The following is a 115042-nucleotide window of genomic DNA, read 5'->3' on the forward strand; positions in this document are numbered from 1 at the left end:
CACCCTGTGCCAGCTCCACCAAGCTGGATCTCGCTCCCCGTTTCTGCTATGCCCAAGGACTCTCCTGACCATCATCTAGGATTTGGTCACCATGAACCAGAAGGCTGTCTTAGTGGATGAGGTGAAATGGTGGGCTCCAGATGGACCTCAGTCTGGCGTCTGAATGCATCCGCTGCACACACAAAAAATCAGCCCTTTAGGATTTCTCAGCAGTCGCAGCCACAAAGAGGGAGCTTAAGAATCCAGACAAATTGGTGGGTGACGCTAGTGAAGGGACTGACTTGAGCTAAGCACTGCCTGGGCAGCATAATGCAAGATTCCCCCAGGCTGCTCTGCCAGGGCCACTCATTCCTGCCCTGCAGCATCGTGCTGTTTTAAGCCTGTGTTGTTTTCCAGTCATGCCATGGTGTTTCTCTGAAGCCTGTAGAGACCATTAAGCGCCATTCACTTGTGACTTTAATAAGATTTTAAACCATTCACCATCTCTGCTACTTGGCCTCAGCACACGGGCATGCTGTTCCCCTTAGAATAAATCAAAGAGCAAAACCAACAGCCCCAGAAGGAACTGAAACAAGGAACCACTGACAGGCAGGTGAACGTTGAGTGGCAGCTAACTGACCAGCACAGTCACACTGAAGAAATACTAGTGCAGGTTTCCTTTGCCATGTTTCCTAGTGGTTTAACATGGAAAGACTATGGCAGAGTCTTTGGAATATGGGCCCTAAGGGTGGACTGGGCCCAGACATAGGAGTGTCTGAACAGCAAGCATCACCGCCTACAGCCAACGAATGCAGGGAGAAGCTGGACTCTGAGTGCTTCTCCTGTAGTCTCAGGTCCCCTCATGCTTTTGACTGTTTCTATCATCTTCCCAACGCAAAGATAAATGTGGTAAGTCTTAACCAAACCACTTCAGCCTTTATTTAATTTTTCCAAGTGTTAAATTACAGGGAGACAGTTAGAAGCATTGTGCTCAGAAAACTAAAAATGACTGAAGCTAGAAACCTCAAACATGGCTTGTTTTGTAGATCTCATTGAGATCTCAGGTTTGAGCCAAATTTGAAGAAAGTTTGTTTGGATTAGATGAACAGTCTGTGTTCTGTACTAGGACAATATACAGTATGTGTATGGAATGTATGGTTGTATGTGAAATTCCAGATCGTACTATAGTATAATTTTGACAAATAAAGAGAATATATAGTGATATCAAGCAAAGCCATATTTAAAGGAATAGTGATGTGGAGAAGAATTAAGGTTGGAACATTGATCATTCATATTTAAGACTGAGATTGTCAAAGGAACCTAAGGGAGTTGGGTGCCCAAATCCCTGAGACATAATGAGCTGAGTGCCTAATTCCCTTTGAAAATTCCATCCCAGATTATGAAATTTCCTGATTTCTAAGAGCTTGATTTTGCAACCTTAACATTGCATTGATGTTCATTTTTTGGCACGGACTAATTTTGTTAGATACAGTCAGACTGGAAAATTGCTCAGACTGACCTCTCTCAGTGGAAGCAACTGAATATTGGAGCTGGGACCAAACCAAACCAACTCCTTGGATCTGAGCAACCTGAACTTTGGATCTGAACTATGGCCCTAAATCAATGCCCATTGAGGTGAATGGAAAGAATGCCATTATTTGCAGTAGGCATTGGATTGGACTCTTTGTAGCTGGAGCCCATATTTACTGAAAACCACCTTGGAACAGGCACCATTCCCTAGGAGATGATTAATAAAACAATGACTGCTAGCAAGTTCAGTAAAATAATTCTTTATGCCATTTTCAGGAGAATGATTGTAGCCAATAGTCCTATGGGCAAGATTTCAGAGCAATTGATTTTTCTCATGAGTTAGCAAAAGCAATACTAGCTATTCACAATTCATGCTTTACTCATAAATTACATTTTAAAAACTAGGATTTCATGGAATCAGAAAAGATACATTTTATCCTTACATAGCATCTTTAACACACACTTAAGGAGTCACACTATCAAACTTTAAAAAAAAAATAAAACATGGGATTCTCCTGTCATCTCCTGGCTTCAGCAGTTGGGATTTTCAGAAACACTCAAGATTCTTGATCAAATTGTGAGCTTGGCAACACTGTGACTGTACAATCAAAGATGTGTTTCTTAGAGATGAGGCAAAGAGGCAGGTGTCTAGATGTGGTTGTTTTAGATTTAACTCTGCTAAAATCCTAGTGCACTTCTCGTGAGATTTTTGGCTATTTTGGGTTGCATTCAGGACAACTGGTTCCTTCTGGTTCTGGATTTGATGCAGAACCAAAACCCCATACTCAGCATATCTCTCTGAAGGTTCTAGTTCTGGAGCCTCTAAACAAACACAGGTGCTGTGCCACCAACACCAGGCCTCGAGCCCACACTCCCATTGTGTTACTCCAGGTCTTTTCCTTCACATGCATTACTCCTACCTGAGCTTCTTTTCTTTTCTCTTCACCTGCCTGTCTCACAGCCCCTCAACAGGCATGCTCTAGCTCTGGTCTCTCACTTTCCGGAGCAAAGGCTGCTCCTTCTATACCCTAGCACTCCTTCCCAGAGTGCCAAGCAGCAGCCTACAATGCCCAGGGTCCCTCTGGGAATGCCATCTCTCAGAATTCCATTGGTCCATGCTGAACCAGGACTGGGTCATGCTCTTATAAGCCACTCCCACTCAGTGTGGACCTCTGTCCCCCCCGTTCTCCCTCCAGTGGCATCTTCTAGGCCACATATAAAGGTTGACATATAGCTTCCCTTAAAGGGCTAGAGCAGACCTTGTTACTGAAGGTTTCCTGAAAGGATTGAAATTTGTGTACGTCTTTCCTCCCAAACAGATTTGGGAACAAGGACTTTAGAGGTTTGTTTTAATAAACTTTGTCCCTCTGTGTGTCAGGCAGAAGAGCTATGGAAATGGAGGAAAGGGAGAATGGCATATTAGGTCATCTCCATGGGAACAACTTCTGAAGACTGATAAATGTCCTCAAGAGGCCTGTGCAACTATTAGCACATTTGAGGGCCTCTTGTGTTGTTTTTTTGCCACTGAGACAATGGTAGTTTGAGGAGGAAGAAGTAAGGAAGAGTATTCGAGGAGGAAAGAATGTGAATGTTTCAGGGTTTGTTGCTGTGGGGTTTTTTGAACTATTCTTTTCTACCATAAGACTGAATTACCTGACACAAATTGACAGTTCATCAAAGCAAAGAAAATCTGTGGCAACCTGGGAATCTACCCAGGAGGAGGAAGTCTTGTCACAGTCTGCCCTGTAGGTGGTGCCCTGTCTTGTCAGATGTATCTGGGGAGCATTATACTACACTTCTGAAAAGGAGAAGAGGAATGTATTTGCGAGTCTTAGGAAGGGAAGAAAGGCAATACTGTGTGAAGCTGTCATCTGCAGTTCATTTTTCTTTCCTGCTGCAAAGTGTAGAAGAGGTGCACTACACCATTACACTACGGCTAGCTCACGTTTCCCTTTAGCATAAACAGCAGAGGTTTTTGAACCTGAAGATCCTGAGTGCTGTGCCCAATGCCACATGTGCGCAGTTAACGGGCAACTGTGATACATATCATAAAAGGTAACTCTTTCCCCATAACTTGTTAGGGTTAGTTAGGTTGTCTGAGTGGAACTATAGATTGTGGGCTTTTTGTGGGGTGTCACAGATGATCTGTCAGAGTACAGCTAAGGGGCAGCATAGCCTGGTGGAGTGAGCACAGGACTGGGAACCAGCATCTTTTGTGTTCTTCTAAATCCAGTACTAGCACAAACTTGATATATTCGGCATGTCAGTTACCTCTGTGTGGAGGTTTACTTGTTTTCACATTTAACTGAGCTGGGAGAGTGAAACTAGAGGGGTCAGTTTCAGAGTCAGTAGTAGTCAGTTTCACTTGCAAGTTTTGATGCATTTGTAGAGGGCTGCTCAGTGAGCCCCAGACTCCAAAAGATCAGCGTTTAAATTAAAAAATAAACATACCTTAATGTTGATATTTAAAAACAAATAATGAAAACAAAAAGATTTTGTAACACATTTTGTGTTGTTACAAACGGGGCCTCAAACTATTTATTTGGATTTGATCTGCTAGAAGTTTTAGCAGACCGTCCCCTTTGATGTGAGGTGGCAATGTTACGTTTCAGTGTTTATTTTCATTGTTTTCCTGAGTGAATTTGGGCCTGTGAATGAACAAGCTAACAGAACAGATAGCTGGGTCTAAATGGGATTAATTGTTAATTGGGGCATTTTACAGATGTTAAACTTGTGTCACAGATATGAAGAAAAGTGTGGAAATAGCATGTATTAAGTGACTAATTAACCTGCTTGTCTGGAAGCTTTACAAAACCCACTCAGCCGCCCCGGGTGAAATTAGCTACACTGGCAAAAGTTCAGTTTTGCTGCTAGAACTGTGTTGGCACTAGGAGTTTGTGCTGGCACAGCTCTGCCAGCCACAAATCACACCTCATCACACCCTTGATCAACAGAGCTCTGCCCACAAAAATTTGTTGTTTAAACCTGGCCCTAGAAACTTCCGGCAGCTTTCATTTTAACCAGCTTTGTCTATGGTGTTGTTCTTTCCCTGCTATATCTAATTCTGCCCCTTATCCCTAATTATATTACAGTAAAACCTCAGAATGGAGTGAAGGTTGGTTGTCACTCTGAAATGTTCGTAACGCTGAACATAATGTTATGGTTGTTCTTTCAAACGTTTACAGTTAAACATTGATTTAATGCAGCTGTGAATGTTCGCTATGCAGAAGAAAAATGTTGCTTTTAACCATCTTAATTTAAATGAAATAAGCACAGAAAGTTTCCTTACCTTATCCAATTTTTTTTTAATGTCCCCTTTATTTTTTTAATAGTTTACCTTTAACGGGGTACTGTACTACATTCGCTTTCTTTTGTCTCTGCTGCTGCCCGATTGCGTACTTCCCGTTCCAAATGAGGTGTGTGATTGACTGGTCAGTTTGTAACTCTGGTGTTCGTAACTCTGAGGTTCTTCTGTATTAATAATGCTAACACTACTACCCAGCTCTGATACTGCACTTTTCATCCGTAAATATCAAAGTACGTTACAAAGGAAGTCACTGTCATTATCCCCATTGTACAGATGGGGAAACTGAGGTGCAGAGAGGTAAAGCAACTTGCCCAAAGTCACCCAGCAGGCCAGTAACAACAGGTATATCCAGAGGGTTGGGGGGGAGGTGTCCATCATGTATGTATGTATCTCTTGTGTGTATATACTTGTATATCCCTCTTCCTAATTGTAGTAGCATCCATGTCCTCTGTATTGTTACTTAAAAGCGTGTGTGTGTGAGAGAGAGAGAGAAAGAGAGAGAGAAAGAGATTAGCTAGACAGACGGAGAGCTAGATAGTTATTACGGAAGTGCTTGTTGCAACTCCATAGTTAAGGTTGTTTTGAGCCTGAAGCTAGGATTCAACCTCTCTTATGTGTGAATGATACACGACCTCCCCAAATGCACTTGTTCTTTGATTACAGAATGAATTTGTCTGAGAATTAGCAAGCACATTTGTTAATGAGTTTGAGATGCATGGAATTTCAGAATAAAGCCTTTAAGAAATGTCGTGTTCAGCATCACATATTTTTTGTTCCACAAAATGTTAATAATGGAATAACACAGACTCTTCTGGCGGGAGGGCTGGGGAGCCGAAGTGATTAGAAAACAAAATGAATAAAATGTTCTCATGATTTTTTGTTATTTCAATGTAAAGAGGTGGGTGGAGGGTGTTAAATTTTACATAGATGTCTGCATGCCTATGTGTGTTGTTGTGAACCCAAGCTGAGCAGTACAACATTAATGCATGAGAACCTGAGGTTATGTCTTCACTGCAAAAAAGGTATGTTTTTACACTGAGTTAGCTAATAGTGTAAAATCCTAGTGGGGACAAGGCACAGGTAACTTTTACTTCAATGAAGCTAGTCAAGGTGACCCTCAGGTGGGGGGCATGGGGTTGAGCTCAGCTAACTCCATTGAGGTAAAAACTACCTGTGCCACTGGATTTTCCCTACACCCCTCTGAACCCCGTCAGCCCCCGCAGTGGTCAGCTAGTTACCTGCAGTGCTGCCAATGTTGTTACTTTCCAACCCCCGCTGTAAATTCTAATGCCTCCTCTAATTTCAATTCCTGGGGAACACATTATCTCAATGTAAAAATGCACCTATTTTTTTCAGTGAAGACAGAGTCTGAGAGTGGAACTAACAAAAAAAAACAAAAATGAACCTGACCAGTCTAGTTTCCTCCTCCAAAAGAAATGAAATGCAGACAGTAAACAGGCTGCCTAAATGGAAAAGAGCAAATTAGATTTTAAAAATTATTTCTGACCCCTAGGACACTAAGGTGGGGTTAATGACACACAGAAGGGACTTTTTTGTGATATTTAGTCCGAATGTTTTGATTTTACAAAAAATCAAACTGAAAATATAAAAAACCAGCCAGGTGTTTTATGGTACAAGGATTAGCATCATGTTTTTCTGTTACCGGGTATCTGAGGATTGGAACAGTCACACATTGGGCAACACAAATTCACTCATCTCCGTCTTGTTGCCATTTTGATCATGAACAAACAGCTCGACGCGTTAATTAAAAAGACACCACTGCATGCCCATGTAAACTACTTCATGATGCTTCACTGATGCATAGATATGGGGGTGGCATCCAGTATTTTGGCCTTTCAGAGGTGATGTGTTGGATGCATCACCACTGAAAGGCCAAAATTCTGGGTGCCATCCCCATCGCTATGCTGCAGCAGAGCCCAGCAACAAAGGGTTAATATATGAAGAAAAAACCACAAAGACCTGCACCATGCCCCCTGTCACTCAATACATTTCATATCCCAAGCCCATTCTCCATCACCCTGTATCTTGTGCCTTCGTTTATACCAGTGCAAAGTGGGTGAACGTGCCAGTGTTCTGATTTGGCAGCATTTTACACCCACTGGCAAGGATTTTTCAGGGTGATGGAGGATCAGGTGCAAGACACAAGGCATGGGAGAGACAGCCCCTCCAGTCATACTCGGTGACAAAATGACAGCTCCAGTTTTGCACTAAGAACAAGTGACCGTCTCTCTTTTTCCACCAAGCACATCTCAGCCAGGGAACAACACAGATTGTTAGGAAGAGAATCCATGTTTCCTGTTGCAAGGGCTTCCCCTTAGAATTCCTTTTCCTCTGTATAAGCAAGGTGTCATGAAACAATAAGGATGGCGGGGGGAAGAACAGGAAAGGCCATTCTGGTAGGAATGTCCCATTTCAGTCTAGCCAGCACTGTGACAAATGCAAGGACCTAAATGCTGATTGGGTCCTGCTGACCTGAACCCTTGTCTGCAGAATATTAGGATTGGAAAAGACCTCAGGAGGTCATCTAGTCCAACCCCCTGCTCAAAGCAGAACCAATCCCCAACTACTTTTCTTTTTTGCCCCAGATCCCTAAATGCCCCCCCCCCCCAAGGATTAGGCTCACAACCTTTGGTTTAGGAGGCCAATGCTCAAACCCCACACACTCTGCAGCCAAGGCAACTAGAAGTGCCTTCAGCAATGACAATGAAAGGTCAGAGCCTAGCCCAGCACTACAACAGGAGAGAGGGGGGTCAAGGGCTTCCATTCCCCCCTCCTACCCTTACTTTCCCCTCTGCAAATGAGCCTAAATAATGGCCAGGTCACCGGGGTTCAGCAGATGAGTTCTCATCTTAGTGCTGCAAACTGGCTGCATTGAGGGGCAATGGTGTCTGGGCTCCCCATGCTGTGACCCTGGGGAAAGGTACACTTGGAGCTCTCCTTCAGACAGACAGCACTAGGACCCAGAGAGAAGCACTCACCAGACCAAAGACTATGATAAGTGGCACTCCAGGGCCCCAAAGGTCATGGGACCCAGAGCAGTGCACAGCTGCAGCCAGCTGCACTTGCACTTGGAGCAATCTCTGCGCTGGTAAATGATTGTGACCCCTGGTTGCCCCCCCAGCACAGGCAAGGGCCTGTAGAGTGCCAGGGTGGTAGCCCATACTGTGTGCATTGCCTTCAGCTGAGGTGGCAGTGCCTCTGCTAAGTGCTTCCCCTCTGATCGGCCCAGACAGGGGCTGCCCCCAGGCAACTGGAAAGCATTAGTGGCATGTGTTGGGGTGTTCACCCCATACCAGTGCTGAAGGGATTAAGGTGGGCTAGATGGGCCAATAAACTGCATAGGCTGCACCTGGGCTCAATATTGCTGAATGAAGGGTGAAGCTCACCTGAGCAGGAGGAGGTGGGGTTTCTATAAAGCTAAGAAGCCGAAATCAACAAGGGGCTGCAGTTCATGGTCTATCCCTCCCCGACAGGAGGGAGGTGTGTTGGAGATAACAGGGTTTAGTAAGGAGCCATGGGGAGCAGAAGCAGCTTGGATGGGTGGTAAACCCAGAGGATAGAAGTAGGGAGTAGACCAGAGCCCAGGGAAGTAGTAACCAGCTCTGGGAGTAAGTAGACCATAGTTATGGAGCTTAGGGTCCCTGAGCTGGAACCTGGAGCAGAGGGTGGGCCTGGCTTCCCCTACTAGCCACTGGGAAAGTGGCACAGGCTGTGGACAGAGGTTTGCCTGGAACAATAGGTGGACAGCTTGTCCTGAGAGACTTTGATGGACCCTGGAAAGGGAGGACTGTAGTGACCTGGCCCTCTGGCCCCAAAGAGGGAGCCAGGAAGTCTCTTCCCCACCCCCCCAAAAAAAAGGCTGCCCTGAGTCCTGGAGGTTGAGACTGAGCCAACAAGCTGAGCAAAGTAGGAAGGAGCATCTGACCATTGGTGAGCTAATCCCCAGGTGAGATGTAAGTAGGTGCTCCAGCAGTGAGTACTGAACCCCAGTGCATGGTGCAACAAGAATGTTCATTCCTCCCTCTCCACCATCCCCCCTGGGAAGCTGAGAACAGCTGAGTGCAGTGCATTCTAGTCCCCTTCCTCCCCCCACACAAGGGTGGGCTGAGAGAAGAAGCAAGGCCAGAAAAACTGCCACCCCCGCCCCCAAGAATGCAGGGAAGCACAAAGTCTTTGCAGCAGCAGTGCATTGCCCAGGGTGCCCCACTTCATTCTCAGGTGCAGGAGAGGCCAGCTGTTCCTTCTTTAAGGCCCTATATGCTGCCAGAGCAATGTCAAGGGGCCTTTGTGTCACTGAGAATGGGGCCCAGTGACTCTACACAGAGCTGGTACTGTAAACTTTCAGCTCCCAGAGAAGTCAATGTTGATGTAACTCTAAAACCAGGGAGATATGATTCATAGTTACGTGAAAGTGGTCGGTTCTGTATATTCAAGATTTTGTGTTTATGCTAATATTGGAGGAGGTTTTTAAGTGGTAGCTGATAAACATGACAAATCATTTTTAAATAAAAAAGGTGATTAAACAATGAATGTAAATTGCATTTGTGATTTCAAGTACATTGTATTTTAACTCCCACTAACAATTGGTAAATGCCAAAATAGAACTATCTGTATTATTAAGCCCCTTGCCCCCCAGGTATAGAAGTCAAACTATGCCTCTGAACAGGCACAAAGGTCCCTAGCAAGATGTGGGGCCTATAGAGTTGGACCCCAGTGTTGCCCTCAGGGGCTACTGTGCAACACCTATCAGAGTGAATGAGAATTGCAGGGGTTTCTTGCAAAGCAGACTTTGGCCCCTGTACATGAAGTAAATCACTTCATCACCACTGAAGTGCAGCCACCTCTGGGGTAGAACATAGCAGCTGTATAACAGCACACACTGACACTGCACAACAGATTAGGTTGGGAAGTGAAGAATGCATAGCCAGTTGAAAATGTAGGGGGAAGCTGGGGAGAGAAGACAGAATGTAATTAACCAAATTATATCCTTTGCAGAAAGAAAGTTAGCTCCCACTACTATCTTTGTCCACTGGGCAAGGATAGACACTGCACTGACACGGGGAGTGAGAGACCAGAACCAGAACTCAACCCCCAGGCCTCCTGCACTCCAGCACAGAGAGTTATTTCAGCAGGAGCTTGGTGACTTTCCGGTGGGTTTTGCGTTGTGATTCATAGTTATGTCCACTAGAGGTCTCACTTCCCAAATTCATAAAGAAGCATTTGGTCTATTGGCAATCCATCAGGCAGGTAGTTGTGTAGATCAGTTTTGTGAATATGGCAGTAGCATGTATAAGGGAGGGGAGTAGCTAAGACCTGCCGAACCACAGGCTTTGAGCCTGAGACCTGGAACATGGCTGCCTCCAAAATCTCTGGATTTTTGCTGCCACATTTAGTGGATGCTGCTAGTCCTGAAATCTTGAAAATGTCATTGAATTGAAGGGGAACAGTGGGTCAGCTCTTCAACTGGTGTAGATCAGCCTAGCTCTTCTGAAGAAATGGAGCTACATGGATGGGGGACCTGAGTCGGGAGAGTCTATTCAGGCTGCAAGAAGATAGTTGCTGAGTTCTGAAGCCCCACCATGGCCTGGATTTGCTTCACTTCGGGCATAGACTATTTTTCCTAATTTAAAAAAAAAAACAATTCTGGGGAGGTTAATCAAGAGATGCTGCTGTCAGTCATGTCCCTGGTAGGCAGAAGTAGAGTTCATCCAGGTAAAAGGATGGTTCATACACCCTGAACAGTGTTCATTGGCAGGTATTCCCACCTCCTCACTCTTTGTTCCCAGTTGATAGTGAAGAAGAGGGTGTGTGGGGGAGGACATCAAACAGTTGGTAGGTAGGCGGGCTCAATTGACACCAGCCACAGGGAGAATTTGCAGGTAGGGAGCTAATAGACATATATGTTCAGCAGCAGCAGCTTTTTCCAACACCAAGGATGGGTAGGGCGAGGTTATGAGCCGATTCCATCCGTGTCTGTTTTGAGCCACCATCTGAGCCTGTAGGTTGTTGCCTGTATGGATCTATAGACTGTTGTATCACTGTCTCCTGGGACATCCGCAGCCTCTCTGCCCATGCAGTCTTCCATAGAGAACAGTGTTAGGCAGTCAACATAAGAATGGCCATACTGGGTCAGACCAAAGGTCCATCCAGCCCAGTATCCTGTCTACTGACAGTGATCAATGCCAGGTGTCCCAGAGGGAGTGAACCTAACAGGTAATGATCAAGTGATCTCTCTCCTGTCATCCATCTTCACCCTCTCACAAACAGAGGCTAGGGACACCATTCCTTACCCAATCTGGCCAATGGCCATTAATTAACTTAACCTCCATGAATTTATCTAGTTCCCTTTTAAACCTTGTTATAGTCCTAGCCTTCACAACCTCCTCAAGCAAGGAGTTCCACAGGTTGACTGTGCGCTGTGAAGAAGAACTTCCTTTTATTTGTTTTAAACCTGCTGCCCATTAATTTCATTTGGTGGCCCCTAGTTCTTATATTATGGGAACAAGTAAATAACTTTTCCTTATTCACTTTTCCTTATTCACATCACTCATGATTTTATATACCTCTATCATATCCCCCCTTAGTCTCCTCTCTTTCTAGCCTCTTTAATCTCTCCTCACCCCTAATCATTTTAGTTGTCCTTCTCTGAACCTTTTCTAATGCCAGTGTATCTTTTTTGAGATGAGACCTCATCTGTACACAGTATTCAAGATGTGGGCATACCATAGGTTTATATAAGGGCAATAAGATATTCTCAGTCTTATTCTCTATCCCTTTTTTAATGATTCCTAACATCCTGTTTGCTTTTTTGACTGCCGCTGCACACTGCGTGGGCATCTTCAGAGAACTATCCACAATGACTCCAAAATCTCTTTCCTGATTTGTTGTAGCTAAATTAGCCCCCATCATGTTGTATGTATAGTTGGGGTTATTTTTTCCAGTGTGCATTACTTTACATTTATCCATATTAAATTTCATTTGCCATTTTGTTGCCCAATCACTTAGTTTTGTGAGATCTTTTTAAAGTTCTTCACAGTTTGCTTTGGTCTTAATTATGTTGAGCAGTTTAGTATCATCTACAAACTTTGCCACCTCACTGTTTACCCCTTTCTCCAGATCATTTATGAATAAGTTGAATAGGATTGGTCCCAGGACTGACCCTTGGGGAACACCCCTAGCCCTCTCCATTCTGAAAATTTACCATTTATTCCTACCCTTTGTTCCCTGTCTTTTAACCAGTTCTCAATCCATGAAAGGACCTTCCCTCTTATCCCATGACAACTTAATTTACGTAAGAGCCTTTGGTGAGGGACCTTGTTAAAGGCTTTTTAGAAATCTAAGAACACCATGTCCACTCGATTCCCCCTTGTCCACATGTTTGTTGGCCCATTCAAAGAACTCTAATAGATTAGTAAGACATGATTTCCTGTTACAAAAACCATGTTGACTTTTGCCCAACAATTTGTTCTTCTATGTGTCTGACAATTTTATTCATTATTATTGTTTCAACTAATTTGCCCGGTACTGACGTTAGACTTACTGGTCTGTAATTGCTGGGCTCACCTCTAGAGCCCTTTTTAAATATTGGCGTTACATTAGCTAACTTCCAGTCATTGGGTTCAGAAGTGGATTTAAAGGACAGGTTACAAACCATAGTTAATAGTTCTGCAATTTCACATTTGAGTTCTTTCAGAACTCTTGGGTGAATGCCATCTGATCCTGGTGACTTGTAACTCTTAAGTTTATCAATTAATTCCAAAACCTCCTCTAATGACACTTCAATCTGTGAAAATTCCTCAGATTTGTCACCTACAAAGGACAGCTCAGGTTTGGAAATCTGCCTAACATCCTCAGCCGTGAAGACGGAAGCAAAGAATTCACTTAGTTTCTCCACAATTACTTTATTGTCTTAAGTGCTCCTTTTGTATCTCGATCGTCCAGGGGCCCCACTGGTTGTTTAGCAGGCTTCCTGCTTCTGATGTACTTAAACATTTTATTACCTTTTGAGTTTTTGGCTAGCTGTTCTTCAAACTCCTTTTTGGCTTTTCTTATTACATTTTTACACTTAATTTGGCAGTGTTTATGCTCCTTTCTATTTACCTCACTAGGATTTGACTTCCACTTTTTAAAAGATGCCTTTTTATCTCACTGCTTCTTTTACATGGTTGTTAAACCATAGTGTCTCTAAGTTCCTTTACTGTGTTTTTTAATTTGGGGTATACATTTAAGTTGGGCCTCTATTATGGTGTCTTTGAAAAGTGTCCATGCAGCTTGCAGGGATTTCACTCTAATTTAATTTCTATTTAACTAACCTCCTCATTTTTGCATAGTTCCCCTTTCTGAAATTAAATGCTACAGTGTTGGGCTGTTGAGGTGTTCTTTCCACCACAGGAATGTTAAATGTTGGTCACTATTTCCAAATGGTCCTGTTATAATTACTTCTTGGACCAGATTCTGTGCTCCACTCAGGACTAAATGGAGACTTGCCTCTCCCCTTGTGGGTTCCTGTACCAGCTGCTCCATGAAGCAGTCATTTATAGTATCGAAAAATTTTGTCTCTGCATTTCGTTCTGAGGTGACTTGTACCCAGTCAATATGAGGATAATTGAAATCCCCCTCTATTATTGAGTTCTTTATTTTGATAGCCTCTCTAATCTCCCTTAGCATTTCATCATCACTATCACTGTCCTGGTCAGGTGGTCGATAAAATATCCCTACTGTTGTATTCTTAGAGCATGGAATTACTACCCATAGAGATTCTATGGAACATGTGGATTCATTTAAAATTTTTACTTCATTTGATTCTACATATTCTTTCACATGTAGTGCCACTCCCCCACCCCTGCACAACCTGTTCTGTCCTTCCAATATATTTTGCACCTTGGAATGATTGTGTCCCATTGATTGTCCCCACTCCCTCAGGTTTCTGTGATGCCTATTATATCTATATTCTCCTTTATCACAAGGCACTCTAGTTCACCCATCTTCTTATTTAGACTTCTAGCATTTGTGTACAAGCACTTTAAAAACTTGTCACTGTTTATTTCTGTCCTTTTCTGATGTGTCAGATTCTTTTTTATGTGACTGTTTCTCATCTGATCTGGCCCATACTTTATCCTCTTCCATCCTCTCCTCCTGACTAAAACCTAGAGAATCTCTATCAATAAACTCTCCTCTAAGAGAAGTATCTGTCTGATCCACATGCTCCTCTGCAGCAATCGGTTTTCCCCCATCTCTTAGTTTAAAAACTGCTCTGCAACCTTTTTAATGTTAAGTGCCAGCAGTCTGGATCCACTTTGGTTTAGGTGGAGCCCATCCCAAAAGTTTCCCCAGTTCCTAATGAATCTAAACCCTTCCCCTCTACACCATCATCTCATCCATGGATGGAGACTCTGAAGCTCTGCCTGCCTATCTGGCCCTGCACGTGGAACTGGAAGCATTTCGGAGAATGCTACCATAGAAGTCCTGGATTTCAGCCACTTTCCTAGCAGCAGCAGTATGGTCCTTCTAGCAACATAGCCAAACTATTGTACTTGGCACCTGTTGATTGTAGTCATGCCCTGCACTTTGTCTTCTACAAATGTCATCCTTTCTTAATCTGTTTAGCCTCGTCACGCCTAGGATACAAATGCAGGCACCTCCGTTCAAACGTTTGTGGCTTTTGTATAGAATCTGATAACTGTCACTAACACGGCTTGACTGTTTCAAACACTTCTGTTCAGTCCCGTGAACGTTCTGCTGGCAGTAGCTCTCTGCTGGTTGATGCCACATTCATAGCAGTTGTCATATGATGGAGCCCAAGCAGCAGAAACTGACTACTGGTTCAAGGTCTACACCATTAGTTATTGGTTTAGCCTGTTTCTTGATGATGTTGTTAGTCTGGGCTTTTGTTCATTCATTTTCTGTCTGTTCTGCTCAGAGTTGTTGCTGCTGCTTAGTTTCACTCCCTCCATAGGCTATCACTATCAATCACCTTGACTTGGCAGATGATGTCATAATTTGTCCCAATATCCTGCAGCCTCCACCGGTGTTACTAAGGGAGTTGAACAAGATGTTCCTAAATATAGAGTAAGACGTATTGGATTGAGTACGCATCCTTGTTTGACTCCAGTTTTCACTTCAAACTTCTGTCAGCTCACCACTGACTCATACCGCACACCAAGCTATGCTATACACGCTCTGCAGTATTTGAATCAACTTGCTATAAAACTGTACCACTTGAGTATCTTCCACAAAGCCCCTCTGTTAATGGAGCCAAATGCTGTCTTAAAGTCAACACATGGCAAAACTGGGATTCATTGAACTCTCTCTCTCTCTCTCTCTCTTCAGGATTTGATGAAAAACAAATATCTGATCTATGGTAGAATGTCCAGGTCTAAAGCCAGCTTGTGACTCAGAAAGGATTCCTCTGCTCTTCTTTTAATTTTGGCCAAGAATCACTCTCCAGAATAGTTTGCTAGGAATGCTTATCAGATATTCCTCTGGTGTTGTCACAATCTGTCAGGTCACCTTGCTTGAAGAGTGTACAATGATTGAGTGTTGCCAGACTTCAAGAACTTAACCCTTTGTCCAAATGAGGTGTAATAGTTTGCAAAGGAGCATGAGCATGCCTTTTCCACCATATTGAACACTTCAGGTGGCATATCATCTGGGCCAGATGCCTTGTTTTCAGGAACTTGATTGTGGCTTCAATTTCTGCTGCCAATATGTCGTCGTTGTCTTCTTCTTTGTTGCCTTTGCAGTTAATAGCCTAAAACACAGCTGGGTCAACTTGACTATTCACATTCAATAGCTGATAACATTTTTTCCAGATTTCAATCTTTATCTACTATGTAGTTCCCCGAGCATTGTGTAGCTGACTTGTTATAGGTGTTAAGATCTGTAATAGCAATCCGACTTTCTGGAAGAACTCACTTTTTTGAAAGTGATGTTCAAGTTCTTCACCTTCTTCTTCACCTAAAGTCTTTTAGCCCTTTTGACCATTAAGTTTAGTTCCATGATGAGCTGACTGCCCTGAGTGGGGGAAAAACAATGGTCAGCTTTCAGGGATGCTAGTTACACTTCTTGTGCACGCACATGTGTGTACATATCCAATATGCACACGCAAGAAGTGTAGTTAGCATCACTCATCCTTGTTCTGGTGCTTTAGCCCAGGGGTGAAGTGAAAAATTTGATTTCAGCCCTGTGTGATGTCCCAGGTCTTAAACCCAGACAGCTGCCACATCCTTGCCTCCACCCAATGGCTACTGAAACTTAGTGGGCTGAGAAGCTACTTGTGCTATAGTCCCAGACAAGGCACCACTCGTGGCAGCTCTGATTGGAGGATCTCCCACTTCCACCAATTGATCCCGTTACACTATCTAAGCCAGGAGGAGGAACAGGAAGTTTGTCTGAGCGACAAGGTGCTTTCCTCTTGTGGCTGCATTGGATTCTGCTTGTGGCTGCCTTGTTCCTGGCTCCTGCTCTGCTCCTGGCTTACCCTGGCCTTCACTTCTGTTCCCACTGTGCTCCTACTCCGTGCTTGATCCCTGCCTCTCCTGTCCTTATACCTCACCTCCAATCCTCAGTGACTAGTCTTGCCTCTGACCCTGGCATCTGACTTCTGACCCTTGGCTCTGGCATTTGGCATCTGACCTCGGGTCTGACCCTCTGCTTCAGTTCCTGACTTGATCCCTGGCTCTGGTAACTGGCAGTTGACTCTGGTGCTGACCCGTGGCTTCATTCCCCAGCCTGGACACCTGCTCGACCTGACTTGTGTTCTGACTACTTGGCCAGACCACCTACATCCTGGTCTAACACTCTGTTCTACTGCACAGGTGTCCATGTCGCCACTGGCACATGTTGGCCCCATTTGCCATCTTAAGAGGCTACAAACTCCCTGTTCCTCCTCAGAGGTCCCTCGAGGTCAGGGTTGAGGTACATTGGAAGGGCCGGCTGAGCACACTGTGGCTAAACACAGAATTTCAGTCCGTGGGGCCATCAATCTGGCCCCTGTTCCCAAACACACCATTCACAGGGGAGGCCTTGCTTCCCATCCCAAGTGCCCTTAGGCATGTGCTGTGGCTGCCAGCACCAGGGGAAGTTTAAATAAATCCTCTGAAAGACTGTAAGGGCATTGTTTCCAACAGGCTTCCTGAGCTGCAATGTGCAAACTGTGTATTGTGCATTCTTCCCCACCACTGCATTTGTGGCTGCAGAGAAAAATCCCCCCTTCTATTCAGGAGCCCCCTGCACCAGTCAAATAATAAATAATACACTGAAACAATACATTAATCCTTTGCCTTTCTATAAAACCCAATGGAAGCAGGGAGGCAAACCCAAGGCCGTGTCCAGGGGCGGCTCCAGGCACCAGCACGCCAAGCGCGTGCTTGGGGCGGCAAGCCATGGGGGACGCTCTGCCAATCACCGTGAGGGCAGCAGGCAGGCTGCCTTCGGCGGCTTGCCTGCGGAGGGTCCGCTGGTCCCGCGGCTTCGGCGGACCTCCCACAGGCATGCTGCCGAATCCGCAGGAGCGGGGACCTCCCACAGGCAAGCCGCTGAAGGCAGCCTGCCTGCCGTGCTTGGGGCGGCAAAATACCTAGAGCCGCCCCTGGCCGTGTCATTAATTTCTCTGGGTTGAGTTTCTTCTTTCTGTTACTGTCCTTATTTTCTTTCCCAGAGGACTGTGCCAAGCAGTATCAGCACAGGAAATGCCCAGCCTGTTTCCTGTGCACCGACCTCCTCCCACATCCACTTTCACAAACATCCCGGTGTTGAGTCCAGACTTGACGGTATGACCCGATATGCCCCCCTGACGTCTTGCTGTCTCAGGGCTAGCACATGGCTCACAAGCCATGTTTAGTAGGATCACCACCTCAAAACCTTTTTATCGCTTGGGTGTTAATCCTGCAAGCTACTGCACATGGGCAGGTCCCCATTCCCACACACAAGTCCTGCTGAGGTCTGGTGGGCCCCCCACCAAGGGAAGCAGTTTGCAGGATCGGCACCTTAGCATCTTAGGCTGAGCCTACACTGACAATTTTCAGGAAGTCTCCCACCCTTGCAGCTCCACTGATGGGTGCATGAACCAACGCAGACAGCAGGCATTTTTATCACCATGTCACAACTTCAAGGGTTTAAAACAAAAAACACGAATGAGGCCCCGAAATTCACAACATTGGCTTAACAAGCATGAAGTGTAAAGAAATAACACAGCTGGGGCCTTTTTAGTTGCCTTCTGGGGTTTGAGCCCTTGTGGGGGGAGGTCACGTTTTCCAGCTTTTCTCTGCAACCAAAAAACTTACTTTAAATTTAAAAAAGAAGAAAGCTGTGAGAGTCTCACAATTCAAGGAGCTGAGCCTTAAAGAAAAACACCAATTATCACGAGACTGGAGATAGTCATAGGAGTTGGCAACCTGCCAAGAGCCGCTCTGAGTTATGGCCCAACCCTAGAAATGTTCATGCACATGTGTAACTTTAATTATGGGACTACTCACGTGAGTCTAGCTCGACGTGTTAGTGTTTGCAGGATGGGGCCTCTAGCCCGTTCCCCTGTTGTTTGTGAAGGGAGAGCAACGTCTTTTTTTAAAATGGGAGATTGTAACAGCACAAACTGGTGGGAGGCTCAGCAACTGGGGCTAGCCTCTGAAATTACCTCTCACTTAACTTTTTGTTCGTTGACTAGATTGCACATTGAACTGAGTGGCCCTTTAAATTTTATACAGGCCCAGAGTGAAGGCTACCAGGAGTAGAAACCCAGTCTCACGAGTCCCAGGCCAGTGCTCTGTCCACTAGGCCACAGTGACATGAATGGCTTTCTGTCCCACTATCCCTCCACTAGTTAGTTTGTTTTTTTTTTCTTTCCTGAGTTATCTTAATAATCCTCCACCCGTATGACAAGCAGTTCACATTATGGACTCACCTATGATAACAGGCTGCCCTGTCAGCACAGAGGATGGGTCATTTCTCTATTGCCCATCTCCCCCTTCAGCTTCTTGCTGGTGAGTTGGCTGCATAAGAGGCATCTGGAATTAGCAGGGAGATGAGGGGCAGTAGGAGATGGGGCGCAGCATTGATCTCCATAAAGGAGGCAGTGAGCTGGGGGAGGCTGGGCTTGCAGCCTGTAGCTGTAATCGCAAGCGGGTAGGTTCTCGAGGTGGAGAAATGGACAGAGGTTTCCGACTCCAAGGTTTAGATTATTAAAACATGAACTCGACAGCCGTGCTTCTCAAAGCCAGTCCGCCGTTTGTGCAGGGAAAGGCCCGGGCGGGCTGGGCCAGTTTGTTTACCTGCTGCATCCGCAGGTTCGGCTGATCACGGCTCCCACTGGCTGCGGTTCACCGTCCTAGGCCAATGGGGGCTGCAGGAAGGGCGACCAGCACATTCCTCAGCCCATGCTGCTTGCCGCAGCCCCCATTGGCCTAGGGCGGCGAACCGCGGATGCGGCAGGTAAACAAACCGGCCTGGCCCGCCAGGGGCTTTCCTGCACAAGCGGCGGCCCGACTTTGAGACGCACTGCTCTACAGGGTGGGAAGAGGGCACCGGGGATACATATTTAATAAGGGGAACTCTTCTTTCCCTTCTGTTCTCCTTCCGCCCACATGTGTACTCAATGCAGTGCTTCATTGTAACAAAGTAACCAATGTTCCCCTTCTTCCATCCTAACTCCCCCTCAATTCCAGCCCTCAGCCAACAGCAGTTTTATGAATGAACTCTGCCCCCGCTTTGCACTGTGACAAAGGTCCCCATGGTTCCCAGGTATCTGCTGTTGCTAATTCTTGGGACTCAGAAGTAGCAGGATCCTTTTATTCTTAAACTGCAGCTAATGGGCTTGTAGGGTCAGAATCTGTGCTGTAGCTCAGAAGATTCGTAATTCATAGATTCCAAGGCTGGAAGTGACCATTAGGATCATCCAGACTGACCTTCTATATCCCACATCATAGAACTTCCCCACAATAATTCCTAGAGCAGATCTCTTTGTAAATCAAGGTCGGGAGTTTTTCTAATTGTCATTGATGGAGAATTCACCACAACCCTTGGTAAGTTGTCCCACTGGTTAATTACCCTCACTGTTAAAAATTGACTGTTTCCAGTCTGAACTTGTCTAGCTTCAACCTCAAGCCCCTGAATTGTGTTATACCTTTTTCTGCTAGATTGAAGAACCCATTATTAAATACTTGCTCCTCAGGTAGATACTTACAGACTGCAGTCAAGTCACCCCTTAATCTTCTCTTTGTTAAGCTAACTAGATTGAGCTCCTTGAGTCTCTCACTGGAAAGCATGTTTTCTAATCATTCTCATAGCTCTTCCCTGAACCCTCTCCAATTTATCAACATCTTTCTTGAATTGTGGGCACCAGAACTGGACATTGGATTTCAGCAGCAGTCACACCAGTGCCAAATATGGAGGCAAAATAATGTCTCTACTAAACCCTGGATTAGGGTGATTTATGTGTAGATTGTGGGAGGCTTGAGCATGAGTTTGAACCCTGGTTTATCTTGCAATGTGGACATACCCTTAGAGCCTATACAGTGGTGGCTGCCTTAAAAGCTTGTCTATATTAGAAAAGCTGCACCGGTAAACAATCCATTTAAAATTGATGTAGGTACACTGGTATGAACACCTACTGTAGACCCATTTACACAGATTGATTGAAATCCCATTTAGATGGGGTCCACTTAATCTACCAACACAAGATAAATCTTGACTATCTGGGGGTTTAAATAGATCTAGTTACAATGGTGGAAATTGTCTAATATAGACAAACCCTGAATCATAGGCCTGCACTCTGGCCACACCCATTTCTTCCCATGATATCACCCTCTTACATCCCTCTCTACCACGGACTGCAGAGGAGGCGGCACAGGGTTCAGCCAGCCTATTTGGAGATGACCCTTACATAAAGGTATATCTTAGGGAGCATTTATACCCCTTCTACTCCACTAAAGAGCTATGAAGGGGCTGTAGTAGGGGACAGAATCAGGCCTTCCATGTCTGCCTCTCCCTCACCCCCTTTCACTAAATCATGGGATGCATCCACTGTAACATTCTAAAATAGCTGGTGTTTCTTGGCTGGGTTTCTAGATCACCTTCTTAGTAGAGCTGATTAGGAATTTGTCATTGAACATGGAGTGGTGGTCTTTTCCCCACAGAAAAATGCCAATTTGTTGAAACTGAAACTGTTCATGCAACAGAATCAGTTTTGACAAATCTCCCAACTCAAAAAAAAAATGGAAACAAAGTTTTGAAACCACTGAAACATCCTCTTTCCATATTTTCAAGTGGAAACGTTTTTGGTTTTTCACATTAAAATGACTTTGTTTTGAAATTTTAGTACATTTAGACTAAATTTAAAACACAAAGCAAACACAGTTGAGAATGAAATGTTTCAAAAAATATTGAAACAAAATGTTTTGATCTCAACAGTCTTTTGGGTTTTTTTTATTTTTGGGGGGGTTGGAGATTTTTGGTTGATGAAAAAAATTAATTTCAAATTTTCATCACAATTAAGGATAGGAATTTTTTTTCAATATCTTAAAATTTGCCACAGAGTGGGAAAACTGTTACCTCCCCCAGTCTCTTTATAGCACACCCTTGCTAGCACGTACTGGTTAAAGTTGCTAAATGGCTTCAAGTCTAATAACTAGGTGAGCACAAACCATAGAAGTCACATCCAGATTTCAAACACCCAAAAGTTCAGGGGTTTTTGGACTTGGGGTTTTGGCTCAGTCCATTAAAGCGGTGATGATGCAGATGAGGGTTTGGATTTCAAACATCCCAGATGTAGGATTTCAAAACTGAGTCTTAGGTTATAACCAGTCCTTAATTATTAACTGCCTGTTTTCACCTGCCCATCACTTTCTGATGAATTCTCCTTTGGGGTGGAAATCTTCCTGGCTTAGTCTGTAATGATAGGGTGATTTTTTTTCCGGAAAGTTTCAAGGAAAAACCTCTCCGTCATTTTTGCTATGTGCATAGAAGAAAAAAAAAATTCCCACTGGAAACTTATTGCCCAACCTCCCCAGGCCTGAAAGGTTCCAGTAACAATAATCATCACAACGTTATTATTTTAAAAGTGCCTATCAAAGCATGTGAGGTGCACCACACAACACAATATTTAGAAACTAATAAAAATAAGTCATCCACATCATTAACACTTATACAGCCTTTGTTACTCTCAAAGCTCTGTGCACACATTAACACCACCTCTCTGAAACAGGTCAGTAATAATTAGTATCAAATAATACAAGCACTGTATTGTATTAGGTTCTAGATAAATATCTAGAATGAAATCCTGGCTCCATTTAAGCCAATGGCAAAACTCTTCTTAATTTCAAGGGAGTCATGATTTCACCCTTAGCCCTTATAGATATTGTTGTTCCTCTTTTCCAAGCTGACCATTTTAATCCAGTTTGCAGGCAGAACATTTTCTAGTGTTACTCTGTTCTGATCTCTGGCTCATTAAGAGGAGCCTGCTGGATGTCAAAGCTCGGTGGAGTCAGTGGGAGGCTTTCCACTTACTTCAACTGGATCAGGCCCTATATTGGTAGTATGCCGGAAGGCTACAGCTCATCTGTATCTATCATTGTCCTAAATGTGCTGATCAAAAATGAACACGCATGACCATGATGCCTTGTTTGCTCTGTGATACATGAATAGAAATTGCTCTGTTTTAGAGTTCAACTGCAATAAAAAGCCACCAATGATCAGTTTCATCCTTATCCCTCAATGAAAAGGAGGGCACGTATGGGGCTTGTTTTAAGGATCCACTGGCCACAGATGAGGCACTTTGCATGCTCCCAAGGTAAGGCATTTAACTTGGAAAAGAAAAAGCCTTTTCCTGTTTCCATTGTGGTTTTGCTAATGTTTCCAGCTGGAGGGGGATTGAGTTTGTAGTTTGCAACTTCCCTTAGTGTTTGGGGGGAGATGACATTTGTCCCACATCCCCACCCCAAGTGTAGTCGTGAAGTGACTTAAATATTTTCCTTCTAAAATCTTCCCTACTATGGGAGTTGCCTGGACTGATGTCTGGAAGGATAGTTCCTTTTTAGTAACAGGGCATTAGGAGGTACTACTGCTGAGGCAGCTGTGCTAAGGATTGAGGCAGGCATGTGGGCTTTTGAAAGCCAGTTTCATCTCCTTTGTTCTTCTCTCTGAGTCATATTTGGTTTGCACCATGGCATGCTTGAATTGCTTTCATGGAAGCAAACCAGCCATGTAAGCTGTGCAGAAAGAGGCCTCCACTGGCAGATCTTGAGCCTTGTGCCTTGGCTGATTATGCCCCACTCCTTTTTTATTTATTTAATACCTGTAACCCTGCTTATTTATTTATTACTGAATGTCCATGTGATGAATCCAGATGTGAGCCTTGGAATTTTGGCTGCTTTCTGAATCACAGGTTGCTGCTATGCTTTCCTGTTATGTTAGATGGGGGAAAATACACCCACAAAGAGATACTCTTTGCTTTTAAAGCAGAGGCCTGAATCCCGCAGGAAGAACCATGCATGTAGTCCCCCTACATCTGGGTGGAGCCCATTAAAGTCACTGATTCTCCAACTGGGCATAGGGGGTCTAGCTGCGCAGAGTGTGCTGCAGGGTTGAGACAGTGTGTATATAAAAAATGTCCTCATCAAGGTTATGTATAACAACTTGGATTAATTTAAGTATTTCTGCATAGCTACTACTTACACATTTATTCGGTGCTTGTCACTGTATCTGAACTCCTTGGGGCTGGGACTCTTTTTTCATTGTGTTTGTACAGCTCCTTGCCCCATAGGGCCCTGGCCCAGGACTGGGGCTCATAGGACCCACTGCAATACAAATAGCAAGTAGTAATTGTACATATGGAATTTCCTTTGTCGCTATTTATGCCATATCATTGTTGCCGACTCTCTCAGTTGTATCATAGGTCTTGTGAGAAAGTTGCACCAGCTTAAGTAAAGGTGGGGTTTTGAAACTGACTTAGTTAAACTGCTAAAACCTTCTTTGGACACTGTTAATTCAGTTTAAGCCAGGCATGTTTCAGTTTATCTTAAGTCAGTCTAGGAATTCACTGAAACTAAACTGTAATAAGAGTGTCTACACAGGCACTGGTTTAACCAAAGTAATTTATACAACGGAAGAAGTAGCCATGTAAACGGTATTTTATAGCCGCTTTGTTTGCCTGCTCTAGGTGGCTGCAGCAGTTGCTGGCTACCAATGGCTGCAACGAGGCCAAATCCCCAATGTAAAGAAGGCCTATCTCCCAATCCGATGCTTTAACCACAGAACAGCTTTTCCTCTGCCAGCCCTGTGAAGCCTCCCACACTGGGCAAGCGATACCTGCAATTTGATAGGCTGGTTTACCCACTGGTTTTCCTGAACTCAACTGTGACCACGAGCCTCCTTCCAAAATAGCTACAGGCTGACGATTATATTTTGACATTGTGATGTGACATCTTGATGTTAGCACGCCATGCTGCCAGTGCTGTGCCGGCCTTGGGAGGGCGAGTTCAGACTCATGCCCAAGATCTATTTCAGCTTGATGGTTTTGAAATATGCTAAGGTTGGTCAGTAGGTCAATCCAGACAATAGGGAGGGAGCTAGTCTGTAGGGAACAGTCCTTCACTGACCAGGGTTCTTGTGTGGATGGATACATTAACTGAATAAAGTGGCATTCATACTTCAAAGGGATACAGGGCCCCATCTCTGCAGCCTGTAATCATGGAGTGCCTCTTGCCCCATTTAATAGTTCTGTTGGCTTCAGTGGGATTACACAGTAAGTAAAGACTATTCTGAGGACTAAGGGGTTCAGAGGAAGAATGGTCCAGTGGTCAGGGCCCTGGCTGCAGGAGACCTGTGTTCAGTGTTCTTGCTTTGCCAGAGACTTCCAGTTGGGCAAGTAACTTAGGCCTTGTCTACACTTAAGTTTTTACACTTTAACTATGCTGGCCTAGGAAAAGCAGCTAAATAAATAAAATCCTAGTGTAGACACAGTTAGACTGGTATATTGATATAAGCAGTTTTATAACTTCTGGTTCAGGGAAGCAAATTAAGACATCAGCATAAGCACTCTTATACTGGCATAACTGTGTCTACATTAGGACAAACACATGCATGCAACAGACATAGCTCAGCCTGTAAAACTAACAAGTGTAGACCAGGCTCGAGCCTCTATGCCACAATTCCTCCTCTACCTCACAGGGTGGTTGTGAGTATAAAGACATGAAAAGCTTTTGAGGTGCTCAGCTACTAGGTGATGGGGGCCATGCAAGAGCCAGAGAGGGAGGATCAGATCCATTCTCAGGTTTAAAACCCTGGGCCTGATTCCTCACTTCATGTTTACACTGTCCCTCTGCTGACTCAACAAGACAGCAGTGCCTCATCCAAGGGGCTAACTTTGAAAAGAAATAGCTGGAAATTCTATTTTTAAATGAAATCAGAAATCCTGGTGAATTCAAAAAAATCTGCAGGAAAGCCTAAAATCTTCAGATTGCCTGAATTTTTACTCTCCAGGCTCCTAAGTATTTGGGTCATTTGGTTCTGTGGAGGTATATGATAAAGATCTACTACTACTGCCCCAGTTTGAAAGTTTATCAGTTTAGGGAGTTGTGCTGATGCAGCTTCACCAGTAGCTAAAATCCAAGGATAGACCAAGGTTCTATTTTCAACTCTGACTTGCTATGTGACTTTGACCAAGTTATTTTAAAGGCACATTTTAGAAAGTGCTCTTTTATTTTGGGTGCCTTTTTTCATGGAAGGGACTGGTGCTTACTCTTGAAAACTTCAGCCTTAATCTCTCTGTGACTCCATTATCCTACCTGCAAAATGGGGATACTATTTCCCCCCTTGTGTGGAAAATGCTGTCGAAGGGCAAAATATTACCGTATTGTACTTGGAAGGGACACTGTCCTTAAATAGAGGTACCAAATTTTTTAGGTTTAGGGATTCGTTTTTTAAAAAACAATATAAAGCCCAATATAAAAAGATTGTTTAGACAAACATTTCCCTGCAGTGTTGTGAATGCACCACCAGCAGGGTGTTACTGCATGAGAAATAGAAAGTGAAATTGACAGAGGGAAAAAAAAAAGAAGTGAAACTGACTAACCAAATTTGGACAGTAAAGTAGGGGAACCATTCTAGGGACACTGATTAGATGAAATGGTTTCTTGTCTCAGTCGTACTTGCAACGCTTTACCATTGTAACGGAGCCATCTTGTTGCACCACATACCATGCAACGGTGGCTTTTTCAGTGCATTCTGGGACCCCTAAAATGCCTACCTCATAATGCCTGGTACTGCTGCTGATAGCAGGACCTATGGTGTAGTTTCCAAATATAAGGCACTGCACTATGAGATGGAGCTAGGAGGACTGGCTGCATCAATGCACCGCTTGTGGCTTCCTGAACTCACATTAAGGAGAATCGTCTTATCTGTTAGCAGTACAGAGCTTGTGACACAGAAGAATTCTGATTTTATCTAGTAGAAGGCAGTGTTAACACTTACACTATCCAGGTCATTCCAATGCATAATACCTTTTAAGTAATTCATGACAAGTACCTGAAGATATAATTTTGCCCTCATAATCTGATTTTAAAAAATTTTGGTTTCACTCCTCTTCTGTTACGTACCATCCTTTTTTCCATCTGACTTTTGACTCCAATAATAATAATGGCAAACTATGACAGCAAATGCAAGCATTCATGTAATAAAGCAAGCCCCTATCAGCTATTATTCCCTAACTAGTAATTACCCATGATTATGCCAAACCTCTCCCTTCCCAGGTGCAACTCAGTAATTAAAGCTGGCCTTTGAAAGTTACCTCACACAATGACACCTGCTAGTTCTGCTTCTATTTGCTCCTGCACACTACATATAAAACTGAATTATTGCTGTGGTTTATCAAGGTGGAAAACAAGGAGCTTTTGAAAGCACTGTGCTCATTTAGTTTCAGAACATAATCGGTATGAATGTTTCGAAGCAGGTTATTCTAATAAAGAATGAGGGCAGTTATATATTTGATTCCTCATGTTTTGTGGAACTCTTTTGTTTGAGTGACAATTTACAAGACTACACTGATACAGAATCCAGCACACCATGTAGATGTCTCAGGATACTTAATGACATTATTTAAATGGATGCTGGGAATAGATACATGCAGATTTGACAAACCCAAGCATTCAAAAATCATGGGTCAGTGTGCGTCCCATCCCCCACTCAGTCATGAGATTTTATTTTTAAACAAGAAACTTTGGGTTTTCTCTTTGGCATCTGATTTTTGTGCTTTCTAAGGTGCATTTACTTCACATTTACAAGCTTTTCTCTACAACCATGAGGGCTAGAAACTTACTTTTTCTTTTAAAGCAAAGCTGAGATTCTCATGCAATCTTTTGATTCCAGTAGCTTGGGCTTTAAGAAAATACACCAAAAGTTGTGAGACTTGTGATAAAATCATGAGAGGTGGCAACTGGGTACATATGCACTGTCACCCACACTTTTTTGCACTATCAAACAAGGTCAAAGATCTGGATATTTGGTTTTTTAATCTAGAGTGAATAGAAACATTACAATATAAAATCAGTGAAACCTGGACGCAGCATATAACAAAGTGAATTTAATATAAATAATATCAAGCACAGGTGATACTGTAATGATAGTGCAGTACTGGACTAAAGGCAGGAGATAAAGGGCTGCATAATTCTAGAGGTTCAGATCTATAACTTAGGTTTAACATGCTGCATGAGATATGGGGCCTTGTTTAAATTTTGACCATCTTGTCCTTACAGCTGAAACATTACAATCTGCCACGGATCCTGCCTACTTCATTCACTCCCTGTGTTGGTGTAAGCCACTTTAAATAGTAAACTACAATAAAATTGTAACACTTACATGCACCCATTCCCATCTAAATCCCTAGGCAGGGGAAGGAGGTGACCGGCTGCTACATTTGCAGGCTCTGTCAAATGGAAACACAGGGTCTTCTCCATTGAACAGGCAGCATGTAGGCATTCCTTATTTTCGCCCCCTTGACCCTTATTATGACTTCATCCAGCTGGTATCCCAAGGTCCCCTTGGGGAGGGTGCTGCTCGTTGCTAGTAGCTCAGAGCCACCAGCCTAACACTCTTCACACTTACCAACTGCATTGCCCTAGTGCAGGGTCCTGCACTGCCCCCTTTTGAAGGGTAGCAGAGCTTCCCGTGCCATGTGTGCTGCTGGGAACCCACAAGAGGAAATCTGATGGTGTTACCCAGAATTCCTCTTGGGGCAGCCTGCTGCAGTATGTCCCGTCTATACTCATCCTGCCTGGGCTGTGTTATAAAGCTGCAGTCTGGCCTTGTGGCTATTGCTATCGTTTTACATTTGACAAATCCTGCCTGTCTCTCTGCAGCTGGGGAGGCTGCTGATGGCAGAAATTCAGCTGCACAGAAGAGGCTGATTTGGAGGAGCTATTTCTCCTGCAGAGGAGGGCACAGCAGAAGTAGCACAGCTACTGCAGAAGCCCTGAGACCACAGTGCAGCCACAAGGGAATTTCTTGCAGCCCTTGCAGAGCTCCTCAGAGCACAGCCGTTATTTGGACTGGTCCTGACTGCAGGATTTGACCCTTAGTCATTAGAATCTGGTTTGGGTTTTTTAGCCAGGACACTGAGGTGCCACCTCCCTCTTTCAGATGTGCCATGAGATCTTTGTCATAAACCTCCACAGAACCAAATGACCCAAATACATAGGAGCCTGGAGAGTAGAAATTCAGGCAATCTGAAGATTTTAGGGTTTCCTGCAGATTTTTTTTGAATTCACCAGGATTTCTGATTTCATTTAAAAATAGAGTTTCCAGCTATTTTTTTTCCAAGTTAGCCCCTGGGATGAGGTACTGTTGTCTTATTGAGTCAGCAAAGGGACAGATTGAAAAATTAGAGGTGTGGACTTCCCCATTTATCTTGAGCTATCAAAGCCCCGTACGTGGTCAGAATCGCACTTTATCGTTAACCACTTCTCTGCTGGTCAGTGTAATTGAAATGGCCGATTAAACTGGACATTTCTTATACTGACATTCTGTTCATTTGAATGGATGTTCCACAGCAATAACAATGCAAGTCCTGAACAATAGTCAAATAGTCTCCTGCTTACTAGGGTAATGGACATGTTTATAAATGGACATGTGCTTATCAATTAGGTAAAAAATAACTAAAAACATCTTGACTCTCTTGGTGCAGTTTGTAGGATGTTGCAAGATCCTGTGGGATTTTGTGAGTTTTCTATAAAACTTGTTCCAGCAGAAGTAGCTGCAAAGGCATTTCAGTTTAGTATGCTTATAAATATCTTTTGAATGACTCTCCTTTTGTCTTATGTTATCTGGTAATTGGTGGGGGCTCCTGTCATCCAGAAATGGGAGGATGAAACTGATGCACTAAGGTGCACTCTGAGCCAGTTTACAACAGTGGGTAAGGATCATAATATACCTGATTCAAAGCAGGGTAGGCACTGCATGTGTTGGAGTCTATATGGCAGGTTACAAAACATAAGAACATGGCTAAGCACGACAAAACAATCATGGAAAATAAATCTTCATGAATCTTAGAAACTTTCTGCTGTCTCCCTGCAGATGCTAACTCCCACCAGAGACGTGGTTCAATAAACACAATCCAATCTCCAGTGTGGATGGAGTTTAATATCAAGCTTCAATGGTCTCTGCCCATGAGTAATCTTTTATTCCAATCCTGTCTCTCCAAGGATTAAGGATCCAATTGGAAAAAGGGCAGTGGTACTCTTCCATGAAACAGGGTCCACCCACTGGAGATACCAAGATGATGTGTCACTCACAGTAGATTATCCAGATATTCAAGATATGATCTCTGCTGAGTTCCTTGGGCTTAGTTTCTCCATAGCCGGCTCAGATGTCCTGCTGGGCTCTGCAAGGCCCCTTGTGTTTCCCTCCTTTTTGAGAAGGGAATCATAAGAGTGGTACTATCATCCAAGCACCAGCCACCTTGGTGCCAAAAGGAGTTGTCACTAAATGCTTTGATCATCAGTAAAAGAGTTAACAATGTTGGCATTTAAATTATCATTATTGGGCTTTGAGTTCACACTTCATTGATGGCTTCTCTACACCGGGTCACCAACGTGCACTCAAAGGGTTGATCTGTAGAGCGCTCTAATGTGTTACACTTCCCTTGCCCTGAGCAGACCCCACTGGTGTGCTCTACAAGGTTCCTAGTTTGTATTAACATAGCCTTCATCCTCAGGGAAGGTTCATACCTCTTGGTGCTGATGTTTCAGGCTGTCAGCAGATGTCTTTGCAATGGTTACGCTCATTTCACATTTCGAAGGTTTTCTTTGCAAACAGAAGAACTAGAAACGTGCTTTAAAAAAAAATCGAAGCAGAGATTCTGGAGCCCAAGATAGCACTTGATAGAGGTGATAGTGGTGCCCCGTACCCCTAAATCTCCCCCATTCAAGCTCTGATTGAAACTATCTCAAGAACAGTAAAACTGGCCCTACTGTACTACTTTCTTATAGTAAATGAAACTGCTGCTTCAAACAAATGCATCTCTATGGGTTTCTAAGGCTGCCTAGATCCCATAATTTTGGCACCAGATAAATGTCCTGCTGCAGCAAAATGCAAATAGTGTAACAAACCCCTGGCCTCTATGAGCTCCTGATTATTCCTATGCTCCCACCAGGGCCATTCAGAACTTCAGTGTGACTATGGAATAGAACTCAGATATGCATGCTCTTTCCACTTGAACCAAAGGAGAATCTTTGTTAGTGCCCATGCGACACAGTACAGCCAGTTCATTAGTTTTTAAAATATATTCTATCAGTTTACTAAATCAGTTTATATAATAAACAAATTTAGAGCCAGAAATATTTGGCTGCGGATGGTAAACGGGGAATACTCACATCCTCTTCTGAAGATTGTGAAAAGAACAGGAGTACTTGTGGCACCTTAGAGACTAACAAATTTATTTGAGCATAAGCTTTCGTGGGCTACAGCCCACTTCATCGGATGCAGTGGGTTGTAGCCCATGAAAGTTTATGCTCAAATAAATTTGTTAGTCTCTGAGGTGCCACAAGTACTCCTGTTCTTTTTGCAGATACAGACTAACACGGCTGCTACTCTGAAACCTGAAGATTGTGAGAAAGTTACAGAGTTTTACCCTTACAGCAATATAAATATTCAGAGCAAATAGGTGGTGGCTGCTGCTGCCTGCTCACATTTCTATGTATTTCCTGAGCTCTTCATTTAGCCTGGCAGCATAGGATTATTTTAATGTCAAATCAAGGATCCAGTAGTGTAAAGGAGCAGGGGAAAGGTACATTTCATGTAGTAACCCTGGAAGGAAACTCCAAGATGAAGACTTGAGGCAGTCCAGCGAGATATTGTACCAGCCACATATACTAAACTGTCCTTTCAGTAGACCAGAGAGAAAGCCCTTTTGGTGAAGGCTGTGAACTGTTGCAGAACAGAAACAGATGTCTTCAGATTTTCTTTATAGGAAGGTGTAGGATTCATTCTCCTTCAATTTCCATATAGGAAATTATGTGTAAGGGCCTGTCTACACTACAAAAAAATCTGTTGGCTGATTGATCCCATTTTCAAAAGAAAAGATCCAACCTATGAGGCACTACTGATTATTGCCCTTGCTGTAAAGCCCAGTGCACGTCTAGCTGTGCATTTGTACAGCAACTAGTACAGTGTGGCCCTTAATCATGACTGTAGCCTCCAGGTGCTACTGCAACACACATAATAAAGTTTGGTAATATGCTCAGTGGTTCTACAGTACACCCACATCCACTTATATGCTGTACTGCTATGATTATCTCACAATTTGATTTTGAACATTTCACAGTGTCTGATTCTCCAATCTATTATCCCTGTTCTACATCAGCACTATTCATTTTACGGCAGTGGAGCTACTCTGGTGGAAAACCAGTGTAATGGAGTGGAGAAACAGGCCCAAAATATATAAGAAGCCACATTTTGGAGAAAGATTTCAGAGAATAAAACAATCACAATTATTTATACTATGCTAGAGTTGCTTCTGGAGTTTACTAAAATATAGGAAAACTTGTCCATACTCCAAAAAGTCCACAATCTTAAATAAACCATAATGCGGAAGCAAGCAAGGACAAACAGCTGAAGTGGTGGGCTAGGCGTTATACAAACACACAATTAGTCACAGTCCCTGTCCCAGTCCCTGTCCCAGAGAGTTTACAATCTAATTTAAAAAATATGACTTTGAAAATGAGCAATTAGTAGGATTACAATCAAACCCTTCCTGCGCCAGGAAATGGGCTACTTTAGAGGGAAAGTTGGGGGGATGGGAGATTTCCTTGGCTTCCTTAGGAGATGCATGTGTGCAACCCCACACACTCCCATCCACTTCTTGCTATCCTCTTGATATCATTCTCTCAGCCTGCTTGAGGGGCTCATGTATTGTCCATGCTGATCTCCCGGCAGCTGTCCATCCGTGTTGTCACCCACACACCCTATCACCCTCGCAGCTGTTTGATACCTGTTCTGTGTACTGGGGTCAGAGGCAGCTGAGAAGAATGAGCAGGTCGGAAAATAAAGCTGCTGCTACTGCTCTCCAGCTTTGGCACCTGGCTCCTCTGCCCTTCTAATGCACCCTTAGCTGGAGCTGACAATCAGTGAGGCTTGCAGAGAAAGAGCGGGGCCTCACATGCAAATGGAGCATCCCTGCAGGGGAGTTCTTGCGCATGAGCGTTACGCGCACGTTGGGACGGGCTTTCATTCCATCCGCTGCGGGGGGCAGGAGTCTTCCCTTGGAGGAGGCGAGGCCGGATATGCAAATAAGTGCCGGCCTTTCCTTCGTGACTGGAGGAGAGGGTTGGAGGGGCGGGACCGGATATGTAAATAGCACCCGGCGTTCTAAAAGGAGGGAAGAGAGCAGGGTACGCAAATAGCAACCCGGCGTTTTTCGTAAATTGCGGAGAGGGGGAATGGGCGTGGCTTCGCATGCAAATCTAACCCGGAGTTCTGAGAGCCGGGAGGAGGCGTGGCTCGAAGGATAATATGGCCCAAACTCTCTTATAATTGGAGGTGGGGACGAGGCGTGGTCGAGCATGCAAATATTGGAACCCGCTGCTCTCCTCCTTCTCCCCCTCCCGTCCCAGCCCCTCCTCCGGTTTAAAAGCAGCGGCGCCTGCGCAGTGAGGGGAAATGAGGACTTAGTCTGTTACACAACTGACTGCTGTGCTGAGTGAGGGGGCTGCACTCTCCCTTCGGCCTCCGACTCTGCTGCTCCCCAGGCGCCTCTGCTCCTGTGTAGGCCTCCCCACCAGCCGGCATGAGCGGGGACCAGCTGCACAACGACTCCCAGGTGAGGGACCGGCACGCAGCCCCCAATATCCCCTCAGACAGTTGGGGCCCCAGTGGGGACCTCCAGCCCCCCAAAATCCCCTCGGGCACTTGGAGGTGTCCCCGGCCCCACAGTATCCCGTGGGGCCACGGGGTGACCTCACCCCCATATCACCTTAGTGGGGGCGCCCCTTCCCCTGCCCCCCACCCAGAGCTCTGGATCCTTAACCCCCTTGACTCCCCCTCTCTGTTTGCCCTCGGACACTTAGGGGGGATGCCTTGATCACTGCCCCGCGGGCTCCTCCAGTCTCTCTGTGATTGGTGATTTCCCCATAGACACATGAAGGGTCTGTAACTCTTCCCCCCCCCCCCCGAAAAATCCCAGCCAAGCCACACACTGGGGGGGGGGGATTTTTTTTCTCCTGCCTTCCCTTTAAAAGACAGATCCAGAGAGGATGGGAACGTGCCCCCCCCCCTTTTCATGCGGGGGGAAGGGGTACCAGGGCAGGGATGCCCCAGAGAATGGGTGCATAAGCATGAGGGGGGACTTAAAATAGGTTGGGGGGAGGTTAAAACTTTGGGGCGCTAGGAAGTCTGAATTTCACCCCCTGCCCTTGATTTTTTGGGGGAGATACCCCTCCCAATACGTATCTGTGTGGGAAACGGACGGTGAGTCGATTTCCTTCCTCTTCATTTTAAACTGCCCCCTGGATCAGGCTCTTTTGCTGTTTTTGAAAACATACATGATTTTTTTTCACTCGCTTCCACTTGTCTTTACAGATCGAGACGGATTTCCGAGCGAACGGTGAGTCTCTGCCCCCCACCCCCGCTTTTTGGGGGCGATTTACCCCACTTTACCTCCCCCTTTCGCTCTCCCCCTCTTGTGTGTTACTGAGGATGGTAAAGGACAGACATGGCGTCCCAGAGACTAAGTCCCGTCTCCTCGCTCACCGGCCCCATTGTTCCCATCGAGCTGCCAAATGCTCCTGCTTCCGAGGGGCTTAGGCTCCACCTGACCCCCACTTCTCCTAGTGGGGGCAACGCAGGCCCCAGATCCGGCCCCTTCGGGTTTCCTGGGGTTCCTTTTGGGCCCCGATTCCTCCCTGGAAAGTCGCCTTGTCGACGGTCAGGACTTAGTCTCTGCGCCATTTTCTTTTTCTCTCTCCTCTCTCTTCTGTGTGTGTCTTTTTCTCTCCTTCTCCTCCTCCCCTGAGCTGCCGAGCAGGAGCCTCCTGCAGAGAAACACGGGAGAAATAATCACCTCCCGACCCACATACCCTCCCAGAGAAGGGGAAAGGCAAAGTTTTTAGGTTAAATAAATCACTAAGCTGCCTTTATTCCACCCACCCCTCTCTCTGCTCTCCAGTTTTGTTTCTTTCAGTCAATCCCTCTCATCCCCTAAAATGAAAGGTGGTTGCAACATGTTGCTCTTTAAAAGATTCTGCTGCATCCATTTTAAGACCAGGCTTATTTCTTTCTTTGCTGTTTAATTGAGATAACTTTACCTTATTGGGTAGAAAATTTTAATGTAAATAATTGCATTTTAAAAAATAAATAAAAGGAGTGTAAGCAATTCCAGAAAGGAAAGTAGCATCACTTCAGAAAGTTTGCAAGTTGGCTGTTCATTTTTGGGGAATAGGTTGTAGGATCTCTATAGGTGATTGCATTTAGGAGGATGGCTACCAATTTTTTGCATACTGCTGGGTGGCATATTGGTTTCAGGTTTTTTTCCCCAAGCTGGTGGGTGGTATTCTTAAAAGTGGAGGTGGGGTGAGAGGGGGAGGTACAATTTGCCTCTGTGTGCATATGTCACTGTCAAACGACTGGGTTTACATGAAGAGCTCTGTCTGTCCCCTAAGTAATGGGGATAGGGGGTGGGGAAGGATGATGTACCTGTTGTCTAAAAGTGTTTGATTTCACTCCACCTCTTTATTAAGGTGGTTTCATCTTGCCTCCCAATCCCATTGCAATAATACTGTTTTTATGATGCTGGGTTCTTGGCATTTGTAATCATTTGTCCACAACAACAGTCCATGTGTTTGATGCCTACTTGCTTTGCAAACAGCTATACATGTAAATATTCACAAATATAAAATATTTGTGTATGCACATCTTTTTATATTTATGCACGTAATGCATTTATAGATAATATAAATATATAATGTAAATGTGTGTATAACAGAAGTGTGCAGATATAAATATGGTATTTTTAAAAAATTCCCCTTTATAGATAAAATAATACTTAGTAAATAATTATTTTAAGGGTGAGGGGAAGATACTTCATTCCCTGGAACTGTAATAAACATTTTTAGAATTACTTCAGTATAAGTATGTCTATAAATATTTATAACCTCCCTGTGTAGGAAATATCTGCTTAAGGGTAAGTTTTTCTGGGGGAAAAAAGCTCCAGTTATATGCTGATTTAGATATGTGAAGTCATTGATTCCTCTAGTCCTCCTTCCAGTGGACAATCTTAACAGGGTTTTGCCCCCCCCCACATTAAGGCTGGCTGTACACTATTTTTATTGTTCCCAATTAGGAGTGGTTTAGGAACATAGAGCACTTGACACCCTTCTGACTCTGTGGGTTTTTCTTGTCATCTCACAACTGCTGAAGGAAGTCAAGTACACAGATTTAAACTAAGAATGTACCACATATCTCAGACAAAACATATAGAACTGGAGAATCAAATATGCCTGATGAATTTCAAGCAATGAAGGTGTCATAGAACTCTTCCTCCTCCCCATCATGATTCCAAGTCTTCCTTTGACTGTCATTAGTCATCATTGTAGTTTGTCTCAGGCAACAGAAAGGCAAAATCTTCTTCTGTGCTGAATGCTGCATTTGCTAGGCTTGTTAAGGGAGTAACACTGTTGATAGTCCATGTCCTTTCTGACCTTGCCACCAAAGCTGAACCTACTTCAGGAACCTGCTGTCTCTCTTCACTCTTAAGGTTCTTTCATTCTTGCATCTCACTTCTGTGTCAGACATTGTCACATGTTGATCTTAGAAATATCAAATTTCATTTTAGGCATGGCCATGGGAGTCTGGGCTTTATATACTTCTTGTTTGGATCCTAGTTAGTTGCAAGGAGTAGTATATGGGATTCTTTCCACCCATTTCATTATTCTGAGCACTTAAAATTGGTTTGTACTTTAATGAGATTGTATGGAGCTGTCTCATGTTGTTGTTAGGAGGCAGGGCCTGGACAGAAGTCTAGGGCCCCCAACTATTTATGCTTAAAAGAGTGAAGGGAAGTATTTAGTCCTGAAAGTGTCAATGTGATATTGACTACTCAATCCACATACAGTACTATCTATATAAGCATTAAGCAGAGATACTTACTGTTGGAACAAAGAACTCTTTGATACTCTGTGGTTGTTGTCGGTAATACAGTAGCTACACTTGTAATTATTCTTAGTGAGACAGGAAACTTGGAATTTATGTCTGGCTATACCACTGTAATGTAATCACTTCAGATGTCACAACCTAAGCAAAGTGGGTGTGGATCCTCTAGTTAATGGGAGATCTCCAACGTCCAGTAATGTTGGTGATTCAATTTTTGGCACTATTATCTTTTAATAGGGGCTAGATTGATGGAGTAGCATGATGTTAGCATCAAGGGGTCCTAGAATCAAGGCCAAGCGTGAAATGGAAGTGCTGACCATTTCTGATCACTAAATATCCATGCCACTCCTAGCAAGTGTGTCCCAGACAAATTCTAACTTTAGTAATTGCATTAAGTGTAACTACCCACATTCCCCCTGCCATATAATTAGGAGACAGTATTTTTCTTCATCTGAAGTGTCTTCTGTTGTTGCTGTACCCTGTTAAGAATTTGCCATCTTGGGTCCTAGAAGTGGGTGAAGTGATTCCTGTGTGTGTATATCATTTTAAGTTGACAATCTTGTAAGTGGTGTGCTGTTTAAAACATCAACCCAAAGCGTATGTATTATCTGTGAAATGGGGATAATACTGTCCTCCTTTGTAAAATGCTTTGGGATGTAAAGATGAGTAGTGCTATAAAAGAGCTAAAAAACCATCCTCAAAATCTGAATGCAGTATAAAGAAAATTTATTATCTAGTAGGAAATATCTTAAAGTACCTTTATGGTCACTTTATGAAAATGGCACCTTCTTATTCAACAGATGTGTACTCTGAATCATATCTCTCTACGTTGAGGATAAAGGTGTAAGTTACTACTTTTTACTCCTGTTAGCCTACAGAGACATTCTAGGTATGCAAGAACTAGCTGGATTCTTTTCTGGCTTTAGCTTCATCAACAGCATTGTTAACCAAGTTCCAATTGAAGAACCTCTTATTGTTAATGGGCCAGAAGGAACCCATCTTGACTTTCAATTTTCCTGTTGTGTTTGCAGAACATAGCAATTAGAAAAATATCTTTGTTTGTCAAATGAACAATTTGGATACGGAGCTCCTAAGACTCACAATTTTATTTCCGCACTATAAGGCCATATCTTTCCTGCCTATTATTCTGTGTTCAGAACGCCTATTAATATTTATACAAAACCACTGTTAAAATTTATTGATAAGATGTGGCCCCTCAGTGAATTTACCCCTTTTGTTGATTTAACTAAATATCTTAAGATGGGATTTAAGGCCAACGTCACTGCAGTAATCGGTGAAATATTAACTGGACTTGAGCACAAATTCTGATTGTCTAGCTGCGTGGAAGCTTATTTTTAGAAGCTGAATGTGCTTGAGTGAGAAGTGCTTCCTTAATAGCTAACTTTCAAAATGCCGAAAGTGGGGAAAAGCAAGTATCTTATCAGAAATTGGCAGTTTTGTAGTGTTGTCATGAGCATTAATATGACAGGTTAGAGGCAGCTTTATATTGTGGAGGGAGCACTTGAAAAGGGGTGAGAAATGGAAAAGGGAAATTTAAATTAAATGGCATTGGAGCTGAGTAAATGCTTTGTAAGTGATGGAAATTCAGAGGCCACTTTAGCATGTGCTTTTCTATCTTGCATGAAATGCACATTTTATTTAAGCTGACAGAATTGGGCATGCGAAAAATGTGACTCAACAGAAGGGAGTAAACTTAAATAATTTTTTTTTAGAAAAATAAGATTGATTAAAATATCTGTATCATTTTTTTGATGCACACAGCACTGGTAGCAGTTGGGTATTGCTAATGTTGCCAGGAAAGTAATGAGTTCAGGAAATGTCAGCCTGCTCTCAATTTTAATATATTTTTAATTATTAGGAAAAATCTTTTTTTCTTAAATCTCTTCCAAAAGACTTGTGAATAACAAGTGTATTAAAATGAAAATGTATTCTAAACTACAGTGGGGAGTAATTGTGGCCTGTTAAGAGGAGACGACTAGTGCTCAGGACTCCTGCTTGCTAAGTCACTGGCAAAGCCAGGAATAGAAAGTGACCTTTGGCAAGTTACTTAATCTCTCTGCCTCCATTTCCTCTTCTGTAAATATGTGGGTGTCATAACACTTACCTAGTTTGATCTTAACTTAAAAAGATGGAAAAACTCCAAGATTCTCAAAGCCATCTTTAGGTATCCCATTGACTGAAAATTATAAGGTACTTCATAGTTAGTTTAAAGAATAAGCGTGTACGTGACTCTGCTTAGTTGGATGTCATGTAAGTGTAGTTTTTTTAATGAAGAGCAGAAATGCTTATGGAATTTAGTTCTATATGTACCTAAGCAATGTTGTTGCAGGCACCACATAGCAGTAAATGAACCTGTATAAATTAGTAAACTTAAAGCCAAATCTCATACTGGGGCCTCTCTTTCACTCACTGGATTCAGAGGCAAAACTCATTGACCTCCCTGGGAGCATGATGTAGTCTGCTGTCTTTAATGTCAAATGTTCTGGATTGTGATCCAAAAGACACAGTTTTAAGGGCATCTTAAAAACATTTAAAGCATTTGTCTTGCTTGTCTGCAAATGTCCTTCTCTCTTCTTGTGATAAATGCATGTTCTGAGCCCTAAGAAATGTAAGAATTGCAGAGTACCATCATTTCCTAACTGAGATGTTTTCACAATGCAGCCACTTTTATAAGGTAGCCCTGTATTCAGAGCAGCAGCAGCTGGGGTTGCTTGCAACATTTGATGAAAACTGCTCATCTTTGGTTTTTAAAAGCACTTTTTAATATTAACTCTATAGTTATTTTTACTGTTTACGATAGCATTATTGCAGCATTTGGAGCTTATACTGTAGAATACTGTAGCATAGTTTTATAAGGAATGCTGCAGTCTTTGTTACAAATGAAACGCTGTAGCAAGGTGAACAGGAGTACAGCTTGCTTCTTCTGAGGGGCTCACGAAAGCTCATGCTGAAATAAATTTGTTAGTCTCTAAGGTGCCACAAGTACTCCTGTTCTTTTTGCGGATACAGACTAACACGGCTGCTACTCTGAAACCTGTAGCAAGGTGGTTATTCCTAACGTGTCTCAGAAATATCAACTGCAAATTAAACTTAGTGAAATGTAAATTTTAAAAATTTACTCCTGGTAATATCCTTTTAATATCATTATGCTGAGTAAAACTATTGTTTCATTATTGATGTTGAAATCGGTTGTGTTAATTGTTCTGGTGTACATGTGAGCAGCTTTCTGGTTAAAACTTGGTACAAGTCTTTTGGGAGAGCAGAGATACATGTGCTTCTATTAATCTCAATCAATTTTGTTTCTATTATGTTCCAGCAAAACTCCCTAAAACAATTGAAGGTCTGTGTCAGGGACTAATGGGCCCGCAGACTTTCTGCTTTGATAAAATAAGTCTTAACATTGTAGCAATGGGGGGGAGACGAGACACTGTAAGGTAACTTCTGTTTATCTGCAGTGTTGGCCTCATTTTTTATGTCCCAAAATAAACCCATTCCTCATCTGAGAGATCTTTTTTTTTTATGCAGAGTTTCAGATCTGTGCATGACTTCACATTTGAATTAGCCACACAGTTTATCAAGGATTTATAACATAAATTTTGAATTAACTTTAGCAAGCCAAACAGCACAACTGTAACTTCAGTTATTTGTTGGGTAGACCACTGAATTCCAACCTCCTCCTGAGCTGCGCTGTCAGTAGAAATGGTAGTGATATGTAATTATAACAAGTACAGTACTTCACATCTCATTGACTCAAATTCTTCTATTAGTGACTTCACAGAATGCTTGTTAAAGCAATACCTGCTGAAATAACGCAAACTCCTTGCATCAAGCCACTGTTCTGTTAATGAAAGTGACATTGGAGGCAGATCCTCAGCTGGTGTAAATTGTCATTGCTCCTTTGTTGTTACTTGACTAAAGGGATAGGCTGTGATAAGATATGGGTGGCTTCTTTCTTGATGAAAGGGACAATTCCAAATAAGAAATAATCCCACCTTGGAAAATGTTGAGGACAAATCCTTGCTGATTTTTCTTATCTTTTAATTCTGCTTGAGCTGGCTCTGCTAATTTAATACTAGATACCCTTGTTAGACAGGCAGTCATTACAAAATATTTATTGGCTTGAACTGCCTTTGTGGCTTCTGGTTTCATAAGAAAGTCCCACAATCCACACGATGGGAGTAGAATGCTGTTTAGTGTTATGGCATATTCTTAGCTACACCTTTTTTAAAGAATTTTATCCTGTCTTAATTATCCAAATATGAAAGAGAATATTAATTGTTACATATTTGGTGTTCACAGCCTGACTCCTCTAAAGCAGTGGTTCTCAAACTTTTGTATTGGTGACCCCTTTCACATAGCAAGCCTCTGAGTGCGATTACCTCAAATATAAATTAAAAACACATTTTTTTATATATAAAACACCATTATAAATGCTGGAGGAAAAATGGGGTTTGGCATGGAGGCTGACACCTCGTGACACCCCCCCCCCCATGTAATAACCTCACAACCCCCTGAGGGGTCCCGACTCCCAGTTTGAGAACCCCTGCTCTAGAGTGTCCTGTTTGATTTGACTAACACAGGCAAGCAACACATGATAAATATGTCCAACCATGCCTCCCCCTTCCTCCCCCCATGTGACTATTGGTTATAACCTATTCAGCAATGTCAGCATTTAAGCAAGTGTCATAATTAGACTTCAAAATGAATTTCCCATTAAGGTAACTTCAGGAGAGTTTCCACTTAGTGTTGTTTCAATTTGATTGGAGAGTCAAAAGACAGCAGCACTCTGGGTTACGTTGTAAAGCTGCTTTACAGCAAGAAAGGCTTGGAAAAGACAGACAAAAAAGGTGGAAGAATGTAGGTTCTGTCGACTACAATGAAATCTGTGAAGGAGAATAGCATTAATGGTTTGCTGTTGTCCTTGGACTCCTGTTGACTGTCTGCTCTAGTGAACTTTTATTAAAAATAATTTCCACCATACATGCCTCTGGTAGCTTCCAGCATTTACAGCTGTTAGTTAAACATGCTTCTCAGTAGTTTAATTGATACAGTAGTTAAAAACCTCATCTGGTCAGGCAAGGGGAGACTTGTCCGTTCCAGGGCTCCCATCACTGGTTCAGCTGAACTAGTTGTAGCTCTGGTAAGGAATTTTTGTTTTTAAATTCCCTGGTGTGAACAAGTCTATAGCATCTAACACATTCTCAGCATAGTGTTTTGCAAAACTCCCTGAGCTGGAGTAAATTCAGAATAATCCCTTTGACTTCAGAGCTATTCAGGTTTACAGGACTTTGAGATCAGAATTTGGTCCAAATATTGTTCTTCATAGGGTTTTTTAATAGCTAATAATTGTAGCTGCTGCTGCTCCTGTTCACTGGTGCCCCTGTGGGATCTGTTGTTGGTAAGGTAATTGCAAGTGGAATGGAGTGAGCAGCCTTTTAGACCTTCATACACCAAAGAAGCAAAAAAGAACGCAAACCAAATTCTTCTTTTTTTTTTGTTAAGCCCTTGGCAGGTTGCTTTTAACAACTAATGAAGGGGAGAAAATGGGATCTGGAATGAGAAAAGGTGATCAGGGAAGGGACAGTCCTTAAATGAATAGCATTGCCACTGACAGAAACCTGTAAGCTCTCAAATATGTAGGGAGAATATTTTTTCCATCATCTTACAGCACAGATATCAGATATTAACATATTGTATTTCTGTTCTTTTTATCCGTTGTAAAGAGCAAATTGCAAAACAGTACCTCTTAATGTTATGTTTCAGACTGTAGTTTCATTTGGAAGAACCTTTGTTTTATCTGTTGCTTAAATCTTGATGGCTTTTTCAGTTGAAAGCAGCCTCTACAGTAATTCAGTTTAGCCGGAGAAAATTTAGCTTATCCTGGCAACTGCTGTGAAGTTGGAAACAGCTAGTTTCCAACATGAAAGAATTACAAGGTCAAACAGCATTGAACATGCTTTCCTCTTGCCTTTGAAAAGCTTTGGGGAAAGCATAATCTGTTTGAAATACTTATCCTGATGGGATGGGGGCAGTGCAGGCTCGGATATGGGGAGAGATGTAGTGAGGCCAGTCATTGTTACTTGTCATTTGACGTCAGTGTACATTTCTTATTCAAGAAAAACAAATCTGTGCATCTAGTTAAATTATATAAATACTTTTTTGAAGTTCGAGGCACTAATCTGTGGGAAAATATGATAGTTTCATTGTAAAGAGGGGAATGCGCCAAGACAATAGAAAGTTGTTGTATTAAAGGGTTCCTATCAATCTCTGTTAGGGCCAAAAATTGCTTCCCAGGCAGATCCTGGTGAGTATCTTTTTAGATTCCTGGTCGGTATTTTTTGGCCATCCCAACCATAAACCCATTTGTGCAGTCTCATAATCTACCATTATGGCTTTAGTACAGTTTTGTGTGTGTGCTTTTTAAACTGTCATGTCTACAGCAGTTGGCTGTAAAAATAACATTCAGCCTTATTAAAAAGAACAGGAGTACTTGTGGCACCTTAGAGACTAACAAATTTATTTGAGCATAAGCTTCATGCTCCGATGAAGTGGGGCTATAGGCCACGAAAGCTTATGCTCAAATTTGTTAGTCTCTAATTTACCACAAGTACTCCTGTTCATTTTGCGGATACAGACTAACACGGCTGCTACTCTGAAACCTGAATTCAGCCTTATTGAAACACTACCTTTGGTACGCTGAGAGAATGGCTTGCTAGTGAGCTTCATGGTGCCCCTCTGAAGGAGTGAATCTGCATTTTATCACCACAGTCCATGTAGATGGGTCCTTGTGTTAAAGATAGGAATTTTATCCTATGAATAATTTCATAGGTAGAGCGGTTTAGCATTTAGCAGACTTCTTTAAAACAGCAAATAGAGATCATTTTCTTCCTCAAGGAAACCATGGTGTACACCCAACTCCACTAATCTCTGTTACACATCCTGATCAAAACATCTTTTAGAGTCAGATTTCAAGGCCAGAAGGATCATCTAGATCACACATCTGTCCTCTCCAAAGATATTCTGTATAGTCAGGGTTTATTAGTTAAGTGTGTGTTTTTATGTCTTGACAGCTGCAGTATTTAGTGTCATTTAAAACACTTATATATTTAAAGAGCACCGATGATTTCAGGGAGAATTTAAGACTATTTTTCAATATAGATACGATTCTACTATTTCTGCTTTTCCCCTTTAAGATGTTTATATGGAAATAGGACCTCTGTGTCTAAATACTTCATCCCCTGTTGCTACCTATTGTGCTTGCTAAAGTCCAAATCCTTGATTTTCAACATTTTATAAACTTCCACAGCAACAATTTGGGAATTTCACCAGTGGAGGATTAGGCAATTTGAGGTAGGCAATGAACCATAGGAGTAAATGAATTTCTAGGCCTCATCTACATTGTGGATAAAGCTGTGTATAAAACCAGTTACTCTAAAGCTGTCCAAGACCCCATTCAGAGTACTTGTATGAGCACTGTTTGCCAGGCCACAGTGGACCAGGTCTAACCACTTAAGACTTCCTAAAGTATTGGTGGACTACTCCCTTGTATAGATGTGGGACTTTTAAGCTCTCATTTCAGTGCAAATGTTCCTAGTAAAGCACCACCAGGAAAGAGCTGTGGAATATTTTTCATTAGCCATCAGCTGTACGTTAAAGTACAGCTGCATGGTAAAAGTTAGCAAAATAATTAATGGGAATTTAGCAATCCCTAAGTATAGCTAGTTTTTTATGTGTCTTGGCATTTGTTACTACTTGTGCTCTACAACCTAATGCTACTCTGACACATGAAAACTGAAACTGCTGAGTGGGGACTGTTCGGGGCCTGGTTTTCTCTCTGTGCTGCTACTTCTATAGGTCTTAATTTTTTAACAATTACTTTTAAAATTCTGCTTTAAAATTCCATTTTAATATGGGACTAGGTTCTCAGCTCTTCCTGTCCCTCTCTAAATATTGGCAAGATTTATATTGAAGATTTATTTCATAGAAATGCACTCTTGGTCAGGTTTTATATTGCAATATTTGAATAAGGGCCAAACTCATTGAAAGAGCTGTTCATCTTACTCTAAGGTTGCCGTTTCTTGTCTGAGAGATATTTAAGAGGTGGCCTAAAAAAACCTGCTGCAGGTGGAGATGGAACACCTCTCCTTCAGTATACATTCCTGTTAGAGCGGTGAGTGAAGTTTGATTTTTAGATAGAGAAATAGTTGAGTAACATTGTGGTCTTTTAATTGGAAGTGTAAGGAATCTGTGGACTTAAACTATTTTGGTATTGCATAAGTAGCAGGAGAAGGGCTTCTGTTTTTTTCTTGTTGATGTCTGCAGGCAGAATTTTAGAACACAGAAGTACACGTACTCTTAAACTTGCACAAATCAAAAGTTAACACTGTAAATGCCAAATAAGTAAGGTGTAGGGAATGAAGTACCAGTGTGCTTGGGAGGTGGGATGGTTTGGAGGATTGATGTTCAATTATGGAGTCTCTACTTGTGGGTTGTTCTGAGTCTGACCCATGTCAGCTGACAGTTACTCCCATTGAATGGAGAATAATAGCCTGTGTGAAACAAGTTCTGTATTCTCAGTCCACGTCCAGTTTGTGTGATGGTGTTCAGATAACACCAACCGCCACCATAGTTTCTAGTACTCTTGTTGACAATGTTAGGGTATGTCTACATAGCAAGCAGAAACCTGAGGCAGTGAGTCTCAAAACCTGGGTCTACAGACTTGGGCTCAAGCTACAGTGCTAACAATAGCTGTGCAAAGGCTTGGGCTGGAGCTCGGGCTCTGAAGCCTAGGAGGGGAGTGGGTTTCAGAGCCTAGGAGGGGAGTGGGTATCCAGCATACTTTCATCTACCGGTGCTGTTGCAGAGCCATAGCAAGGATGAGTAGGATCCCTTATTAGAGAGGTAAAGTGAAATAGTCAGGATGGGCATGTTCCAGTTCCAACTTGCCTGGGAAGTTACGTTTACAGGTTGGACAAGTGCAGTCTTCTGGGAAACTGGAAGCGTGAGCTATTTGGAGAGATCCATGTGACACCATGATTCATTACAACGCGAGCAGTATTCACAAAATGGAGGAATTGAGCAATACTAATGACCTACTCCAAGGTTTGTACGGCACAGTTAACGACCACCAGATGGGGAGTAAAAAGCCACCTGCTCCTTTGCTGCAGACTCAGCATTACATTATCATTTTTAATAGCTTTAATGGCAAGATATATCTCTTCTTGTAACATTTCCTTATTCACTTTAAATATCTTAAACATGAAACCAAATCACTTTTTTTACTAGTCTTTCCCATCTAATACGTACATTTATTGTAGAGTTGTTCATAAATGACTGTGGAAGCTGGGGGTAGAAGTTAAAGTATTCAGGCATTTTATTTCAGTAGAAGAAGGGGAGCAAATCCTATTCAGATACTTATACACACTCTGCAAACAGATCTAGAGACAATAGGTCCATGTACAGCAAGTGGGTGTTTTTTTTTGTTTTTGTTTTTTTAACAACTGAAACTGGGCCAGCCAAGTGAGTGTGATCCTTCCCTACAGTAGGGGGAGACCGATACAAATCAGAGTTGGGATAGCACTACTCCCCTGTGTCTGGTGCTTGCTGGCTGTCATCCTTTAATTGATTTGCTCCAGCAGGGGAAAGCAACCTCCCCAGCTGTCTGAGTTGCATGCATTCTGAGAACGTTGTGCATTCTCTTTAGAATTGTAGGATTGCAATGGACTTTGAGCGGTCATCTAGTCCAGGGGTTCTCAACCTTTTTCTTTCTAAGGCCCCCTGAACATGCTATAAAAACTCCATGGACCCCCCTGTGCCACAACAACTGTTTTTCTGCATATAAAAGCCAGGGCCGGTGTTAGGGGGTAGCAAGCAGGGCAGTTCCACGTGGCCCTATGCCACAGGGGCCCCCGCAAAACGAAACTGCTCAGGCTTCAGCCCTGGGTGATGGGACTTGGGGTGGCAGGACTTCAGCTTTCTGCCCTGGGCCCCAGTGAGTCTAACACAGGCCCTGCTTGGTGGACCCTCTTAAACTTGCCCGCAGTGGGCCTCAGACCCCTGGCTGAGAACTGCTGATCTAGTCTAGTCCCTTGCACTCATGGCAGCACTAAGTATTATCTAGACCATCCCTGACACATGTTTTTCTAACCTGCTCTTAAAAATCTCCAGTGATGGAGATTCCACAGCCTCCATGACACTTAGGAAGTGTGTCCTAATGTCCAACCTAAACCACCTTTGCTGCAATTAAAGCCCATTGCTTTTTGTCCTATCCTCAAAGGTTAAGGAGAACTATTTTTCTCCCTCCTCCTTGTAACAACCTTTTATGTACTTGAAAACTATTATCATGTGCCCTCTGAGTCTTCTCTTCTCCAGACTTTTTCCTTGCCGGCCTCCTCCACCACTCAGGAATCTCTGCAAAGGACATAGAGGCATATCTTAGTCATACTACCTGTTGTATGTGCTGAATGGCCTTTTATTAAGGACAGCTTGCTATGTTTTATTTCAGTAGGAGAAGGGGGGCAAATCCTAGTCAAATACTTGCTGGTGAAAGATGCTTCAAACAGAATTATTGAGGGAACCATCCCATCATACAGTTCCAGCTTCTAGTAGTCAGAGGTTTAGGGACACCCAGTTATTAGTCATTGATGGTCCTCCTGTAACCCCATGTTCTGGATGTCCCTAAACTTCTGACTGCCAGAAGCTGGGCTATATAGCCATTTATGGACTCCATCAGTTTGTATGTATAGTTGGATTATATTTTCCAATGGCTTTAGTTTGCACTTAACGTTGAATGTCATCTCCAGTTTTGTTGCCCAATAACCCTGTTTTGTGAGATTGAATGAGTTACTTTCAGTATCCATAGGATTGATTGGATCAGCCACGAATTAATCTGTTCTTGGACTTTGTCCATAGCTCATCTCTTTACTTTGTTAGAATGACAAAGAATCATCAGGCACAAAGGAAGAGCATTTTCAAGGTCTTGATGTAATATAGATATAATCCAAATAGGGCTTGTATTTCTCATAGATTGCTTTTGGGAGACTACATTAGCTGAACTGGTTCTTGTAAAATGATTTCTTGTTCTTGAGGAATCTATCTTTGTGCAACTGTGTTCAAGATAAACTAAATGATCGCATTCTTTGCTAAATTCAAGGCTAGCTTTTTAAAAATTTGTTTTCCCTTTCTAAATACAGGGTTTTCTTCATCTTGTTACCTGTCTCTCTATACTGGATTCTAGAAAGCTAGAGGTATTCCAGTGCCCAGGAGTCCATTGCTTTAGCTGTAACCAAAGGCAGCAAGCCCCAAGTCAGGCCATCCATATCCAATCCCAGGATTCCTTTGTGAGCTGTCTTAGCTAGTGTTAACATTTGGGAGGATGGAGGGAAAACTTTTTGGATCTCGCTTTTAATGATCATTATAAAGCTTGGGGGTAATGAGTGTAGGAAGAAGTCTCTATCAGTCTGCACTTGGCAATGGGAGCTATGGAGTCTAGTGCTCGGGGAAGGGCAGCGCCAAGGAGCAGCCAGGATAGGTCGCTGCTTGCGAGGAGATGCCCAAGGTGAGCGTGAAAAACCTTTTTTTGTTAGTCTTCACTTTGAATCAGATTAAAAATTCAGACCAACTCACCCAAGGGTATCTGTGCAGTAGTTGGGGATATAAAAGTAGATCAATACTTCTGTGTGATTTTTTAGGTTTCTCATGATTTTCTTCTTCTGTGTTCCCATGTCAAATTACAGCTCAGGAATTGGTTCTGAAGACTGAGCAGTTTAAAACTTTTTATTTTTTTGGTAGGGGGATTTGAAAAATCAAAATATTACTTTGAACAGTGCTATTGCTATTAGAATTAGTGCTATGTGTTCTCCTAAATCCTGTGGTCTGAATCTCAACTTGCAATGATGCTCTGTCTGTGATTAATTGGAAGGAAAAAAAATGCTGAAAGCAGGTTGGTGTTTCTAAAGGGCATCAACCTGGAAATTGATTGTCAAACATCTCGTTGTTTGTTAACTCTGAGTCAGATGATAAGGTGGGAGGGGATGTCAGGAAATGCAATAGTCTATTGACATTTCTGGACAATTTCTGATTCAAAATTAATTTTGTATGACAGGAGTGATTATGAGATGTATATAGCTCATTGAGAGAACTACCTTTAGGGAACTCCTGGCTGTTATAAATACAGCATTATTTAACATAAATACACTTTCTTCTTTTTGTTTTTAATCTTGGTGCATTATTCTTTTTGGTTTAGGAAACTGAGGATTTAATATTTGTTTAGCTTTAGAAAACTGTCATCTTTGGCTATGTTTTCACTGCAAGAAAGTGCATTTTCATATCAAGACAGCTATCTTGAGTTTAAAAAACACCGTTTTTGTCAGTAAAGAAAAAGTCTGCATCTCACCCTTGACTTGCTACTCCAATCATTTAATATTTCTCTTGAGCAGAGAGTAGGAGTTTAGATGCTGCAGAGTCAGGCGCTGAGATTACTTCGGTGATGAGCACGTTATAAAAAATAGATAGAATAGACATCCAAAGTATGTGATGTAGACAAATGTCCTTTAGAAACTAGATTTAGCTCATTTAGAACCAAAAGGGGATGAAACCAAATCTCCAGAAGTGAAAGTTAGTGTTATGACTGGGGGGAGGGATAGCTCAGTTGTTTGAACATTGGCCTGCTAAACCCAGGGTTGTGAGTTCAATCCTTGAGGGATCTGGGGCAAAAAATCTGTCTGGGGATTGGTCCTGCTTTGAGCAGGGGGTTGGACTAGATGACCTCCAGAGGTCCCTTCCAACCCTAATATTCTATGATTCTATGACCTATTCTGTCATCCAGCCTCCCACTTTGTCTCTTATTTGGGAAGAACTTTGTTTATCCATCCTGCCAGGCAGATTTTGGGATGACATGTTAAGATAACAATCTTAAAAGTGCATCACAAAAATAATCTTTCACTTTATTGATATTCTAAGAATATATAAAAATTCCTTTTTATTGTACCGGTACCACACCTCACAGTCTGCTCCTTCCTGGACCCTTAATACTCAGTGTTTGTTCCGAAACAGCAATCTGAAGTTAAGAAGTAAAACTGACTCAAGGCAGCGCTTCTTATCTCCCAAAGGAAGTGTATAGCTTTAAACAAAAATAGGCACACTTCTTTAAAACTTTCAAATGGTATAACAGAAATACATCTACACTCTGTTGGCATATTAAGAGTATCTGGCTTCTGGAGTTTCAGAAATCGCTGAGGCTGTTTTTAGAGACTTTTCCTCTGATGCTGTTGAATAAACAGCAGTCTGCTACTCTGAATGGTTGTGAGCTATGACTTCCTGCCTTCAGGAGACAACACAGAAGGTATGCTCTCAGTCCTAGAAGCGATCCCATCCAGTTCCAGTCTGAAACACATTGACAGGGCAATGTAAGAGAGGTTTGTGCTGCCGCTTCCTCTGATGTATGGCTAGGTACAAAACCAGTAAAATGACTTCAGTGTCTAGAGCTTTCAAACTGTCATCTTTCCTGAGCATTCAGTGGATGTGAAAACATTAAAATACACATGCACTTACTTTTGATTTTTATATAAAGATCATCACAAGGCAGCCACTCAAAGCTCGGAGTGTCCTAACACTTAAAATTCACAACCAAATTGTTTAAAAACTGACCGCTTATACGAACTGCTCACTGCATAATTTGACTGTAAGGACAAAGACATAGCCACCATAATTGTTAAATGACCCCCTATAACCCTTTTCCATCTGTGTCTCCGAATGCACATGTGGAAAGAGCTGTTCTTTCTCCCCCTATATTTCAAATATTTGTGTGCAAACAAGCTATTTCAGTTGATTGCTTTTCTCTTCAGATTCCTCCAGAAGAGAATAACAAAGGGCTGTTATTGCTAGGGCTTACCTCAGTAGTTTGCTTCTGGGACAATTCTGCGCCACTGCGCAATGCAGAAATTTGCAGAAATTAATGGTTTTAGCACATAATTTCCTTTCCCCCATAGAAATGTGCTGCTGGCTGGCACTAGGGTCCGCTGGACCCGGCAGAGCCCAGCTCACACAGAGAAGACACTGCAGGCAGGGGGAAGGGGAGAGAGTAGAGAGTTCCTTGCAGCTGCAGCTCCCTGCATGCCTTGAGGGAAGGAGATGGTGGTACAGGAAACTCCACACAAGCCTGCGACCCAGAAACTGGCTTTGTGTCCTTCTGGATCCCTGGGTGATAGGGGGATGGGTGTTGGGGCTGAGGGGTGGGGGAAAATGGCTGGGCTCTGGAGGGGATTCAGGTGTATTGGCTGGGTGGGGAGGGAAGGGGCAGAGAAACAGGAACTGGGTTGTCATAAGGGTTTCTTTAACTCTGTACACCTGGGGGAATTTTTGTGTGTCTGTACTGTTACAGACATACTTGCTGACAGTTATTTTGAAATAAATTACCAAAATAATTGAAACTGGCATAATTATGTGGTGGTGTTTTGATAAATAAAAATTGCAGAATTTTAAATTACTGTGTGCAGATTTTTTTTTTTTTTTGGGTGCAGAATTCCCTGAGATCTAGGAGCCGTGCTTTATTGCTTAATGATTTAACACCTACAGTGATAGCACAGAACTCCAAAGCTAAGGTTGTCTGAATACTACTTCTCCCTACATCCTCCTGCCTCCTTCCCCACCCCCCCTCCGAAATCATAGCTGCTTCAGAAAGTGATGTGCCCTCTTCTCAGCCAGCATTGAACCACTACTCCATCTTACTGTTTAGTGCACTTTGCTTGGAGATGGTCTGTAGTGGCTGAGATATAAAACAGGAACACAGTTTTCCAAGCCCAATAGTGGAGAAAATAGTGGACTGCATTTCTTTCCCTTTCTTCCCTGCAAAGTTGATTTAGATGCCTGACACTCAGTTGGCGGAGCTGGAATGAGAGCAGTCACACTGCATAGTTGTGAGGTTAGCAGCTCAAGTGTTGAATACCCTCCGATGGGACCGCTAGCTCAGGTATAAAGCACCACCACATAAGTGAAAGGGGCTTTAATGTGTGATGATGGGACTCTGGTTAGGGGCAGTAAAAACATAAGACGTACTCCAGGAAACACCTGAGTTAACTCTGTAGTGAAGACAAGCGCCAAGTGAGAGAACTGAATAGGGCTGTCTAACTCTTCTGGAACAAATTTAGACAAACTTTGGCTCCAATCAGATCAGCAAGTGTCGATGGCTCCTCTTGTGTGGAGGGAGTCCCATTGATGTCAGTAGGTTTCTGCATGGATGTAGGGGTCTGCGCTAGTAGATTCAGTTGTAGGATCAGAGTATAAGCTTATATTTCTGGTAGAGAGCAGGATTGACCTTCGAAAAATTAAAAACAAAACCAGAACTTGAATTTCTGCTAAGCCCATCCTGATCTTTTAGCCACTATTCATACTCTGATAATGCTCAACAATGAAGCTATAAACCATATCCAATAGTGCATCTCCTTGAACCTCTTGAGGAAAGTATGTAGGAGACCAGTAATGCCTGAGGCCGAGTCATGCCTACTACAGCTCCTCTGTAGAGAGCGATTAAAAATAATCACACACCACTGTAACCTCTACACTGTAACCTCTACACTGTAACCTCTACAGTGCATCTCCTTGAACCTCTTGAGGAAAGTATGTAGGAGACCAGTAATGCCTGAGGCCGAGTCATGCCTACTACAGCTCCTCTGTAGAGAGCGATTAAAAATAATCACACACCACTGTAACCTCTACACTGCTGCATATATTTCAGTCTAGAGGCTCCCCTGTATACATCATGGGTGAAATCCTGACCCTAATGAAGTTAGTTTTGTCACTGACTTCACTGTGGTCTGGATTTCACCCTGTATTTTCTTGTTCCTCAGTGAAGTTCTTACTCAGAGGAGACCCTGTTCTGGATCAAGCCCAAGATATCCGGAGGTATCTGGCATGTCCTTGCATTGCGTTGGTATGAATACGAGCACTATTCGAAGCGCTGTTGAGACACAAGCGTGGCCCTGCTGCTGACATAGGGCTTAATGAAAGCTTTACAAACATCTTTTTAGTGTATCCAAAAATGTTAGCGATTTAAGGTATTTGTTCTGTACACCAGCAAGTGAAAATATTTTTCTAGTTTAATACAAGCACCGATACAGTGTAATTATTTTTGACAATACAGAAGTTTTCCTCCTGACTGAAGTACCATTAAAACCAAAACTTTCTTCAGGTTCTCAGTCTGTTTTGGAAATTTGACTGTATGCTAGGAACTGTGCTGTTTCACACCTTTCTAATGTTGCGGTATGGAGTCACATTGTAGTGGATAAAGACAGAAAACTCCTGTTAGGTTAAGTCTATGCCTCTGTGAGGATAGGACACAGTCCATAAAGTTCTGACTTCCTCTCAGTACGTTTGTGCAGTGCCAAATACTCAGTTGTCAGTAAATAGTAATAGTCCCTGATATAGGTTGTGCCAGTTGATACTACACTAAATCTTAAGCCTATGGCCAAGAAGCAATCCTTTTTGTCTATTGACAGTTTAGTTGCACTTGGCTTACAAAAGTTTTGGGCAAGAGTTCTTTATTTTTTAAATCAGGACTTTACACAGTCATCCAGGGGCTGAAGGGTTAACTGGGCCATTTTGCTTTTGATTATGATGAAGTAAGGGACACATTATCTCCTGCGGTTGGCTGATTGCTCTGAAATCTAAGCATGCCTGTGATGTTGCAATAGTTTCTGCATGGGGAACACTTCTGGAAAACTGAAGAGCAGAATTTACGTAGATGAGGAAGTGCTTGTAATTATTGCATGTCATTCTGGCTGTGAGTGTGACTCCAAAGGACTCCTGGCAGTTCCTTTGTATTCCTATTTGCATGTGTGTCTTTCTCCCCTTTTCTCTGTATGGAGAAGAATGTCACCAGCATGTATAGGGATATTTTGTCAATGTACAATGAAATAAAGGTTCTTTGCTAAAGCTTTGGCTTTGTATTAAGGGGTCATTGCAAAGTCTGACTGGCCGGATATTGTACTAACTCAGAATTGGATAAGTGTCTTTACCATTGTCCCACTAATCCCCTAAATTCTATTTTCCTTCAGCATTTAAACTAAAATTCCATTCGTGTGTGACCCTGCACATAAACCACTGCCTGGCCCTTGGTTTCTCAGTAGGTATGATTGTTCTTGCTGTGCTTGTTTGCTGTATTTAGCACAGCTGTGAGGAATATAACTTCAGGAGTGAGGGGAGGAACTAAATATTCTGGTAAAGATTTGACACTTTCTGGATTTTTAAAAAATGCCCCCAGCGAACCTCCTTTTAACTTTTTTTTTGTTTTGTTTTTGTGCAACATGGATTTTCCCAAATCTTCCTCTCACTCAGTATATGCTCCCCTTTCTCTTGCAACATCATTGGAGGACTTGTGCAACCTTCTAATTAACCCCATATACACGTGTTAGCCATATGAAATACAATTTGTCTGGTTTTTGTGTCTGGGAATAAAGCTTTTAAAACCAGAGGGTTAACTTTAAAAAAAAAAAAAAAAAAAAAAAAAAAAAAAAGGTTGGAAATATATGGCTGCCTATTGCTGTTGTGCACTGGATTCTGACAGGGCCAGGGTATTCAAGTAGACCCAGACCTAATTTTAAAATGGGTTATAGGTTGCTATACTGGGCCAGGGCTGATGCTAATTTTCCACTTTTCTATCCTATTTAGCATTTTTTGTTTTTACTGGCCCTGAAAAATAATTGGTTGGGAAAGATGGGGATTCAGCGCTTGTGAAAGCGAGAGTATATCTGGGTGTGTTGCAGGCGTGTGCTCTGCAAGCTTCCACACTCAGTTCTGTCAATATGCCACCATTTCTGACTTACACTCACTGGTATATTCTAGTTGAGAGCTCCCACTGTGGCTTTTTTTTTTTTTTAAACACCTTATTCCTGAAGTAACATTACTGTTCCAGTCCTTGGTTTCTATTGAGCAGAGGACTGCTCTTCCTGCATGAGTAAATTCCATAATCTTCTCTGCTTTTGCAACTAAAGGCAAAAGCATGTCTTCAGTTTAGTTTTCTCTTTCATGATCTACACACAGTATATAAATTCTTTCTCCTATACAGATACACAGCATGGTCACGTAGACACAAATGCACACCAACTGGGGGAAAAACCTAATCAAGCTATTTCTCCTACAGGCTGGAAAAGAAGGGAAAGAGAGCTCTTAAAATGAGTACTGGTGTGCATGGTGGTGGGGGGTGTGTATAAGTACTTAAACGTTCATTCATACCATGTTGTGGTGGTGTCTTATCATATGGACAAATAGTCCTAGAGTGAGATGCTTTCCCCCCCCCCCCCCAAATTGCAATTTATGCCATTTTATTCAGCTTGGACAATGAAAATAAGCTTATTCGTTTCATCCTCTGGCTCTCATTTACACAACTGCAGAGAAATGTTTTACATTCTCAATCTGTGAAAACATTTTTATTCATACTGGATTTTATAAAATATCTTGGGTCTTTAAATATAAACGTTGTGTGGAAAGCTAGTTGATACCTCTCAGTCGTGACCCAATTGGCATGTGAAAGAAGGTTTTTAATTCTGAAATGGGTAGTGTAATAACCTCTTCCCAGCTGTAAAGTAATCAGAAACATTCCTATTTTCATACTGAAAGGTTTCTTTTCCTTTCTCTTCTCCATAGTGTCTTCTAATGAAATAGAATTATTTTCAATTTTATGAATTAGCAACTGAATAGCTTAGCTGCAGCATAGAATAAGTACATACAAATAAGCCTCATATTTCAGAAATATATGTGTAAAAATGCTTGCACGTAACTTTCACGTATTACAACTGTGTTCACTCTCAACAATTATTCACTTGCCTCACTGTACATTTTGTTCAAATATTTCTAGGGCTGTCAAGCGATTAAAAAAAATGAATCGCGATTAATTGCACGATTAAAAAAATTGCAATTGCTCTGTTAATAATAGAATACCATTTATTTCAATATTTTTCGATGTTTTCTACATTTTCAAATATGTTGGTTTCAGTTACAACACAGAATACAATGTGTACAGTGCTGACTTTATATTTTTGATTACAAGTATTTGCACTGTAAAAAAACAAAAGAAATAGTATTTTTCAGTTCCCCTAATACAAGTACTACAGTGCAATCTCTTTATCATGAAAGTTGAACTTAGAAATGTAGAATTATGTACCAAAAAAACTGTATTAAAAAATAAAACGATGTAAAATTTTAGAACCTGCAAGTCCACTCAGCCCTACTTCAGCCAATCGCTTAGAGAAACAAGTTTGGTTACAATTTGCAGGAGATAATGCTGCCCATGTCTTGTTTACAATGTCACCTGAAAGTGAGAACACTGAAAGTGGCACTGTTGTAGCCGGCACCGCAAGATATTTACATGCCAGATGAGCTAAAGATTCATATGTCCCTTCATGCTTCAACCACCATTCCAGAGGACATGCGTCCATGCTGATGATGGGTTCTGCTCAGTAACGATCCAAAGCAGAGCAGACCGATGCATGTTCGTTTTGGTCATCTGAGTCAGACGCCACCAGCAAAAGATGGATTTTCTTTTTTGTGGTTTGGGTTCTGTAGTTTCCGTAGCTGAGTGTTGCTCTTTTAAGTCTTCTGAAAGCATGCTCCACACCTTGTCCCAGTCAGATTTTGGACGGCACTTCAAATTCTTAAACTTTGGGTCTAGTGCTGTAGCTATGTTTAGAAATCTCACATTAGTACCTTCTTTGCATTTTGTCAAATCTGCTGTGAAAGTGTTCTTAAAATGAACATGTGCTGGGTCATCATCAGTGACTGCTATAACATGAAATATATGGCAGAAATGCAGGTAAAACAGAACAACGAGCATCATCAGCATGGAAACATGTCCTCTGGAATGGTGGCTGAAGAATGAAGGGGCATACAAAAGAGGGGTGAAAACATTATCTACTATCTGACACGTAAATTACCTTGCAACGCTGGCTACAAAAGTGCCATGCGAACGCCTGTTCTCATTTTCAGGTGACATTGTAAACAAGAAGGGGCAGCATTATCTCCTGCAAATTTTAACCAAACTTGTTTCTCTGAGCGGTTGGCTGAAGTAGGATTGAGTGGACTTGTAGACTCTAAAGTTTTACATTGTTTTATTTTTGAGTGCAGTTATTTTTGTACATAATTCTACATTTGTAAGTTCAACTTCATGATAGAGATTGTAGTACAGTACGTGTATTAGGTGAATTGAAAAATACAATTTCCTTTTTTTCCGTGCAAATATTTGTAAAAAAAAAAAAACCAACAAAAAACTATGAAGTGCGCACTGTACACTTTGTATTCTGTGTTTTAATTGAAATAAATGTCTTTGAAAATGTAGAAAACATCTAAAAATATTTCATAAATTTCAATTGGTATTCTATTGTTTAACAGTGTGATTAATTGCAATTAATTTTTTTGAGTTAATCGCGTCAGTTAACTACGATTAATTGACAGCCCTAAATGTTTCCTAATGTAAATTTCTTAGGCTCCTTGAGGGAATCCAAACCTTATAGGAACTCATTCCTGTAGTATTTGAATACCTCACAGTCTTTAATGCATCTCTCTTCACAATATCCCTGTACAGTAGGGAGGTATTTTTAATATAATTTTACCGGTGGAGATCTGAAGCACAGAGAGACTAAGTGACTTACCCAAGATCATACAGGAAGTCTGTGGCAGAGCAGGAACTTGAACCCAGTTCTCCTGAGTCTTGGGCTGGCGACCTAACCACTAAGCCATCCTTTCTCTCTATGGACTGGCTGCTTTCCCACTGCCTCTTGCTGAAATACCTACCTGCTATAGGATTGTTCAGGTTATTAAAATGCCAACAATAATGTAATCTGAGTTCAGGCTGACTTCAGCCTTTGGTATCCTGGAGACTTCAGTCACACAAAGGATGGATGTTAGTGATCACTGCTGTTTCTTGATTTCTGGCCCGTTAAGCCAGTCAGTATTAAATTGTAGAACATGACTTGTATACAAGATGTGAATACATTTTTAGGTAACCAGACTTTGTTTGCAGACTGAGTTGAATGTACAGAATAACTTTGCTTTAACAGTTCTGTTGAACACTTATCAAATGCTTCAATTCTCCTCTTTATGGCCATGCTACTGATGAACAGCTGCCCTCAGATGAGAGTTCTATCGAATGCAAGGGATGTTAATACTGCTTGGTAAATTCTCCTTCACACTTTAAGGTGCTGTATAAACAAGACCCTTCATTTTTTGTGTTCACGTTATTTACTATTTCCTGCAAATATATTGGTGATTATTACAAAAATTAAAAAACGGGTGAAAATTGGTGGAAAAAAATTGACTTCACAGTTTTCTGTTAATATTGGGGGATGGGAGGACAGACAAAAAAGCAACAAATAGAAAAAAGTAAGAGTAGTTTTGACCCTGCTTCCCTCTGTGGAAGGAAAGATAGTGGCTTGGTAACCTGGGCATCCCAGATTACTGAGGCGCCTTCTCTCCTTTTGGAGTAGGCCTGGAGGGGGCCAGGGCACCATCTCCTCACGCTGCCTCTTCCACATCTAGGCCTGCTCCAGAAGGAGAGATGGCTATTTGGTTACTTGTGCTGTCCAGGTTACTGAGCTGCCATCTTCTGGAGCAGACAGCCAGGTCTTAGAAGTTCCAGCTTCTTTTTTAGGCTCCATCAGTGACACATAAGTTTGTGTGTGTTTTTATCATCTACTACATTGCCTTACTTTAACAGACAGTGTTGGCTTTGCACTTAGCATATTGGATTTTCTTAAGGTAATTGGCATTTTCATGTACTGGCGTGATCTAAAATTTGGGTGAAAATTTGGTAAAATCCAAATTAGCTTTTATAAAACTGGGAATTTTTTTGGTAGAAATCAGTAAAAACTGAAAATGAAGGGCTTTGTGTATAAATAACATAACACATCTCATCTCTTTCTTTATAACATACTACTTAGGCTGTGTCTGTGCTGCTCCATAGTACAGACTGGGGGTATGAATTGTAGAGCTCTCCCGAGAGTTGCACTGTACCTGGCCTGTGTGGCTGCTGCTGGCACAAACTAAGGCTTTGGCTACACTTGCACTTCAAAGCGCTGCCGCGGCGCTTTGAAGCACTAAGTGTAGTGCTTCAAAGTCAAAGCGCCAGCGCAGGGAGAGAGCTCTCCCAGCGCTGTCCGTACTCCACCTCCCTGTGGGGAATAACGTACAGCGCTGGGACTTTGACCACACTGGCACTTTGCAGCGCCGCAATTTGCAGCGCTGGAGAGGGTGTGTTTTCACACCCTGCTGCAGCGCTGCAAATTTGCAAGTGTAGCCAAGGCCCAAGTTACCTAGTTCACATTAAAGTAGTTCTGTTTGAAAGAGGATTATGTTAATGCAAACTAGGTAACTTTTAGTTCGCACCAGCAGCATCCACACAGGGCAGTTAGAGCTCAACTCTTTGGTAAAACTCTACAATTCATACCCTCATAGTCTTCACTGGGGGAGGGGGAGGAGACGGGACAACTGGTAAAGCACAGCAATGGGAAATATAGGGGGTTTAAAATCTACGAATAACAGAGTGCGGCTCCTATGGATTCTTTCCCTTATTGAAAAGACAGTATTGTATCAAAATCCTGTGCCACAAAAGTATCTGGTATCTCCCTTTATCTCATTGTACCTGACCAGGGCAGAATCCTGGGGATGCTGGAACTCTAACTACAGGGCCATGTTAGACTTTTAGCTGTTAGGAGGATACAAGACCATAGGTCTCATCCGGCTCCCATTACATTCACTGATAAAATCTGCCTTCGGGGAGAGCAAGACTCAGCTCCATGTCTTGTAGTTCATGACCATCTTTCCTACATGTCAGTACTGTCTGTCACCTGCTGGGTCTGCCTAATGAACAGGAAATCTAGGGGCAGAGGATTCTTGGACTCTGTGTGTCTCCAGCCTGGAGGATAGTTGCGGGATTTAGACTGGAGATGCTAGATTTCCTTGTCTTCTCCACTTAAGAAAAATAAAAACACTTCGGGAGCACTGTCATGCTGCTCATTAATTTAGGAAGTTCCTATTTTGATTGGCAGGATAATCTATCTTGTTTATCCTGAAATTTTTATCACTGGTTTCTTCTTGTACTCTTTCTGTGCTAGTGGGTCTAGAAAATGGATGATTTGAGTTTCAAAAGAAACACCAGTCATTAGTATTCTGATTCTGAGGCTTGTTAGCTCCTGTGTGGGGTTTTCTGTGTTCTCCTTACAGTTAATTCCAGCATTTATTTTGACTTTTAATTATTGCACAGTGAAGTGAAAATCTTCCGTTTTCTGATCCAGTTTAAGGAAGGGAGGACTGAGGTGTCTACCTCAACCATCACTTGGAATATAACAGACCCCCTTAAACTATCCAGTCTGAACTGGAGATGACCAAAAATAAAATGGGTCCGAATAGATCCGTGTTATATTACTATTATTTTAATTAGACCACAAAAGAATCTAATAGGCTTTAAAAATAGTGAACGCCTGCCCATTTAATTGAGGCCAGCCAGTTCCTCCCTGATCCCTGTGTATGGATGTGATTTTTTTTTTTTTTATAAGCTGTGGGCTAGTGGTAATCTGAAGTAGTGTTCATTGTAGGGATACTTTCGAACTCAATTGGTTAAGGGTCACACTTCAGGCTGCTCTTGAAAAGAAAGAGCCTTTGAAGTATGTTGCTTCTAACTGAGCAAGTAGGAGTCTAGAAAATTTGCTTCAACAACTCTAAAACTCTTTTCTTCCTTGGGACATAGTAGTGCTGGAAAATAAAAATCCACTTTCTTCTTCAATCTAGTTTCTTCTTATTGAGCAAACATTGTTTCCATCTTTCCCAGTATTTCTAATGGAGCAAAAATTGGCATTGTTCCCCACCTGCTATCCAGTCCTAGATAATTTAAGGTGAATCAGAATCTGTCTTAAAATGGGCATATAGTGGCTGTTTCATGAATTTTAATTTTTAAGTACTTCTTGGTATCTTTCATCTGGAGATCTCAAACATTTTACAAACATTTAATGAGCTAAGCCTTACGGCGGCACCTCTCTGAAGTAGGAATTGTTATGCCTATTCCACAGTTGGGGAAATTGAGGCACTGGGACACTAAGGCCTGGTCTACACTGGGGGGAGGAGGAGGAGATCGATCTAAGTTACACAACTTCAGCTATGTGAATAATGTAGCTGACATCGATGTACTTAGATCTACTTCCTGCAGTGTCTTCACTGTGGTAAGTCAACGGCTGGCGCCTCTTCTCTCTTTCCCTCCCCCCCCCCCGCATCGACTTCACCTGCACCTCTCGCTCCGGTGGAGTACCGGAGTTGATGGGAAAGTGCTCAGCAGTCGATTTATTGCGTCTAGACTAGGATAAATCGACTCCCACTGGTTCAATCGCTGCCCGTCGATCTCACGCGTAATGTAAACGAGCCCTAAGCGACTTATCCAAGGTCTCACAGGAAGCTCATTCCAGTCCAGTTTATTCACAAATCCATATTTCATCTTTAGAAGTGCCAGTTGGCAAAACTGGAATTGATATACCCTCCAATCACATGCAGAGATCTGGAAAACACCTGCATCTTCCACCTCCTTCTGGTGCTGCTGTTTTCTTCTGATTTACTCTCTTTTCTGCCCTTACTCCTGCCTCTCTTTCGGGCTGTATGGTCAGTGATACCTGGATGTGATTCTGTCGTCACTTTTTAAACCATCTCCTTCCCATCTAGAACAGCAACCACTCTCCTCACCAAGTGCATCTCTTCTCTTCATGCCAATCCCACATAATTGAAACATGGTGCAGTCTCATAATTACTTTAACTTCATGATCATACTTGGTGTTTCTATGGTATTTTTACCTGAAGAACTCGGTGTCTTATAAATAACTAAAGTTCTCAAAATGCCTGCAAGTACAGAAGCATTATTGCCATTTTAAAGTTGGTTACACTGAAGTATGTAAAGTTTAGGTGACTCGTTTGAGGTTGCAGAAAGATTCTAACAATTTGGAGTTCTTGATCCCAGTCCCCCTCCCTCTGCTACCCATCTCACTTCCTCTTTATACATCTGGTCTTCACAGATGCTTTGGGGCTCTGCTGCTCCTTGCTTTTGTACTTGTAGGAAGCTGTCTGAATCTCTTCTTTGTAACATACACTTCCTAACATTTTAAAAACCAACCAAAACCTCCCTAGAGCAAAGTTTATAAATGGGATTACAGTTAGACTGGTAGATAATCTCCCTCCGTAACCAAGTCACTTTGTTCACTTTAAAGATCTTGAATAACTGCTAAATGTTATGGTCTAGGTTTTCTTTCTGATATACAGATTACATGTCCAACTTTCTGCTACAGTAAACCCTCTTAATCTGATGCCTATTAAGGTAAAGTAGTTTGTCTTTTTTTTGCCAGCGATGCAATGACTGTTTCAAAGGGCTACGCTGCCACAATGACTTGAGCTATAACATGTATGTGGTGAAAGTTTTCAGTCTAACCTCCAAGGATCCTTTTAGCAATTGAACCAGAATCAACTTGCTTCAAGTCATTCTTAGAATAATGCTGTATCATAGTGTACCAGCCTTCTTTACCCTTCCCTGCCAATGAATAAATGAGGGGGGAGGGGAAAAACCCCACCCCAAACACTATTGTGAATCAAGGAGAATGCTTTACTCCAAGGGTTCTGAAGGGAAGATGGATTTATCAAGACTGTCCATTTGGGCAGTTTTTATACAAGCTATTTTGGAAAATATCTTTTTCCTCTGCTGGTAGGTGCCAGAATTAAAGGGACTGGAGTCTAAAACCAGTCTGTCCACAGAAGAGGTGATAGCACATGCAGCAGTTGTATACACTTCCTTCAACCTTCCCCAATTAGGGTGGGTGGGAAATCACATCTAGGAACCAGTGGAATGCAGTTTCCATGTCCTCTCTGCCTACACTGGTTTCTGTGATATGGGTACCTGAACTGGAATGAGATGACTGGACTCATTTCAGGCAAGCCAACAAATAACCATTAGTAATGGCTCCTAGATGTGGGTGACCTGCAGCTGCATTGAGGACCTATAAACAAAAGGCTTCCTTATCCTGCTACTTCTGAGTAATACAGTATCCTGCTCTCTATTTTTTTTTTTTAATTAACATGAGTGAGTTTGAGAGACTTGGTTTTCTTTTGTCTTTTGATGGAATTCATACTTCAGTGAAATATTCTTTCTGAAGAAAGATTATTTTGGGGGGCAGTCTTCATCCTAATGTAATTGCTTGTATAGATCATTCATCATTGTATCTAGGCGCAGATACATCAATTCTGAAACTCAAGATAGTATTCACTAAGAGTCAAGACTACTCTGTGTGCCCGTCCTCTTCATCCTGTACCTCCAATGTGAGTGTACTCCATCCTCGCCCTGCTCCACTTCTGTAGGAAGGTACCTCTCCATCTCTGGGTGAGTTTGCCTAAAGTTCTCTCACCCCTTTTTTCCCTTTGTCCCTACAAAACAGACAGCCGCCTGCTCACCACTCATTTCCATCTGCCAACTGGTCTCTGTCACATGGCAATATTCGACTTCCCATTAAAGCACCCTCCCCCAATCTCTTAGTATCAGGAAGTGGTGGGAGGGATGTGAGGGTTCAGAGGCAGAATTAGTCCCACTGTCCAGAGACTCCACTGTTGTACCCGCTGCTGTTGTGCCTGAAAATCAGCCAGTCCTCTCTTCACACCCATCTGCAAACTAGCTCTCTAGGAAAGAGCTTGGGAGCTAGGATTATAGCTACTTCTTTCTTTTTGAAGAGCATTTCTTTGATGATTTCCTGCCCACTGAGGTGGAAGAAATGGATGGTGTTATCTTTTTTTCAATAAAACTTTATAACAAAATGCCATCTTCTCCAGTACATGTGCTTTGTGGTGTTTGCTTCCCATGATAGGTCACAGAGTTAATTCTAAAGTACACAGAGAGAGTTCCTGTCTAAGCTTGACTCAGGTGTGTTTACTGGTTGTGGCCCTGCCAATAATTCCAGCAGGAGCGTGCCAATAATAAATGTCAGTTTTAAATGGAAAGCAAATGCACTTGGTTGGAAGGGAGTCCTGGTGCGAAGATGGAGAAGAGTTCCTTCCTCCCTACTCAAAAAAATAATCTTGCTGCTCTCTGGGCAAAAAGAGAATAGTTTCAATAGCACAGCCACACACAAATATTTTCCAACTTTGGAATTGAAGGAAATGGCTGCCAATTGATAGAAAAAAATTGACACCACATCCGTGTGTCCCTCTTTGAAAATCAAATGCAGTATAAAATAGGTGAGTTCACACAATTTTATGTATAGCAGTGTTGTGATTTTTTTTTCTAGTGATTTAGCCCATTTGTCAAATGTAAATGGGTGGTGGTTTACATCAGTCATTGCTTGAAGAATCCCTGAGAGAGGTCCTGTGGAACAAACCCCCAGCAGTTTCCAAACTGCTTGGGCTTCCAGTTAGTGACTGAATTGAAAAATTACAAGTTTGGCATGTACTGCCATGGAAATGTGTGGTGTGTGTTGTTTTTTGTTTTGTTTTTACAACAAGAAATCCCTGCTTGGCAGTTCCGAGACTGTAAATGTACCTGCCTAGAATTTGCTGAAAGATTGCGGTAAGGCTTCAGCATGCTGTGACTTCGGAATACTTTATTGCTTGTGTGGCTAAAAACTCCTACCCGGTTAAAGCTGCAGCACTAAAATCCAGAAATGTCCTGTCACTCTGTGACCCAGAATGTCATAGATTAGGTCATCCTTGCTTGAGCTGTAAGCTTGTTGTTGATGCAGTTTTATGTATTCGATAAGACCTTAGGTTGAGGAGTGTTAGAAAGGGACTTTGAATTAACAGAAGCAAGGAAAGAGGCAGAAGCCAAATGGGGAGGTTGGAATGTTATACATTACTTTATGCCTCTTTATTACAGGGTCTCAGAACAGTACTTGAAGTACATGGAACAGTGGATTAAGTTGAACTTGTATTGGTGTATTATTTTGTTAGTATTTTTGTGCTAAAACTAAATGAATGTTTTGAGGATATTTGAGCCAGTTTTGGATGAGGGGAAAAAAAAAAGATTTTGTGTCTAAAGCACAAGACTAGGAGTATGTCTACACCAGAAACTTAAATTGACCTATATTTGGTTGACTTACAGCCACCGCAGTAATTGCTGTGGTAGCTCATGTCCACGCTACCCTCCTTGAGGCGGTAGTGCACGTCCTCAGCAGGAGCGCTTCCACCGACCTAAGGGGCAGCTGGGGGGAGCTGAGAGCCTGGTCTCTCAGCTCCTGGCTGCCCCACAGGCTCCTGATGGGCTGGCCCCTCCCTCACCTACCCCTCCAGGAGCTGGGGAGGGGTGGGTGGAAGCTGCCTGGGGTTTCTCCACCCCCCTTCACTCCACCAGCCAGGCAGCCTTTTCAATTTCAGGCTCCAGCTCTCCATAGAAGCAGGTTGCAGCTGAACTGTAGCTGCCCTGCTTTCTTGTCAATTTCAGGGCTCCAGTTAACAGCCTGTATAAATAAGGCAGTATCTACACAGATACTGCGTTGCCCTAACTACACTGACATAAGCCCTACACCTCTCATGGAGGTGGAGTTATATTGGGGTAGTAGGGCACTTACATTGCCGGGAGCAAGGCTGTAGTGTAGACACAGGAATAATTAGGGGGATAATTAGATTGCGTAAACTGCCTAACTGTGTAGTGTAGACCAGGCCAAGATTGCATGCAACAGATTTCCTATCTGATTATGAAAAAGTCACTAGATTGTTGTGCTTCAGTGTCCCCCATCTTTAAATTGGGTATAATGGCTGCTTTACAAGGGAGTTGTTAGGATTAATACATTTGTGAAGAGTTCTGAGATCCTGGGACACAAGGCACTATGGAAATGCTGCTATCATCAGAAATCAAATGGAGTTGCTAAACATGTTGTTGTAGGTTTGGTATTTTGGCCTGGTTTATTCCATCTATTCTGAATCAAAGTCAGCACAGCATTCTAGTTGATTGATAAATGTCCTGAAGAGAGTTACTTAACATGTTAGTGGCATTAAGAAGAGTGCACCTAGAATGAGGGGGAGGGAGGGATTTCTTGTGGCTGCATTGCATATGTGTTTACTATAAGCAATATATAATGCAGTGCAACCTGTGAAGCAACCACTGAAGAAACCGACAAAAATTAGGTGGCTCTCCACTTCAAGTCAACAAAATTGTCCTTTAAACCTTGGCTACTTTTAAAATCTCCTCTTTGAGACAATGGGATCTCCTATTGGAGGTGAACTTGTTAACAAAAACAACAACCTGTTTTACTCCTATTTTTCCTGTGATTTGTTTTGGTATTTTTAAAGGACTTTGTTCTGATAGTAGTGTACAGTACCACAAGCACTGGCGGGATTGGGAGACAGCACTTTTGAAAATAAAATGATTAAACCATTGTATTTGTCTGAACTTCAGCCTCCTGTTGTTTGGACTAGTCCTGATCTACATAGCTGGGCTTCCACCTGGGATCTACTACATGCATATCATGAAGAGCTGTCAGAGGCATCTTACTTGTCTAATCTATTCTTGAAGGCAGTTGCATATTTTTGTGGTGTTTGGGCTCTAAAAGGAGAGCTGTTTTCTGCTGCAGAAGACTGAGAGAGAAGGTTCACAGCCTTCCATTGTGGGCTGCTTTTGCCTTGTTCTGTGCCAGTCAACCCACTCACCATGTGGATAAGAGTAGTATACTGCAATTCCTTAAAGGCCGCTTCTCTAGTATTAAATACTGCTGGAGGCATGGGGCCTAACTGTTACATCCAGGAGGCCAGACTTAATTATGATTTAATGTTTGTAAAGCATCTCAAAATTGTTTGAACATAGGTTCTGCTATACACCTCTACCCTGATATAGCGCTGTCCTCGGGAGCCAAAAAATCTTACCGCATTATAGGTGAAACCGCGTTATATCGAACTTGCTTTGATCCACGGGAGTGCACAGCCCTGCCCCTCCACACACACACCCCCCCCCCCCACACACACACACACTCTCTCACACACACACACACTCCTGGAGCGCTGCTTTACCATGTTACATCCGCATTTGTGTTATATCGGGTCACGTTATATGGGGTAGGGGTGTATGTGCAACTGCTGCTGTCTTGAGTTAATTTGTCCCAACACAATGATGTGTCAAATTAGTATAGTAGGACCTTTCAATGCTGAGATTTTGTTCCTGTATTGTGAAGGATACTTCAACAGCAAAATAAATACAAAGCTGCATGAGGGAGCTGATGACTTGACACACAGTTCACTACTCCCAATTTCATTTCTTAATTCCTTTCCTCTTCTGCTTACAGATTCTCACAAACACAAAGATAAACACAAAGATCGAGAACACCGGCACAAAGAGCACAAGAAAGACAAGGAAAAAGACCGGGAAAAGTCTAAGCACAGCAATAGGTGAGGAAAATCAATTGACAGGTCACTGTTGCCAAAACCTTTGCTCACCCACAGTCAAGGCTTCATGTGAAGAGTTAATGTGGTGATTAATGTGCACAGTATTGCTATTTTTAAGTGTTTAAAAGAATGCTCACAGATAAGTGCATGCGTGTTTACATGTACAGGTTAATTCACGTAATCTTAAAAATGGAGGTCTGTGTTTTAATGTAGATTGGTGTAATTAAAAATCAGTTGAGGAAATGACTACTAACTGCCAAAATGTGCAAACTTTAGTTCAGTACTATTGATACTTTTGGTTTTTTGTGGTACTGTGTATTTTCATTATTAACAAAAACATTACATTATGCATCTTAAAATTTCAGAAATGGTAGGTATTTTTGTGCATTTTGGCCAAGTTCATATTGCTAACTTACTACTTGATATTCCTGTGATTCTTTTTATTATTAAATTGCACATCAGTGTTCTATAGTTTATTTACTTTTTTATAGTAAATACCTTACTATTTCATGTTCTGCTTGTTGCTCACATGTTGGCACTGCATCAGTCTGTAACTTCTCAACTTACTGCTTAACACAATTTCTTTTTGTGCGTTCTTGGCTCTACATTTCCAAATGTTTTTCACCGAAATGTAAAACCATCTTTTTTGCAAATTTAACGAAGCACATGCCCTTCAAATACCTCCTAATGTGTTTTCCATATCTGAAGTTTGAAAGCTCACTTTTTTATGTTTTGAGCTTCCTTCTCTTGGATGGGGGTGGGGGGGAGTGGTAAACATTTTTCTTTTAAAGTGGAAAAATCTTTCACCAATTCTAATTCTCAAACGGCTCATAACTATTTATTTGTTTATATTGTTTTAAAAATCACATTTGGGCAGCTTGAAGTTGAGGGAGTGGAATGGATAGGTTATAATTGAGATAGTGACAATGATTACAGCAGAGATTGCTTCTTGAGGGTTGGCCCTTTTGTGAGGTAGAAAAAAATTAAGCTCCCATTGGGTCAGATGGATAGCTTTACTTACACTGTTTAGTACCTTACTCCACACGTGCTACCATTGAAGTCAGTGGGACTTCAATCAAAATGTGTCCAAAAAAAAAAAATCAAGAGTTCTTTAACAGGTACACATGCTGTACTTGCGGCCTGTGATTTTGAAAAGACCAGCATATCTGAGAGTGTACAACAAATTCTTGCTAGTTTTGATGAATGGTTACCTAATATTGTTGACCTGCCCCTCCTATGCACAAGTGGTCTGTGAGGCACCTAACTTCCCTTTTGCAGTTCACTTCTCGTCCAGTTTGTGCACACAAGTTGCAGGTGCATGTGCTTATGTGCATTTTCAGCCCTTTCAAAATGTGTCCCTGAGGGTGAATATATTTGGCCTGTTGAATCAGTCAGTCGTGATTGCAGGCTGATACTCCTGGGATAATAACATTACACGCACATTAAGAACACTTCAGGACTTTTTGTCGAGTAGCAGTAAAAAAAACACCACACTCTACCCCTGTCCACACTCAGTCATATGCGGCATAGCAGCTGCTCGCTCTATCAAATACAATTATTTTTAAAGCAGACATGACTGACTCGTGGAAACAACTGACTTTATTATGCAAACTTTTCTTTCCCAATTTTTTTATTAGTATTCACCAATACAATTCCATAAATATATACTGTGCCTATATAAAACCCTGGATTAAATAACAATCCCTGCCCTATAAAGTGTGCTCAAAATATGGGGCAGCAGTTTTAGAAGAAGGGGTACAGAGAGATCAGTGGTGAGGAAAACTTTTGGGGGAAGTTTCATGGAAATATTAGTGTGTTCTTAAGAGATTTGAAAGGTGAGAAGTGAGGAGACTTCCAATGGAGACATAACAGAAGACATGAATCTAACTGTGGGAGGAGGAGACACAGCAGAAAGGTCAGAAGATTGTGGGGAGATTGAGTAGGGAGAAACCAGTGCAAAGATGTAGAGCTTCTTGGGTGAGGATGAGGAGTTTGAATCTGAAGGGATGAAAGTTGGCTAGGGAAGGGGATTCAAGGACGATGACAATAGGGTCAGAGCAGTGAGAGCAGAACATATAAAAACTCCTGAAGAAGTTGCAACTTTTGCCTGGAAACAAAAATTTGTTGGTATTGGTATTGTCATAATTTACGTCAAACTGTGGTTATTTAAACAATATTGACACTCGTGGTGATTTCTTTGTTTGATTTGGTGACTGGATGTGGACTGGCTGGCAGGGGCGGCTCCAGTCACCAGCACAGCAAGCGCGTGCCTGGGGCGGCAAGCCGTGGGGGGTGGCCTGTCGGTCGCTGTGAGGGCAGCAGTCAGGCAGCCTTCAGCGGCATGCCTGTGGGAGGTCCGCCGGTCCCGTGGCTTTGGCGGCAATTCGGCAGCGGGTACGCCGAATCCGCGGGACTGGCAGATCTCTCACAGAAACGCCGCCGAATCCGCGTGATCAAGCCGCCTGACTGCCGTGCCTGGGGTGGTAAAAAACATAGAGCTGCCCCTGTTGGCTGGGACTCATTTTAAGTATCTTTCATTGTCCCTCTTATTACTGTTTTGAATATATCTGGTGCAACAAGTAGGTTTTGAAAATATTATTTTTAGGATCAATAGTCTGTTCAGAGACTAAAACGGGGGGGACTTATTTCCAGAAACTCATGAAGAAATGCTGTCTTGCAAAATGGCCACCACTTACCATTTTTCTAACATTAGGGAAGATGGTAACCCTTCTGTTATCAGGATGTGGAAAAGAGCAGGTGAATGGAGGCAGTGTCCATTTTGGCAAAGGGAAGCCCATGACTTCAGTCCCATTGAGAACCATGGGAGATAGAATTCCACAAAGAACTCTGAAGTAGTACGTATTTGTCTGCTTGTGCTGAAGGAGAAACTTTACCTATGAAGAATAACTGCAAAAAAAAAAAGCTATTAGTACTTTTTAAAAAATAGATTTAGCTAATGCATGAGTTTTCGGTGAGTTTTTAAGTATGTGGGGAGTTTGAATAGCTTGTTGCTCTATTAAGATCATTAGGGCTCAGAAAAGGTCTGACACCTGGTGCTAAAATTAAAAATGGGTCCTTTAAGAAATTTAACTCAGACTAACAGAATTGCTTGCAAATTCTCAGAAAATCCATTCTGTACTCAGCGAAGTGCTGTAATCTTGTGGAGGATGTATGTATTATGTATTTTTCATACATAAGAAGTGGAATATTTTCTTTAAGTGCAAAAGTTAAGTCAGCCTTAACTATGGAGTTGCTTTTGGCACCTCCATAATGTGTCATGCATAACACATTAATATATGTTCCTTTTTTGTAAGGGAGTTGATGGTGGGGAGAGGGGCGCAAACTAATCTCCCTAATCCAAAAGGGAGAATTTTATAATTGAAGTTGCAATTAGGAACAATTCCCTGTTGTAGAGGAAGCAGACCTGTACTCTCCATGTCTGTATGTCTAATAATTTGACAGCTCTATCATCTCTCTTAAACAAGGTTGTTTTATAAACTTCTGTCGAGGGGAAAAAACATTCCCCTGCATAAAAATAATTTCTATGTCTTGTCTTTGTGTGAGAGGGAGGTCGGATCATGGTTCTGAGCTGCCAAGTGATAAGTGCTTTAAAAATACCTAAAATAGATAATCATGATCTCATGTGGTAGAAGAGTGCTGGCCTCGTATGCAGAAGTCTTTAATTTCACTTTCTGGTTTCATCCTCTCCCACTCACTAGATGACAGCTTTATATCCTAACCACTCAAATACAGATGTAGTAAACTGGGGAAAAATAGCACTCTTGTACATTTCAGGTTTTTTTAATTTATTTCTTCACCCTGTTTAAAAATAAATAAATACAGCAAAGCCTACTTAAGCAAATTCCATGTCAAAGAATAGATCTACATCAATGTATTGAGTAGTACTCAGAAGTCTTTTTGTAAATAAACACCAGATGAAGGAATAATGAACACATTAATTTACTGCATTTTGCCTTTCCAGGCAAAGAAGCCTATATTTAATCTGTGATAAATGATCTCTAAAATACCTGGTTTCAATGCATCAAACAAAAAGACTTGGTAAAATAATGGACGTTTTTGAATCAGAGACTTTAACAGAGATCGGTGGTTGTTTTTAATCTTGAAATAACAAGAGATTCTTTCTTCCGTGTGTCTTGGGTTTTTGTGCATGGAATGCAGGCTGTCAATAAATTTCAAATCAGCAGAAAATTGGTACTGTGGTGTATGGAGTGAAGAGACTCCCCACCCCCACATTGGCAGCACTGATCCATATTGTCAGCGTGACAAGTGTCTGAGCTTCAGAAAAATCCTCCTCCAGCTTGCATGTTCATTCTGGTTACAAAATGTCTCTTGCTATCTTCTGCGTTTGAACAAATGTTGAGGGTGTAGTAGGGCTTATAGACCCAATTCTCAATGGTGATTTCTTGATTTTTGTTTTGCCAAAAACAAGAATTGGGATAGGGAGAGGAGCTACTTGTCTCATACACAGGTAAATTCAGATCATGGAAAATTCTGGGTTTTCTCCCTTTTTCTTTACCATATTTCATGTGTTGTCCCCCAAACCATTTATCTAAATGGCAAAGGGAAGGAGAAGATGGAGGAAATCTGGTTGGTCATCTGTACATGTAGAGAAAAGGGCCATTTGAAAATTTCCTTGTGCTTCCTGCAGGGGGGACCGAAAAGGGTTGGATCCCTCCCTGTCTCCACAATCGACCTTGGGCTGCTATCTGGTAGAAAAACTGACTTCTAATAGTAAAATTATTGCTTTCCAGTAGTGCCTAGAATATGCATGCTATGCCTGGTCCCAGTCCCAAAGAGCTTACACACACATGAGGTTTCATTTTCATCTGTCTCTAACTGATGATTACAGCTCTGGCCTTCTGTTTTATTCCCCAAATACCGTGTTCGCTAAGGACCTGATCCATTGTCTGTGGAAGTTGATGAAAAGACTCCCATTAAGTTCAGCAGGCATGGAATCGGTTTCTCATGAATTGGTAGCTCAGCTGTACAATTTGGGCCCACACAGGTTTACACCAAGTTCTGTTCTGTGTGGTGCACCTCTAACAATGGGAATACAAAACTGCAGGCCAGCTGAAAACTTGGCCTTTACTAGTATTTATTGGTCTGACTGTAATCACAGCTTTCTAACAGCATTGCAGTAAGTCAGGCAGTATAACTTCTGTACTCTCCCCGTTGGTTTAAGATTTCTATAAATTAAGAGCTACCTATTACTTAGGCTTCAGTTGGATTCTAACAGATATCAGTTGTCACACCGAAGTGCTGTTTGCAACTAGTTCTGATGCTTAATAGTAGAAAATACACAGCTATGGTAGTACAAGCTAATTACAGCTGGGAAAATTAGAGGGGAAATAGAGATGCTTTAGATAAAGACATCTTTCCCTGCTTGTGATCTGAAGCTGGGATAGAAAAGGCATTAGAAGGGGATTGTTATTGTACATAAATGGCACCTGGAGAATGCCGTGTTAAAGTACTCAAAGCCGTCTGCCATCCTTTGGAAACACTTTCCACTTCTGGCTTTCCATCTGATCACAGTATAAGCAGCTGCTGCCAGATGTACATTCTCCACTCCCTCCTCCAATTTAAAAAAAAAAAAAATGCTCTCCATCACATTTTCCTCTAGGCAGCTCATCGAGGGAATACTGCTAGAGTTTTCAAGGAGACAGATTTCTTTTGTTGCACTTAACATTTCCATCATTCTTCCCCTGTCTCCCCCAAACCCTCTGAGATATTGTGTTATACAACCCTTCTAAAAGGAGAGACAGGAAACAGAGTTGGTGGTACGCTGTGGGGCACTGGCTGATGTGTGCCTATTATGAGGTGTTAAATTAATTTCTCTTATTTCCTCCAAGATACCTGACAGATTCCTGCTGCATTCCAAGTGTTGTTGCAGCAAGATACTATTGTTTTAACAGGCCTATTCCTTAGATCAGATAAATGCTGGTTAAGCACAAATGTTGTACTGGTATAACTATGTCTGTTTAGGGAGGGCGACCTTTTTTACTGAAATAATTACAACCTTGTAGTGTGGGTGCATATGTGGGTATATAAATATGCTTAGACCGTACAATGTATTCCTGAACAGGAAGGTGGGGGTTAGCGGTAGTCATATACGGCCTTATACTTTGTATTGATCCTCTTTAGTAGGTTTCTGACTTTGGGGTTTTAATCTGGCTAGCTCTGCAGGGAAGGATGCAACTGAGGTAACAAAAGCAAGGATACAGAGGAAGGACTATGGGATATATGTCATCATCCTATGGCTGCATCACATCACGTCTTTCTCTAAAGAGGGAAACAAGTAGTGTGTAAAGTCTGAAATGGCCAGAAAAGGATTCTCTGATCTTCAAAATGTGACACATCTACCCATATCATACCTTTAGACATCCTTGCCCCTATGGAAGGCTGAGACCTATTCTGAAGGTTAAGGATGGTGCCTTGGAAGAGATACCATGTTGCCCTCTTCTGTTATAGTTGCCAAACTGTGAAGTGTTTCCCCTGGAGGCTTCCCTAGATATCCTAGTCCAGGGGTTCTCAAATTTCATTGCACCGTGACCTTGTTCTGACAACAAAATTACTACATGACCCTGGGTATAATGTAGTATAATCATGACCCTGGGTAGGGGGAGAGGGGCCAGAGCCCAAGCCCCGCCTCTCCAGGTTGGGGTGGCGCTTGTGTGTCAGCTTCAGCCCTGTGTCCCAGCAAGTTTCATGCTGGCCCTAGCGACCCCATTACAATGGGATCCCGACCCATAGTTGGGGAACTGCTGTCCTAGCCTGATTAAAAACACGTTCTGTTTGCTGGCTGAAATGGGTACATTTGGGAAAACTATGTGCCTCTTGTTACTGTTGCCAGGATTACTGGCTGAAGTCTACAACCCCAGCGTGTTCCCAAGCAACGCGCATCGCTCGTTGGCACTGACGTAAATCAGGCTCTTCCAGGTAGGCAGGATGGCATGAGCCTGCTTTTGTTATTTAGTGTGTCAGATTTCAGACACACTTGTCTGTCTGTAAAATCAGAACTGTCTTTTGGTGCCCGGAGAATGTGTAGGTGTGGCAAGCAATCTGTTTATGAATGGGAGAAAGAAATACATTTTCCTTCTTGCCTCAGAGCAAGTAGCAGATGGAATTTTGTTTTTTTTAGGGAAGCTTCTGTTAGCCTTATAACGGGAGGGAAGATGGTGGTGGGGAGAATCTCAGAATTCACCACCTATATCACTGTTACTTAGAAATAGGCTTTGCAGGCTAACACCCAGGGCGCTTAGGATCTTTGAGCCTTTCCTCCCCATGCTGCCTCACACTCTGAAGAGCAATGAGAGGCAACTATTAAAGGTGTTGGAAGCAAGAAGTAAGTTGCCTTGCCAAAAAGCAAAGGGAGGAAGGGGGTAGTCTTATGGTAAAGACCCAGGCCTGAAGGTCAGAAGCTGAGACACCTGTTTCTGGCTGCACGAGTGATATTGTATTTGGCAATGAGCAAGTCACTCAAATCCACATTTTCAAGAGTTGCAGCTGATTTATTTTGAGAGACCTCAATTTTTGGTTGCTCAACGCCAGACCTTGGGCACAACGGAAGTGGAAGCCATGAGTGACCAGCACTTCTGAAAATGAGGCCTACAGGTATGGAGTCTTGAGTTTGGTATCCAGAAGCAGCGTGATACTCTTGAAAATATTGACATTTAATTTCCGATCCTTTGTCACTTGTGAAATAGGGACAACGCTATTTCCCTATATCACGGAACTGAATTCATTGTTGTTTAAATTGCATTGAGATTCATAGATGCAAACTGCTGTAAAAGCTGTTGTAGTATTTGATGAATTTAGTAAGCCATGCAATTGCAGGTGGGATTTTAAAAACAAACCCATAGAACAGGGGTTGGCAACTGTTCAGAAGTGCTGTGCCGAGTCTTCATTTATTCACTCTAATTTAAGGTTTTGCGTGCCAGTCATACATTTTAACATTTTTAGAAGATCTCTTTCTATAAGTCTATAATATATAACTAAACTATTGTTGTATGTAAAGTAAATAAGGTTTTTAAAACATTTAAGGAGCTTCATTTACAATTAAATTAAAATGCAGAGCCTCCCGGACCGGTGGCCAGGATCCGGGCAGTGTGAGTGCTACTGAAAATCAGCTTGCGTGCCGCCTTTGGCACACGTGCCAGAGCTTGCCTACCCTGCCACAGAAGAATGTGGGGTGACAAGAATCTGCTGGTCAGAAAATAGAACAGTGTAGACTTGCAGACACAAGTCTAGGTTTAAGCCCTACTATGGAAGGTAAATAGCTTTATTACCTTTCTCACCCGACTGGCATCTCCACATGCATCTGTCCTCTAAACCCACAAGGCACCCGTTGCAATAGTGTTCTGCTGTTCTACCTGGGCTGTTCCTTAATCATCCCTCTCTTGCACTTTTATAATTATGAAGTTTAAGCTCACGAACAATGTGAGAATCATCAGCTTGTCGTCTTTTTCATTTTCCCTCTAGGATACTGAAGCTGGGAAATATATCCTAAGTAACAACACAAGTGTAGCGGTAGCAGGCATCCACTTGACTTTTCAAATTCAGTTCAGGGTTCTGTGTGTACTGCTGTCATGATCACATAGCATATACAGTGTAGTCTGCAGTATGTGGTCTTTAAATCTGTGCTAACAGGCAATCTGTGGTATGGCATATCTGTCTGTGGCACTCTAGAAATACTTAATCTCTTTCAGTGTTTAGGCACTCTTGTACGCTGTTCTACTAGTCTAATCCTGTCACCAGAGAGTTAAATGGAATCTGACTTCTATCTGGAGACTTCATAGTGAGGCGCTTGTATTGAATTGGTGAGAGGACCACCTCCTGCTAATGTAGTATAAGCTTTTTATTCTTACTGTTTTGAACCAGCAATTAGCAGAGGCTGTCCTAATGCAGTGGCAATTTCCCAGTGCTCTGCATTGTACTGTGTGCAGTAGATTCAAAATCCATTTAGGTGTTGCTTGGCGTAAAGTGAGTGCCATCAGAACTGGGATCTTCCTCCTTAACTGCTTGGATTTGGAGAGAGAGAGATGCATATTACAATATGGCACTTTGAGCGTGGTCCTCTGGCTAGACCTTTATCAAGTGCAACTCTGGAGGAGTCCACAGGAGTTGTTTGTGTACAGGATGAGGTTGAAGTCAGGTTTTTCTCTGCAGTCCTACAGGTGTGAACACATTGGTGTATTGTAACTTTAGATGCCCATCTCTTTATCATACACAACCTTTCTGGGTGCTGAAGAACACACTCATTTCTTTCTCTAGTGTTTAGACCAGCAGCCCAATTTCTGCATGTCCCTGTTTGTTCAGGTAGAAACAAAAGGAGAATTGGAGAACTTGTGTCTCTCAAAAGCTCCCTCCCATCTTGCATCCTAGACGTGATTTTTTTTTTCAGTGTATCACCATTCAGAGTGTCTTTACTTGCACTCGACTGTTAAATGACTGAAATAAGGAAGCTGCATACATTTGCATAAAGTTTGGTGCTATTAGTTTATTATTTGTATTGTAGCGCTCAGGGGCCCCAATTATGGCCCAGGACCCCCACAGTTTAGGTGCTGTATGAACACAGAACAAAAAGCCAGCCCCGCCCCAAACAAGCTTACAGTTGACATGTCCATGAAGAGATGACAGATGGCTATGGATTGATTGATGGGGGAGTACCAGCAGGCAATGAGATCATATTAGCCAGTAGGGTAGGCTGTGGTCTCAGCACAACCTTTATCAAGATTTTTGCAAGCAAAGGAAAGTTTTTAAGGAGGGATTTGAAGGAAAACAATGAATGGCTTTGTGGATGTTTATGGAGCGCTCCTCCCTATGTGAAGGGCAGCATGGAAGAAAAGTACAAAGATGCTTGTTTGAAAATGTTAACAGGTGGGCAGTGAAGGCTGGTCTCTTAAGCTGATCCCGGGTGGGAGCTGACTTTTTGATACTGAACAAGAGATAAATAGTGTGGGGATAGGCTGTGGAGGACCTTGAAAGTGAAGTAGCTTATGTATGATACACAGCTTAATCCCAAGGAGTGATGGAAAATGTTTCCTTAAGGCCAGGGATCTTTCTAAGTTAAAACAATGAAGAATAACAGTGATAAAAGAGAGAGTACGTTATGGGAGTTGTAGTCCTGATGGAACTGGGTCTGCAAACTGTGTCAGGACAGGCAAGATGCTTGGTGTTTCACCATCCCCAGCACGAACGGGAACCCAATTTTTCCCCCCCCCCCCCCCCCGGTATGTCTTGCAGGGAGCCATGGTCTCTTCCTTCTGTTTTAATGGGACTTCATGCAGTTTTGTAAACAAGCCTATCTAAGGCATGTTCAGCTAGTAGAGTTGCTGCTTGGCTTCAAGAACAGTGCTGCTAATTCTGCATTGCCAACTCTTGTGACTTTTTTAACATGAGTCTTGAGATGTTTGGTGTGTTTCATAAGACTCCAGCTCTTGGGATCAAGTAACTACCTGAGAATCTACCCCTTATAGTTGCAGTGGAAAACTTGAGAATGTGATTAGAGTGTATCCTAAAAGGCTCAGAAACCAAAAGGGGAAATAAAAAGAACCTTGATTTTTTTTTTATCATGATTTTGCAGACTCATTTATTATTTTTTAACACTTGATTGGCAATGTTGTAATCTGCAGCACTTGAATCTGAGTGTCAGTGAACTAATAGCATTTGCTAAAACTAGGCACGGTAACATCTCTGCACTCCTGTCGTGACTTGTCATTGTTATTCTGACTTGAGCTTTTCCTGAGCAGAGAGCCAGTTGTGCTGAGCTGCATAGTGATTTTGACAGAGGTTCAGTGAGGCTTCGTTAGAGCAAGCAACTAGGAATTAAGGACTGCTGAGTTTTATTCCATTGATTTAGTGTAACCCTGGGCATGTCACTAACTTTTCTCTGCCTCGGTTTCTCCTCTGTTGATAGGGGAATAATCACTTACCAAATGTTTATAAAGTGAATTTAGTTCCTTGGATGAAAATGTCAAAATTTGTGTTTATTACTTACTATCTAAACAAATGTCCACAGAGGAGTGGAATGTGACTATCAATATCACTTCACTTGTGACCTTTCAGGATTTAATTGGAAACAAGAACAGTGAAGAGCCAAGCTAAAGTGTTCGACCGTGGTAAATACATCATGTTGTGATTTTTCACTGGCAACCTCATCCTGATGCTGTTAACCTGATTTGGAATACTTAGCCGCTGTGGTTTTACCCCATGTTCCTTCTTCACCTTCTGAAGAAAGTAAATGCCATGAATCTGACTGTTTTGTTGTATCTTCCTGTTAGTTTAACTTTATTTCAGGTGATTGTAAGTTTCATGCCTTAAGAGTTCGGTTAACAAGTTGCTCCCCTTGGTCAAGCCTCTTAACGGCCAGCCCCTCATTGAACTGAGTCTTCTGTCTTGCAGTGAGCACAAAGATTCCTCGGAGAAGAAACACAAAGAGAAAGAGAAAACCAAACACAAAGATGGCAGCTCAGAGAAACACAAAGACAAACACAAAGATAGAGACAAGGAGAAACGAAAGGAAGAAAAGGTGCGTAGTTCTTGAATGTGGGTGGCAAGGAGCAGTTCTGCTTTAACTGTTACACTACGTGAAGACACAAGAACTGCTTCTAGTTTTTAGTTATCTAATAGTGGAAACCAACCCCAAATTAAGTTCGAGACTTAAAGCTCAATATCTTATAAGCTACAGACTATAGGGGCCATATCCTCAACTGGTGTAAATGGGCACAATGGAGCTGTGCCTAATTACACCACTAAGGATCTTGCTCTATGTCTTTCCTATTGTAATTCCACTCTGAACTCAGGGTCGGGTTTAGATAGTCATAATAGTCAAAGGTCAATTTAGATTAAGTTCATCCCATGCAACAGCAGGCTGCAGTTTCCCAGTATAAGATGTAGCAGATATTGCACTGATAACTACACTTGATCTTTGCCAACTGATACTAATGGAAAGCCAGAATGTAGCTGATCACATGTAGGCATCCTGGGTGTGCTCAGTCACTGCTAAAAGGGCTAAGTTACACGTAGTACTAGCACTTGTTTCCTGCTTCACATTCTCTGTCTCCTTTTCTCTTTCAGAGCAAATCTTCTGGTGATATAAAAATAAAGAAGGAAAAGGAAAATGGTTTCTCCAGGTAAGAAGCTGAGTCTGGGGTCTGAAATCTGATGTAGCAGTTTGTCATGATTTTTGCTTTGTTTCCCAATCCTCAAATTGTTGTGGTCCCTCTCAGCCAGTTTGTGGAGGCAGGTGCTCTGATATTTCAGTGACCTCTTTCCTCCATATAAAGAACTCCCATCTCAAGCAAATGGATGCACTTTTGAATAATTGGCTGACTTCCCAGAAGTCAGTGGTGGGAAAAGACTTGTCAGGACATCTGGTCTATTCTATGCATGCAGGATTGTTCCCTACCGTGGATTCTTGAATGCTTTCAAGAATCTGGAAACTAGGTTCTGCCCAGGGCAGAGCAGACTCCTGGAAATGGTGTTAAGTGGGGACTAGAAGTCCTTACCCCACTGTAAAGTTGATGTTGTGGCAAGCATTTGACTCATTATGCATTTTGTCTTCTGAAGTTGGCATTGATAATGCTACACCCCCAGGTACTTGCTTATCTGAAAGCAAGACCAAGGGGCTAGGATTTCAAACCCTAGTTTGTAAAGAAATAGCAAATAGGCCACTTGTTAACATTTAAAAAAAAAAATCAGAAAATTTGTCACTTATTCTACTCTATCTATTGACTTCCTAATCCTTAAAGAACAATCTAGACTTCATGAATATTGAATTGTACCAATCGCCACTAGATTTACTTGTAGTTCATTTACTTGTGACTTTTTAATAGAAGTGCCATTTATTTCTTAACATCTGACAAACAATAAAGATTTCCTTGTTTACTCCTTTAAATACAGCTCTCAGATCATGAATCTGGGTCCTGTGACTTTGTGTTTTTCAGTTGGGGGTGCCTGACCATCTGCTGTGTATTGAAATAGATCTGCTGCCTTGGAAGCAGTTTATATCTAGGGCTGGAAACCTCGACCACCCCCACCCCTTTTTTTTGCCTGTCTTTAATTTTATGCACTACTGAGAATTCATCCCAGTCTCACCTTGATCTGAGGTGGAATGGTGGCAGGGAGGGTCATGAGAAGGAGCCTACCTGTGCTCTACCTGATTAGAATCATATGCTTACTTTGAATGTCCGTTCTTGATACAGGAGCCTTTCAGTTCTCAAGTAGCAGTATTTGAACATGCAGACTCTACATTTTAACACTTTTTCCTGACTTGGTAGAGGAAAGAGAAATGCCCTTCTCCAAGCACCTTTCGGAACTACTATCTTGGAAATGTAAAGCGTAATTATCATAAGCCAGTGGCAATTGCCATAATTACCTAATACAGTACATGGTACCTTTTTGTTAACTCCTGATGAAACATGCTGCCTACTGAGGTTATGGAAGCTCCCTCACTTGAGGTTTTCAAAAGGAGACTGGATAGCCATTTATCTTGGATGGTTTAGCCCAGGGGCAGGCAAACTTTTTAGCCTGAGGGCCACATCGAGTTTCGTAAATTGTATGGAGGGCCGGTTAGGGGAGGGGGTTGTGGCCCAGCCCCCACCTCCTATCTGCCACACACACACACACACTCCTGCTCCATCCAACACCCCCATTCCCTGACGGCCCCTCTGGGACCCCATCCACAGACCCCCGCTCCCTATCCTGACTGCCCCAGGACCCCTGCCACCCCATCCAACCCCCCTCCCCTCCTTTCTGAACCCTATCCACCCCCCCACCCCCTGACCACCACCCCGAACTCCCCTGCCCTCTATCCAACCCCCCTGGTCCCTGCCCCCTTACCGGGCTGCCTGGAGCACTGGTGGCTGGCAGCACTACAGTCATTCCACCTGGCTGGAGCCGGGCCACGCTGCCACTGACGCCACCACGCAGCACAGAGACCAGGTCAGGCTGGGCTCTGCAGCTGCACTGCCCCAGGAGCTCACAGCCCCGCTGGCCAGAGCATTGCGCCAGCGGTGGAGCAAGCAAGCTGAGGCTGCGGGGGAGGGAGGACAGCAGGGGAGGGGCTGGGGGCTAGCCTCCCGGTCCAGGAGCTGGGGGGCCAGGCAGGACGGTCCCACAGGCCATAGTTTGCCCACCTCTGTTTTAGATACAACAAATCCTGCCTCTTGGCAGGGGGTTAGACTAGTTGACCCTCGTGGTCCCTTCTAATGCTATGATTCTAGTAAGACAATTGAGCACCATCATGGTTTCACCGAATGTATGTGTGTTAGGCCTGGTCTACACTAAAAAGTTAGGTCGACCCAGCTGTTTTGCTCAGGGGTGTGAAAAATCCACACTCCTGAGCACTGTAGTTAAGCTGACTTAATCCCTGGTGTAGATAGCACTGGGTGGATGGGAGAATTCTTTCATTAGCATCTAGCTGCCACTTCTCAGGGAGGTGAATTACCTACACTGATGGGAGAACCCCTCCCATCGGCATAGTAGTGTCTACACTGAAGCACTCAGAAGCCCAGCTGCAGCGGTGCCACTGTCCCATTTCAAGTGTAAACAAGCCCTTAGCTGGGAACAGTTGGCCCTCTCATACTAACGAAATTGGCTCATCCCAGGTTCCAGCTGTAGCACTCTGTGAAACCAGGGCATCATTACCTCCTCATGCCAGTTCAAGACTTTTCCCAGACTCTCACTGTTGGTGACCCAAAACAGGCTAATAGGGAAGTAATTTATATTTCTCCCACTGAAATGTTCCATTTTCAAGCTCACTAGAGGTATGTCACCTTCCAAAAAATCTAAACTACCCAAAATAAGATTTGGAGGATGGTTGGAAGCGTTATGGCCTGGGCTATATCTTGGCGAGCTAGATGTGTATTCTCGGGAACAATGTGGTACCCAGTTTATTCCAATTTTGCATTGTCTGTCTCAAACTTCATTTCCTATTGTTGCCAAGTGCTTGGAGATGTTTCTGCATTAAGATTCCTTATATAAAGCAGACAACATTTTAATAATAGCGATGATAATAAAAAGTCACAGAGCTCTACCTCCAGGGAGAATAAATTGTACAGGTAAATGAATGCTTTTTTTTCCCTATGGTGATACTCTTCAATGTCTGGAACCTTAAGTCTTGGTTATAAGTAATGCCATAAAAATGGCTCCTTGTAACAGCACATATCTGTTCTCTGCCTTCTGAGTTACATCTGCCAGCACCACAGAAGCTATACAGCTGTGAAAGAGCAAACTGTCCTGTTCTGCCTCATCAACACAATTGCCAGCTAAATTAAGATTCCAGAATGTCTCTTTCCGAGAGTGATGTACAGTGCAGACTGCTGGTTGATTTTCTTTTTTCCCATTCCACCCGATAACAAAATCTGAGTGTTGACTTGGAAACTGAGCTAATTTGATACAGAAATCATTTGAGGGAGCGTGAATAGGAATGCTCAAGATGTCGCTCTTCGAGTTGCTTACCTGATCAGAATTGCAACGATTTCTGATTCTTTTTGTAGCTTATTTGTTTTGTAAAGATAAGTTAAATGCTTTTTACAAAAGCAAAGACTGAAATTTAAAACAAGTTAATTAAAAGGACAATCTCTTTTAAAATTACTTCTGCTGCTAGCATCATGGCACATTAAGACTGAAAATGTTATGCCTAATTTAATATTTATGCTGCCTGAGAGTGGGGAGGAAGCATGCACATGTTGCGTTCTTGCAGCTTAGATATTGAAAATAGACTAATTAATGTAACTTTTTGTTGATCATGTTTCATATCTAGTTCTCACAAATGAACGTAATGCTGCAAGGTTCCATTTACAAATGCTGTTTTTAAAATCAAACTGTTTTCATTTGAGATACTATTTTTAACAAAGACTCTGGACTTCTCTTACTTGGTGATGTCCCTGTTTCGCAGCATAAATGCATAGACTTCAATGGTTTTTAAGCAATACATCTGTAAATTTTTGGAAGCTGCACTCTGTTTACTTAAAATACAAGCCTCAGAGTAACCTAGAAGCCCGACCTTAACACGTAAAACATTGCTGCATTCCTTGCATTGCTTTAGGCCTTTTGGATAGTGTCAGCAACTGTGAGGGAAATTGCGTAGTCTCAGACACTGTAAGGGGTGTAGCTCCCTACACTGGTGCATGTGCTAGGAGAAATACAGAACTCTGCACTCCAAAACCAGCTGTCAGTATCTCTTTACAGTTCACTTCTTACATTGAATCGGTTCTGTTTTCAAAAAACTATTTGACTCAGTGTTCTGTATTTAAACAAACAATCCTCTGCCTTTTTCCTTAGTCCGCTGCGTATTAAAGATGAACCTGATGAGGATGGCTATTATGCATCTCCCAAGGAGGACTCCAAACCCCTAAAGAGACCTCGGGAGGAGGACGAGTAAGTAACTTGTGTACTGCGCCTGTGTGAAGAGAATGATTTAGAGGGGTTTGGGGCCTTTCAGAATTAACAAGTTGGATGTGGGAGTGGGGATCTGGGTCCAGATTTTTTTTATTGGAAGATACATTTGCTATGCTTAAGATCTATGAATGATTTAGGTGTATTTTTAGTATGGTACCCATGTTGCCCTTTTGAAAAAGAATCCTTCGGTGTGCTCTGTCTCTAGGAGGAAAAGGCGCTGTTAAGCGTTGCAAAACTAATGAATACAAAATCAGAAGGCAGGCAGAGAAAAGGGACATGGGTTTTAAAAGAATGTAAAACGTAAATCTGAGTAAGAGGGGCATAACCGTTCACTAAGTGGCTGCAGTAATTTCTACTGTGTGGTGAAATAGACTGCACAGGAGAGAAAAAGCTTTGTCAGCCCTAATTTTGCCTGCGCTGCTTGGCATGGATTCCCCTTTAAAAGGGTCTAAATATGTTGTGAGTTATCCCAGTGATTTAATCAAAATGCACACACAAGACTTACAGGCTGTGTGAAGTCCCACAGTAAAATGGGCATTTTGCAAAGCACAGCTGTATCTTAATGTGACCCATCTCAGTAAATCACTGCCATTGCTTATCACTGCTAGTGAGTTAAGGAGCACAGTCATGCTTCCATACTTAGTAAATGACCATTACCACAGTCCCATTTTTCTTCTGTTACTGCATAGTATTTGTCAATTTCCAAAAGAGAGATGGATGTGACGTTAGAAGTTTTCTTCTTTATAGTCAGCCACTGTCTTCTGTTTGATAAGTTTTAGTGACCTTCCAATCCGGTGTCTATTATGGAAGGATTTTGACCTCACTACCACTATCGTGGCATTGTTGAACTAACTGGTACGCAAGAAGTGAGCTGATTGGAGTGATGTGACATCTGGATTGTTAGCAGTGACAAGGAAAAATGAGTGAGATGGGCTTCCCCCTCTCCCCTTGCCCCCCCCCCCCCCAAAAAAAAAAATCTCTTGTGAAGTGTTCCTGTCTTTATCTAGCATTCTTCTCACTGGGTGGCCACTAATGCCTGTGAATTGGCTCCTTATCTTGGAAAACCCATGCACTTGGAGTTAGTGAAGTTCACTAAATCTTTGCACATTCAGAGGATTGTTCACATCACAGTTTCAGATTTGTAAAGATAATTTTAGGGGGCTGTTGGCTGTATGGTGTGGGGCAGAGCTTCTGAATCCATTCCAGCAAGAAAGTCCTCTCCTTTCTTTAGGAGGACTTCAGTGAGGACTCCACTGTAAGTTTCGGAGGATGGGGAGAATGAGCATGGGTGTCCATCCCAGAGGTGTCTGTGAATTTGCACATGTAGCCTTCATGCTTATATGTAAGTGCATACGAGGAAACAATGTGATTTTTTTTGTTAACTAGTCTGTCTCTCTTACAGTGATGAGTATAAACCCAAAAAAATCAAAACAGAAGATATCAAGAAATCAAAGAAGAGGAAACAGGAGGAGGAAGAGGTAAACTGTGAGACAAAAGTTATAATTTCTGGATTTGGGAACGGAGTGCTTGTGGGATCTTGTAGAACAATGAAAGCTAATCTATCTGATGCCTTGTTAGCCCAAATAGAAATTTAAGGAGTGTTTCTACCCTTGAAATAAACTGGTGATTTTTAAGACTCATTCAAGAAGATAACTTTCTAAGGCCATGTCTACACTGAGGGGGACGATGCCAGTATAATCTTGTAGCGTACATACAGCCTAGAGTGACATAAGTGGTTTCTCCATCGCTGTAGGAGCTTCACCTCCCAGAGCAATGGTAGCCAGGTCAACCAAAGTATTCTTCCATTGACCTATCTCTGTCTTCCCGGGGATTATGTTGGCATAGCGATGGTGCCCCTGGGGGCTAGATTTTTTTTCACACCCCTGAACACCACAGCCATGTTGACTTAAATTGTAAGTGTAGATCAGATCTAATGCTCCCAGAATAATCCACGTAGGACACCCCTCATTCTGTACAGATGCATTTATCAATGGAAAAAAGAACTTTATTAACTTTTGGTATTGGCACAGATGATGTGATGCAGCTCAAAGGCAAAGAAGTTAGTCCAGGGTTTAGCTATAACAGTGTCAATGCAGCTGCCGAGTGTTTTTTAAAAGCCATTATAGATCAGCCCTGAGGTCCTGTTCTGTTTGGAAAGGAAATTGAAGCTACTAAGATGACACGAGATTTCAGCTACTTGGTGGGCAGGAACAGTGCTCCAGGATCCCAGTCTGCCGGCAGAGGGATGCTGGTGAAATGTATTTTGTGAGCAGTCCCAGTTGGTGTGCGTATCTCTTTAAGGCTTAATTTACACTTAAAAGCTATGCTGAAATAGCTGTACCAGCAGAAAAAATGCTAGTATAGATGCAACTATGCCAGCAGAAAAGTGCTTTGAGCTGGTAGGGTTTATACCGGTTTGGTGTGCAAAATAAGCTATATCAGCAAAATCACTCTTTTATGCCAGTATAACTATGTATACGCTAGGGCTTTTGCCCGCACAGAAATGTCAGAAAAATTCACAGCCCTATCTGACATAGTTATACCTGTAAATTTTCTGGTGTAGACCTGGTTTAAGTAAGAGTCTTTCTATTTTAAAAATATCTTGTTGAATAAAACATAGCTGTGTTCTAATAATCCTTCTGCCTTTCCTCCTTGTCCTCCCTTTATAGGACAACAAATCCAAGAAAACTAAGAGCAAAGATAAGAGAGCCCCTGAAGGAGACAACAAGAAAAAGAAGCAGAAGAAAGAGGAAGAGCAAAAATGGAAATGGTAATATCTCTGTGATAAATTAACCTTTTGTCATTCTCTGCTTACCCTCAACTCCATTATATCGTGCTCTGGCTAGAGATTAAATGAACAAGGACCTGCAGATGCACTAGCTTTTACTGTTGTAAGGTTTGTGTTCTGAATATGTGGTTTAGTTTCCAATAACCTTTTTAAAATCTCATTCAGAATACTCATTCTTTATGTTAAAAAAAAAAAATCAGAAATGTGTTCTACGATATTCATTTTTCTGTTTTTCTGAGCGGCTTTAAAATGAACTAGCTTCCTGCCTGTCCTGGAGCAAGTGATCCAGAAGCTGATGGATCCATTCTCTTCCTTGCTGTAAAACAGAGGCTACCCATAGTGATCAGACACTGCGGGTTTCTGCCATAATGAGGCAATATAAAAACTCCTTGGTTTATTGATGATTTAGGGTTTTTTGGTTATGTGCAGGTATATTAATTGGAGACTAAGCACTGTATCACTTCAAAGGCAAACTTGATTCTGGGACCTCCTTAAACTAGAATTAATTTTGGCTTTCACCCCTGATTATTACAGTCTGATCTCAGCTGTGCAACAGTCTCCCTTCCCAAAAGGGATCTTACCTAAAGAACACATGAATGAAAGCTGATCAAGGGACACATTCTATTTGAGTTTTTAAAAGCATTTAAGACTTAATCTGTCCAATCTGGGAAGCATTTGAATGGGAAGCATTTTTTCCTGTGTGCAGAATCCAAAAAGTAACGTAACTGGTGTGACTGAAGTTCAACTTTCACTGACATTGGCATTTTAAAATAAAATCTACAAATAAATGAAGATTTTCCAGTTTGAGTGCAAGAGGGAGAAAATTATCTGGCCCTGGGGTATGAGATGCACCTGTGTCACTCTCCCCTTGAACTTGTCAGCTCGATGACTCAGCGGATGAATTTTTCTTTACGAGTGGTTTTGTACTGGCATCTCTAATACAATCCAGTGTTGTCCCCCAGAGTATGTGTAGGGTGATGAATATTCATGTATTCGAGGACTGGCCCTCATCACTCCCTACAGTTTAATACAGCTTGGCTTCAAATGCAAATATTTTTCCAGACTCCTGTCATCTTAGCACTCTGTATGTTTGTAAGACCTTTGTGTGACTCTGCTTTGGAGCTTCCTTCTACCTCTTCCCTTTGGGGGGGGTTATTCTGCTGTTTTAGTAGGCCGCCTTGTTGGGAAACCCCTCTTAGTATTCACCTTGCATTCCTCAGTTTCACCCCATCATGCCTTGCAGCTCCCTAAAATAACTCCTCTTCCTCATAGTGTTTACAACCTTCAAATATTTGACTCCAATTGTCATGATTTCAAATGTAGCCCTGACCACCAAATGTCCTTGTATGTTTAGGTTTTACTCTTTCATCCTAAATCTGTCATTTCAGCCCCTCCATAACATCCTGGTGCTCTTCTCTGAATTCCCCCCTAGCTTCCTGACCTCTTTCTGGTGCTCTGGCTTTCATCTATTTCAGTTTTAATGTAACCATTAGTACATAAAGAATTGGTGATCCAGAAAAGGTCTCTTGCCCTCACAAGCCTCTCTTTTGGCTTTATCTCAAGCAAACCTTCCTGTTTTTGTCTCTGTATCCTAATATTTAATTTCCCCCTTTTATATCCTAGTCGGTATCATCGGTAAGCCTTTATTGGAAGGCCACAGAACTTTCTCCTTGCCTGTCTTGGCAGCATAAGTCAAAGTTAGCTGTGCCAGAGCTCTGCAAATTGTGCTGACTGCTGAGCGAAACTGTATTTGAAAGTGCAAAACCCGGCAGTTAGTAACAATGTCCTTCTGCTGGTGTTCGCCTAGTCCATCTGCAGCTTTTCATCGTATGTCTTTTCTGAAAGGGCTCCCATCTCCATCTTGTAGCACTCCAGCCTCATCTCTTCAAAGGATTTTATGTTCCATGCCAGTCCGTTTTCTGAAGATCTGAATTCTTTGTGGTGTTTTCTCTAGTGCTTGCCTTCTTGAGCATCTTAATCCTCGTGATGATGGCAGTGGCACCACCGTTTTGCAGCCAGGGAAACTGAGGCATGGAGGTGAAATGACTTGCCCGAGGTCACTCGGTTAGTGGCAGAGCTGCAAATAGAACCCAGCATGGAACAGCCTATTCCAAGGCACAGCCATTTTGCAGTCAGCTCAATTTCCAAACTGGAGCAGTGCCCCCACAAAACAATGAATCTAATCTCAACATCACTAGAGAGTAGGGTGGCTTCAGAGGTACAAAATCTGTACAAGGGAATGTCAGGAGGACTGTTGGAGCAGGGCTAGCAAGGCAAACAAACAATAAAAGGAATAGTAGCAAATCTGTCCTGAAGTATTGCAACAATAACAGCTAGGGCTCTGTGTCCGTCACAGAGGTCGCAGAAGTTATGGATTCCATGACTTTCCACGATCTCTGTGATTTCTGCAGGGGCCAGTTTGGCTGACCCCAGGGCTGCCCAAGCAGCTGGCTCCGGGGCCAGCTGCTGGAGCGGCCCCAGGGGCAGCCATACCAGCCACTGCTCCGGCAGCCGGCCACAGAGGCCACGGTCCCCCCCCTAAGATTTAATCATAGGTACAGGTCTCGGGCCATGAATATTTGTGTATTCCTTGTGACCTGTCCATGACTTCACTAAAAATACCTGTGACTAAATCATAGCCTTAATAATGGCAGATCATCTCCTTCCCTTTTCCCCACCACATAGCTACTATGCAGGAGTCAACTTTTTCTCTGTGCTGGAGTGGACTTTTGAGTGGTGAAAACTTCAGGTTAGAAATCGCCTACTACTGCAGGTTCGGATCTCAAAGTGGTCAGCTCAGCCTTTGTTCTTAGACTTGTGAAACATAGGCTATGTCTCCACCGCATAGCAATGCGGACTACATGGGGTGTGAATTGCAGTGCTTACCAATGTGCTGCACTGTAACTGCCCCATGTGGAGACTGCTAGCTCGAACTAAGAGGTACCTAGTTCACATTAACATAGCCCAAAAGGCTAAGTTGGCATGAACTAAAATTTACCTTTTAGTTCGTGTCACCAGCGTACACGTGCAAGGTCATGAAAGGAAGTCCTTAGTTTGTCTTTACTCTGAGGCTTATAACAACGGAGGTTCTAGTCTGCTCTGCTTGGACACTGAGGAGCTCACTGCACATCTTGTAAAGGTAATGATGGGTCCAGGTTCTTTGACCAAAACCAGTATCATAGCAGTCTGCTATGTCCCAGTTGATTCCTGGTCTCCCCTCTGGCTGTGACTGCATTTCAGCAGTGCCTATATGCATATCGGTTAATAAGCACTTTGGGCTCCTTCAGAGAGAAGCCTTATTATATATTTACATGGTACCTATCTCTTATACAGTGATCCTGTTATCTAATTAGGGCTGCAGCAACCAGCACTTATTTGTGCACATTTCCTGCATGTATGTTTTCTCCCAGCTGATGACTCACTCCAGCGTGAAACTGGCTAGGAGGCTGGGGATACAGGAATCAGGAGCAACATGGAGAAACCTGGCATTTTTTGTCCAGCAAGTTGGCTGGGTGATTAAGAGATCGAATGCTGTGACAGGATAATAGTGTCCCCCTGCTGCATAAATGCTAAGATGAAACAGATTGTTTTCTCAGCAGGAGATCCTGTGCCAGTGGTGTGTAACAATTACTTTATTGCCGCTATAACAAAAGATCAGTGCAGATGTATGGAAGGAGTGTGTGGTGTGGCGGTTTGAGCAAAAGACTGTGAATCCAGGACTTGGGGCTCTTCAATTTGTTATTGGGTGTGTCATTGACCATTGATTGACACCAGAAAAGTCTCTAAACCTTTCTGCCTCAGTTTCTCCAGCTGGAAAATAGTAATACCTACCTCATGGTTATTATGGGACCTAATTACTTATTGCTATAGGAGCCTTAGGGCACCTTTGTCCTTATCCTTTGTTTTGTGCTTGCCTTAGAGAATGTGTTCTCTTTATTATGCAAAAAAAAAAGGGGCGGGGGAAATGAGCTCTAGCTAACAGAGAGGATTCATTAATATTTCTTCTCCAAACACCTGGGTTTGCTTAGGTCACAAGTGAAAATCAGTTTCTCTTTGTCATCTCTATCCTTATTGGGACATCTGTCCACATCAGAAAGGGATTGCATAATTTGCCGCTGTTGTCCATCTTTGTTCTGGAGACATCTTGGACTGGAAGTTAGATGAGGGCCTTGTTAAACTGACAGTTTGCTGTAAAGAAGACTGTACTATACCTGGCATTCAGTCCTTTACTTTCTTAAGTACACATGCATGCATTTGTTTGGTGAAGAACATAATTGGCTAGCCTCATCCCTGCTGCAACTCAGTTGAATATAACTCTGGCATAACAGCAGTGTGAATTTGGCCCAGAACATTAATTTGTGTCTGGAGCCTGTTCTGTGCTTTTCAAAAAGATGGCAGTTGGGGTTCTAGGGTTTGCTTGTGTACTGCTCATTGTGAACTCTGAAGTGCAATGCAGTGATTGCTTACTGTTCTTATATGCCACCCTTCCCATGTAGACACGGAAATGGTGGCTGGAGGATGAGTCTTTGTATCTGTTTGTTGGTCTGTTTTTAAAGGTGGGAGGAAGAGCGCTACCCTGAAGGCATTAAATGGAAATTCCTAGAGCACAAAGGTCCTGTGTTTGCTCCACCATATGAACCTCTGCCTGAAAATGTCAAGTTCTACTATGATGGTAAGTTGTTAAGGGTTCACACTTACTGGGATAGAAGGTGGCATTCTTAATACGAGGAGAGGGTTCTCTTGCGAAGTGGTGGGTGAGGTGGTGGTGGTCCAGTCTAATTATTTGCTGTATAAGCAAATTCCAGTGATCATAAAAAGAGGAATAAACTTTATAGAAACAAGGATACCTCTGTAAGAATCTATTTGGGAAATAAGCAGTTGCATTTATTCTCCCTGTGATCACCAGGATACACGTCACAGCTCACGTAGCGTGTGATGATGCTTTACACCATAAGTGACAACATCTGACCAACGCACCGTGTACTAGTAGTTATTTTTCAGCATTGCTGGTCTTCCTTGGGCCCTCGTCCTTCTCATTCAGTGTTGGCGTCTCTTTTTTTAAAATTATTATTATTGTTGTTAATTAAATTGCAGCTTTCTATACCAAGTTATTCGTTTTTCCCATAACACCTGCCTGAAGTGATCAGAATAACAGGCAGAACTTATTTTAATATAAATGATGATTTGGTTCCTGCAGGTATGATCACATTAAATGGAGGATCATATTAACCAGGGATTGGATTAAGTGAAAGGTACTTGAGTGGATGAAAATTGAATTTTTCACTCTAAAGGGGCATCTGTCTGTGAAATTGCTTCAGAAGCAGTGGGATGTTCCCATGAAACATTGTGGAAGTTTTAAACTTAGAAGTTGTGAGATTCTTCTTTATCAGTAGCATGTTCAAACAAATGTCCAAGCCACCCCAAAGACCAGCTCTAGGAAAATGCGGTGTCGAATTCACGCACAAACTATTGTGAGACATCGGCTCAGCATCCTACTGTCTGTGCTCAGGAAGTGTTGTCCAATTCAGAGATTACCCCAGAATAACTTTAGACTTCAGTACTCCACACTTGGTCAACCACCTGCCAGCCTCCTCTGAGTAGAGATGTCCATACCATGACCAGTCCTGCTTTTGCAGCAGAATGCCCGCTTCCATCTGACAGGGTGTCCATAATTACTGCAGAGCTATTGCTGGAGCTCCCAGTCACTTGCAGCGCCAGACTCCTGCAAAGGAGCTGTGGATGCCAAAGTAGCCTGTTAGTTTGCTCTTGGTTTTTTAAGCTGAGTTACTAACGTTCAGGGCTCTTGATAAATTCCATAGTACTGAAGTTATGGTCCCATCACAGGAAGATTGCTCAAGTCTTTGAAAGAAGGGAAAGTGAGGGATGAAATCCAATCCAAGCAAGTTTCTGCAGTTCTGCTTGCAAAATAACAACTGAGGCCAGTGGTTACTCTGTGCCAACCGTAGGCAACTTTTGAGCAATTTTAATGGCATTTAACCCCCAAAACATCTTACCAGCTTATCACTTGCACCTTTGTCAACTGGTTTAGCAGCTTTATCCCTTTTTTCCTTTGCAACCCTCTGTTTTGCTGCTTCCTGCTATAAGTACGCAAACAGTGTATGTTTGTTACAATTAAACTAACAGCAACCCTGTTGGTATCTTAGTTTCTAGTGTGATGTATTCAGTCATCTTTGGCCTAAGTGAGCCTTCCTTTGCTATGTTTTGTTGACTTAAGTTCTTTAGACTGGGCAGATAGTTCCCTCACTTTAATTTTTGCGTATGATGTAAATTTTTCACTTGGTGAATCAAGAGGATGACATTTTACTTTCCCAGTAGTTTATTAAACCGTTAACAGTAGCAGTTCTGGCATTGACTTTTGTGAGGTAAAAGAGTCAATTAAAAAACCACTGATGCGGACTCTTCAGCAAGCTATTGGGATTTAAAATATTCCTCACTATTAGCTGTATCCATGAGATGCATGCAAAATATTTCTCTGAGTGTGCTGGAGCATAATGTTATATCAAGAATGAGATCTGGGATTGAAGAGGCATGCTCAGTAGAAAAGGTAGACCTTGAATGTGGAGCTCTGATGCAGCAATTTCTTCTCCCTCGCTCTCAAAAGATCTCTTCTTCACAGTGATTTCACTTTGAGGAAAGGCTCTATTGCAATCCTGCAACCAAGCTGAACTATGATGTCACTGATCACTGAAAGAACTAAATGTGACTATATTTTGAGTCTGAGGAGTTGGAGACATTGGAGTGTGTTCCCATGATACCTGAATCTCATTCCATTGGTTGGTGGAGTTTGCACATACTTACCTTCCTGCGGAAGAGAAGTGTTTGGCACCACCTACTGCCCAATTTGTGGGTGTCACTGGTGTGTGCTTTGGCAGAGATTTGCCTGTGTTCCTGGCTAGAAATAGCTACTTATTCGTAGACAGCAAGTTGACATGTTTTAAACAATGTGTGTGAGGGGAATAGGAAGGCTAAATGATTCTTTGACTCCTGGTTTAGTAAAGAAGCGGAGAAGCAGAAGATGGAATTGAATAAAAACCAGTATGGCTCCCTTGTCTCCTTCACTTTGTGCACCAACATCACTACTCTCAGCAGGGATATATATGTGTACCTCTGGTCATGGTGACTCTTGATTAATGGTTTGCTGCAGGAGTTTTTTCCTTCCTACTCTATATATCTTACATGCCTATCAGACATCAGATTGGTTGATAGTTAATTTATATATATTTAGATTCCAGGGAAAATTTCCTGATCATATTATAACTATTTTAATGCAAGTCAAATTTTAGGCCTCAATAGTCTGATCATTCTTCTCTACTCCCTTTGCATCCCATACTTCGTGTCAGGGGACTCTAGTTTGTGGTGCCATATGGCACACTGAACAAAACCTCACTGAAATACAACGGCAAACCATGTACTTGGCTAATCTGGCTGTGTATTGTACGTCCACAGAGGTTCACCATTGAGTGGAAGGGTTCCTGGATCTCTTGAAACATCAAGGTGCAAAAAGCAGAATGGTTTAGGGGATGAACGTCTTCCGCTGACTTTTTTTTTAAATTAAACCTCCTCTCTCGTAGGTAAAGTAATGAAGCTGAGTCCCAAAGCAGAAGAAGTGGCTACATTCTTTGCAAAAATGCTTGATCATGAGTACACTACAAAGGATATCTTCAGGAAAAACTTTTTTAAAGACTGGCGAAAGGTACGGATCCCTGGACTGGGATGACAGCCTACATGGCCATTTTCTCCTGTGTGTTAGAGAGAGAATAGGGGCTACTCTGACTTGGTGCACAAAATGCTAGTGCAAGGCAGAGAGCAAAGGGTTGCCTCAGATGTTGGCATTGAAAGTTCCTGTTTATGCTGTAGTTTTCCAAGAAGGGCCTCCTGGTAAATATTTCTTAAACGAACAAGGGTGGACCTTTTGCAAGTCATACTTGCGTGTGATGTAACATGGTTTTTATCGATGACCTGGAAGAAAATGTAAAATCAGCACTGCCAAAGTTGCAGATGACACAAAAATTGGGGGAGTGGTAAATAAATGAAGAGGCCAGGTCACTGATACAGCGCAATCCGGGATTGCTTGGTAAACTGGGTGCAAGCAAACAATATGCATGTGAATACAGCTAAATGTAAATGTATTCATCTAGGAACAAAGAATGTAGGCCATACTTACAGGATGAGGGACTCTATCCTGGGAAGCAGTGTCTCTGAAAAAGATGTGGGGGTCGTGGTGGATAATCAGCTGAACGGGAGCTCCCAGTGTGATGCTATGGCCAAAAGAGCTAATGCAAACCAGGGATGCATAAACAGGGAAATATTGAGTAGAGAGGTTATTTTACCTCTGTATTTGGCACTAGTGTGACTGTGTCCAGTTCTGGTGTCTACAATACAAGAATGATATTGGTAAATTGGAGAGGGTTCAGAGAAGAGCCAGGAGAATGATTAAAGGGTTAGAAAACCTGCCTTGTAGCAGTAGACTAGACTCAAGGAGCTCAGTCTGTTTAGTTTAACAAAAGATTAAGGGATGACTTGATTACAGTTTAGAAGTACCTACACAGGGAACAAATATTTCATAATGGGCTCTTCTGGCTAGCAGAGAAAGATGCAACACAATCCAATGGCTGGAAGTTATAGCTAGACAAATTCAGGCTGGGAATAAGGCACACGTTTTTAATAATGAGAGTAACTAATCGTTGGAACAACTTACCAAAGGTTGTGGTGGATTCTTCATCACTGACAGTTTTAAAATCAAGACTGGATGTTTTTCTAGAAGCTCTGCTCTAGGAATTATTTGGAGAAGTTCTGTGGCCTGTGTTTTATACAGGACATCAGAATAGACAATCGCAATGGCCCCTTCTGGCCTTGGAATTTTATGAATCCTTGCCCCACTGAAACTGTGGAATTGAAGAGCCATCACTACCTTTGTATCAGAGGCTAGCCCCTTTCTGAGTCTTGCAAAGTAGGAGCTTCACTATCCCAACCAGTATAAGCATGCCAAGAGAATAAGCATATTCAGACAGCTGGCCCAGGTTACCTAGGTGGCCTCTCCTTCCCCCAGTAACTTCAACAACCCTTGAATGGCTAAGTGGTTTGAAAGGTTGCTGTGTAATAGAATATGCACTCAGTGCTTGCAAAGATCAGACACAGTCTTAATGTTCTGTGTGCCACATATACCCTCTTCATCCTTTTCTCCTTTGCCCTGGCTAGGTTGAGCACTTAGTAGAAATTGACAGCTCTTTGATAAGCATGCAGAAGCTGTGTTTATTAGGAGCACCTGCCCTTTGATACCTTCTAAGGGGCTGGGAGGGGCAGTTAAACCTTATTCTAACTATAAGAAAGTTTTATGCTGTACTTTCATCCGCCCAGGAAATGACTTCAGAAGAAAAGAGTACCATCACGAACCTCAGCAAGTGTGACTTCACACAGATGAGCCAGTATTTCAAAGCTCAGACAGAAGCTAGGAAACAGATGTCCAAGGAAGAGAAACAGGTACTCTAGGGAATTGTAGAAGGCTGTTCTAGCCATTTAGATGGGTTTTTTTATCATAATCCTTTATTCGTTCCTCTGGCCATATCATCTATGCGCAGTCTGTCACTCCTATCACACTGAAGGGATTTGGTAAAACCTGTACCACCCGAGGTGGACTGGCAGAAGTATTGCACTTCTAGCTAAAAGTCTGTGTCTCTGTTGATCTTACTGTGATGCCTAAGAATTCATTTGTTTCCTAGTAACATCCCTGAAATTCCTTGTGTCACTTATGTTCCTCTTAACATGTCTGCATAGGTAATATGTCGAGATCAATGTTTAGTAAGAAACCTCCACCTACTGCAATTCTCTTTCTGAAGATAAAACGTTTCTGGCCCTTTCTCCTTCAGCACCATGGTGTTACTAGGATGAAGATATTTTCAAGGAGTATCTGCATGTTTTCCCTCCACTCCCACACAACCCCTAGATACTCACTTCAGTAAGAACTAGAAACTTATCACAAGATCTAACTTTGGTTCCCTTTAGTGCCTTTGGTAATGTAATTCTAGTCTAACTGTCCTAGGTGGTGAGGTTCAGAGCTCCTCTAATTGGATGGGGGAGAGTTTTCCCAATACAGTTGAACCCCATGATGTCAGGATTCAAAGGTTCCCAGTATGGAAAAGAGCATGTGCCTGGCTTTGCTTGCTTTTAGCCTTTTCTTTGATCAATATTGGTTGACACACACCCCATCCTACATAACTAATAGAGTAGAAGGGGCTTTCTTGTGTCCATTTCTTAGTTGGTGTAACTTCATTTAAGGGTGCATTGATTTCTTCATACCTTTCAACCTTGTGTTGTTAGGTCTCAAAGTGAGAAGCTTGTTTTTTTTTAAATAACATGATGTTAAATGTGGTGGATCAAAAGTCCTTAAACTTAATGTTTGTGGCACATGGACAGAGGGGAATGGAGAGGCAGTTGGTTTGGGGAAATAGGTCAGAGACAAGTGAAATGTAATTACAAATTTAGAAAAAATTGTACATATTGCATATATTACATTTGGCTGTTAGTTAGGCTAAGATTTTGTCTCGGATATTTTTAGTAAAAGTCACGGACAGGTCCCGGGGAATAAAGAAAATTCACGGAAGCCTGGGACCAGTCTGTGACTTTTACTAAAAATACCCGACAAAATGGGGAACTGCGGAGTCCCCGCACAGCCTGCGGTGGCTGGGGAGCTGCAGAGGTTCCAGCTCGGAGGTCCAGGGTCCCCCTGCTGCCTCCCCTGGGGGAAGTGGGGAGACCCTGCAGCTCCTAGCCACCACAGTCTGAAGTCTTGGAGGTCTCTGGAAGCCATGAATTCTGTGACCTCCATGACAAAAATCACAGCCTTAGCTATTAGTCCCTAACTTTATTTCTGTTGGTATTGCCATTTAGATTGTAGGCTGTTCTGGGCAGACTGCCTTTTATTCAGTGTTTGTACAGCACCTAGTACAATGGAGTCCCAATCCTGATTGGGGCCTGTAGGTGCTACTGCAATTCAAATAATAAATGCATTTTGCTTCAGTCTGATACTGAGCTACGTGGTGTCTTTGGGTGCAATGCAATCCCCCTGCTTTGTGTCTTCCTAGAAAATCAAAGAGGAGAATGAGCGGTTACTGAAAGAATACGGATTTTGTGTCATGGATAACCACAAGGAGAGGATCGCCAACTTCAAGATTGAACCCCCAGGCCTCTTCAGAGGGCGTGGCAACCATCCCAAAATGGGCATGCTGAAGAGACGGATCATGCCAGAAGACATCATCATTAATTGCAGCAAGTGAGCATGGGATGCTTTGCACCTTGCTTTGCTTACTAGTTAGGATAACTTTTTTTTAATCGTATATGTAAATTGACATGGCATCTAAGCATTCAAAAGTTCATGTGTTGGGTTTCTTGGTCATTTTAGGTGTTCTGAAGGGTGAGAGGTATAATGAAAACATCAGTTGCGTACAAGCCATTCCTTTCATAAGTGTCACAGAGGTCTGTCCACACACCTCAGTGTTGATCAACACCAGCATCTTCTGTTACAGTGCAGGGCAGCTCCTGTTCATTCTACTCCCTTGGGGCCAAAGGGTATTTATTTTATGTATAGCTCTCCCACTTGACTTTTTCTTGTGTCCTAAGAGGCAACAGACCAATGTGTGTATGGTCTTCAGACTTTTCCTTCTCCATGTAGACAACTGAAGCTGCAGAAACATCCCCAAATCAAAGCAATGAGCTACCCAACAATAACTAACAAAAGGGAACAATTCCGTAAGAAGCGTAAACATGACTGTGTATCTCTTGAACTTTGACTTTCAGTTTTTCATCTTACTATCCCGCTACAGAAATGCGGTTTCCCAGACTAGAGTAGGGAGAGAGACTTGTTTAATATGTTTTGCTGTCCATTAACACTTTAATCTTTGATAGTCATCTATATTTTATCACCTGGGGTCTATTAAGACCATTTCTTTCCTCTTGCTGTTTTTGTTACCTTATGCAGGGATTCCAAAGTTCCCCCACCTCCTCCAGGTCACAAATGGAAGGAGGTCCGGCATGATAACAAGGTGACCTGGTTGGTGTCATGGACTGAAAACATCCAAGGATCTATTAAATACATCATGTTGAACCCCAGCTCTAGAATCAAGGTAATGTTTTATCTGGAAGGTTGCTTGGCCATGCTGCATCTTAACCGACTTCGTTAAGAGGGGGAGCGTGGCCATCTAGTGGTTAAGGCAGCGGACAGGGAGGTGAGACCGACTTTTTTCTTACTCTACCATTGACTCACTGTATGATATTGGGCAAGTCACTTTGCCTTAGTTTTCCCCATCTGCCAAATAGGGGAAATAGCTATTCTGTAGGGGTGTGAAATAATATCTGTGAAGTGCTTTCAGATTTCTGGGTGAAAGGATGTTCTCATCCTAGCTGGGAGCCTTTCATGGTCTGCAGTAAGCTTAAAAGAAAATTTCTGCCAATTTTGTCTCTAAGTTTGGCCCCAGTGTCTCCTGCCTGATCATGCAGTGAAGTCCTAACCATGTGCTGGGTGTCAGTCTAAAGGCATAAATCCAGCTATGTTACTTCACTGCAAGATGGAGGAGGGGGTGATGTTCTGAGAAGAACAAACCCTGCTGTGAGCACAGATAACTGGTAATTGTCAAATCATGTAAAAACAAATGATGAGACTTTGAAGGTATTTGGATTTCTATTTTTAGTAGGACAGATTTTTGGGAAGGTCTTCTCAACAGGAAAATTGCCTCTTTTTAAGAGAGACACTACACTTACTGGGTGGCTCCCTTGGAGCGAAAATAAGAATCTTGTCCTGAGTGTGTGGTGGGACATAATTTCTGATGACCTATAGTAACCGTATCATCACACACCTCTAATGTGCTATTCAGATCTTTTTTTAAATGAGTTCACTCTGCTGTCTTTATGGCTTTACTGAGTGAGTCTCTAATTGTGAGAAGGGGACTGCTAAGAAAATAGCAATCTCTGTAACTGTACATTGAGGGACCTGGAAGACCAAGTACCTCTCTCATCTGATTTCTGACTTCTGTGCAGGCACTTGATGTCATGGCTACTGAACTATGTGCAACTGCATGTGAACTTAGTTCAGGCAGAACTTTGAGCGAAGAATTCCCAGTGATTTTGTGCACATAGGCTTGAGCAGGAACTCTCTCTGCTTCTGCTGCTCACTTTCAGGTGTGTTGACTTTCTTGTGACTGTTTCTGCAGGGTGAGAAGGACTGGCAGAAATATGAGACGGCTCGGAGGTTAAAGAAGTGTGTGGATAAGATACGGAATCAATATCGAGAAGACTGGAAGTCCAAAGAGATGAAAGTGCGACAGAGAGCTGTGGCACTGTACTTCATTGATAAAGTGAGGGTTGATTTCTGGCAGTTTCCTCTTCCTGCCTCACTCCGAATAAAGATGCAGGGCTGGTGGGCATCTGTCCCTAAGCCCAAATAAAATTTTGATAGAAACGCTCACACGCTGCACAAATTAAATAAGGGAGTTGAAGGGCTTTGAGAGAAAATACCGGTTATTCTATTAGAGGTCCAGTCCTCAGAGTACACAGAGGTCTCCTCCTGGAGTGACACTGGTCTCCACTTCCTCACAATTAACTGAAAATCCAGATCAGTCAATTGCCATACTGAACCTGGCTACATTGGGCAATATTGTTTTGTTCAGACAGAAGTCACAATTAGGTTAATTCCAGAGTCCCCCAGTTGGATCAGTGGGAGCTCTGCAGGTGGGTGTATGGTCCTTGGCTTCCAGCGGTTTCTAACTCCTACTGGAATGCTCTGCTTTTTATTACCACTTAGTTATGAACCTCACGACTCTGACATCAACTGTGCTAATTGCTCTTGCCACACTTAAGAAAACTGTAGTCGGTCACCATGTTTATGCAACTGTAGTGTTTAAAACTGTGCCCTAATACTGATAGCACTGCTGTGTGGCTTCTGTGACCAGTTAATTACTCATTCTGATCTGCGTGGATGGAGTTAAATCACAGTAATTTTAGTCGTGATTTAAATTAGCAAGCAGGAAACTTTATGTAAATAATTGCTTTTAATCTTGTATTGCATGTGTACTTTTTAGTTATTTTCCTAAAGAAAGGTTCATGCTCCTTGGTAGGTAATATTAAAACATGTTTATTTGCAATTATATATAGCCTCTAAATGTGGCACTTTTGGCCAACCAGGAGGATACACTATATCTATATACATTTATTTAAGCAATCATATAGCTTAATCCACACTTATGAAGATTCTTATTTTTAAACCTGCTTATTTGCTCTTAATATCCCAGTGGGAACCTATCTACATCCTTAGGGTGTCTAAATATCTTTGAAAATCTGGCCCCATGTCTTTAGCATTAATAGATTTCATCCTCTCCCATCTGGTTTGTATGCATGGATTGGAAGAGAAAAAGCTTTCCTGTTTGGTCAACTCTGTCAGTTTCTCACACATTTGAATAAACTAGTGCAAATAAAGAACATTTAATACATGTTCTCTGTGCAACTGCTAGTTAAAATGTAACCAAAAGTAACTAAGGCACAAGCTTTCTTTTTTATTTAAATAATTGTAATAATTATAGTAAACTAGGGCTTAACATAAGTGATCATAATGTAAAATTTAATCGTAAACATGTTTTTAAAAAAAAGAAATCCAGTTTAAAAAATAATCAACTTTTTATTTATCCTGATTTTGATGTATCTTATGTCTTCTCCTCTTTTTGGCTCCAGGCATATAACTTCCATTGCACTTCATTGTGACACTAGATATTTATATTTTAATGTCAGTAATCCAAGTTTCAAACCTCTCCTTTTGAGAGTTACCTGTTTTTAGCTTCTTTGAATGTCTGTGCTCCCCTTCTGTTCAAGGATCAGGCACATGGTACCATGCTAAATCGGAATACCTTGGTTACTGGGCAGACAAGACTCCCAGAGGACCCACAATCCATAAATTACCAGAGCAGTTTGAAATGCTAAACCTCTTATTTTGATTCCATTTGCCCACCTCCCCTTCTCTTGTTCAATTTGTAGCTTGCCCTGAGAGCTGGTAATGAGAAGGAAGAAGGGGAGACAGCGGACACCGTTGGCTGTTGCTCCCTCCGAGTGGAACATATTAATTTGCATCCGGAGTTGGATGGCCAGGAATACATGGTTGAATTTGACTTCCCCGGTAAAGACTCCATCCGATACTACAACAAAGTCCCCGTTGAGAAGAGGGTGAGATGTTTCCCATTCTTGTCTCTGTGCACTGTTACAAGGAAAGGAGGAACTGGCTGGTGGAAAATCTCCAGATGTGGTGATTCCTGTACATCGTGTTTTATCCAAATGTGAAGGCAGAAAATAAGTTAGCTTATCTTGTGGCCTTCCCTTCCTGTGGGTGCTTTGGAGGAGTAAGGCTGCCACCTGCCTGCTTCTGATGTGAAGTAACCGTACTGTGAGGCCTTTATTGAGGTTTCTCCTTTTCTAAAGTCTCCATACTCTGAGCTGGTGGCCGTTTAGTCCATGCCATATCCACGTGACCAGCAATGGTTATTTTAAAGCCATTATGTGGACGTGTTGCTAGTCTGTAGCCTTAGCATCCTGCCTTTTTCTCGGTGATAGACATCGTTGGGACACAGTCATAGCCCCAGGTGCAAAAGCCAAACCTCCCCAGCAGCATGAAGAGCACAGGGTGGTCAGTACTGGGCTGCACTGTTACTAGTGTAGCAGTAAGTAAACTTGGAGTTATACATCAAGTATCATGGACGTGTGCCTGGATATTACACAAGGGATTTCTTTTGTTGAAGCCCTTGTCTGAATGCTTGCCTTCAGTGGGGTAGGCCCTGTTCTCAGTACTCTGGTGTAAATCAGTGGAGCAGCTTCACTGAAGTATGCCTGACCTAAAGAACTACTGTACAAAGTACATACCTGCTGACTGAGACCTTTCTGTTCCATGCAATATTTATTTGCTTTGTTTATATTCAGTCCACCAGTTCTCTCGCTGTTGTTACTTGGATGGCTCCAAGATAAATCTCCATCCACTCAATATAAGCAGAGGCATTAAAAAAATCCAGGGAGTTATTTACGCTATATTACTCTGGTATAAGAGAGAGGACTCTGGCCCACTAACTAAACACATAGCACACTGTGTAAAATACAGTGTCTGTAATGCTGTGACAAATTGAATGGCAAAGAGCAGTGAATGTTGACTTTTTTTTCAAACCGCCACTATTATAGAAATGAGGGAGTCACAGGGGTTAAGAAAGAAAAATCTATTTTTCTGTTCCTAAATTCACTGATGTTAGTCCCTCTTGGGATGTGTTCTTTAAGAGCTCACAGTGGAGGAATTAATTATTATGAAAATAGAAATCTTTGTGTATTAGATGTCTTGTTATCAAAATGTGTTGCTGAAAAGCCTGGAAGTTGAATTTTCAAGTGATTTCAGAGCTCTGTAGAGCAGGGATTCCTGGTCTGTCTGCATAATCTAGGAAGCCTTGATTGTTTTTGTGTGTAACTGCTTGTGGTGTGGTTGTGTGAAACAGCAAATGCAACAAAGGGATGTGGCTGTTTCGGGGCTGCCAAGGCGGTTTACATCACTGGTTTGGCCTGAGATGGCAACTCTGCCCAATGGGAGAAGGATCAGGGTGCCCATTGGGTAGCAAGGATGCTCTGAGAGTAACCTTGTTCTGCCAAGGAAAAGTGCCAGCTTGGCGCTCTCTTTAACCAGGGCAGTTAATAGCAATGGCAGTAGTAGAGTCCTTCTCAGCTCTGACCTAGAGGGATAACCTCAGAGGGGTGAGATGGGCCATTCACTCCTTGGCTCTTCTGCTGCCAGGGAGGAGACTATTAGCACAAGTTCTAGTGGTGACTTGGGATGTGGACACCTGCCCACTTGGAATGGGATCCAACTCTTCTCACATGGACCATCAGGTAGCCTTTTAGAAGGCAATGACCTTCAGGAACTGCTGAACTGGAAATCCAGAAGCAAAAGGCTCTCTATCCCATTCCCAAACCCAGGGCCATCTAGTCTCCTTGCTTTGCCTTGTGAAGTATTTTTTTTTTCCCTTCTCCTTTCTTGTAGGTTTTTAAGAATCTTCAGCTGTTCATGGAGAATAAGCAGCCTGAGGATGACCTCTTTGACAGACTCAATGTAAGCAACAATATTGCATCAGAGCTCCTTAATCTAACCCTAGTGATTCTTGCTATGCTGTTAGACCAGAGGTGGGCAAACTACGGCCCGCGGGCCACATCCGGTCCGTAGGACCGTCCTGCCTGGCCCTTGAGCTCCCGGCCAGGGAGGCTAGCCCCCAACCCCTCCCCTGCTGTGCCCCACAGCCTCAGCTCGCCGAGCCGCCAGTGCTCTGGACAGTGGGGCTGTGAGCTCCTGCCAGGCAGCGCAGCTGCAAAAGCCGCCGGCATGGCTGGCTCTGGCCGGGCGGTACGGCTGCCAGTCCTGCTGCTCTGAGCGGCATGGTAAGGGGGTGGGGGGTTGGATAACAGGCAGTAGGTCCTGGGGGGCAGTCAGGGGACAGGGAGCAGGGGGCAGTTGGATGGGGCGGAGGTTCTGGGGGCCTGTTAGGGGGCAGGGGTGTGGATAGGAGTCGGGACAGGGAACGGGGGGGTTGGATAGGGGGGTGGGGTCCTGGGGGGTGGTTAGAGGCGGGGGTCCTGGGAGGGGGTGGTCAGGGGACAAGGAGCAGGGGGGGTTGGATGGGGTTCTGAGGGGGGCAGTCAGGGAGCAGGAAGTGGGAGGGGGCAGATATGGGATGGGGGCCAGGCTGTTTGAGGAGGCACAGCCCTCCCGACCCAGCCCTCCATACAGTTTCGGAACCCTGATGTGGCCCTCAGGCCAAAAAGTTTTGATCACCCCTGTATTAGACGAACATGGTACGACGGCTCTGTTGTTTTTGCCAGCCAACAGCAAATTGTACTGCTGCAGAGAAGGCCTAGATTTCATCTGACTCTTTCCAGTGGGCCTGGCAGAGACTGGCACAGAGGCAATAGCCATCTGTCTCCAGTAGGGATGTGCACATTTAAGTGACTGGTCTAAAACCTCAGTCTTTAAGCAGTCTGGCTTGTTCCGACTAGGGGCGTGTTGCTGTGCAACAGCAGCCTAAGCGTGGGGAGGAGGCATGGGATGTGTGAGGTGAATGCCTTGCTGTCCAACACCCTCCCACCTCCCACCTTCAGATCAACTAGAACACTGAAGGACCTGAGTGCCCCTACTGAGGTGAGATAGACCCACCCCCATATATTGGGGCCAAAAGTAGAACAGTGAAGCAAGAATTGCTTTGCCATTCATTCAGGTGGTCACATCAGATGCTAGTTCTTCCTCCTCCCTAGTCTCCATCAATGCCGATCTAAAGCCCAGTTCCACCCCAGCCCCTTGTTCACTTTGTCAATAGTTGTAGCTACCACATATTCCATTATTCCTATATTGGCTTAAGGAAGACATAGAAAGATTCCAGGCATGGGTTACATATTTTCCTTGCCTGGATCATAGTGTGTACCTAGAAATTCACAGCTAAACCTCTGGTCCAATGGCAAGACTGTGAGTCTAGCAAGGATGCAAATATTCAGAAGGATTCTAGTCCTAATGCTGGAGTGACTGAAACCTCAAACTCTTTCTGCTTCCTTAGACCAGTATCTTAAATAAACATCTTCAAGACCTCATGGAGGGCCTGACAGCCAAGGTATTCCGTACTTACAATGCCTCCATCACGCTACAGCAGCAGCTAAAAGAACTTACTACCCGTAAGTGCTATTGACTGGGACCACCTAGCCTCATTTGTGGTGATGATTTGTGTGGTGGTGATGCCTTGGGGTGGATCTCCGAGGTGTCTCAGTGAGTACAAAATGGTCTTGCTGGATACCGAGGGCCAAAACCCTAGGAAGGGGATGGACAAGTTACTTAGGATGAAACGCGGCTTAGGATTTTCCCCAAAAACTCTCCCCTCCTTCAGCTTAAGGCCCAAAGTTTGACCTCCCTTGAAGTGTTTAGATTATTGGGAAAGTATGTTCTGGTCTCTCACAAGGCTGTATTGTCCCACTCTAGTGGCACAAGGCAACCTCAAAAAGGACATTAATGGCTTCCTAGGGATTCTCTTAAAATGCCAGGTGGCATAGGGTTGGCTATTCTAGACCTATGCTACTCCCCTTGCAGCCCCCAACATAAGAGGCATGGCTGATGTGGGAGAGTTTGTTAAGGGAACAGCCCTGTGGTTACTGGCTTGCACTGGGGATGGGCCAATGACCCCAGGATTGGGGTGATGCAGACTTGGCCTACAGCCATCTTGGTGTATTCATACCATCATCCCCAGGTGTCCTGCAACCAGCACAGCTAGGTCTCCAGGACCTGCCCCCCACTATCTTGATGGGTGTTTTATCTTAAGAAATTTAAAATTTTAGAAGTGACCCTTTGAGGTGGGGAGAGAGGGAGAGTGGCTGTGTCCTGGAAAATCCCCCCCTCTATGCATCTGAGACATGCAGGGCAACATTAGTACTTGGCTATTTGTGTAACGCCATCCATCCAAATGCTGCACAAAACATGGATGAGCCAACCCCCCTTCTAAGGCAGGGAATTATTGCCCTTCCTACAGAAGGGGGAATGGTGGCTTAGCACAGTTAAGTGTCAGGCCCAAGGTTATGTACTATCAAGAAGAGTCCTGACCCTGCTCTGACTGCTAGATATGCTGCCCCTAATAATAATATATGGAGATGTACCTATCTCATAGAGTGGGAAGCGACCCTGAAAGGTCATTGAGTCCAGCCTCCTGCCTTCACTAGCAGGGCCAAGTACTGATTTTGCCCCAAATCCCTAGGTGGCCCCCTCAGGGATTGAACTCTCAATCCTGGGTTTAGCAGGCCAATGCTCAAACCACTGAGCTATCCCTCCCCACCTCTCTGTTGTTGCCCAAAATTACTCATGGCTTTAGTACACAAAGGGTAGGTCCATACTTACCCGCCGGGTCGACGCGGAGAGTTCGACTTCTCGGAGTTTGAACTATCGTGTCTAATCTAGACGCGATAGTTCGAACTCCGAACGTGCTCCCGTCGACTCCAGGACTCCACCACCGCGAATGGCGGTGGCGGAGTCGACGGGGGAGCTGCGGAGTTCGATCCCGCGGCGTCTGGACAGGTAGTTTGACTTCAGCTACGCTATTCGCGTAGCTGAAGTCGCGTACCTTAGTTCAACACCCCCACACACACCCCACACACCCCCAGTGTAGACCAGGCCAAAGAGAAGAAAATGACATCTTTAACTCCTTGGTGCCAGGATAAATGCATTTAAATGCAGTGCAGAGGCCGGCATACTAGAGATGAATGCAAACTAACTTAGCCTCATTAGTGAATATGAATCAGTAAAAGCAATGGCGCATGTCCATGGCTGCTCAACCTCTCAGAATTGTTTCACCTGCTTTTCAACTTTTTCAGCGGATGATAACATCGCAGCAAAGATCCTTTCCTATAACCGTGCCAATAGAGCTGTTGCTATTCTGTGTAACCACCAGAGGGCGCCACCAAAGACTTTTGAGAAATCCATGATGACTCTACAAACAAAGGTAACTTTTAGTCTCCTTAAGATTACAGACAGAGCTAGAAATCACTTTTTTCCTTTGGTTGTGGGTATATCATCATTTGCTTCTAATTGCAGTGTATCAAACTCCACTAAAAGGGAGTCCACTTTCCACTGCCGACGGAGTGCTAGTGTGGCTGGGTCTGAAACCACTCTGTCTTGTAAGGCGAGTCCTCTGGTTTTTAAAAGGAAATCTTCCACCTTGAAGACAGATCGTCTGAGACACAAGCACCCTTCTCCACTGGGAGAGAACAAAATCTGCCACCTCTCAGCTGACTTTCTGCCCCAGCCAGCCAATCAAGTGCCGAGGGCATAAGCTGGCTTTCTGGGCCAAAAAAGTCCCTAGAATATCTTTCTTGCAAGATGTCACTTTTCCCTCAGCAAAGTCTGATTCACACGCTGAGGACACGCTACAGAGCTTAACTTAAAACCACAGTCCTTTTCTCTGATTTGTGGCCCTGAAAGGAAACCAGAGTGGGTGTCTGCTCCCTTCAGGGTGGCCTGGTAGACCTTTGTATCAATGCAGCTTTTGTGCGCAGTGCACTCTACTCCTCTAACTCGACCTCTTCCTTTACAGATTGTTTCTGACGAAGGCCATGAGGTCAAAATCTGGCTAGGTCTGTTCACAGCCTGACTTTAAAATAACCCTCTCAATAAGGTGTTCTGTTTTAGCACTGGGGTGTTCTCTTGCTTCTGTAACACCTAACCTGGCTGCCCCCACCCCTGATTTTTACAGTTGAATTGAGTTGTTACCTTGGGAGGAGGTGGAGAGTTTGAAAATAACAGTTAAGGACTGAGGAGCTGGGAATCTTTAAACCTTACTAGATCCCAAGCTCAGGCTGACTGTCTAGATTCAGTGCTTGATATTTTTTTGGAAGATTACAAGAGCATGGAATCCTCATGCTTCAGGGCATAAACTGATCACTAGCCTGGGTCAGGAAATGTCCCTCCATGGGATTGTATGGCACATTTCGATGATTTTTTTTTATTGGTTTGCATCCAGCGTCCTCAGAGAGGCTAACCGACTAAATGGGCTATTGGCCAGCTCTGCTTTGGCAAATCCTACTGTACTTCCACTCAGTTCCCTTGCTCAGATGCCAGTTCCTGAGCAGTAACCAGAGGCTTTATCCTACATACCACCTTCTGGTTGGATCTCTCCATTCCTAATGCCATAGGAACCTCTTACTATGAGAAAGACAATCCCCTCTGCACCGTCCACAAGCTGGTCTCTGTGCACAGCACAGTTGAAATCCCAATGGCCTAATTTTTACAAAAGTGATTAGTGAATCGGAGTGACTCCATTTTCCAGTGTTCACCTTGAGACACCTTGGAAGGACTTGATTGTCAGAGGCCACAAGTGCATAGGAAATTAGACACCATTACGGTGTCTAAAGTCACTAGTCACTTTTGAAAATGTAGGCCCAGTGTGTCAGGATTTATTTAAAACCCCATCTGGCTCTTCTGCTATGGATTAGATCCAGGCTCGTGTCCCACTCAGACATATACTTCACTGGTTGACTCCCAGGCCCTTCGATACAGGTGGCGAATCTGCTAGGAGGTTTGTACAGGTCCCCTGGATGTCAGCGAACCCCTCTTCTGTAGTGGTTCATGCTTTGTGGGTGTGACTCCTAATTCCCACCCTGCTCTCTGGGTTTTTGCCTCTTCTAGATCGATGCCAAGAAGGACCAGTTAGCCGATGCCAGGAGAGAACTGAAAAGCGCCAAAGCCGATGCCAAGGTCCGGAGGGATGAAAAGTCCAAAAAGTAAGTCTGGCTTCAGTGCAGATAAGCTGTAAAAGGTCGCACAGCGGCAGCGCAGGGCAGTAACCCAAAACGGGATTGCTACTGCAGCCGTGCTGCTTCAAATATCTCCCCCCTTCCCTCCAGATCCATGATCCTCCGAGTCTTTGTTCCCCACCCCTCATGCTTTCAGGCCTGCATTAGCAAATGGCCACCTCGCTGAGGAGCACGCTGTAGTCTGTCATTCTCTCCTTCCGTGTCACTTGCAAGCTGCATGGATCTCTGCTTTTCACAACATACCCTCACCTCCAGTGCTTCCATGAGCTAAGCATGTGGCTGATGGTTTAGTGAGAGACGAAGCAAGTCTGTGACAGGAGAGTGCAGAACACTGCTCAGAATCCCCAGGTCACATCTTCTGGGCCTATTAGTGGGCCGTCTTCACTCTGTTAACGTTCAGTCTCTCAGGAAAGACATCATTTTGTTACGACTTGTCAAAACCTCTCTCTGTTCTGCTCTGCCAAACAGGCCGTACCCACCCACCTACCTACCTCTCCCTGGAAGCAGTTTGCTGAGCAGCGTGCTTTCCCTCTGGTGCACAGAGTAGGAGATGGATGGTATCTTAGTGTCTACTCCAGTGGAAACTACAGAGCAGCATGTTGGGTGCTGAATGCAAAAAACAGCTAGGAGCACACACCTGTACTTAGACTTCCAAGGGGGTACTCTACAAACAGAGTAGGAAAAATGACCCTCTTTCAGATCAGACTGAATACTGCACTCTTGTGCTTAATAGATGATCTCATGCCACTTCATGCCTGGCTTTAAACTGGGGGTTCTTTTTATAAGGGAATAGGAATGTTACCTCTAGAGTCCTGGACAAATTCCAGCTTAGGGAACTGCATTCTGCCGCCTCAAAATGTTATCAGACAGCTTTAGTTGATACCAGATTCTTGATTTTGTGTATTGAACTGTTTAAAGTGTTGTCACCTTTCACCTCGGTGGTGGCTGCATCTCAGTCCTGATTGGCATCATTTGCCAAGCACTGGACCTTTTCAGGGAAGGTGCAAGTTACTAGGGTCCCTTTTGAATCCGTGTAGGGTAATAATGTACCCCCACGACGGCCTAGCTCTTTCTGAACAGTTCCCTGATTCTTTTCCCCACCCACAGGACAGTAGAGAGCAAGAAAAAAGCCGTGCAGAGGATTGAGGAGCAGCTGATGAAGCTGGAGGTTCAGGCCACAGACAGAGAGGAGAACAAGCAAATTGCCTTGAGCACCTCCAAACTCAACTACCTGGATCCCAGGATCTCAGTTGCCTGGTAAGCTGCCATGTGGGGAAGGATTCCTGCCTGTCCCTGTGCTGTGTTCACTGAATGGTGGGAGGCTTTAGCACAGCTCTGCCCAGTGATCCATTTCCAGGCAGTAGCTTGACCCTCTCGGAAATCTCAGCCTCTCCGAATCGTTTGTATTTTAGGCCAACCTCAATCATCATTTTTCCTAAGAGCACTTTCCAGCAGCAACTGCAGTGTCTCCGGGACCAAAAGGGCAGTGACCATTTACATTGTTGTCTCTTACATTTTGGTGTCTTAATTTAGCATCTGTAGAGGTTAGAGACAGGCATACTGTGAACACTTCCTTCCCCTCCCCCTCAGCTCTCCTAGCACATCTCTTTTCTCTGGCCGGCCAGCCACCCCATCCTGCTCATTATTTCAGGCCTGAGCCCCTTCTGAGCAGACACTGCAATCATGCCAGTTCTGTGAGGGAAGCGGCTTGCGATGTGAACAGTCTCAACCTAACTTCTGTCAGACCTAGGAGCTGGGGATTCTGCAGTCAGTGGTGAATTTAGCCTTTTAAATTGCCTACGGTATTAGAAATTCCTACGGCAAAGGCTTCTGTTTGAGGAGAGGTGGCTGTTGCCAAGGGATCTCCACTATGCTTTCAGTGCATGCATATAGACAAGATGAAAAACTCTTCAGCAGCCTGGCTGGTTCTTAGCAAAGATACACCTGTCCTGTGATCTCCGTTAGCCATCCTAACTTCTCCTTAGCTACCGGCACTTGCAGGATGGTTTGCAACTTGAACGTTATCCTTGTGAGTTAACTCCATCCCAAAGTAATCACTCCGAGTGACTAAAACAGCTTGGACTTGCTAGCCGCAGGTCCTGCCACGTGGCATTGGAAAGGTGTTGTGTAGTAACGTCTCAAACGTGACCTGTGATCACAATGATGGGGACAGATAAGGGTGCCCACACCCCTGAGTTTGGCATGTTGGAGGACTGTGGGGAAGGGAGGTAAATCTGCAGCAGGCAGGTTGGGTAGTGGGTGAGGTTGGGAAGGAGGCGCAGCAGGTTGTAAGTTCTTTGACACGAGCACTGTGTTGTATACCTTTTGTGTACCATGCCAAGCCCAGTGGGGTCCTGTCCCCGATTAGCGTCTCTATTCACATATTAAGGAGAGGGACAGCTAGCAGCAAGCTGAGTTGGTCAAGAATTGTGAATTGAGGTTGGCATGGCTGGTGGGAGGATCCAACCTGGGGTGGAGGGGGAACCAGCTTTGTGTGAGCCACTGAGTAGGGGGGCATAAGAGAGAACAGGGAAAAGGTTGCATTGGAGCAAAAAGGATAAAGATCCTCGGACAGGTGCTGCTATTAAGAGAGCATGTTTGTGAGCCAGGGTGACTAACTTTTTGTCTCCTCCTCTCCTGCAGGTGTAAGAAGTGGGGAATTCCCATAGAGAAGATTTATAACAAAACCCAACGAGAGAAATTTGCCTGGGCAATTGACATGGCAGAAGACGATTATGAGTTTTAACCTGTTTTTAATGAGCTGGATTTTATGGAAAAAAGGGGGGGGGAGCCTGGTTTTAGGGAGATTGATAAACTGTGAGCCTTACTTGTCCTAATTGTGGGGGAGGGGGTAAGGAGGGGCAAGCGAGCATCAGACAAAGAAACCAACATCTTTGAGAAAAGATAAACCTGGAAATATTATAAAGGAGCTGAGCCAGTTGTCCTATGGACAACTTATTTAAAAATGTTTCAGAGATCCAAATTCTAGCTGTATGGTTTGGTTTTGTTTTTGTTTTGTTTCTCTCGAGGCAGGGCAAGTGGATGGGGGATTTGTCAACCTTCCACCAGGCAAATTCATCATTACACTGAAGAGCTTGGGGGATCTTTAGCTACTGTATACAAAATCCAATTATATTGGTGCGTTTTTACAGTTAGGGTTTTGCAATAACTTCTATATTTTAATAGAAAATGGATTCCTTAAACCCCTGCCCCCCCTCGCCCCATTTCAGGAATTTAACAAAATTTTAAAACCCAACGCACCTGACACAGCTGTCACGATGGTCATGGAGGTACCTGCTTTTATTTTATTTTATTTTTTGTTAGTTTTACTCAAAACAATCGTGGCATTGGAACATGAATTTAATAAAAATGCAAAACAACCCACCACGTCTGTTCAAAGCAAAGCATGATGGGAAGATGCTTCCTGACTTGAGTGTTCTTTTTTTAAATGTGAATTTTTATTTCTTTTAATTATTTTTAAATATTTAAACATTTTTCTTCTTGATCTTAAAGATCGTGTAGATTTGGGGGGGAAGATGGGGAGGGACGAATGAGTGCGGGGGGGAGGGATGAGTGTGGAATTTGAGGAGAAATGAAATCAGTGACAAACAATTTTCCCATCATCCTTTGTTCTGAGCATGCTCTATACACTTCAAGAATACCCACTTTTTAGGTTTGGCAGACTGTTTTCTTTGCTTCCCCCTTTTTTTAACCCCTCTCCCCTCTTTTACTTGAAAGATTTTATTGTGTAAAAAGAAGTTTCACAGGTCAATAAATTTCGAGGGAAATGAGCATTGGTCCAAAAAAGGAAAAATAATCAAGATTTTAGGGCTTTTATTTTTTCTTTTGTAATTGTGTACAAAAATTTTAAAAATTAAAAAGCAGAATTTTAATGTGAAACCTTTTTTTTTTTTCCTTTTTTTTTTGGCTATAATCATTAGTTTTAGAGGCATTGTTAGCTTAGTGTGTGTGAGAAGACCATTTCCCGCAGTCTTTCCTCAACAAGTATCTTCTATTTTTATCATGAATTCCCTTTTAATCAACTGTAGGTTATTTAAAATAAATTCCTACAACTTAACCGAACATTGGCTTTTGTGTGTTCTTCTGTCCAACTACCCATGGGGCCAACAGCAGCCTCCATCAATGAAAGCATCACTAAAGGGGTGTGGCTTAGGTGCGACAAATCAACCTGCTAGCCCTCCTCCTCAACATGTGCAAGCTGCCATAACATGGTCACTGGACAGTGCACTGGACTGGGAGTCAGGAGAATTGTGGGGTAATCCTAGCTCTGCCACTGGTCTAGTGTGTAACCATTGGGTGAATCACTTCACCTCTACCTCTGACTTCCTTCCCACCCGTTGTCTGTCTAGATTGGGGACAGCAATTTTCTCATTGTATTTATACAGCACCTGGCACAATGGGACACTGCCATTACACAAAGAACACCTCAAGCTGTAATCTCATTGCAGCTCATAGACTAAACAGTTCTTAGGCTGGGTCAGTAGTTGGATATGAGAGCTTCAAAGAAAGCTGGGTGTTCCAAAAAGTGCTTTTCACTTTTTTCAGTGGGTGGCACTCCTCCCTCTGAAACTGTGACCTCGTGTGGTACTAGGGACACTGTGTGCCTGGAGGGGCCAGATTTTTGATGAGCTCTAAAATTGAGATTCTGATTATGAGTGGTCTTTGGATCCCGTGGAATTTTCTACCACAGTCGAGGGTGTTTGCCCTGACATTGTCATTGTGCTGCCTTTCTAAACTGTTCCTTGTGCATTGTGTTGGCTAACTAGGCTTCACTTGTCTTCCTAGCTGTTGTGTAGTGTTTGCGGTGTGCTGAATTTCATCCCAGTGCTGGGGGGTGGGAGTGCACAGCACTCTGCTGTCCAGTTGGAGGGTGGAGACTCAAGAAAAAGGGGTAGCAATATAGGGTTCTTACTTTATTTTCACGTGGTCGACTGTTCTTCCTCTGTTCCAGTCTTGGTGATGCTGATAGATAACAGAGAGATGATTTGACTTGCACCAAGTCTGAACCTGCTGTACACTGTCATGCTGGATGGCTCCTACAGCTTCCCCGCTTGCACTTGCTGTAAGACAGGATTTGCCTGCGTTTGAGTGTATGTGAAAACATGAGCGTCTGGTTAAAAACAATCATTCCATTCCAAGGGCCTGCTCCTGCAAGCTTTCCATGAACAGAGCGGCCCCTGCGGTCGGTGGGAGTTCATTGTACAATGCAGGGCTGTCATCTGGATATCTATTCTCAAGATGGGGCTGGTCTCTTGAAAGGGCTTTCCTGTCGTGTGCAGGCTATACAAGGGGACTGGAACAGATAAGCGGGAGCGTTGGAAAGCAGTGAGTTGTCGAATGGGAGATATGGTGCATTGCTGGGGAATGGAGCGGCCATTATGGACTTAGCAATGGCTCATGCAGGTGGGTGCTATAAGCTATTGGAGTACAAGAAGATTGTAGGCCGGATGACGGGAGATTTCCTGGCTCTCTACAAAAGGTCCCTTCAGTTCCTTAACTTCCTTTAGAGAGAAAATGGAAACAAATACCAGGGAGGGGCTTCCACCTTGCCTCAAAGAACAGTGCGGCACACTCTGCTCTGGCAGGGCTGTAGAACACCAGCGCTGGATAGAAGCCCCCATTCTGACCATGGGACCGCCTTCGGCTCAGAGTGTAGGGAATTGAGTGATACTTCAGAGAGCTCCAGTTGTACCCTCATTTTTTCCCCAGGCCAGCAAACTCAGCATGCCCCACTTCAGTAGTGTTTGAGTTGGTGATGGTCTCGACCAGTTCTGCGTTGATGAGCCTCAGCACTGGACCCCCTGTATGATCCGTAGCTTGGGGGGGAAAGGCTACGGAAGCTGACCTGCCCTCCCACCCCTACAGTTGCTTCCTGCACACTAGGGCTTTGGGCTGTGCCCTGTGTTTGGAAGCCTGTCCTGCCACTGGCTGCAGGACAGAGGGCTCCAGACTGGCACTTCTCCCGGGTCTGAACCCACTCAGAGACCCACTAGGGGGAGGAAATGGTGAAGGTGCAGCAACAAAACTAGCCGTGTGATTGGGAGGATGCAGCGGTGGGGTGGGGGGTTGCAGAGAAAGGATTAACCCCGGCTACCTTGAAGCACCTGTCCAGTCTGTCCAGTGCAGAATTCGCAACAGGAGAAATGCTGAAGGCTCCGATATGGTGCAGTCTGTTGGTGAAGTTGTGGGGTGAGCGTCAGGAGACCTGGTGCTCTATTCCTGGATTAGCCATTGATTTGCCATGTGTTCTCACCTCTTTGTGCCTCACTTTCTCCATTGGCTGAATAGCTGTGCTTTGGCCAAATTTCTCTCCAAGGGGTAGGGGGTGGGGAGCGGAATTGGATCAGGATTGTATCATTTCCCTTTTGGACACTCTTCTGGCTTCATGGGGGAAGGGTGGGAGGCGAGGAAGACGTGAGGGTTTCCCCTTGTAAGTTAATGTCGGCCTTCCTTCTGTACTGTGACACTTGTATTCCAGGGTTCAGCCCAGGTGTGGTGGTCCCATAGGCTGGCCTGCCCTGTGACTATTGCGGAGGCACTGGATCTCTGCTGGAATGCTCCTGCTTTTTGTGAGTGCTCTAAAGGTCTGTGGGGAAAGCATC

General features: G+C 43.0%; 1 protein-coding gene and 1 long non-coding RNA gene across 3 annotated transcripts; both read left to right on the top strand.

The window, feature by feature from the left end:
- The first annotated feature begins 8296 nt into the window (after positions 1–8296).
- On the top strand, positions 8297–29776 carry LOC120381217. Its single transcript, XR_005587982.1, has 3 exons — positions 8297–8783; positions 9833–9987; positions 29396–29776. It is a non-coding gene; the product is annotated as an uncharacterized LOC120381217 (long non-coding RNA).
- Positions 29777–32944: 3168 nt separating this feature from the next.
- Positions 32945–112502, top strand: TOP1 (DNA topoisomerase I). Of its 2 annotated transcripts, XM_039498570.1 has the most exons (21): positions 32945–33137; positions 33896–33920; positions 66754–66856; positions 78275–78401; positions 78950–79005; positions 83159–83254; positions 84678–84753; positions 85945–86045; positions 90620–90735; positions 93656–93777; positions 95442–95564; positions 97166–97353; positions 98059–98203; positions 99287–99430; positions 101100–101285; positions 103129–103197; positions 104687–104801; positions 106482–106609; positions 108292–108386; positions 109527–109676; positions 111063–112502. In XM_039498570.1, the coding sequence occupies exons 1-21, from the start codon at positions 33105–33107 to the stop codon at positions 111163–111165; spliced, it is 2301 nt and encodes a 766-aa protein (XP_039354504.1). In that variant the 5' UTR covers positions 32945–33104; the 3' UTR covers positions 111166–112502. The 2 variants fall into 2 exon arrangements, with proteins under 2 accessions (XP_039354504.1, XP_039354506.1); XM_039498572.1 differs by lacking the exons at positions 32945–33137; positions 33896–33920 and adding an exon at positions 63647–63721.
- Positions 112503–115042: the final 2540 nt, after the last annotated feature.

Source organism: Mauremys reevesii, linkage group 13 (assembly GCF_016161935.1).
Source record: "Mauremys reevesii isolate NIE-2019 linkage group 13, ASM1616193v1, whole genome shotgun sequence".
In the NCBI taxonomy this organism is placed as follows: Eukaryota; Metazoa; Chordata; order Testudines; family Geoemydidae; genus Mauremys; species Mauremys reevesii.

Bases quoted from the DNA above. Each gene is read 5' to 3' on its own strand.
- TOP1 (XM_039498570.1), top strand. From the start codon at position 33,105: ATGAGCGGGGACCAGCTGCACAACGACTCCCAG. The intron at 104,802-106,481 runs GTAAGTGCTATT...CAACTTTTTCAG, and splicing joins GCTAAAAGAACTTACTACCC to CGGATGATAACATCGCAGCA. The intron at 108,387-109,526 runs GTAAGTCTGGCT...CCCCACCCACAG, and splicing joins AGGGATGAAAAGTCCAAAAA to GACAGTAGAGAGCAAGAAAA.